We start from the raw sequence: 144,179 nt of genomic DNA, 5'->3' as shown, positions 1-144,179 counted from the left end.
TCCACCCAAAGAGCTCTGACTACTTAAATGAAATTGTGCCAAAGTGTGTTTCAAACTGGGATTTAAATTCAAAGGTTCAGGCACGGAAGTACAGCTTCTCTTGGCAGGCTCGCCATCAGTCTCCATGGGTGCTTCTCCATAGTCATCCAGGTGCTCCTTCTTCACGGTGGGCACCTTGGTTGGCATTTTTCCATTTGTGTGAATGTCAGTCATCATTTTTTTCACCGGAGGGCTGCCATCCTCTCCCATCCCATTCAGTTTTTTATCTGAGCCCTTAACCAAGGAGAAACTGGTCTGTAGGTTTTCCATTACTATGATACTGGGTTAAATAATTAAGTCTGAGATTTGCATTTTTTTATTCAGTTGCTTATTGGAAAAGAAGAGTAATGCATACAAATACTTATGACTGACTTACTCATAGGAAAATTTTAAATTTCCAAAGGTAAATTTTAATAGATTTTGCAACTATTTTGGTTCTGCTTATGCTTTAGGATATCACTGTAAACGCTATAAAATTCCTCATTTTGCTTCCAATAATAAAGGGAATATATAAGCACACACTTCTGAGGAAGCTCTTTTCTTGAGTTCTTCAAATATACTTATTAAAATAAGGTTATCAATGTCTCAAGTCAAGATGCCCAAAGTTCAGTCAGTGCAACAGTTGAATTTGGTTGGTTTTGTCGTAATTTTTTAAGCAAAGCATGTGGAAAGTTTATGCCATCACTGTGTCATAAAACCTAGACCCAAACACAAAATGATGCAACCAAATTTAATTTATGCCAAGGACACCAAAAAAGTAGAAGGAGGGAATATCACTAAAAATGATGCCTCTTGTTTGTGCTGACAAACTGAAGACTTGTATAAATCTCCACACCAGCAAGAGCTTGACTCCACTTGAACATCTATAATTAAAAAATGATACTAAATGAAAAGCTGCCCAGTTATCTTCAGGGATTACAGCTCATTCTTCTTTTAATTGATCTGGAAGAAGAGAAACGGGTAGGGAGAGTTACATTTGAATTTGCTCCAGAGGCCAAAGGGTCAGTTTGAAACCAGTTTCTTAATCTTAAACCGAGTTCACTTTACCAAAGGTGACACATGAGTGATTTTTTAAAATCTAACCCAAGTTAACGAAGAAACACCATCTACATGGGAACTAATGTGGAAGTTGGGAAATGGGAATAATGTTCCTCAAAAGAGGGAAGGCTACTCAAATTCAGAATATGAAGAAACTTACATATCCTCTCATCTAAAACCTAGTGTCAGAGGTTGCCTTGGCTATAACACTTTTAATTAAAAAATAATCTACTATTTCATCATCTGATTTAAAAAAAAAAAACCAAAAGAACTAGAAGACATATGTTAGCATACCTACCATATGTAACTAAGTAACAATTTCAAGTGTATTAATTCGTTTGGCCAGGGAATACTTCCGTTCTGAAATGTAGGCAAAAAAAAAAAAAAAAAAAAAAAAAACTTTCCCTGCACAAGGTTAGCGAATTTGCTTAATGGAATCCAAAGGCCATAAGACTTCATGCCTGGAAATCTCCATCCTTGAGCAAGACTAATCCGGGACAAAAAGCACAAGGCAGACAGACCTCACAAAGAATGCAAATGGAGGCAGAGGGAAAAAGAAGAGATTCTCTTCCACTTCCTTCCTGAGAGGCAACCCAAAAGAAATCCAATAAACAGAAGAAAAAAAGAAATTTTTTTTCTTCCCAAACTCCCAGTGATTTACCTTACAACAAACCCAAGAAGGTTTACGGACGAAAGCCACCTAGCTAGCCATGTACAGACTTTCGCCACCCCAGGGACACCTCAGCTAAGCTAGCGCAAGCCCAGGGAGAGGGCAAGGAGGCATGACCTAGAGCGGGGACGCCCCTCCAGCCCGACCCTCCGCCCACGACAAGCCACCCACCCATCTCGACTGCCAAGCGGGTCGGGCTGCCTTGCCCCGGGCTGACTCGGGACGTCTGGAGAGGTGTGAAAGGGGGTAGAGGGAAGTAGAGGGAGGTGTCCCCCAACCCCCACACCGGAGCCAGCCGGGATAACCCCAAGTGCCCTCCCCACACCGCCCCATTGCGCGGGGAGGGGGAAACGACGGTGGAAATCCCCCACGCAGCCCGCCCCCGGGAAGTTCTGGGGGTGACCTCAGCGGCCCCCCCGGACTACTCCTCCGCCCGCCCGCCCGCCCACCCCGAGGGGCCGCGGACATGTCGGGCAGCCAGCCCGGATGCCAGCCGCAGCTCCAGCCCAGGGCATCCCCGCCCCGTCGAGCGCACCCGGACGGACCGACCGACGGACGGACGGGCGGGCGGGGGAGGGGGAAGAGTGGGGATGGTGACGGGCGTCTTAGCGTCCCGGGTCCCGGAGGCTCCGGTCAAGTGCATTGCTGTCCTTTCCCAGGGACTCGCCTCGGCGGGGGGTCAGCGAGGCAGGGGGCACAGCAAAGGGACACCCACGCCGCGCGCCCCCCCCACGGCATCGCGACCGCCCCCCCCCCCCGAGACCCGCGCATCCCGAGGACCCCCCGACTCCGGCCTCCGGGTGAAGCTTTGTGAACTCCCCGGTGGCCGCGATCGGGGTGCCCCCTTCCCCGTCCCGCCCCGTCCCTCCCCCTCCGCGTCCTCGTCCCGAACCCGGGGCCGCACCTGCGCCCGCCGCCGCCGTCGCCGCCGTTGCCGCCGCCGCTCGCCCGCTCCCTTCGGCTGTGCCGGCGCCGCTCCGAACCCCACACACATCGCTACACACAGCCCTCTGACGTCACCGAGCCTCGGCCCGCCCACGTCACTGCGGAGACACACGGCTTCCCGCAGACGCCGCCGCCGCCGTCTCCGGCCGCCCGGGGGGGAGAGCGAGGGCGGCGGGGAGGAGGGGCGACGGGAACGGAGCCAGCGGCGCCCGGCGCGCGGCGCAGCCTCGGGCACGGGCACGCGCGCGCGCCGCCCGGCCTCCCGCGGCTCCTGCGGGGCATGGCGCGGCCCCGTGCGGCGGAGAGCGCGCGCGCGTCCTCGCGCACGCCGGCCTCCCTCCTCGCCCCGCCCCCGCCCCGCCAGCCCAGGGCGCGCGCCCGGCGCGGCTGGCCCCCCGCGCGTCGTCTGGGCGGCTGGCGCGCGGCGCTGTCTGCGGTGCACCCGGCGCAGACAGGATGTTCCCTCCCCGCCCCACCCCCACCTCGCCGCCGCCGCCGCCCGCCCTCCCTCCCTCCTTCCTTCCTTCCTCGAGTCGCCCAGCCGGCTGTCTGGGGCCCGCCTCCGCCCCACCCGCCGCTCCGTGGTGACGGGCCCAGACCCGGGGGCGCCCTGGATGCTCGGCCTCCGCGCGACTGGGAGGGAGGGAGGGAGGGGGGAAGGGGCAGGGCGGCCGCGGGGTGCACTGGGCGCGACCCCAGCAGCCGGCGGGGCGAGGTCACGCTCGGGCACCCTCCCCTCCTCCTCCACCCGCGGCCGCAGCTGCCCGGGGGCCCCGCCCCGCCCCGGAGGTAGCCGGGTGGCGGCCGCCCCGCAGCGCCCTCGCGCCCGCCGCCGCCGCCGCCGCAGCCGCAGCCGCTGCAGCAGACGTCCCCGCCTCGCGGGGCCTCCCACCGCCTGGCCCCTCGTCCCCGGCCGCCCTGCCAGCTGCCGGCGCTGCGCCCCGCCCCGCCTCGCTCTGAGGGCCTCCACCCCGACGCCTTCCTCCCCCTCCGCGGCTGACTGCCATCCGGCCCGGCGGGAGGACAGGCCAAAGTTCTGGGGACACCGAGTGCGGGCTGCCCTGCTCGCCATCCCTCCAGGCTGCCCTCCCGATCCCCAAGAGAAGGCCATATATGACATGTTCTAAGTCTGCAAGAGAGACAGAACGGGTTTGGCTTGGGTCCTCTGGGCTTTTATTTATTAATTTTTTTTTTTTTCAAAAGAGGTGACACAAGGGAAGAACAGTGAGGACGAGAGTTTGGGACTGCCACCTGGGACGTGTGGAGTGGGGGCTCCCTGCGTGGGTCCCCGGGATGGCCAGTGCCAACAGTCAGCTCTGCCTAGCTAGCTGCTCCGTCATATTTCGAAATATCAAGAAATCCCCTTCTTTCCACCCCACCGCTGTATCAGGAACTGAAATAGTGCGGCGGGTAGCCCTGAGGATTGCCGTCATCTCCACCCCCCTCCTTTTCGCCCAGTTACTCCTTGCCTTTCTGCTTCGAGGTTGCTCGTATTTAGGTCCAACTGGAGTCCAGCTCCTGTATTTTTTTTCCTCCCCTCTTTCCCAACAGGCCTACCAGAAGGCTCATGAGCCTCGCGTCGCTAAGCCCCCATCCCCGTGCTCCCAGGTCGTGCCCCTCTCCCATCCCCCCCCCCACCTTCCCCGCCTTGACTGCCTGCTTTTCTGAACATGAATAATTCCACAGCACTTCCCATCTGTTATTGCCATAGAGACAGAAGCTCAGCAAAGATAATGATGTTCTGTGCAGAGCCAGTGTGGGGAGAATAGCATCTGCGACTCTGGGGGAATAGATTGTCTAACTGAGAGAATATTCTGAAGGCCTGGCTGAAGAGCTGAGGTGAAAGACAGGACAATCCTGACACTTAGCACCCGGTCACCTCGCTGCACCTGGCTCTGTAGAGTCTAGCCAGAAGAAACAATTTTTGGAAACCAAGATGACTGATTTTAAAAGGAGAGAGATTCTGAGCTTGCAATTAATGATAAATGTTTAGCAGTCGTTGGCCATAAAAGTAATTACTTGCTAGCATGTCCAAAAAAAAAAAACTAAATCCATATTAACTAGACAGTAAATAGACTTTGGAGAAGGCAAATAAGTGCTCTTTCCTTGTTCTTGGTTTGGATTTCCCGGGAATCTGTTTTTGACGAAAGGATCTTTTGTGTCTGTGAGTTTATGTATAATGGTTTGAAAAATAGGGACAGCAATGGGGTAGAACCAATCAAACCTTTAGGGCACTTTCTCCATTCTTCGAAAATAACAAATAAGCCCGGCATGGTGGCACACACCTTTAATCCCAGCACTTGGGAGGCAGAGGTAGGTGGATTGCCGTGAGTTTGAGGCCACCCTGAGACTACACAGTGAATTCGCTAGAGTGAGACCCTACCTCAAAAAACCAAAAAGAACAATGATTGAGATGGGGAGGTAATATGATGGAGAATGGAATTTCAAAGGGGAAAGTGGGGGGGGGGGGGGGAGGGAATTACCATGGGATTTTGTTTATAATCATGGAAAATGTTAATAAAAATTTAAAAAAATACAAAATAAAATTGACTTTGCCCTTGAATTCTCAAGGTCTTGGTGACCACAAGCAAACTAAGCAGAGTCCATTGCCACAGCTCTGATTCGGTGGGAAGGCTCTTTCTGAGCCACACTTTTGCAGGTCTACTTAGGCATTGTCCGTAAAATGTGCAGTATAAAATTAGCACTAAGGATGTAGCTCAGTTGGCACAGTGCTTGCCTAGCTTGCATAAAGCCCTGGTTCCCTCTCCAGCACCACATAAAACTGAACATGGTAGAAGTGCAGAGAAGATTCAAGGTAGTGGGTACTAGATATCTTAAACTCTGTTCTTCAGGTCTTGTGACTGTCTGACAAATACAGAAACTTAAGAATCTAGAGGCTACAAATTTGAAAGCCAGTTGTGCCCTGCAATCTGCTTTCATTTTGTCTCTGTTTACCCATCTATTAGTAATGATCTACTTATGTTAATAATAACATGAAATTAAGAAAGGATAACTGAAAATACAGCATAAAACATTTTTATTTTTATGATGAAGGGGAAAGAAAAGTCAAATGTTAATTGATATGTGGTCTTTTAATACCTGCTGCTCTTTTCCAAAAGAAAGTCCAGTCCTTTGTAGACAGATGTCTTTCTGCCTCTTCGTTCATCCTCAAGAACATTGGTATCAGTTGGTTTGAAAGATTCATTTTATCTGCAAATCAAGTGCTCAAAGGTCCATCAGCTTTACAAAAGAATCTCAACCATTTCCTTTCCATCTCATTATTTTGTCTGTAGCTTTTCATGCATTTCTGTGTTTGATGGGATGGTGCTAATAATGCTCTAACTTCTTCTCAGCACTGTTTTCCCTTACTATCTGCCCTGGTGAACACCACCCTCCTGGGCAGTGGGACGCACTGGCCTTTCTTCCCTGGATGGCTTTTTCCTCTTACCTCCCAACTCAATATTGGAGCAACACAATCTCAACTCCTAGTTTCATGCCTTAAAAAAAGACAAAAAGGGCCAGGCATGGTGGCGCACGCCTTTAATCCCAGCACTCAGGAGGCAGAGGTAGAGGATAGCCATGAGTTCGAGGCCACACTGAGAATACGGAGTGAATTCCAGGTCAGCCTGGGCTAGGAGACCCTACCTCGGGAGGGAGGAGAGGGGTTGCTTAAGTATATAGTTAGATAGATTTTTTTTAAATTTTTATTTATTTGAGAGCATCAGACAGACAAAAGAGAGAATGGGCACACCAGGGCCTCCAGCCACTGCAAATGAACTCCAGATGTGTGTGCCCCCTTGTGCATCTGGGTAAAGTGAGTCCTGGGGAATGGAACCTCGGACCCCGGTCCTTATGCTTCAGGGGCAAGCACTTAACCACTAAGTCATCTCTCCAGCCCGATTTTTTCTTTCTTTTTTTCTTTTTTTTTTCAAGGTAGGGTCTGGCTCTAGCCTAGGCTCACCTGGAATTCACTCTGTAATCTCAGGGTGGCCTCAAACTCACGATGATCCTCCTACCTCTGCCTCCTGAGTGCTGGGATTAATAAATAAAAATTTGACCTCCTCTCCCTCAGTACTGTCACAGCATACTTTTGGATTTTCAAGGTAGGGTCTCACTAGTCCAGGTTAATCTGGAATTCACTAGGTAGTTCAGATCTTAATTTAAACTTTATAAAAGTGAGAAAGGAGGAAGACAAAAAAGGAATAACAAGAAAAAAAAGACAAGTAGAAAAGAGAAAAGTTGTGTTGGGGATGTTTAATTTTTCATTGTTTAATTTTTTTAAAGAAATCTAAAATTAGTTTAACAGCTACATCAAAGAATTTTGTTGTCAATTTTAGGGATTTCATAGGTGAAATAAACTTGGCAAAGTGCAAATCTAACTCTTTGTAAAAAAAAAAAAAAAATGAGGCATAGCTGGACATGGTGATACTGACTACATAATGAATTCCAAGTCAACCTGGGCTAGAGTGAGACCCTACCTTAAACTCCCCCCCCAAAAAAATGAGGAGCCATTAATAATATTGTGACATGCAAATCAAGAGGTGCCTAATTAGTAGTACTGGAGTCTAAGGAGCTCAAAGTGGGTCATATATTCCCCTTTGATACATGCTAGAAAGTCACTCAAAGTAACAGGAAGCAGAGGCTGGGGTAAGTCACCTGCAAAACGTGTCCCTCCTCAGTGACAGCACAGGATTTTGAACCATTTGCATGTGACCAATACCAACAGAATTTCCTGTTCTTCATTTCCTCACTCCTTGGTGTGAATTGAAATAAGTGGCAAGTCCTGATTCAAATGAGGAAAAAAGAACAAATATTGAAACTCATGGGTTGGGAACTGCTTTCTTAATTTTTTTTTTTCTATTTTGTTTATTTGTATTTCTGTCCACTACTAATACACTGCAACCTGAAGCTTAAGAAACAATGAATAAAAAATTAAAATGTGAGCTGGAGAGATGGTTTAGAGGTTAAGGCACTTGCCTACAGAGCCTAAGGATCCATGTTTGACTCTCTAAATCCCACATAAGCCAGATGCACAAGGTGATACAAGCACACAAGGTCGCACATGCGCACAAGATGGCATACTCATCTGGAATTCGATTGCAGTAGCTAGAAGCTCTAGCCTGCCAATTCTCTCACTCTCCCTCTCTCTAAAATAAAATAAAATAAAATAAAATAAAATAAAATAAAATAAAATAAAATAAAATAAAATAAAATAAAATAAAATAAAATGTTACCTAGGTATTATGGTGCACATCTTTAATCCCAGCACTCAAGAGGCAGAGGTGAAGGAATATTGTGAGTTTAAGGCCACCCTGAGACTACCTAGTGAATTCCAGGTCAGCCTGGGCTAAAGCGAGACCCTACCTCAGGAAATAAAATGAAATAAAACAGAGAGAGATGGCTCGGTGGTTAAAGACACTTGTTTGCAAAGCCTGACGGCCAGCACCCACCTAAAGCAAGATGCCTCTGATGAGTCCCTGGTTTACCCATACTCACTCTATCTGCCTCTTTCTCTCTGTCTCAAATAAATAAAAATGTTTGTTTGTTTGTTTTATATGAGGCCTAGGGCTTAAAAGCACTTACAGAACAAGCCTAATGGCAGGAATTCAGATCTCCACAAACCAGGTGAAGTCAGATCCAAGTGATACATAAACCATAATCCCAGCACACCCCAGCAATGGGCGGGAGAATCAAGGGAATCCCAAAGCTCAAGGGCTAGTTAATCTGACATTCACAGCGACCAACGAGAGAGTGTCTCAAACAAGGAAGGCAAGGACTGATGTCCTGAGGTTGTCCTCTGGCCTTCACACATGCCCTGTGGCATACGTGCACCCAGACATACATACAGTCACTGCACACAACACACACCGAAAAGAAAAGAGGATATAAAGTTTGTTATATGATGCAAAAATCACTAAAAGATTCTATCTCCCTTACTGTATTATCACACAATGTTTGAAATTCTCAGAAGACATTTTATTTCCAGTGATATCCAGGATAAGCTACAAATGTGTTTCTTGTGATATGCAGGATAAGCTGCAAATGTGTTTCTTGGAAGGAAATAAACATTGTTAATTAGTTAATAATTAATGTTTTTATTAGTCTCTAACCCTCACAGTAATACTTCAAAATAAACACATTCTATGTATGTGTGTTTATGTGCGTACACGCATGCCAGATATTGATATCAGGTGTCTTTCTCAATTGCTTTCCATCTTATTTATTGATCAGGGTCTCTCACTTGAACCCACAGCTTGCTGCTAATTTGGCTAGTCCAGCTTGCCAGCTTGCCCCAGTGTCTCCTATCTCTGCTTCCCAAGCACCGGAATTATAGGAGCCACTATTTCCACCTGTCATTTACATGCCTGCTGGGGAGTGGACCTCGACCTCATACTTTGATGGTGCAGCCTCCCAGGTCTAGGCCATTTAATCCCTACTTATTCAATGAGAAAACTGGTATCCAAGGTTTCTCTGAAATGTTTACTATAATTTTTTACATCTATGCTTTGTTTTACATTATGGGATTAATTAGTCTTCAACTAACAGAGCCCTTTTTTAATTTACTTATTTGCAACTAGAAAGAAAGAGAAGAGAGAGAATGAGAATGAGCCTGCCAGGACCTCTAGCCACTGCAAAGGAACTCCATACACGTGAACCGCATAGCACATCTGGCTTTACATGGGTTCTGGGGAATCTAACCCAGGTCGTTAGGCTTTGCAGGCAAATGCCCTAACCATTGAGTCATCTCTCCAGCCCCAGAGTCTTTCTTTTAAGAATTTTTATGGGCTGGAGAGATGGCTTAGCAGTTAAGGCGCTTGCCTGCAAAGTCAAAGGACCTTGGTATGATTTCACCAGGACCCACATAAGCCAGATGCACAAGGGGGTGCACGCATCTGGAGTTCGTTTGCAGTGGCTGGTGGCCCTGGCTCACCCATTCTCTCTCTCCGTCTCTCTGCCTCTTTCTCTCTCTCTCAAATAAATACATAAAAATAAAGTTAAAAAATTTTAAAGAATTTTTATATATTATGATCACCAAACTTCCTGGTAAGCACTTAATGTTCATATCAACGTATTAATGCTACTCTCATTTTGGTTACAGAAGCTTCTCTGTTCAGATGGTGGTGTCCTCTGGATGACTCAAAAGGCATCATAGTGCTGAGAAGTGACAGAGGAGTGTTCAGCACAAAGACATCTCTATCACACCTTCCAACCCTCAGGATCCATTGTGGAAGAGGTAGTGGGAAGAATGTAAGAGCCAAACGAAGGGTAGGACTGCTTATAATGATATCTTCCAGACACAAAATGGCCTTATATATCCATGACTTCACAGTGCCGGACACTACCTACACAAGACCTTCATAATAAGAGGAAAAGATGATGACATCAAAATAAAGAAGAGACTAATTGGAAAGAAGAAGGGCTGGGGAGGTGGCTTAGTGGTTAAGGCATTTGCCTGTGAAGCCTAAGGATCCCCGTTTGATTCTCCACGTCCCACCTAAGCTAGATACGCATGGTGGTGCATGCATCTGGAATTCGTTTGCAGTGGCTAGAGGCCTTGACATACCCATTCTCTCTCTCTCTCTCTCTCTCAAAAAACAGGGCTGGGGAGATTGCTTAGTGGCTAAAGCACTTGCCTGCAAAGTCAAAGGACCCAGGTTCGATTCCCCAGGACCCATGTAAGCCAGATGCACAAGGTGGCGCATGCATCTGGAGTTCATTTGCAGTGGCTGGAGGCCCTGGCGTGCCCATTCTGTGTGTCTCTCTCTCTCTCTCTCTCTCTCTGCTTCTCTCTCTCTCAAATAAATAAATAAAAGTATTTTAAAAAGAATCATTTCAAAAGAAAAAAATACAGTTTTCAAAAAACCAAATAAATAAATGCCCAATTTACTTTGCATTAGTCTTCAAACCAAAAACAAAAGCAATTAAATAAACACCCCACTTTTCTGCATTTTGCATAGAATATAAAATATTAGATTTGTTGAAGTAGACATATCTAACTAGTGGAATTTTTGTTTTTCGAAGTAGGGTTTTACTCTACTCCAGGCTGACCTGGAATAGTCTCAGGGTGGCTTGGAACTCACGGTAATCCTCCCACCTCTGCCTCCCAAGTGCTGGGATTAAAGGTGTGGGTCACCACACCAAGCTCTGATGGAATTTTCTTTTTCTTTTTTTTAATTTTTATTTATTTATTTGAGAGCGACAGACACAGAGAGAAAGACAGATAGAGGGAGAGAGAGAGAATGGGCGCGCCAGGGCTTCCAGCCTCTGCAAACGAACTCCAGACGCGTGCGCCCCCTTGTGCATCTGGCTAACATGGGACCTGGGGAACCGAGCCTTGAACCGGGGTCCTTAGGCTTCACAGGCAAGCGCTTAACCACTAAGCCATCTCTCCAGCCCTCTGATGGAATTTTCTACATTGATGAATGTCCTGTGTTTGTACTGTCCGATGTTGCCACTAGCCATGTGTGGTGTTGAATATTTGAAATATAGCTATTTTGATGAAAAAACTAAAATTTTTATTTTACTTGAGTTAATTTAACAGCCACATTCGGACAGCACTTCTCTATAATTGTTGAAAAATAAGGTTTCTTCTGCAACAAGAAGTAAACAGTATGGCAGGGCATATAGCTCATTGGTAGAGTGCTTGCCTACCATGCTGGATACCCTGAGTTTAATCACCAGTTTGGAGGGAGGGTACAAACAATAAAGTTTGCTTACAGTGTCAAGAGAAAACTGGAAGTGGGCTGGAGAGATGGCTTAGCGGTTAAGCGCTTGCCTGTGAAGCCTAAGTACCCCAGTTCGAGGCTCGGTTCCCCAGGTCCCATGTTAGCCAGATGCACAAGGGGGCGCACGCGTCTGGAGTTCGTTTGCAGAGGCTGGAAGCCCTGGAGCGCCCATTCTCTCTCTCTCCCTCTATCTGTCTTTCTCTCTGTGTCTGTCGCTCTCAAATAAATAAATTTAAAAAAAATAAAAAATTTAAAAAAAGAGAAAACTGGAAGTGAAGTTTGTAGAAACAGTATGGGACAGCTGTGAGTAATTGACCCAATATTGCACATCATGTCTCTACCCCTTAGTCCATGCATTCCCTTCGAAAAGTGATATTGGGATAGCATTATGGTTTGTCCCCTCTGAAAATCCTGGTTTGAACTTTTAGTCACATGTGAGATATTAAGAGTTGAAACTGGGCAGTTAAGGTGCATGTCTGCAAAGCCTAACGACCAGAGTTCGTTTCCTCATGTAAAGCTAGATGCACAAAGTAACACATGGACGTGGAGTTCATTTGCAATGGCTAGAGATCCTGGTATATCCATTCATTCTGTCTTCTATCTCTTGACTGATTGCAAATAAATAAATGAAACATAAAATATATATTTAAGGGACTGGAGAGATGGTTTAGCAGTTTAGGCATTTGCCTGCAAAGCCAGAGGATACTGGTTTGACTCGACCCACATAAGCCAGTTGCACAAAGGGGCACATGCATCTGGAACTCGTTCACAGTGGCTAGAGGTCCTGACGTGCCCATTCTCTCCCACTGTCCCTCTCAAGTAAATAAATATATATTTAAAGAACTCATTAAAAAATATTAAAAAAAAAAAAAAGAGGGAGTAAACCGGGCATGGTGGGGCACGCCATTAATCCCAGCACTCGGGAGGCAGAGGTACGAGGATCCCCGAGAGTTCGAGGCCACCCTGAGACTACATAATGAATTCCAGGTCAGCCTGAACTAGAATGAGACCCTACCTTGAACAACAACAACAACAAAAAGAGGGAGTAGAAACTAAATCCAAATACATTGCTTTTGGAAGGAAATCAAGATTTGGTAAATCCTCAGGGGTAGGGGCTTCATGTTTGGATACTGATGGCTTTATAAGGAGGCCAGAGTCACAAATTCGAATCCTTGTGAGGCTGTGCAGGGTTTCAGATAGTACCCATCACTTCAACCAAATGTGGCCCCTCACCTTTCACCAAAACTGTGAGCCAAAATAAATCTATTTTGTCGGTTTGATTGTTTGAGACCAAGCTAATATCAAATTTGCTGAGGTCCTCCTGCCTCTGTCTCCCAAGTGCTAGGATTATAGGCACGAGCCACCATGCCCAGCTGAAAAAATTCTTTTTTCTCAGGGCTAGGGTATTGCCTCAAAGGATAAAGCAGACACTGCTCAAGCTTGAGTACCTGAGTCATATCATTAGACCTCATACAAAAAATACTGATGGGGCTGGAGAGGTTGTTCAGTGGTTAAGGCACTTGCATACAAAGCCTAAGGACCCAAGTTCTATTCCCCAGTACCCCAGATGCACAAGGTGGCACATGCATCTGGAGTTTGTTTGCAATGGCTAGAGACCCTGGTACACCCATTCTCTATTTGCCTCCCTCTTCCTCTCTCTCTCTCAAACAAACAAATGAATAAAAATCTTAAAAAAATAGTAGTGATGGGCTGGAGAGATGGCTTAGCAGTTAAGGAACTTGCCTACAAAGCCTGAGGACCCAGGTTTGATTCTCCAGGTCCTACATAAGCCAGATGCACATGGTGGCGCATGCATCTGGAGTTCATTTGAGGTGGCTAGAGGCCCTGGTGCATCCATTCTCACTCTATCTCTCTCTCCCCCCCACCATCTCTAATAAATAAATAAATAAAAATAAAATTTAAACAATAATAATAATACTGATGGGCCTCTGTAGTCCAGCACTCTGAAGGTGAGACAGAGGGCAGAGACATGAGACAATCCCAGCAGCTCCTGGCAAACACAGTAAAGAAATCTTGTCCTTAAACAAGAAACTTTGAAGCAAAGGAGGTGGAAGGTGAGAGGCAACATGAAAGTTGTCCTCTGACCTCTACATGCACACCATAGCTTGTGCATACTCACACACACACATTTTTTTAAAGATATCTTTATTTTTCTATTTTCTGTTTATTGATTTTATTTGTGTGTATGTGGACAGGCCAGGGTCTGTTGCCACTGCAAATGAATGGTGGTGGCTGGAACAAGGATTAGAAACAATTTTTTTGGTTTGCTTGTTTTTGAGGTAGGGTCTCACACTAGCTCAAGCTGACTTGAAATTCACTATGCAGTCTCAAAGTGGCCTTGAACTCACAGCAATTCTCCTACCTCTACCTCCCAAGTATTGGGATTAAAGACATGTGCCACCATGCCCAGCTGCAAACAAATTTCTTTAACCATTGAGCCATCTCCCTAGCTCCCCTCCACACACACACAAACTTTAAAAAAAATTTTTTAGGGGGATAGCCAGACATGGTGGTACATGCCTTTAATCCCAGCACTTGGGAGGCAGAGGTAGGAGGATTGCTGTGAATTCAAGGCGACTCTGAGACTACATAGTGAATTCCAGGTCAGCCTGCTTTAGATGAGACCCTTCCTCAAACAAACAAACAAAAATCTCAGGGGGAGCGGATATGATGGAGAGTGGAGTTGTGAAGGGAAAAGTGAGAGGGAGGGAATTATCATGGTTTATTTTCTATAATTATGGAAGTTGTTAATAATAAAAAAATATTTTAATCTCTTTTCTTGCTGGGCATGATGGCACATACCTTTAACCCCAGAATTTAGGAGGCAGAGGTAGGAGAATAGCTGTGAGTTCGAGGCCACCCTAAGACTACATAATGAATTCCAGGTCAAACTGGGCTAGAGTGAAACCCTACCTCAAAAAAAAAAAAAAAAAAAATCTCTTTTTATAACTTATCTAGCTTGTGATCTTGTGTTATTAGCAACAGAAAATTGACTAATGATCGTTCTCTGGGAATTACCAGTAAACAAAAAGAGATAAAGGAACAAAAAAAGAAAAGGAAAGAGGGGAGACACAAAGGGATAGGGAGAGGGGACAAAATCACTTTAAAGAAAGAAAATGGATTTCTGCTCAGAGTAAAATTTAACTGATTGCATTAACAATTTCACAAAGTGAACCTCTCAGGAGGCATCATGGCCAGCAAGGTTAGGAAGGCCATGAGTTGTGGAAATTAATGAATCAGCCTCAAGCTATTCAGAAAGTAAGTGATGTATTTAACTTCCTTTATTCTGATTTCTTGCCCATGAAGCAACCTTCTGATTCCGATGGGGCTTCCCAAACCACTTGCATATGGGGAGATTCCACCACAATGTAAAGTTTCTAGTTCCTTCTCTGTCGACAAATGTAAGGCACGCTGGTTGCATACTTACAGTGTTAGGAGCTTGGTTAATGGGAACCTGCTCACAAACCAGATCCAATCTTGTTTGTTGACAAAATTGGGTGTCTGAAACCACAAGGCAAAGAGGTAGGTTCTAATTAACCCAGATAGCATCAGCCTGATCAGGCCCCTGGCAGGTGGCCCATTGACCTTCCCCATAAACTCCCTGACCTACCTTGGGGACATACCTTCAAATCAGCTTTTCCTAATGTGAGAGAAGGAGAAACTAAAGATTCTAGAAGTATTCTGGCATGGGCCCATAAAAAATGTTGTTGAGAACAGATCTGAAGGGCCTAGGAATCGGGGCCCATGAGACAGATGAATTAATTAAGACGGACACAATTGTACACTCCCTGATCCCACCTACCCAGGAGACCAAGACAAAAGGATTGCTTGAGTCCAGGAGTTTGTGGACAACTTGGCCAACATGTTTTTATGTGGGGTGTGTGTGTGTGTTGCACTCGTGTATATATGTTCATATTTGTGTGAGTGTGTAGGTGGTGGTCAGAGGTGCCTTCCTCACTTACCCTCCTCCTTATTTGTTGAAACAGGGTCTTCATTAACCCAGAGCTCACCAATTCTGCTAGTTTAACTATCCAGCCAGCCAGAGGGCCACAGCTGGATTCACCCATCTCTGCCTCCAGAGTGCTGAGATTACAGGCAGGCTGCTATACCTAGCATTCTCATGGGTTCTGGGAAACCGAACTAGGTTCCTCAAGTTCACATGGCAAGTACTTTACCAACTGGGCCATCTCGCCATCCTTGGACAGCACATCTTCAAAAACAGGCATGGTGGCACACGCCTTTAATCCCAGCACTCGGGAGGATTGCTGCGAGTTCAAGGCTACCCTGAGACTATAGAGTAACTTCAGGTCAGCCTGCGCTAGAGTGAGACCCTACCTTAAAAAATAAACAAAAAAAAAAAAGAAGCCGGGCATGGTGGCGCACTGCCTTTAATCCCAGCACTCGGGAGGCAGAGGTAGGAGGATCTCTATGAGTTCGAGGCCACCCTGAGACTACATAGTGAATTCCAGGTCAGCCTGGACCAGAGTGAGACCCTGCCTCGAAAAACCAAATTAAAATAAATTAATGATAATTTTTAAAATGCAAGGTCAGCAGCCATTCTTGTCTGGAAAGTATTGGTGCAACAGAATTCCACAGCCTATGTAACGAAAGTTGCTTGGTGCGACCCAGAACTGACTGACGCAAACTGTGGCACAACCAATGTTTTTAGATTTGGGGTTTTTTTTTGTATTGTTTTGTTTTTTGAGACACATGTTGCTGAGGGTGACCACAAGCTCCTAGGCTCAAGGGTTCCTCCACCTCAGCTTCCTGAGTAGCTGGAACTACAGGTGTGAGCCACCACACCCAGCTAAAAAACATTGTTTTGAAATAGAAAACCTTTTCATCTTCTTTTCTCCCACCTAAAAAGTACCCATCAAATCTCCAAAGCAATGCACAATGTGGAATTGTCCAAGATCCTACAAGAGAATCAGCACAGGAGCTTGTTAAAAATGTGGCTCCTGGGCTGGAGAGATGGCTTAGCGGTCAAGCACTTGCCTGTGAAGTCTAAGGACCCCGGTTCGAGGCTCCAGTCCCCAGGACCCACGTTAGCCAGATGCACAAGGGGGCACACGCATCTGGAGTTCGTTTACAGTGGCTGGAGGCCCTGGCGCGCCCATTCTGCCTGTCTCGCTCGTTCGCGTGCTCTCTCTCTCTCTCTCTCTCTCTCTCTCTCTCTCTCTGCCTTTCTCTCTCGGTCTGTCGCTCTCAAATAAATAAATAAATAAAAATAAACAATTTTTTTTTTTTTTAATGTGGCTCCCAAGGCTGGAGAGACGGCTTGGCTTAGTGGTTAAGCACTTGCCTGTGAAGCCTAAGGACCCCGGTTGGAGGCTCAATTCCCCAGGACCCACGTTATCCAGATGCACAAGGGGGCACAAGCGTCTGCAGTTCGTTTACAGTGGCTGGAGGCCCTGGCGCGCCCATTCTCTCTCTCTCTGCCTCCTTCTCTCTCTCTCTCTCTCTCTCTGCCTCTCTCTCTCTCTCTCTGTCTCTCTGTCTGTCTCTCTCAAATAAATAACAACAACAACAAAAAAGTGGCTCCCAAGGCTGGAGAGATGGCCTAGTGGTTAAACACTTGCTTGTGAAGCCTAAGGACCACAGATCAAGCATCGATTCCCCAGTGCCCATGTAAGCCAGATGCATAAGGTGGCACATGCATCTGGAGTTCATTTGTAGTGGTTGGAGGCCCTGGTGCGCCGATTCTCTATCTGCCTGTTTCTCCGTGTGTCTGTTGCTCTCAAATAAATAAAAATAACCAAAAAAAAAAATTTTTTTTAATGTGGCTCCCAGGCTGAAGAGATGGCTTGCTTAGAGGTTAAGGCGTTTGCCTGAGAAGCCGGAGGACCCAGTTTCAATTCCTCAGTACCCACATAAGCCAGGTACACAAGGTGCTGCCTGCATCTGGAGCTTGTTTGCAATAGCTAGAGGCCCTGGAATGCTCGCCGCCTCTACCTACCTCTCTCTCTTTTTCTCTTTCTCTCTCTCTGTCTCATTCAAATAAATAAACCAAAAAATGTGGCTTCCTCAGCCTCCAGAGTTTCTGGGTTCGAACCTCTGAGGTAAAGATGCAGGAGTGCATTATGTAAGGTCCCAGGTGCTTTTTCTGTCTGCTCAGGTTTGAGGAACTTCACTCCAAGTGAAATATAAGAAAGGGAGAGAAGCCGGGCGTGGTGACGCAGGCCTTTAATCCCAGCATTCGGGATCGCCATGAGTTCAAGACCACCCTGAGACTCCATAGTGAATTCCAGGTCTGCCTGAGCTAGAGTGAGACCCTACCTCGAAAAAACACAAAAAGGAAGAAATGGAAGAGGAGAGGAGAAGTTTTCCTACTTAAAGGACCATCAGACTGGTCCACTGGGGTAGGCAGGATAAAAGGACAGATGCAAACTTACCTGGGGACAGACCCCACTTTCCCACATCTGTCTCAGGTCATGTTACCCTGGCAGCAGTCTGTTAAAAGTGTTTCACAAAACTGTTACAAAGTTAAGCAAAAAAGAGCTCCTGGAATATATTTTCTCTTTCTCTTCCCTCCCCTTTATCTTTTCCCGCTCTTCTTTCTTTAAAATTTTTTAATTTTGTTTATTTTTTTATTTTGGTTTTTCGAGGAAGGGTCTCATTCTAGCCCAGGCTGACCTGGAATTCACTTGGTAGTCTCATGTTGGCTTTGATCTCACTGTAATCCTCCTACCTCTGCCTCCTGAGTGCTGGGATTAAAGGCATGAGCCACCATGCCCAGCTTCCTCTCTTCTTTCTTTCTCTCTCTTCTTTCTACCTGTCTCCCTACCCCCACCCTGGATTATAACCTTTGTGGGAGTCCAGCTGCCCAAACGCTTTTATTTTATTTTTTATACTTTTTGTTGTTGTTGTTGTTTTGAGGTAGGCTCTCACTCTAGCCCAGGCTGACCTGGAATTCACTATGTAGTTCTTTCAGGAGTACAATGCCAACAATCATTCTTAAGAAGGGAGATCTATCTGATTTGAGTACATTCCTGATGGTCTGACTTGACCCAAGGGAAAAAAAAAAAAAAATCCAAGAAGGAAAGCATAATGTTTGGAAGAGTGATGGCCCTTTAGTTTTCCAGGTGAAGCCCACAGCCATGCTTCAATAAGCACTGAAGGGCTGGAGAGATGGCGTAGCGATTAAGCGCTTGCCTGTGAAGCCTATGGACCCCGGTTCGAGGCTCGGTTCCCCAGGTCCCACGTTAGCCGATGCACAAGGGGGTGCACGCGTCTGGAGTTTGTTTGCAGAGGCTGGAAGCCCTGGCGCTCCCATTCTCTCTCTCTCCCTCTACCTGTCTTATAAAATTTGGAAAAAAAAAAAAAAAAAGCACTGAAGAGCCGAGAGCTCCTATCTGGTAACAGTTGCACGTGTTCGGCTGTTTGGTTAGCCAGCGCAGCAGAGGCTGTGGCTGGCATTTTCTGACAGTGCAGAGTTGATATGAAGGCAGAGGTCCTACTGGAACATGGAGCAGGTGAGGCGCTGCTCACAAGGCCTGTGGGAGATGGGAGTCTTTGTTCCTCTGTTTTGGCCCACCATGATCTCCACTGCATCTATTTTATGGATGGCCCTAGGAGTGTCCCTCAGAGTGAAAAACTGTTTGTAGCTAAATAAACTATGTCATCTATTAGAAAGTTGTTTTTTACTTTGCTAAAATGATGGCAATGTAGTATTTCTCTGTGCTTGAATGTGGAAGATATTTAAATATTGAATAAGGAATGCCTAGCTCTCATCCTTCTGGGAGAAGGTGACTAAAGTGCATGAGGAAAATACTATGTGGAGCTTTATTCTACAATCTGATTTATTTAAAATTCAGCCAAGTGCCTGATGGAACCTCAGGGTATTAATTTCACATTTATATTAACTTTTAATGAACCCATGTGGTTTATTGAAAAATCTACGTTACCAATGTAAAGAAACCTATTCATTCGACATCCAGTCTCTGATTTGGGTAACACAGCCAATATGCATTTCCCACAGAGGCCAATTCTAGTGGGCCTAAAACCCCAAGATAGCTATCTGTGAATGTAAGACTTTATTATTAATATATATTTCCCAGACTGTCCACTGTAGCATATGCTGACTGCTGACTATAACGGATGTAACTGGGAAATGAATGAGACACTGATGGATGGATAAAGCAACCATGTAGCTAATATCTTATGCAGTAACTTCACTCTTATATTAAGCGTAGTGGCAAATAATTATTTTACTGCTTGAGCTTATAACATGAAAATTATTTATTAAGAAAAAGACATACATCAATTCCAGTAACTCTTTTTTCTGTTAAGTTGTAAGAAGAAAATCTCGTTGGTCAAATAAATCAGTATCAGCCCTGTAGCAAGGCTTGGTGGGTCAGGCTAAGTGTAGGCTGTTGGCCAGTGTGTGGTTTGGGTCCTTGCTCCTGATCTTTTCAGTGACTCGACCACCCTTTGCTCAGGAAATACTGAGGCCACAGCAAGGGACTGTGTACTGAGCCATTTCTGCTGGAAGAGAATGGCTTAGATAGTTGCAAGCCTCATGAAGTTTCAAATCTTTCTCTATAGGAAATAATTCCAGTATTGGCACTTGCCCACTAACTCTGTTAGGATGAATCCTAGAAGAGCAATTACTAAATCAGAGGGTATGAAAAAAAATTAATTTTGATATTCAGCCTGCCACATTTTATTTAATTTCCCCCCCTTTTTTTAAAATTTATTTACGTGAGAATGACAGAGAGAGAAAGAGGCACATAGAGAGAGAGAGAGAGAGAATGGGCATGCCAGGGCTTCCAGCCACTGCAAACGAACTCCAGATGCGTGCGCCCCCTTGTGCATCTGGCTAACGTGGGTCCTGGGGAATTGAGCCACGAACCGGGGTCCTTAGGCTTCACAGGCAAGCGCTTAATCACTAAGCCATCTCTCCAGCCCTGTTTTTGGTTTTTCAAGGTGAGATCTCATTCTAGCCCAGGCTGACCTGGAATTCACTCTGTAGTCTCAGGCTAGCCTTGAACTCACAGTGATCCTCCTACCTCTGCCTCCCAAGTGCTGGGATTAAAGGTGTGTGCCACCTCACCCGGCCTTCCATGTTCTCTTTATAAGGATCCATAGGGAGACATTTCTTTTGAGCTTCAACTGCTTTGTTTCTGTCTTAACAAATTCTTTAAAAAAAAAAAAAAGGCATGTTGGAGTGATAGCTCAGTGAGGAAAGCGCTTGTCTCACAAGCATGAGCACTTGAGTTTGGATCCCCAGAACCCATATAAAAGTGCCAGGTATGGAGATGTGCACCTTAATTCCAGTGTTAGGGAAACACCAATAGGCAGGTCTCTAGGACTTGTTGGCTAAGTAGTCTCACCTAACTGGTGAGTTCTGATTCAGTGACCTTGTCTCAAAAAATAACAGCCCAGGCTGGAGAGATGGTTCAGCAGTTAAAGGTGCTTTCTTGCAAAGACTGCCAGGCTGGGTTTGATTCCTTAGTACCCACATAAATCCAGATACACAAAATGACACATGCATCTGGAGTTTGTAGCCACTAGAGGCCCTGGTATACCCATTCTCTCTCTCTCTCTCTTTTTTTTTAAATAATTTATTCTTTTATTTGCAAGGAGAGAGAGAATCCAGCCCAGGTCAATAGGTTTTGCAGGCAAGCACCTTAACCTCTGAGCACCTCTCCAGCCCTCTCTCATATTGCAAACAAATAAAGTAAGTAAAAAAATAATAAGCTGGGTATGGTGGCACATGCCTTTAATTTAGGAGGCAGAGGTAGGAGGATCACCATGAGTTGAAGCCACCCTTAGACTACATGGTGAATTCATGGTCAACCTGGGCTAGAGCAAAACCCTACCTCAAAAAACCCACTAATAATAATGGTCCAGTGTGGTGACATATGCCTTATTCCAGCATTTGTGAAGCTGAGCTAGGAGGATCATGGTGAGTTCAAGGTCAATCTTGGCTACAGAGTGAGTTCCAGGTCAGTATTGATTACAGTGAAACCCTTCTTCCAATAACAGCAACAGGGATGGAGAGATGGCTTAGTAGTTATGGCACTTGCCTGGGAAGCCTAAGGACTCATGTTCAGCTCCCCAGGTCCCACATAAGCCAGATGCACAAGGTGGCACCAGTGCAAAGGTGCACATGTGCACAAGGTGGCACACGCATCTGGAGTCCAATTTACAGTGGCTGGAAGACCGTGGCACACCAATTTTCTCTTTCTCTCATAAAAAATAACACTAACAACAAAAATAAGGTAGAGGGCTGGAGACATGGCTTAGCAGTTAAGCGCTTGCCTGTGAAGCCTAAGGACCCCGGTTCGAGGCTTGGTTCCCCAGGCCCCACGTTAGCCAGATGCACAAGGGGGCGCACGCGTCTGGAGTTCGTTTGCAGAGGCTGGAAGCCCTGGCGCGCCCATTCTCTCTCTCTCCCTCTATCTGTCTTTCTCTCTGTGTCTGTCGCTCTCAAATAAATAAATAATTAATTTAAAAAAATAAGGTAGAGAAGCTGGGTGTGGTGGTGCATGCCTTTAATCCCAGCACTCGGGAGGCAGAGGTAGGAGGATCACCGTGCATTTGAGGCCACCCTGAGATTACATAGTGAATTCCAGGTCGGCCTGAGCTAGAGTGAGATGCTGCCTCAAAAAAAAAAAAAAAAAAAAAAAAAAGACAACAAAATAATAATAATAATAAGGTGGAGAGTGAATGAAGAGGACACCTGACGTCAGCCTCTGGCCTCCACTTGCACGTACGCACACATGCACCCATACGTGTAAGAACACACACATTATGTATATCTGCAAAAAGAAAAATAATATTGTGCTCGCTTCGGCAGCACATATACTAAAATTGGAACGATACAGAGAAGATTAGCATGGCCCCGGCACAAGGATGACATGCAAATTCATGAAGCACTCAAAACAATAATATAATTAAGCATGTTTCCCCTTTGTCTAATTCCCATTTGTAGACTATCTCCCAGTTACAGTTAAGTGTCCACTCTACATCTGGTTTGGTTTTATTTCCCATTGCTCTCATTCTATCCAAGAAGCAGGAAAAAATGGGAAAGAGAAGGGAGAGGGAGAAAATCCAAGTAAGAGAAAGGGAAACTGGAAATTCTGTTAATATATTATTTGTTAAATCTGTGTGTATATAAAGGTAAGTCCACCTTATAAATGCTAGATGACGTTCAAGGAGTGAAGAAGTCTTGTACCAAGAGGATCTCAGAAAAAAAGAGTAACTACAACAAATGTTACTATTTCCATTCATTCTGTCCATATAATTTAATCAGATTGTTGGTCAAGGTCACCTCAGGGTGGGGATTACAAAAAGACTTGTAAGTGGAACCAGAAAGTTAGCAGGCTCTAATGACCACTACCCTTCCTTTCTTCATAAGTTTTAAAAATATTTTTTTAATTTTTAATTTTTATATTTATTTATTTGAGAGAGAGAAAGGGAGAATGGGCACACCAGGGCCTCCAGCCACTGCAAATGAACTCCAGACACATGTGCCACCTTGTGCATCTGGCTTACATGGTCCTGGGGGATCAGACTGAGGTCCTTTGACTTTGCAGGCAAGCACCTTAACCGCTAAGCCATCTCTCCAGCCCCTTTCTTCATCACTTTGATTTGCATATTATATCCTTACCTTGAGTTCTTTCCAAGTTCCTACATTTAAACTGCCAAGGAGTCTCTGGTTGGATCAGAAGGTCTTGCTAAGCCAGACCAGCCATACTGGTCAGGCTACTCCAGGGACTAATAGTATTTTGGTCATCTCTTGCTTAACGTATTGGACATTAAAGCCATGCCTGGGCAGAGCTGAGGATCCGACTCAGACCTGGAGCACTAGTCTATCCTGTGAAGGGCCCTGGGTTTGAGCCCCAGTGTGGCAAGGAAAATAAAAACAGGAACTTCTTTGGAGGGAATGTGGAGAGCAGGTACTGAGAACAACTAGAACACCATGAAAGAATCAAATAAAAAATAAAGACTTTTCAGGTAACCCAGGCCCAGAAAGCCAAGCACCACATGTTCTCTCTCATATGTGGATCCTAGCTACAGATGACTGGGCTTCTGTGTGAGAATGAAAATACTTAGTAGCAGAGGCCAGTAAGTTGAAAAGGAGACATAAAGGGTGGAGAAAGGAAGGGAGGAGGATACTTAATAGGTTGATATTGTATATATGTAATTACAATGATTGTAATGGGAGGTAATATGATGGAGAATGGAATTTCAAATGGGAAAGTGTGGGGGTGGGGAGGGAGGGAATTACCATGGTATATATTTTATAATCATGGAAAATGTTAATAAAAATTAAAAAACAAATAAATAAATAAATAAAGACTTTCCCCTTAAATCTCCTGAAATTTAGGTCACTCTTCACAGCTAGTTAGAGTCAACTTCTAGATCTTATGGTTTGATCATCTCAACAATTGACCACATTATGCCTTAGAAAATAATTCATCTTGGGACTGGGGAGTTGGCTCACTTGGTAAAGTGATGAACACACATGAGGACCTGAGTTCAGATCCCCAATGCCCATGTAAAAGGGACTGTGGCAGTGCAGGTCTATAATCTCAGTGCAGAGGAGGCAGGGGCAAAAGGATTCATGGGGTTGCCAGTCAGCTAGTTTAGCTGAATCAGTGATTTTCTGATTCAGTAAAAGACCCTATCCCACAAAATAAGATGAGGCTAGAGAGATGGTTCAGAAGTTAAAGGTGTTTGCTTACAAAGCCTTATGGCCCAGATTCGATTCCCCAGTACCCATATAAATTCAGGTGTATAAACTGGTGCATGCATCTGGAGTTTTTTTGTTTTGTTTTGTTTTGCTTTGCTTTGCTTTGCTTTGCAGCAGCAGCTAAAGACCCTGGTGACCCCATTCTCTTTCTTTCTCCCCCTCTCCTTGCAAGTAAATAAAATATTAAAAAAATAAGATGGAGAGTAATTCAGGAAGACATCCAATGTTAACTTCTTGCTACCACATGCACACACACAAACACACACACCCCACAGAAAAGTAATGTACACTATATGTAATTCTTTGATCTTCTGCAGGGTAAGATGTGGCAGGACAGAAACTGCATCTACTCCAAGTTTGTCACCAACAGGATTTAGTATGTTTCCTTTACATGATATTCTCAATAATCTATTGGTCTTAACAATACAAAATTTGATACAGTCAACCTTTCTGCAAACCCAACACATAAATAATGATCTTATCTGATGAAGGGGAGATTGAAACAGTAAAAGATCTGTTTTTTTGAAAGAGAAAGAGGAAAGGAGGAAAGGAGGGAAGGAGAGAGAGAGAGAGAGAGAGAGAATGGACATGCCAGGGCCTCTAACCACTGTGATGAATTCCAGACACATGCACCACCTTAGGCATCTAACTCATGAGGGTGTTGGGGAATCGAACCTGGATCTTTAAGCTGTACAGGCAAACACCTTATCTGCTAAGCCCTCTTGCCATCTCCCCAGCCCCCAGGTTCAATTTGTTTTACAAAGTTTTCCACCCACATTCTGATATTTCCCTGAAGTTTAGGAAGAATCTGAAAGTTGCTTTAAAAGTGAATAAAAAGCAATACCAGGCATAAAAGAAGTTGGGTTCCAACCTTTCTTCTACCTCTAACCTTTGCCTTTCACCACTCCCCAGGAAAGCCTCCTGTGACCCAGAAATCTAGGTAGGCTGCCCTTTACCTACATGTAAGGGATGCCCTTTGGAGCCAATCGATGTGGCCACAGGCCATCAGTCCTGACTGGGACACTGCTCTCCACCAGGAGAGATTTCCTGTGCTGGCTGACACCCTTAGTGTACAGATTCTTATCATTAAACCAACACAGCCCGGCTCCCCGAGGGACAGCCTTTTTCCTGGTAGGGCATTTCCGATCCAATCTCACTTTGTCACTTTGATAAGCCTAGTGGTTTTTTTTTTTTTTTTTTTAATTCCACCCTGACTAGGAACTGGAATTTTCTAATGACTATCAAAGGAATGAATGCACTCAACAGCTATATTTCAAAGACAAATATGTATTTAATTTAAGCATCGGTTAGGTCTGAGACAGGGATCATGAATTTGGCTAGAATATGTCGCTTAGATAGCTGTGATCTCTTTGTCTGTATTGTATGTTTCTCTTTGTCTCTCTCCTTCCTTCTCTTTCTCCTCCCTCTGCTACTATTCTTCCCCCTCCTCTTCTTCCTTTGCCTCTTCCTACTACTGATTTTGAATAGCTTGAGATAGAAAAGGCTCTTCAGTTTGCCCTGACCCCACTATTTCCTGCCATTGGCCTGGGCAGACATCGATACACCCCGTGATTACCACCATGCACAGGTTCTGACAAGTCAGAGGGGCATGGAGGCTTCTGACAATTTTCTGGTCCTGTTGTGAACAGCCCACCTTGTGGGAATAACAGTAGAAACAAAGTGGCCAGCCACAGAAGCGTCTCTGTGCTCTGGTGTGAAACACGTGCACAGCAATGCTACTTTAGAGGCTAACAGGAATTCACTAATATCCTCCTCCTCTATCTGGTCAGGGTTCACAATTTCCTGGCTGTGTCATCAGGATCTATTTGTTGTCTTGTTTACATAGTTGGTGTCTTTGACTCAAGGACCACACACAGCCTTTGAGTGTTTCATGAGGCTCTTAGCCTGTATATAGCCCTCCTTTTCCTTCCCCTGTATTTATGGAAGAAATTCGTCCTCTGGTAATTCCTGTATGCTGAGTTTAGATGATTCTGTTGGCTACATCCTTACGCATCAACTTGACATGTTCTGGCTCCCTTTATTTTCCACAACAATATTAGTAAACTCTGGAGACTGGGGCTAGAAATGTGCTTGCCTAGCATGCACAAGGCTCTGGGTTCCATTCCTAGCCACTTAGGAGATAGAGACAGAAGGATCAGGAGTTCAAGGTCAGGGCTGGGGGCGGTGGCTCGGTGGTTAAAAAAAATGCTCAAGCCTGACAATTGGAGTGTAGATCCCCAGATGCAAGCAGCACAAGTGCCTGTAACCCCAATGTGCCCATGGCAATGGGAGGCAGACTCAGGAGAATCCTGAGGCTCAAGGGCCAGCTAGTCTGGCTTTCTCAGCATCAAAACAACAGCCAGACCATGTCTCAAACAAGATGGAAAGCAAGGCCCAACACCCCTGATGTTGCTCTCTGACCACCATGCATGTACCGTGGTATGCAAATGCCCGTATGTACACACATAGGAAGTTGAGAAGTTCAAGGTCACCCTAGACTACATATGAGTTCAAGGCCAGTGCTACATAAGCATATGCTCAAAAATGTAATTATTAAGAGGACTATACTTCCTTCTATGAAGTCCAACTGTGTAGATAGTTGGAATCACCTCATGTTATTAGACCTTGTCCCATTCCCAGCATCTGATAAGCCTCTGAAGGAACGTGACATGTGCACCTTCGTAAACCCTTAGGAAAGTTAATGAATACAACAAGCATGATTCCACAGGGTGAGGGGAGGAAGGAGGAAAGGGGGAAGGGAGAGTAGAGAAAGAAGGGAGGGAGAGATAAAGCAAGAGAGAGAACAAATGGTCACAAATCTGAGAATAACAACTCTCATGAGCTCAGGAAAAAAAAATGGCAGAAAAAAATGATATATTTCCTACTATGTGGACATATGGAGAGGAACTTATCATTTAAAGAGAACATGTTGAAATGAATGATGACAAATAGGTAAATACAAAACCAAATGTTTTTGTTTGTTTCTTGGTTTATCTTGAGATAGGTTTTGTTTTGTGGCTCAGACTAGCCTTAAACTCCCATCTTCCTGTCTGAATCTGCTGAGTGCTGGGATTATGAGCATAAAACACCATCCCTGCCTCTTTTTAAGGCATTTGTTAACTTTTGGGGAAAAAAAAAAGTTATTGAGGAAAGGAAAAGTGACCATACAATCACCTAGCTCTGCTGTGGAGATGACATTAATCATAATACTGGAAGCACTCTACCAAAAGTTGTGATATAAACACACCTACGGGAAGAGTGAGTGAGAGGTATGCATGTGTTTAGGTGAGTCTGTGTGTATGAGAGAGTTGAGCTTTGTCTCCCATAGTAAAAAGTATTAGGTAAACTGTAAGACACAAAAACATCAGAAAACCCAGGTAAATTATATTCTTTATAGTGATGGAGTCAAATGTCAGAAGTCACAGCTAAAAATACTAAAGATCATTGTTCCTGAAGGTGGGAATCTAGAGTGTGGCAGTGGGGCAAAGGACTATTTATTTATTTATTTTGAGGTAGAGTTTTGCTCTAGCTCAAGCTTACCTGGAATTCACTATGTAGTCTTGGGCTGGCCTTGAATTCGTGACAGTCCTCCAACCTCTGCCTCCTGAGTGCTGGGATTAATAGCATGCATCATCATACCCGGCAGAACTTTTATTTTATTTTTATTTTAAAGAGAGAAAATTGGTGCACCAGGGCCTCAGCCACTAAAATCGAACTCCAGACACTTGCACCACCTAGTGGGCATGTGCAACGTTGTGCTTGCCTCACCTTTGTGCATCTAGCTAATGTGGGATCTGGAGAGTCGAACATGGGTCGTTAGGTTTTGTAGGCAAGTGCCTTAACTGTTAAGCCATCTCTCCAACCCTTTATTTATTTATTTATTTATTTATTTATTTATTTATTTAAGACAAGCCCAACAGACTGGCCTCTTTAAAAAAAAATTCTTTTTTTGAGGTAGGGTCTCACTCCATCCCAGGCTGACCTAGAATTTACTATGTAGTCTCAGGGTGGCCTTGAACTCTTGGTAATCCTCCTACCTCTGCCTCTCAAGTGCTGGGTTTAAAGGCATGTGCCACCATGCCTGACTCTTTCTTTTAATTTTTATTATTGACAACTTCCATAATTATAGACAATGACCCATGATAATTCCCTCCTCCCCACACTTTCCCTTTCACAACTCCAATCTCCATCATATTCCCTCCTCTTTTTTTGAGGCAAGCCCAACAGACTGGCCTCTTTTATTTATTTATTTATTTATTTATTTTTGCATGTATGTTTGTGTGTGAGAGAGGATTGGCATGCCAGGGCCTCCAGTCACTGTAATTGAATTCCAGCGTGCACCCCCTTGTGCTCATGGGCAGCCTTGTGTATGTATCACTTTGTGCTTCTGGCATACATGGGATCTGGTGAGTTGAACATGGGTTCTTATGCTTTACAGGCAAATACCTTAACCACTAAGCCATCTCTCCAGCCCAGAACTTTTATTTTTATTTAATGTTTTAAATTATGTAACTATGTACATTTGTTTATTGAGATATTTTTAATTATAAGTGTCATATTTCCATGTATGTCTAATTCAAATTATTATGTGCCAGGAAGTGAATCTGAATCATATTTGGGAGCTCTTACCCTCTCTAAGGTCATGCAAGAGTTCCAAGTGGCCTCCTGTATTCTAGAACATATATGCTGATGCTCTGGTCTTCCATACACATAGTCTCCACATCATGCCCAAGTCCATTGTCTCTTCCCTGCTTAGGCTAAGCTTCATAAGCAGTCTTTCACTGTTACTGTGCTAGCTATTTTTTTCTCATTACTGTGACAAAATACTTGACAAAAGAAACTTCAAGAAGTGTTACAGTCACATTGCTGAGATAAAGCACATGACCAAAAGCAGGTGATGGAACAAAAGTTTCTTATTTTGGCTTACAGTCTCCAGGGGAAGCCCCATGATGACAGGGAAAAGCATGGAATGAGCAGAGGTTGGACATTAGCTCTGCCGCAGCAGGTGGAGACAGCAGCAAGAAAGTGAGCTGAGAGCTGGGTGTGGTGGCTTGGGAGGGAGAGGTAGGAGGATTGCCATAAGGTTGAGGTCAGCTTGAGTGAATTCCAGGTCAGCCTGAGTGAGACCCTACTTCAAAAAAAAAAAAGAAAGGAAGAAAGAAAGAAAGGAAGAAAGAAAGAAAGAAAGAAAGAAAGAAAGAAAGAAAGAAAGAAAGAAAGAAAGAAAGAAAGAGGGAAAGAAAGAAAGAAAGAAAGAAAGAAAGAAAGAAAGAAAGAAAGAAAGAAAGAAAGAATGAAAGAAAGAAAGAACAAAAAAGAATTCCTGTGACCAAAGAGAGTGAACTGAATTCTGGCATGGGGGAGCTGGCTATGACACCCCTAAGCCTACCTCCAACATCACACCTCCTTCAGCAAGCATCCACCTCCCAGTTGTCACCAGCTGTGGAACAAGCACCCAGAACACATGAGTTCGTGGGGGACACCTGATCCAAACCACTACAGGAAGGAAAAATTTATTTTCACATACAGTTCGAGGATTCAGTCTATCATGGTGTTGCAGTCAGGTTCGCTTTGCTGTCAGAAATCACCTGGCCAAGAGCAACTTTTGAGAAAAAAAAAGGGGGGGGGGGGTATTTTGGTTTATACACTCAAGAGGATGCTCCGTGATGGTAGGAAAAACTATGGCATGAGCAGAGGGTAGACATCAACCCCTGGCCAACATAAGGCATAGAATAACAACAGGAGTCTGTGCGAAACACTGGCATGAAGAAACTGGCTATAAAACTCATAAGCCCGCCCCAACAATGCACTGACTCCAGAAGGCATTAATTCCCAAATCTCCATCAGCTGGGAACCTAGCATTCAGAATACCTAAGTTTATGGGGGACACCTGAATCAAACCACCACATTCCTCCCCTGCCCCATAAACTGATAACCATACATGATGTAAAATGCAATACATGTATCCAACTTTAAAAGTACCCATAGTTTTTATCAATCCCAATGATGTTCAAACATTCCCATAGTCCAAGGTCTTTTAATTGAGCCATAATACCAAAAATCCTCCCAAAAATCATAATGACACAGAATAAACATTCACACTGCAAAAGATGGCACTGGGCATAGCAAAGAAATATTCAGTGAATACAAAATCTAAACAGGAAACTGGGCATGGTGGTGCACACCTTTAATTCCAGCATTCGGGAGGTAGAGGTAGGAGGACTGCCATGAGTTCAAGGTCACCCTGAGACTACATAGTGAATGGTGAACGTCTGCCTGGGCCAGAGTGAGACCCTAACTGGAAAAACCAAAATAAATAAATAAATAAACAAACAAGATTTAAACAGGGCAAACAGCAAACTCTGTAGTTCCAAGTCCAACAACTATAGTCAGTGAAAAGTCTAAATCCAATATTTCTAACCAGCAACAATTCTCTGGAGTTCCAATTCCATACCTCCAGCTAGGCACAGTCCTGGAAAACTTCATGTGGGGCCAACAGCTCTCCTTGGCAGTCATCTTGTGGCTCTGGCATCTCCACTGGGTCTCCACTGCAACCCATGGTTCATCCCCACAGTTCCATCAAGTCTCCATGCAGGCGTCCAGCAAATCTGCTTCACACTGCCCATAGCCATTTCCAAAACACAAAACCACATTGCAAACTCAATGATCCTCTCTTTTTTGCATTTCTTATACTCCACAATACCAGGTAGTGTGCCAATTTGTTAACCCAGGTGGGAATAAAATACACTTTGAAGCCGGGCATGGTGGTGCATGCCTTTAATCCCAGCACTTGGGAGGCAGAGGTAGGAGGATTGCTGTGAGTTTGAGGCCACCCTGAGACTCCATAGTGAATTCCAGGTCAGCCTGGACTAGAGTGAGACCCTACCTTGAAAAAAACAAAAAAAATTAAAAATTAAAAATTAAAAATAGACTTTGAAGAACAGGACACTACTTAAGCACTCAGACCCTTTTGAAAGAGTCTACATTCTTCCTGTTGACCCAGTGCAGGTCAGCTGGCCCAATCTCAAAGGTTGTAATCTCTCAGTTGTAGCTGAATGGGTAGTAGTTCGTCCAAAGATTTCATTTTTTCTGTGCCATATCCCTCTGCTCACACCAGTCTGTTTCTATGCAAAGCACAACTTCTCAGGACACGGCCATAACAGCAAGCCTCTCACACAAACTGCTTCTAGCCCAATCCAGACAAAGCTCCTTTTCACCCTCAAAAGCCAAACCTCACAGTCCATAGTTCTTACTGCATTCAAGTCTTGCAACTCTGACCAGAATAGTCCATCAAGCTGTACCTACAGCACTGCAATGTGTCTCTTAGGCCAAGGTTTCAAATCCTTCCACATTCCTCTTGAAAATCAGCTCCAAAAGGCCAAAGCCGCATAGGTGTCTAGCAGTAACACCACTCTCAGCACCAACATTGCTGTTGCAGTAAGATTCACATTGCTGGCAGAAATCACCCAACCAAGAGCAGCTTTTGGGTTATTTTGGCCTATAGACTCGAGGGGATGCCCACAATGGCAGGGAAAGCAATGGCATGAGCAGAGGGTAGACATCACCTCCTGGCCAACATAAGGTGGACAATAGCAACAGGAGAGTGTGCCAAATACCAGCAAGGGGACACTGGCTATAAAACCCATAATCTGGCCCTCAACAATACACTGCCTCCAGCAAGCATTAAATCTGAATCTCCATCAGCTGGGAACCTAGCATTCAGACCACCTAAATTTTGGGGGGACACCTGAATCAAACCACCACACATGGCATCTCATTTTTATATTTATATTTAAATATTTATAATATTTGACTATGGTTGTACTTGACTAGTCTATGTATTGTTACTTTTTTTTTTAATTTTTTATTTATTTATTTGAGAGCGACAGACACAGAGAGAAAGACAGATAGAGGGAGAGAGAGAGAATGGGCGTGCCAGGGCTTCCAGCCTCTGCAAACGAACTCCAGACGTGTGCGCCCCCTTGTGCATCTGGCTAACGTGGGACCTGGGGAACCGAGCCTCGAACCGGGGTCCTTAGGCTTCACAGGCAAGCGCTTAACTGCTAAGCCATCTCTCCAGCCCTGCTTTTTTTTAATTGTAGCTTTGCTTCTCTTCCAATATAATCACTTGTCTCCCATACAGCGACACCAGGAGGGCCTCTTACTTTACCTCAAGAGCCACCGCTAACGTAGCCATCTCCAAAGAGGCCTGTGCACAGCCAGGAGTGCATCTGAGATGCGAGACGGCATGAAGGCTTCCACTATTACGTTTTCTCATGCTGCTTATTACTTTTTACTTTGTGAGTCTTTTAGTACACTTAAAATATATTTGCAAACTATGAGCCGGGAATGGTGGCACACACTACTAAGCACTCAGGAGGCAGAGATAGGAGGGTCACTGTGAGTTTGAAGCCAGACTGAGACTACATAGTGAATTCCAGGTAGGCCACCCTGGCCAGAACAAGACTCTAACTTGAAAAACAAAAACAAAAACAAAAACAAACAAACAAAAAACTTAAATATTTGGAAGCGTATTTTCAAATTGTGTATGTGTGTGGTATGTGCAGTGCAGTTGTACACATGTGAATACACAGCGGCATGCACCCCATGTGCACATGTGCTGAGGCCCATGGAGAACTTCAACGTCTTACTTTATTGCACATCATCATTGCTTTCCTGAGACAGAGTCTCTCACGGAACGTGGAGCTACCATTTTGCAGTCAGACTGGCTGAGGAGCCAGTCCCAGTGATTCTATTGTCTCCACTCCCCACACAACTGGGGATACAGGTGTGTGTGTCCATGCCCAGCTGTTGATGTGGGTGCTGGGGACTTGAAATCAAAGCAAATCAAGCCCTCAACAGCCCTCATGCTTGCTCAGCAAGTGTTCTTACCAGCTGAGCTATCTCCCTGGCCTCTTGCAAGTATATTTTGAAACTTGTTTTATTTTTACTTGAGAGGAAAAGAGGCAGAGAGAGACAAAGAAAGAGAAAGACCAGAATGTCTAGCCACTGCAAACAAACTCCAGACACATGGGGCACCTTGTGCATCTGGCTCACATGGGTACTGGGGAATCAAACCTGGGTCCTTAGGCTTTGCAGGCAATCACCTTAACTGCTAAGCCATCTCTCCAACTGTCAAACTTGTTTTTGGACTGATGATCTAACATATTTGAGAGTCATGGCCAAGAGCAAGGCTATGCACCAGAAATGGGACGTGAGCCACCAGTATGCATTTCACATGTAACTTTCAGTCTTTTACAGCCACAAAACAAGAGGTGAATTAACTTTATTAATACATTTTATTTGGGGCTGGGGAAATGTCTTAGCAGTTAAGGCATTTGCCTGAGAAGCCTAAGGTCCCCGGTTCAATTCTCCAGGACCCACGGAAGCCAGATGCACAGGGGGCGCATACATCTAGAGTTCATCTGCAGTGGCTGAAGGCCCTAGCGTGCCAATTCTCTCTTTTTTTTCTGCCTCTTCCTCTCCCTGTCTCTCAAATAAATAAATAAAATTTAAAACATAATAATACATTTTCTTTAACCTAATATGTCTAAAATGTTCTCACTTGAACACATAATCAGTATAAAACTTGTTGGTGCACTATTTTACTTTTGTTTTCACCCAGACTGCAAAATCTAGCACGTAGGTATTTCGCGGTGCCACCCATCTTAGTTTGCACTAGAACATTGCAAGTCCTGATTGCCCAGGAGGCTCGTGACCCCTTGCTAGACGTCACAGCTCTTGTGTATTTGAGGGCATCTGGGACAAGTCCCACCTCTAGCACTGCTTCTACCAATGGCAATCCTCCTGGGCTGGGACAGAACTGTTCCCGCCTCATCTCTGCAGCCTGTCCAAGCAGGCAGGAGACAAGAACTACAATCACTGAACATCTGCTTTGGATGTAGTTTTTTTTTTTTTTTTTTTTGGCTTTTCAAGGTAGGGTTTCAGTCTAGTCCAGGCTGACCTAGAATTCACTCTGTATTCTCAGGGTGTCCTTGAACTCACAGTGGTCTTCCTACTTCTGCCTCCCGAGCGCTGGGATTAAAGGCGTGCACCACCACGCCTGGCTTTTGGATGTAGCCTTTTTACATCCATTTTAATCAGCTCCTCAGCAGTCCCTTGGAGGTAGATCATGAAACCAGAAAACATGTCACACACTTGGTTAGAACCTCAAATTCTTCATCTAAAGCTCTGAAGCATAGATTTTCTTCTTTTTAAAAGTTATTTATTTGCTTGTGTGTCTGTGAGTGTGTGTGTGTGTGTGCTGTAGCACACATGTAGAGATAAGAGAACACCATGATGTGTCTGCGCTCTTTTCCAACATTTTTTTTTTTTTTTTCTTGAGGTAGGGTCTTGCTCTGGCCCAGGTTGTAAAGGCATACCCCACCATGCCAGTGTTTCAACCTCCTTTGAGATACAGTCTCTTGCAAATGAATACCAACCAGACCAACCAGTCCATGAGCTTCACATTCTCCTGGTTCCACCTCATTTTGTCGTAGACCACTGGGACCACAGATCCGACTTTACACGGGTGCTGAGGAGAATCAATGCAGGGTTTGCAAGCAAGTGCCTTTAACTGTTGAATCATCTCCTCAGTCTCCCTTGTACTCACTATGAAGCCAAAGATGACCTTCTGATCTTCCTGAACTTCTGCTCTTCCTGCCCCCACTTCCCCTGTGTTGGAATTACAGACCACACTCAGTTTATGTGCTGCTAGGGATCAAACCCAGGGTTTCATGCATGCTAGACAAGCACTTTACCAACTGGGCTGCATCCTTGGCCCTAAATTTTAAATTTTAAATAATGTAAAGAATATACTTAAACTTGCATAATGGGAGGGAAAAATGATGACATTAAAATAGAAGACAAATTAGTTGGAAAGAAGAAAGGATTCAGTGGAGGGGGGACTTGGGAAGGGAAAAAGTGGTGGTGGTAGAAGATTATGATCATAGTATATTGTCTATATTTGTGGAAGTTGTCAATAACAAGTTTAAGAAAAGAATACACTTAGAAGCCAGGTGTGGTGGCACATGCCTTTAATCCCAGCACTCGAGAGGCAGAGGCAGGAGAATCACTGTGAGTTCGAGGCCACCTTGTGACTACATAGTGAATTTCAGGTCAGTCTGGACTAGAGTGAGACCCTACCTTGAAAAACAAAACAAAACAAAACAAAACAATAAAGAATACATTTAGAAATACTCATTTAAATTTACCATTTATTTACTTTTTCATAAAAAGATCTGATGAAGCAATATAGGTTTTTAATTGTTTTTTTTGCAATATAGGTTTTCTAATTTTATTTTTTTAAGGTTTTATTTATTCATTTATTTATTTGAGAGAGAAAGAATGGGCATGCCAGGGCCGCCAGCCACTGTAAATGAACTCCAGACGTATGTGCCATCATGTACATGTAAGCTTATGTGAGTAATGGGAATCACACCTGGGTCCTTAGGCTTCACAGACAAGCCATCTCTCCAGCCCCCATTTATTTCCTTTTTGTTTTGTTTTATTTTGTTTTTCAGGTAGGGTCTCATTCTAGCCCAGGCTGACCTGGAATTCACTCAGTAGCTCAGGGTGGCCTTGAACTCAGGGCAATCCTCCTACCTCTACTTCCCAAGGGCTGGGACTAAAGTCATGCACCACCAAGCTCGATCCATTTATTTACTTTTAAAAGTTGTGTCTAGATAGATTTCCCATGGAAACTGGTATCATATAAGCATGGCTAATACTTTTTAACTTTTCTTTTTGGGTAAAGGGAAGTGTGGTGATTTGATTCAGGTGTCCTCCATAAACTTAGGTGTTCTGAATGCTAGGTTCCCAGCTGATGGGGATTTGGGGATTAATGCCTCCTGTAGGCAGTGTAGTGTTGGGAGCGGGCTTATGGGTGTTATAGTCAGCTTTCTCTTGCCAGTGTTTGGCACATTCTCCTGTTGTTATTGTCCACCTTATGGTGGCCAGGGGGTGATGTCCACCCTTTGCTCATGCCATCATTTTTCCCTGCCATCATGGAGCTTCCCCCTCGAGCCTGTAAGCCAAAATAAACCTCTTTTTTCCCCCACAAGCTGCTTTTGGTCAGGTAATTTTTATCAGCAATGCAAACCTGACTGCAACAGGAAGATTTTAAAAGTTGACATACTTTAAAGGGAAGAGAAAGGAAGGGAGGAGGGTACTTAATAGGTTGATATTGTATATATGTAAGTACAATGATTGTGATGGGGAGGTAATATGATGGAAAATGGAATTTCAAAGGGGAAAGTGTGGGGGGGGGGGTTAGGGAGGAAATTACCATGGGATATTTTTTTATAATCATGGAAAATGCTAATAAAAATTTAAAATAAGAAAATAAAAAAGAAAATTCCCTATATTATTCTTGCTACTGCTTACAATCTTCTATAATAAAAAAAATTCTGGGCTGGAGAGATGGCTTAGCGGTTAAGCGCTTGCCTGTGAAGCCTAAGGACCCCGGTTCGAGGCTCGGTTCCCCAGGTCCCATGTTAGCCAGATGCATAAGGGGGCGCACGCGTCTGCAGTTCGTTTGCAGAGGCTGGAGGCCCTGGCGCACCCATTCTCTCTCCCTCTATCTGTCTTTCTCTCTGTGTCTGTCACTCTCAAATAAATAAATAAATAAATAAAAATTCTTAAATTAAAAAAAAAAACAACCAGTTGACATACTTGAAGCTGGGCACGGTGGTGCACACCTTCAATCCCAGCACTCAGGAGGCAGAGGTAGGAGGACTGGGAGGTCGTGGCCACCCTGAGAATACATAGTGAATTCCAGGTCAACCTGAGTTAGAGTGAGACCCTGCCTCAAAAACAAAAAAAACAAAAAACAGTTGACGTCCTTGAGACATGGGCAAAAATGATTATAATTTAAAATAAATCCGACTGCCTAGCACCCCCTTAGCACAGAGTCCTCTGACCAGCACCCAATGACCTCCACTAAAAGCTACTGAACTGGGTCTCAGTCACTCACTGTGGGGTCACCTGTTTCCTGTTGAGGCACTTTGGAGGCGAGAGCCAGCAGAGCAGTCACGTGCCCTTCTCCATTCCCGGCCTCCTGAAAGAATGAAACGTGCGGATTTTGCTCCCTTGCCCTCTCTATGCCCCACCAGCGCGCAGTTGGCACGCCATTGCTGGCTGATTTCTCAGCATGACATTTTACTACCTGGGGCTTCTTTGTGTGAAGTCACTCTGTAGTCGATTAATTAAACACTGTATTGATTTTGCACCCTCTGGGGCACTTCTCAAAGGGCTGTATTCTTGAAGCCTCTAATTTGAGTTAGTACAAAAATCTCCCCTTTGCAAATGTGATACCTCGAGGGATCTCAGCCCTCTCACCCACATCCAAGCAAGCACCTCTCCACCCCTCTCCCACACCCCCACTTCAGTCTCAAAATCTAACTTCTTGACTTTTCCCATGGCAAGAAAAGTGGGGGGAGTCCTGACTGCTGGTTTTCAGGTCATGTTGTTTAACACTTCTTCATTGAGGCTTCTGGGCTATCTTGCTGGTAGAGTTTTCATTTTTACGTCTGCTAAATACCTGGCAGGGGTGTTGTCCCTCTTAATTAATTAGTTAATGTTTATAAGGCTGCCTACAGATCAAAGTACTGAGACAGTGCTAAATGTGGACGAGTGTGTGTCTGCTGGCTGGCCCTGTCCTTTGTCTCTGTGTACTTGTACAACACAAGACACCAGAGAGATGTGGGTTGGGGAAAAAAAGGAGTGGATATTGTCCCCTAAATTGTAGATTGTAGACGCATAAATCCTTGGGAATGGAGTGTGGCCACAAGCACAGGACATTTGACACTATTGTGGTTTTCTGCCCCTGGAGTAGCTTTCTCCATGAGCTTAAAGGGCTCTGGTTTGACCAGGAGTGAGCAAATATGTCCCAAAAATCATGCCACTTTCAGGCTGGGCCCCTAACTTTCCTGAGACAGAACAGATAATACATGGTTGAGGTTTTGTTTTGTTTTGTGTTTTTGTTCTGTGAGTGGGTGACTGCTACAATTTAGTAGCATTTCTAATGTGTCTGAGCAGGAAAAAGGATTCACATAAAATTATAGCATGTTCAATTAAATGTTGAGTAATGTTTCACTAAGAAACATCTTAAATACCAGTTTTATTTGCTTTTGCTAACATGTTCACTAAAACTGGCTCTATTAAAATTTAAGTGGGTGAAGAATCGTGTTAAGTAGCCTTATTAAGGTTTGTTTCAATAGGCTATCTTGACAAACACAGACACAATGTTCTCTTGTAGAGACAGAGTGATTTTCATTCTTTCCTATTTTCCTGTTTTCTAGTCCTCAATTTGAAGCTAGGATAATATTTTTAAAAAGAAAAAGAAGGGCTGGAGAGATGGCTTAGCGGTTAAGCGCTTGCCTGTGAAGCCTAAGGATCCCGGTTCAAGGCTCGGTTCCCCAGGTCCCACATTAGCCAGATGCACAAGGGGGCGCACGCGACTGGAGTTTGTTTGCAGAGGCTGGAAGCCCTGGCGCACCCATTCTCTCTCTCTCTCCTCTATCTGTCTTTCTCTCTGTGTCTGTCGCTCTCAAATAAATAAACAAAAAATTAAAAAAAAAAAAAGAAAAAGAAAAAGAAGCCAGGCGTGGTGGTGTACATCTTTAATCCTGGTACTCAGGAGGCAGAGGTAGGAGGATCACTGTGAGTTCAAGGTCACCCTGAGACTACATTTTGAATTCCAGGCCAGCTTGAGCTAGAGTGAGACCCTATCTCAAGAAAAAAAAAAAAAAAAAGAAGAAGGAGGAGGAGGAGGAAGAGAAGGAGAAGGAAGAGAAGCATAAGAAGGGGAGGAGGAGGAGGAAAGCTGAAACAAGAAAGTAGAAAGTTGTGGGTTTTTACTTTGCTTAATAGTGGGGATTTATGAAAAACATTAATTTTTGGTACTTTTTTATGAACAAAAAATATAAATTTCCAGCTAACAGCCATTTGATATTTTCTCTCAAACCCACAAAATGGCTGTTACCTGCAAATAATTTACCACGATGTTAGTGTGATCTCAGCTGGTACACATTTCATTCTAAGACTAAAATAAAGCAAATTAGGCTTCGTTTTTAATTGCTTTTCAATGTAAGAAAATTCTTAGCTTATTTTGATAATCAAGATTCCTAACCGTTCCAGCAAGATCCTCAGTCAATTTAAATTTACATAATTCATCTTCCACTCGCATTTCTAAAATTAGTGCAGTCGTCACCAGGGAGCCACATTCTTGTGGGCAGGTAGCTATGGGTACAGTAGGCAGGCTTCAGTCAACCATTTCTTTTTAAACTATCCATCACTTTTCCAAATGAGTCAGTTTCTGTGAGGAATAATTTGTTTTTTAGTATATCTCTTTTTCTTTTTTTTTTAAATTATGTATTTATTTGAGAGAGAGAAAGAGGCAGAGAGAGAAAGAGAGAGAGAAAGAGGGAGGGAGAGAATGGGTGCACCAGGGCCCCCAGCCACTGTAAACAAACTCCAGATGCATGTGTCACCTTGTGCATCTGGCTTCCATGGGTACTGGAGAATCAAACCTGGGTCCTTAGACTTTGCAAGCAAGCACCTTAACCACTAAGCCCAGATATCTCTTTTCAAAAACATTTTTTTTTTTTTGAGACAAGGTCTCATGTACCATAAATTGGCCTTCAACTTTTTATGTAGCCAAGGATGATCTTGAACTTCTGATCCTCCTGCCTCCACCTGCAGAATGCTGGGATTCCTCAGGGCTCTGTGAATGCTAGGCAAACTCTATTGACTGAGTTACATTCCCAGCTACCTATTCAAAGTTTGACTTTCATCATCAACTTAGAATTCCTTTACCAGAAGATATAAATAGGGCTTTAAAAGAATTTTTTGGCCAGGCTAACTTTTAGGATGGCTGTATGATATGCCTCTTTAAAGCTTCCATGTATTTATCCAGACGATGTAGCTATGGAGCTGGATGTAGCTCTGTGTGGGATGGGGGTGTGAGAAGGCAGGTAGGCAGGGGCATGGGCTGATGCCCTCTGGGACATGCTACCCTCCAGCTACTTTCACATGTTCAGCTTTTCAGAAGCTCTCTGAACCTTTTTTGCACAGGCATGATTGATCTCATTATTGGCCATTGGTGATTAACTCACCTTTCAGTTCCCCTCCCTTAAGGTTGAGGATTGTGGCTAGAATTACAACCTCTAACCGTGCTTCCTTAGCCAGGACTACTGTAACAGAATACCACAAACCAAGTAATTCCTAATGAAATTTATTTCTCACACTTCTGGAGTTGGAGAAGTCCAAGATTAAGTGGGGTTGGGGTGGGGAGGTGCTCTTGCTACATCATTCCATGGTAGAAGGGTAAAGAGAGATCAAGAGAGGGCACAATTTGATGTGTTATCAGTATCCTGATGAAGTGAGGACCAACTGCCAAAACTTGATTCACTGTGCCCTCAGGGCCCAGTTCCCTCTCAGTGGACTCACTCTCCAACACTGTTGCCTTAGGGATTATCACATACCTTTAGGGAGGGTACATCCAAGCTATAGTGTCATCCTGGGTCTTCTGTTAACCAGCCCTGCTCCTTTGGGCCCCAACATATATTATTGTTTGGGACTTAAAATGTCTCCAAAGGCCACGAATTAACTGATTGGTCCTCAGCACTGTGGCACTGTAAGTGGGGGAACTTTTAAGAGGTGGGGCCTCCTGGAAGGACAGTCTTTGTGCAGATGCTTTTGAGGAGGATGTTGGGACCCTGTCCCCTAGCTGGCCCCCTCTTTCACACACTTGCCACTGTGAAGTTTGCCTCACCACAGGCTCAAAAGCAACAGAACTGCTTTACTGAAACAGTTGAGACCATGAGGCAAAATCAATCTATCCTCTTTGTAAGTTGATTATCTCTGGCATTTTGTCACAGCAATGAAGAACATACATGAGATATTGTTTTTAATTTTTATTTAGTTATTTGAGAGCAATAGACAGAGAGAAGGAGGGAGAGAGAGAGAGAGAGAGAGAGAGAGAGAAAGAATGGGCACACCAGGGTTTTCAGCCACTGCAAATGAACTCCAGACACGCACACCCCCTTGCGCATCTGGCTAACATGGGTCCTGGGGAATCAAGCCTCGAACCAGGGTCCTTAGGCTTCACAGGCCAGCGCTTAACCACTAAGCCATCTCTCCAGTCCAACACAAGATATTCTTATAGCTCCAGAGATCTGGAGGGTTTTAGGAGTTGTATGGGAAGAACCAAAGACAATGGTTGAATATATATTTGTTAGATCATAATATCGTTCTCTTCCTCAGTGCTGCTATATGCTCAGTCTTTTCTATTGTGTATTCTGTCCTTGCATTGTTGTAGTTTTTTTTAGTGTTTTAAACTATACAAATCTTAACTATATTAAAATTTTTCTTAGCTGGGCATGGTGGCACACGCCTTTAATCCCAGCACTTGGGAGGCAGAGGTAGGAGGATCGCTGTGAGTTCAAGGCCATCCTGAGACTAGCTGCCTGGGCTAGTGTGTGACCCTACCTCAAAAAAACAAAAAGAAATTTTTTCTTAAAAATTATAAATAGGGCTGGAGAGATGGCTTAGCGGTTAAGGGCTTGCCTGTGAAGCCTAAGGACCCCGGTTCGAGGCTCGGTTCCCCAGGTCCCACGTTAGCCAGATGCACAAGGGGGTGCACACGTCTGGAGTTCGTTTGCAGAGGCTGGAAGCCCTGGTGCGCCCATTCTCTCTCTCTCCCTCTATCTGTCTTTCTCTCTGTGTCTGTTGCTGTCAAATAAATAAATAAATAAATTAAAAAAAAATTATAAATAGGAACCTTTAATCCCAGCACTTGGGAGTATCACTGTGAGTTCGAGGCCACCCTGAGACTACATAGTGAATTTCAGGTCTGCCTGGGCTGGAATGAGACCCTACCTCAAAAAAATTATAAATTATAAATGGGGCACTGGAGAGATGGCTTAGCAGTGAAGGTGCTTGCCTGCAAGACCTAAGGACCAAGGTTTGATTTCCCAGTGCCTACATTAAGCCATATGCACAGGATGGTGCATGCATCTGGAGTCCGATTGCAGTGGCTAAAGGCCCTGGCATTCCCATTCTCTTTCTCTCTGCCTCCCATTCTCTCTCCCAAATAAATAAATAAATAAATAAATTTAATTTAATAAACCAGGCATTGTGGCACATGCCTTTAATCCCAGCACTCTGGAGGCAAAGGTAGGAGGATGGCCATGAGTTCAAGGCCAGCCTGAGACTTCATGGTGAATTCTGGGCCAGCCTGGGCTAGAGTGAGACCCTACCTCAAAAAAAAAAAAATAAAGGGGCTGGAGAGATGGCTTAGCGGTTAAGCGCTTGCCTGTGAAGCCTAAGGACCCCGGTTCGAGGCTCGGTTCCCCAGGTCCCACGTTAGCCAGATGCACAAGGGGGCGCATGCGTCTGGAGTTCGTTTGCAGAGGCTGGAAGCCCTGGCGCGCCCATTCTCTCTCTCTCCCTCTATCTGTCTTTCTCTCTGTCTGTCGCTCTCAAATAAATAAATAAATAATTTTTAAAAAATAAAGTAAATTACAAGGTGGGAGGAGAGATGACTGAGTGGGGCAAATGCTTGTCAGCCAAGTGTCTTTACCATGAAGTCTTCTCTCCAGCCCAATAAAATATTTTTAAATTAAATTTAGAGCTGGAGGGATGGCTTAGCAGTTAAGATGCTTGCCTGCAAAGCCAAAGGACCCAGGTTCAATTCCCCAGGACCCACATAAGCCAGATGCACAAGGAGGCACATGCATCTGGAGTTTGTTTGCAGTAGCTGGAGGCCCTGCCATGCCCATTCTTTCTCTCTCTCTCTTCCTTTTTCTCTCAAATAAATAGATGAAAATTAAAAATTAAGGGCTGGAGGGATGGCTCAAAGCTGCAAAGCTAAAGGATGCAGGTTCAATTCCCTAGGACCCACGTTAGTCAAATATACAAGGGAACACATGCATCTGGAGTTCATTTGCAGTGGCTGGCCATGAGAGAATGGGCATGGCCTGGCATGTATTCTCTCTCTCTCTCCCTCCCTCTTTCTCTGTCAAATAAATAAATAAATAATATTTTAAAAAATTAAAATAAATTAAATTTTAAAAGGGGGTCAAATCAGAAATTGGCTCAGGAGGGCTAAAGATGACAGCCCAATGTGGTGGTGCACGCCTTTAATCCCAGCTCTCGGGAGGCGGAGGTAGGAGGATCGCTGTAAGTTCCAGGCCACCCTGGGCTAGAGCAAGATCCTACCTGGGGAAAAAAAAAACAAAACAAAACATAAATAAAGAAATAAATAAAAGAAGAAGGAGGAAGAGGGGGAGAAGAAGAAGAAGAAAGTGATGACGAGGTACCAAAGGGAAGGGGAGGCCATGAGAAGGAGCATCACAGGCACTGAGCCTTGGCACAGGGATTCAGACTGGTGTGCAACTGTGCAAAAATCGGAAGAAGCCAAAGGCATGTGAGTTCATGTATCCCAAAAGGCTCCTGAGCCAAGAGTCAAGAACAGTGGCATCTGAGTAAAGTCCTGGAGACGTGGGTCCTGGGTGGCAGGGAGAGTCTGAGGGCTAGCAAGAGGCTGGTGAACAGGTCCAGCAAATGACTTCCGAGGATGGTGCTGGCGACCCTCTTGAATCTGGGGCTCCCCACTTAACATCACAGCCTGAAATTTGCTGATATTTATACCCCTGCAAGGGCCAGTGTGGGGCTTCTCACCTGACCCTCCCATAAAGAAATCTCTGGCCCAGCAGGCAGCTGCCGGCAGGAACCAGGCCCAGGCGCCCTTCTTTGTGCGCTCTTAGCTGGCTCACAGTCCTCAGCCACTCTTGCTTAAGGAATGGCCTGGGACCAAAGTAACCTGAGCCAGGGTGAGGCCACTTCTTTCCAACTCTGGACTGTAAATCTCCCTTGGGTATGCAAGCCAACTTCTGCAGTACCCGGGAACCAAGGGGTCAAAGAAAACAAGCCACTATCTGTCCCGGTCTGTTAGGATGGGAAGAAACAAGCCCCCATCACCTTACAGATGTATGATAGAGGAATGTCGCCTCCCTATGTCACACTCAGAGTGGACAGATTTGTCAAGGCCCCAAGAGGATTATCCTAGAGAGATGCCCTGAGGCACCAGGTGTATGACCCCTTTTGGATGCCCTGACTGTCTCTATGGTAACACTAGGTCCTCTAGTTTACTTGTTTGCTGTTTTTGGAGCACAGATCCTTCCCGGAGTAGGTGGTACTGGAAATGGCAGTAAAGTCCCAGCCCTTACATTTCTGTAGGCTACAATACCTCAGTGAAGTTTCCCATCATGTATATTATCTTTCACATTAGTGAGGGGGTGAAGAAAACAAGAAATTGGAAAGGAAAACACAGACGAGACTTCTGTCCAGTCAAAATTAATAGGAAGGGAGTTTGTAATGTTATTCCAGGTTTAAAGGAAGACAGAAGGTCTTTTAAGTACTAAAGCCTCAAAGGCCAACAATTATGCAAGCAGGGAGAATAGGAATTGTAAATATATCCCTGGAGAGAGCTAGAATAGGATATTAATCCTCACAATGCATCTCATGTGTGATGTGCATGTGGGTGTGCAGGTATTGTGTGCATGTGGAATTCAGGGGTCGATGTTGTCTTTAGCTTTTCACCTTAAAAATTTTTTTTTGGTTTATTTTTATTTATTTATTTGAGAGCAACAGAGAGAGAGACAGAGAGAGAGAGAGAGAGAGGGAGAGAATGGGCACATCAGGGCCTCCAGCCACTGTAAATGAACTCCAGATGCATGAGCCACCTTGTGCATCTGGTTTACGTGGGTCCTATGGAACTGAGCCTTGAACCGGGGTCCTTAGGCTTCACAGGCAAGTGCTTAACCACTAAGCCTTCTCTCCAGTACCACCCCTACACCTTTTTTTGAGATAGGGGCCATGGCTGAACTCAAGCTAATGAATTTGGCTTAACAAGCCAACCAGCAAGCCCTGGGGATCTTTCTGTCTCTGCCACCCACCCCGGAGTTGGGATTACAGGTGAGTGCCATCATGCCTGGTTTTATATGGGTGCTGGGGTCTGAACTCAGTTCCTCATGCTTATGCAGCAAGCTCCATGAACCCATCTCCTCAGCCTGAAAGATAGTTACACTTAAAAGGGATTTGGGAGCGACAAAAAAATAAATAAGTAAAAGAAAGGACCAGTGGGATGACTCAAAAGCCACACAGTGCTGAGAAGAAATATCTCTATCACACTTTCTAAGGTTCAAGGTCCATTGCAGAAGAGGTGGTGGAAAGAATGTAAGAGCCAAAGGAAGGGTAGGACTCCTTACAGTGCAACTGTCCAGACAGAAAATGGCCTGAATATCCATGACCTTGCAGTTTCCTGGCACTACCTACCCAAGACCTTCATAATAGGAGGAAAAGATGATGACATCAATATAAAAGAGAGACTAATTGGGAGGGGATATGATGAAGGGTGGATTTGTGAGGGGGAAGTAGAGGTAGGGAGGGAATTATCATAGTTTATTTTCTTTTTTAAAAAAATTCTTTTGTTTATTTTTATTTATTTGAGAGTGACAGACAGAGAGAGAAAGAGGGAGAGAAAGAGAGAATGGGCGCACCAGGGCCTCCAGCCACTGCAAACAAACTCCAGATGCATGAGCCACCTTTTGCATCTGGCTTATGTGGGTCCTGGGGAATCGAGCCTTGAAGAGGGGTCCTTAGGCTTCACAGGCAAGTGCCCAACCACTAAGCCATCTCTCCAGCCCAGTTTATTTTCTGTAATTATGGAAGCTGTCAATAGAAAAAGTTAAAACAAATTAAAACAAAACTCAGTCAATTCTGTATCTTTGATGTTTCTTTCCTCTTTCCATCCTGGTAGCAGAGATGGAGGGTTGGGGGCACTCGAGAAACTGACAGGGTGACCATATGTTCAAGGTTGGCCTAGAATGCCAGGGAGTCCCTAACTCAAAGGGAGGAGAGAAAGAGAGGGGTGGGCTGGAGGGATGGCTTAGTGCTTAAGACACTTGCCTGTGAAGCCTAAGGAACCAGGCTTGATTCCCAGTACCCATATAAGCCAGATGCACAAGATGGTGCATGCATCTGGAGTTTGTCTGCAGTGGCTGGAGGCCCTGGCTCACCCATTCTCTCTCTATTCTGCCTTTCTTTCTCTCCAATAATAATAAATAAATATAATTTTTTTTTAAAAAAAGAGAGGGGGCAAAGGAAGGAGGGAGGAAAGACAGTAAAAGTGGGCAGTAAGCTGAGATGGTTTGGTGGGGAGGGAGGGGTTCTAGGTGAGACATCCTGGTTGTCATATAGTCTACTGTTATGTAGGATTTTCAATTGGCTCAGCCCTGTTCTTGTGTTAGAAGCAGGTCTATTCACTGGAAGAGTCTTCTCCTACATTTATATTACAAAACAGAACACATCCCATTTTACCTGGGACACAGAGGTCTTTGCTAAAGCATCCATTTGCCGCAGTGCTGGGGAATGCCAAAAGACCACCCAAAGACCTGGGATGAGACCTTGCAGCTCAATTAAGCTTCTACAATCAAGGGTGATAAACAAGGTGCAGAGCATCTCTTTCCAGACCTACCATCCAGTTCTATATCCATCTCAAGGAGTGTGGCGTAAAGAGCTAAGTTGCTATTTTCCTGGGTTCTGGGAACACTGGCTTTGGAACTAGACCCCTCCCCACCTCTAGCTTGCAGCAAGAACTGATACGTTGCAGCGGACTGGCTGAGAAGACAGAGTCCAAGCTTTGGAGAATCACTGTTGGAGAAAGGGCTGTGATCTCTTCCCCTTTAAAAGTGAAGTTCATGTGCCAGGAAGTCATCTTAAGAAGTCACCCAGGAAGCCAGGAGGGGGAGAAAGCACTTGGGAGAAAGAGATAGGACTGGCCATGAGTTTGAGGCCATCCTGAGACTACATAGTGAATTCCAGGTCAACCTGGGCTAGAGTAAGACCCTACTTAGAAAAATAGAGAGAGAAGAAAGAAAGACAAGTGCTGAGGGCTGGAGAAATGGCTCATCAGCAGTTAAGACGTTTGCTTGCAAAGCCTAAGGCCCCAGGTACAATTCTTCAGTACCCATGTAAAGCCAGATGCACAAGGTGGCACATGTGCGTGGAGTTCATTTACAGTGGCAGTAGGCCCTGACACACCCATTCTCTTTCTCTCATAAATAAATGTTTGTAAAAAGAAGTCACGCAGCTGGGATCTCCTAGAGGGAAGGGGGCTTAAGGCTCCAATTCCAAAAGAAGTATTTCCCACCCACATGTCAACTCAAGTCCAAGTGACTTTGCAGCATTTCTGGAAATCAAATCTATCTTCTGAAGTGTGAAATCTACTATTATGAAGGATTTTCAATAGGCTCAACCCTGTTCATGCATTAGAAGTGGGTCTATTCACTGGAAGACTCTTTTACATTTATATTACAAAACAGAGCACATTCCATTTTACCTGGGACACAGGGGTTTTTGCTAAAGTATCCATTTGTCCCAGTGCTGGGGAATGCCCCAGAATCCCAGAATGATTCACTTTCCTGGCACCAGCAAATGGCTCCTCCAGCCTAGGTCAGCAGTTAGTGTGGGTGAAGGCCGTTCCCTAGTGCAGTATTTCCCAAACATTATCAAAGCATCCAGACCATCTGGGTGGTCTGTTAAAAATGCTGCTTCCTCAGCCCCAACCCAGCTGGAGCAATGAACGCTCCCTGCCAAATTCTGCTCATGGTGGAACCACCAGACAGTGGGAGCTCTCTCTAAAGTACAGCAATATGTTTGTCATCCACTCATTTATTTATCCATTTGTAAGTATTTCTGGAATATCTATGTGCCAACCGTCATTCATGGTACTGGGGCTACAAGAGCAAAGAGGCTGGCATGGCTCTTGTCCTAGAGGTGAAGGTGACAAACAAACAAACAAAAATGTGTAATTACATATTGTGAAAGGCTAGGAAGAAATTTGCTACGTAGGGGCTACAGCGGGCTCAGTGGGCAAAGTGCTTGCTGTTAGCATGAAGACCTGAGCTTGGATTCCACATAAAAGCCAGGCATGGTGTTGGGTGTCTGTAATTCCAGCACTGGGGGAGCAGAGGCAAGAATCCCGGAGACTTAACTGCTAGCCAATCTAGAATCAGTGAGTCCACAGGTCAGTGAGACCCTGTCTCGAAAGAAAGAAAAAAAAAAGAGCAATTTAAGAAATCTCTCCACAGATAACACACCTGTTCACACATGTGCACCTCCTCAGTGTATACACACACACACAAATGCTATGATAATACAGTTATAGACAATAGTGAAGGGGCTCACTAGGGAATGTGACTGGGGAAATGATGCACCCAAAGTCTAGAAGATGCACCCCTGAGAAAGCATAGCGAGGGAGGCTCTTAGGTGGAAATGAGTTAGGAGGAGGACTGATTAGAAGCAACAGGGTTTGGTATCTGTTATGTCTTACTTGTTTAGACACTGAAGTTGTCAGGGATGGGAGGCCCTGAGGGTGAGCAGTGCAGGAATCGGGTGCCAAACCTTTCTCGAATGAGATGGAGCAGGAAAGACTGTGGCTCAGGCAAAGAGGCGGATACATGCAGCGTGACGCTCAGAGCAGCAGCATGGGAGAAGCAATGTGGAGTCCTGGGAAACATCAGGAAAATGAGCGGTCTCTCCTTGAGAGGTGGCATAAGCAACACCCTCCTAAGACAGCCAGGGGAAGGACAGGGCAGTGAATAAGCCGAAGTTACAGATGCTGTGTGCCCAGGAAAGAGGGAGGGCACTGGGCACAGGAGAAACGTTAGGAAAGGCACAAGGGGTTTGGGAAGGCCAGAGCAGGAGGGCTGAGGGGGCTACCGAGGGCGCATCTCAGATGGACACCACAGATACCCCACACTTGGGTGAGACCTGTCTAAGAGGTGAAAGAGAACTAGCCCTAGCAGTCACCCACTGTGTTAGGGCTAGGCGCTTCTGAGGGCATCTCTGTCTCGCAGAAGCCAGCAAGCTCCCTGATTTCTCTAGTTGAGGGAGATAGGGCCAGGTATGCTCATGTCACATGTGGAACATGGAAAGTAGTTCTGGACTGTCACACAGTTCTGAGTGCTTGAGAGAAAGGGGCCCTGGGCAATCTAAGAAGGTGTATTTTGTGGGGACATGACACAGCAAACTCAAACAACTGAAGGATCCAGTGCCATCATCGGACAAGGCCAGCAGGTCTAAGCCAATGCTGCCAAGGAGAAGGATCAAGATGTTAAACACACCTATGGCAATGGGCATCAACTAACAAGCAAGGTAGGAGTGCCCTAGTTGAGCTGGAGAGATGGCTTACTGGTTAAGGCACTTGCCTGTGAAGCTTAAGGACCCAGGTTTGATTCCCCAGTACCCACATAAGGCAGATGCACAAGGTGAAAACAAGAGAGTGTGCCAAACACTAGCAAGGGTATACTGGCTATAACTCTCTTGTTCCTGTTGTCCACCTTATGTGGGCCAGGGGGTGATGATGTCTACCCTCTGCTCATGTCGTCGTTTTCCCTGCCATCAAGGAGCTTCCAAAATAAACCTTTTCTCTCCAAAGCTGCTCTCGGTCAGGTAACTTCTGCCAGCAATATGAACCTGACTGCAACAGTTCCATCATGGCAGAAGATGGCCCACTTTCACAGTTCCAAGCAGAGAGAGAAAAGCCACACACACACCAGCATAAGCAAGCACACTTAGGAACTCCAGGCAAAGCTCAGGCAGTTTGTGGATCTTTAGACTGGAATTCCAAATCCACACCTTAGTGCTGGACCCCAGGATCTGCCCAGTGACACCTCCTCCAGCCAGATGGCTGCAGATTGCAAACTTCAGTAAAATCTTCAATATATTGGGGGCCATCCATTCAAGCCACCTCAAATAGTTTTGTGAAATGTTTACAGGTGTTTAGCATATGTAGCCCCTAAGTAATATTTCCATTTGGGGGACCGAATGTGAGGAAAATTTTTTTCTTTGGGAAATTTACATACTTTTACCAGCTCTGAAAATCAAACACAAATTAAAAGTACTGGCCCTTATATTTTATAATCATGGAAAATGTTAATAAAAATTTTAAAAAAAGTACTGGCCCTTATTAATAAGTATACAATTTTCCTCTATTTTAAAATACAAAAAAAAAAAAGTTAAAAAAAAAGTTTAAACCAGGCGTGGTGGCGCAGCCTTTAATCCTAGCACTCAGGAGCAGAGGTAGGTGGATCACTGTTGAGTATGAAGCCAGAGACTGCATCGTGAATTCCAGGTCAGCCTGGGCTAGAGTGAGACCCTACCTCCAAAAACCAAAAAAAAAAAAAAAAAAAAAAAAAGGAGAGAGATGGCTTAGCAGTTAAGGCACTTGCTTGCAAAGCCAAAGGACCTGGGTTCAATGCCCAGGACCCACATAAAGGCAGATGTACAAGGTGGCACATGTGTATGGATTTTGTTTGCAGTGGCTAGAGGCCCTGGTGCACCCATTCTTTCTCTCTCAAATAAATAAAAATACTTCAAGGATTCTTGGTAAGCAGTGGACGTATTTCATATTCCCAGTTTTATGGCAAAGTTACAGAGGAAACTATAAAGTGCTATAAACAACACAACAAATTTAAGAGTTGGCCGGGCGTGGTGGCGTACGGCTGTAACCCCAGCACTAGGAGGATAGCTGCTTGAGGCCACCCTGAGAGGACATAGTTAATTCCAGGAATGGTAGAAATAAATTCTTTGTAAGATTAGGAGAAAACTGTCATTTCTAGAAAACAGCTCAACTATTTGCCTTCACTATAAAAGTGCTTTTAAAATGAAATACCAAGTGAACATTCCTAAAATCGTACTTCTAATTGGCAATTTAAGTGTCTGTAAACACATGGGTCAAGTCTGCATATGACACTTTTTTTGAGAGAGAATTGGCATACCAGGGCCTCAAGCCACTGAAATTGAACTCCGGACACATGTGGCTACCTTGTTGCATGGTGACCTAATGCATGCATCACCTTGTGCATCTGGCATACGTGGGATATGGGAAGTCAAACCTGGGTCCTTAGGCTTTGCAGGAAAGTGCCTTAATCGCTAATCTTTCCAGCCCTTTTTTCCCTTTCTTTCTTTTTTTTTTTTAAGCATTTTATTTATTTATTTAAGAGAGAGAAAGAGAGTAGTAGGAGGCAAACAGATAGAGAATGGGCACACCAGGACCTCTAGCCACTATGAACAAACTCCAGATGCATGTGCCATCTTGTGTGTCTGGCTTACATGGGTCCTAGAGAATTGAACTTGGGTCCTTTAGCTTTGCAGTAAAGAGCCTTAACTGCTAAGCCATCTCTCCAGCCCTTTTTTTATGACACTTCTTAAAAATTTATTTATTTATTTATTTATTTGAGAGTGACAGACACAGAAAAAGAGGCAGATAGGGATAGAGAATGGGCACACCAGGGCCTCTAGTCACTGCAAACGTACTCCAGACACGTGTACCCCTTGCGCATCTGGCTAACGTGAGACCTGGGGAGTCGAGCCTTGAACCAGGGTCCTTAGGCTTCATAGGCAAGCGCTTAACCACTAAGTCATCTCTCCAGCCCTTAATGACACTTTTAATGTCACGAAATATTTGACATGGAAAGTTCACAGTGAAAAGATAGACAAATTTCTTGGTTCATTTTAACTGAATCTGTGCATCTAAATGAACCAAATCAGCCCTGGCTTTATTTCTGATTTCATATACATATATAATGCATTTTGATCAGATTTGTCCCATTTTTTTTTTTTTTTGAGAATTAGAATTGTCAGGGCCTACAGCCACTGCCATAGAATTTTTTGAGGCAAGCTCTTATATACTCAGCTTATCTTGAACTTGCTATGTAGCTAAGGATGACTTTGAACATCTGATCCTCTTGCCTCCACCTCCCAAGTGCTGGCATTGGAGATGTGTGCCACCAGGCCTGGCTCAGTCCTGGTTTTATTTATTTTTATTTAGTTTTCAAATATTTGAGAATGAGAATGGGCACATCAGGGCTTCCTGCCACTGTAAGTGAATTCCAGACATATGTGCCATTTTATGCATCTGGCTTTATGTGGGCACTGGGGAATTGAATCTGGGCCAGCAGACTTTGCATGCAAGCAAGCACCTTAACTGCTGAGCCATCTCTCCAGCCTCTGGTTTTAAGTACAAATGTTTTTCATAGATGCAGCATGGCATGATTAAACCCTTTTTATATATCCTTAGCACCTGACACATAGTGGACTCTCATTTGTAGTCAATTAGAACAGTAGTACATTTAGAGGTTAGAGGGTACAGTAATCAAAGCAAACATGGGCCTGGGAGATGGCTCATCAGTAAGCACGCTTGCTGCACAAGCATGAGACTCACCCCCAGCACCCACATAGAGAGCTGGGCAAGGCCACATAAAACCTGTAATCCTACTTCTGTGGAGGGATGATGAAGACAGAATAGCTTGCACTTGTTCACTTTGACTCAAATCAGCAGCTCTGGATTCAGTGAGACTGTCTCAAGGAAACAATGCAGAAGAGAGGAGGACATGCAGCATCTCTCTCTGGCCTCCACATGCATGTGCACAGGGGTACACACACATGTACACCCCAAAATAAAAACCTCTCAAGTAACACAAAGAGATCTCACTCTGAATAGCAATTTGTATGGTGTACTGAGTTGCACTAAAACCAAGAGAAGACCAGCCCTGGTAAGTCTTGGTCCCTGGCCTCAGGTATGTATGCTCTCCGCGGAGGTACTGCAAACTCGGGCGGTCACTGTGGCAAGCCTGACCCCTGGTGGTGGCAAAGTACAGCACCACTTTTCTGAGAAGCAGGCCCTGCGGAGCTCAAGTCCTCTCTTCCTGCCGCTCACTACTAGAGGGAAACGTTTCAATCACAGGAAATGTCTCCTCCATAGAGACATATGTGCAGAATATTTTTTAATACAAATAATTTAAACTATCAAGTCTCTGACACACTGACAGACTCCACTTTCAGAAAACAAAGTTTTAGGATTGGAGTATAGCTTGGTGGTACAGCCTCATATGGATAAAGCCCTGGGTTCAGTGGTTCAATCCTTGGCATTGCAAACAAAAATGAAAGCCAGATGTGGTGGTGCACACCTTTAATCCCAGCACTTGGGAAGCACAGGTAGGAGGATCACCATGAATTCAAGGCCACCCTCAGATTATGACCTATATAATGAATAAATATTTTAAATAAAAATCCAGTGCTTAGAAAAAATTTTTGCTTGAACATTTTTTTATATTTTATTTATTTGAGAGAGAAGGGTAGAGAGACAGAGAATGGGAGCACCAGGGCCTCCAACCACACAAATGAACTCCAGATGCATGCGCTCCCTTGTGCATCTGGCTTACGTGAGTCCTGGAGAATGGAACCCGGGTCCTTTGGCTTTGCAGGAAAACGCCTTAACCACTAAGCATCTCTCCAGCCCTGCTTGAACATTTTGATTTGGCTGGGATATAACTCAATGATTAAGTGCTTCCCCAGCATGGTCAAGATCCTGAGAATCAACCTCCCCACACAACTATGAACATCCATTCAATTTGAACATTCAGTGGGCATGGTGGTGCATGCCTTTAACCCCAGCACTTGGGATACCAACGTAGGTGGATCACTGAGTTCAAGGCCACCCTAGGACTACAGAGTGAATTCCAGGTCAGCCTGGGCCTAGATCAAGACGCTACCTCGAAAAACAAGAATTGAAAGTTCATTTTTGTAGAAATGTACGACTTAATAAATATAAAGCCACCAATCTATAGTGCAGAAAGTTCATATCTTACAAACTTTTTAAGAGTCTCAAGCAACCAAAGCTGTGCCAAAGATGAATTCCTTGATCCTCCTGCTTCCAATTCCCAAGTGCCAGGATTACAGGTGCTCACTATCATTCCCCAGCTCATGGAGGTTTTAAATCTAGCTTATGTGGCTCTATTTCTAGAAACTCAGAACTCCCCTTTTGTGGGGGGAGGGAGATAAGGCATGCAATTATATCAGAGATTTTGCCAGAGCCTTTCCACAGGCTTTGTTACACAGAAGTTACTTCTGACCAACTAAACTGTTGATCAAAACAAGGTGACAAACCCTCAAATTTCGTGATTCCATCTGAGAGGGTTTAAACTGTTCAGATATAGTGGCAAAGGTCACACCCCTTCAGTTTCTCCAGATTTAAAAATAGGAGTAAAAATACATTGCTAATAATGCCAGTAAGGTACAGGTTCCCACAGGAAGGTGAGCTACCCTGCCACATTTTCACACTCCCATCTCTTTCTAAGATTGATTCATTTCAACTATAAATTTAACAGATGAATTGTAAAAAAAAAAAAAAAAAATCTAAGCAAAAATACCTGGCAGTTGGCTCTCTACATAAAATCCATTTCCATTCACTAACACAAAAGCCAAAAGCAATGTGTATGGGGTGGAGAGGAGGAAAGAGGGAAGAAGAATGAGGGCTCACCAATGATGTGGTGCAGGGAATAGCTGAATAACACTGAATTAATACTGCCTGCAACTCCATTTTATATTTAAATGTGTGTATGTATGTGTGTATATATATATGTATGTATACACACACACACACACACACACACACACATATATGTTTGAGTGGGGAGTGAATGAATGAATGAATATGCATGGGCTTGCCAGGGCCTCTAGCCACTGCAAACAACCACCAGAGGCATGTGCTCCATGTTCATTTGGCTTCTATAGGTTCTGGGGAATCAAACCTGGGTCTTAAGGCTTTGCAGGCAAGTGCCTTAATAACCACTAAGCCATCTCTCCAGCCCTGTAACTCCATTTTTAACAAATGTTACAACTGGGATAAAAAAAAAAAAAAAACAGGAGTGGCTTTAATACACAGTCCCTTGCTTTCTGACAATGAAGGCCACGTGGAGGAAAGAGAGAAGGGGGGACGGGACTGAGGGACACAGCATTACATTTGCTTATATATGAACACTAGTGATTACTCTAGGCTTAGAATACAACACAGCGTTGTAGAATATGGAAATGATCTGCTCTGAATCTGTTTGAATTACTTTCAGTTTTAAGGCCAGTTATAATGTCCGACATTCAGCTAACTTCTCTCATTTTCCAAATGGAGAGACACATGGGAGGGCAAGTTAAAAACTACACTAGCTAGGTGTGGTGGTGCATGTTTTTCATCCCAGCACTCAGAAAGCAGAGGAAGGTGTATCACTTTGAGTTTGAAGCCAGTCAGGGACTACAGAATAAATGCCAGGTCAGTCTGGGCTAGAAGATCCTATCTCAAAAAACAAACAAAAATACGCTAGAAGGAACTGAAGAAATGGCTCAGCAGATAAAGGAACTTAATTGTAAAGCCTGAGCATGGGTTTAATTCCCCAGTACCCATGAAAACTAGATACACAAAGTGGTGCATGCATCTGGAGTTTGTTTGTAGTGGCTGGAGGCCCTAGGCTGCCCATTCTTCCCCTCCCTTGCAAACAAATAAATAAATAAAAAAATACACTAGACACTGGGCATGGTGGTGCACACCTTTAATCCCAGCACTTGGAAGGCAGAGGCAGGAGGATCGCCATGAGTTTGAGGCTACCCTGAGACTACACAGTTAATTCCAGGTCAGCCTGGGCCAGAGTGAGGTCCTACCTCCTTGAGAAACCAAAAAAATAAAATAAATAAAAATACACTAGAGAATCTTTTGATCAGTGAGAGGATGTCTATGCATACAACTTCAACACAACCAGTATGCTGTCTGAAGTACAGAAAAACTTCCCAAACTCAGAAATTTTTTCTTGAACAAATTTTGATGATCTCTGTTCTGGCACATTTCTTTGACATATTGCATATTAAAACTGGCCAAGTCTTAATGGGTATTAAAACATTTTATTTAAAGATTTGAATATAAAAAAATTACACAAATACAGATTACTTTACAGTGACTAAGGTAGTCTTCTACATAACAAAAGCCAAAACAAAACAAATTTATAAACTAAATGTACCAGCACTGAACACACATTATACTTGATACCCAATCCAGGCTGCATATGCATAAAATGATCTGAACATATGCTTATGCAAAACAACTTATTTCTTAGGATACCATATGCCAATCATTCTCAACTATCCACTCACGGCCTTATTCCCTGCTGAGTATTTTGAACGAACTTTATATAAAAAGAACTGGCATGGCACTTAAGGACTTAAAAAAAAAAAAAACACAATTAAAAACACTTGTAATGCAATTTTGTATAAAATATACACAGTAAATTTTATTAGTTTAAAAAAAAGATTTAAAAACAAAAGACCACCATTAATAATAGAAAAATGGTTGTCATTTGTATTGGTAGAAAATGGTAAGTTTTAATGGGGTAGAGGTAGGGAAGATATCTAACTGAAGTTATTCATGTAAAATTTGTTTACAAATGTAAGATTATAGATCACTGCTTAAGCAACCAAAAGACTTACTCTCCAGTAAGAAACAGACATTGAGACCAAAAACAAAAACAAACCAGTAACACACACACACACACACACACACACAGTACATCTTCAACCCCTCCGTGAGTAGTCTACATTCTAAAATGCCCTAGAGGAAACAGCACCACTTCAAAGCAAGGTCATAAGATCCTTCTGACAAAATGCCACAAATCTGTGAGCTTATGATGTGAATACTGCTTCTTGTTTTCCTAAGTTCCAGGCACCTCTCACACAGACATGCAAATGCACAGGGGAAACTTGCCTGTGCTGTACTGCTCTATTTGGCTTTTATCACTGGAGATTTTCATTGCTCTCAGATTTAGACATGAAGAGAATACAGGACATAGACTTTGGAAAAATTACATTTATAATGAAATGAGGCATCCCATAAAAGGATAATTTATTAAATGCCTACATGCTTACATCATTACAAATTTAAACCTAGATAACTTCCCTAAAACTAAATTTTACTAAGATTGGATAACTGTAATCTATTTAGTTGATCATTTTAAAACTTTTTATAAAAAATATTTAAACAACAAAATGATGCTCTATCTGGTACCTTTTTAAATAATAAATTGCTAAATACTAGTATTAATAAAAAATAACCTTTAGAACTCCGCCCCTGAAATCCTGAAATGTGTTCTACTACATTCCCTATGAAATACAACCTAGTGAAGGAGCTGGCGCTGTGAAGCACGTGCGTATGCATGGGCTCTACATATTTGGTCATGGTCATTATTTTTCTTGGATTTCACTGTAGACTTCATAAACAGCTCCAAAGTACAGAGAACGCACTTTGGGGGAGGAAATAAGAATAGTTAAGAACTCTACTTAGATAAATTATTTTTTTTTGTATGCTAAATAATAAAGAAAAATATACATTCTGCCTCCACTGAATAAATGGAATGCATTTTACAGGTTTGGTAAGAAATAGAGTGCCTCCTCATTCTTTAAGTCAATAACAAAAAGTAACTGTAGGATTCACTCTCCAGTAAGAAATAAATAATTACCATTGCACTTTCTGTATCTATTTTAAATTTATATAGCTTTTCCTTTGTATATACTGAACAATTTTCCACTCAACTGCATCTTGGATCTTTTGAACTATATATATACTAATGTTCCAGTTAGAGTTTCACTAAAGGAAAGGCTCAGAAGCTAACCCTTTATTCTAAAGAAGAAAAATCATTTGTGCCAGGCTTTAAAAAATAGCCAATAATTTGGAATTTTTTCTTAATAAAACAAGTCTATTTTATTAGCAGTTTAATAAAAAACAATAATTTAATTATCCAAACCAATGAGAAAATTTATAGGAGGGTTTTTCAACAGGGAACTCTGAACTAGTAATATAAGAAGCTGTATTCTGAATTAACCTTTTATTACACAATTAAACCTTCGAAGATTTAGAATATAATGACAAATACTATGGGAGGCCTATGCTATAATCCTGCTGTGAGTATTAACGCAAATGACTTTCTTTTAGTTGTTTGTTTTGTTTTTCCGAGGTAGGGTCTCACTCTAGCTCAGGCTGACCTGGAATTCAAGATGTAGTCTCAGGATGGCTTTCAACTCACGGTGATCCTCCTACCTCTGCCTACTGAGTGCCACCATGCCTGGCCTGAATTTCTTTTAAAAGCAGTGGCATTTCCTTTGAACAGAATACAACTTCATCAGTCATTAGAAGGCATCTGAAGAACCAGTATAACTGAATTCTGACATGATTATCTGGAAGCTGGTCTTATTTTCTTTTTCATAGTCATACCTAGCTATAATAATTGACTTCTACAGAGTATGACAGAGGATACGGAAAGGGATTTTGTAGGTGACAAATATAAAATGGTACACTAAATCCAGGCTAACAGGGTTATCCATGCATTAAATGGCAGTAAGCAGAACCCATCGTTGAAAATGAGGATCAGACACATTCTTCCGCAGACATCAAGAGAGGATTGATATACTCAAAACCTTCAAATTCAGACTGATCAATCTTCCTCACAATGTCACTGTTGAAAGAAAAATAAATTTCATTATAATCAGGATTTCTTCAACTTTTAAATAGTAAAATACAACTAAAAAGAAAAAATAAGGATAAAAATTGTGAACAAAAGTTCTAAGATTAATCACAAAATACATTCTAGAATCATCAACAAAGTACTAGAGGGGAAGAAAAAAAAAGACTAATAATTCCACAAGCCACCTTACAGCCAAAAGGTGGTTCACAACTGGACTGGGAATAAAACAGGCACAAACTGTCACAGTTCTAGTTCTTTTAACTTCTAACCTTAACAACATTCTTGATTAAGGTGAACATCCAGGTCTGAAGTAATGTCCAATTAGGTAGTCACCTCAAGAGCTGGTAGAGGCCGGAGAAGAGAAAGCCTGGAAGTCAGAGGTTAGCCAAAGGAGAAGGTGGTAGGAAGAAGCCCAAAGAGCTCTGGAGCAAGGAGAGACACCTCAGGGAGATACGGGTCACAGGGAGGGGAGATGTTGGCACTGCATTATGCAGGGCTCCTAGTTTAGCACACAGTAAGAGCAGTCCTATCAAGTACTTTAATACCTAAATGGACATGCCATCCTGCAGAACACAAAGTAAGAGAGTGCAGACCCTTCCTCGAAGGAGATAAAAGTAACACAATAGAAAGCCGTTACAGGAAGCAGTATCTGCTAGATTTCATTCACTGTGAGCTAAAACCCGTTCTAACCACAATTCCATTTGAAGAAATGAAGGAAGACAGTATTCATTCTATAAATAAGTGGAATATGAAAGGCTGTGGTAGGTCTGGAGAAATGTGGCTCAGGAGACACACCAGGGTAGCACTAGATGCTTCAAAAACCACCTCAGGGCTGGAGAAATGGCCTACTGGTAAAGGTGCTTGCCTGCAAAGCCAAAGGAGCCAGGTCTGATTCCCCAGGACCTATGTAAGCCAGATGCATAAAGGAGGAGCATGCATCTGGAGTTTGTTTACAGAGGCTGAAGGCCCTGGTGCACCCATTCTCTCTCTTTCTGTCTCTCTCTAATAAAATAAAAATTTTTATATGATGGAAAATGGAATTTCAAAGGGGAAAGTGGGGGGGAGGGAATTACCATGGGATTTTTTTTATAATCATGGAAAATGCTAATAAAAATAAAATTAAAATTAAAAAAATAAAAATTTTTAAAGGTTTTTTTTTGTTTTTTTATTTTAAACCACCCCTCATTTGTTCTAGGAAACTTGTAAGGCACACAATGTAAGAAGACTATAGTCTTAGAAGTTAGGCAATTCATATTGAAGGCTATCCAGTTGGTAAGACTTGACATCAGGATGAAACTCCTATAATTTTTTTTGGTCTTGTTTTTGATTTTTCAAGATAGAGTCTTTCCCAGGTTTATCTGGAATCCACTCTGTAGTCTCAGGATGGCCTCAAACTCAGTGATCATCCTATCTCTTTCTCAAAAGTGCTGGAATTAAAGGGATGTGTCAACTCACCTGGCATCAAACTCCTACCTTATGATTAAATACAGTGTTCTTTCTTAACACACAATTTTGTCAGAAATAATGATTTGGTATCTTTTTCTTTTAGTGGACAGTAAAGCTTTTGGAGACACTGGACTGTTTTAATTATTTAGGACTTAGCACAACAATTTATGCTTAATAATCATCTGCCTCCTCAGCTAGGAGTCATTTAAATAGCTAGTATCCATGCTATAGGACTGGCTGAAGTCTCCAAGGTATAGACTACATACAGCAAACAGAAGGTTGCTATGAACAGAACCACAGATCCTCCCTCTCAAGGAAAAGGAAATAAAAATGACAGAGAAGTGGTCATTGAGATGAAGTAGAAGCAGGATGCCACTGCTACCCAAGGCAAAGCTGTAAGTGACAAGTGCTTTACACATCAGGGAAGATGAGGAATAACCAAAAAATGCTTTGTAATTTAGAAATTGGCTGGGAATGGTGGTGAACACTTTTAATCCCAGCACTGGGGAGGCAGAGGAAGGAGGAGAGCCACAAGTTGAAGCCAGCCTGAAACTACACAGTGAGTTTCAGGTCAGCCTAGGCTAGAATTAGACCCTACCACAAAAAATTAAATAAATTGCCAGGCATGGTAGCATATGCCTTCAATCCCAGCACTCATAAGGTGGAGGTAAAAGGATTGCCATGAGTTGAAGGCCACCCTGAGATTACATAGTGAAATCCATGTCTGCTTGAGCTAGAATGAAACCCTACCTCAAAAAAACTAAAATAATAATAATAATAAATAAATAAATAAACAAAAAGAACTTAAGAAGTTGTTTAGACCTTCAAAAGTTGAAGGAGCAGGTCACATTGCAAGAAGTTAAGTGTTGGTGGAAAGAAAATAGAAGACAATGTTGACCACTCTGAAAGACTGTGATATGTCTAAAGATGACAATGACCAAAAGAATGTGTGGCTTAAAGAAGGGAAAACAGGGTAACAGTATGTTGCAGGTAGAAAAGTCGGAATAAAAAGCAAACGTGAAACAAGGAGATGACTGACACACTGAAATGTCCAAGGAAACAAAGGGAGGCATGGAGCAGGAAGCAAGATAAAAGGCGAGAAGGGCAAGGAGCAGCCCTGAGACACAAGGCTGCCCGGTGACAGCAGGAAAGGGAACAGGCCGCACCAGAAGTCTACATCCTTGCAGTCAAGGCAAAGTTACTCCACCGACAGTGATGTGGTGATAAAAGGAAGACTGAAGGCTTCTAGAAGGGAGATCACCAGGAAAAGTTCCTGTGAAGAACATGCTAAGAACTGGGATAAAAGGAAAGGCCTGTTAAGACTAGCAAGAGAATCTGCAATGAGAGATAAGGATCAGAACACCCCTCAACCTTACTCTAAGCAACATAAGCACAAACAGCTCTCTATCACAGCTAGGATGGATACTCAAACACTCAGACCAAAGTGCCCGCCCAAAAGAGAAGCATGCAGCAGAGGGGAAAGCATACAGCCCGGTCAGCCAGCTCTGGGGCAAACCCTGACTGCCACCTGCTCAACCCTGCTTAAACCACTTCTGCAAAGTGAAGGTGACAGCAATAGTTTACAAGACATGGAAAGCAAAGTATAAAATATTATAGTTTGTAACAGCATAATGGAGTCAACTATCCAACAATACAATGATTATACAGATTTTAATCTAACAGTGAACAACTGAACACACACAAAACAAGGGGTCTCCAAAAAAATTTTGAAACATTTCAGGGTATGGAATTTACTTACTCATCATCTGGAGTGAGCTGGACTGGTTCATTAGTAAACTGAGAGTCAAAGTTATCCAAACCAAATTCTCCAGAAATATTTGGCTTAAAGGGAGGCACCACCTGCTTTTGCTCCATCTAAAAAGACAGTGATGACAGCTCAAGCCTGCATTCAAAAAACTCCTCCTCTACATCTTTCCTCTGCTCCAGGCCTCCCATGGCGTGGTACTAGACAAGTTTAACAGCCTGGCTATCGTTTACAACAACATTACACACTACTCTTTACATTAGTATTTTAGGGGCTGCTGGGGAGATGGCTCAGTGGTTAAAGGTGCTTGCTTGCAAAACCTGCTGGCGTGGGTTTATTCCTTAGCCACCCATGTAAAGCCAAATTACAAGCTGGCACATGTGTCTGGAGTTCATTTGTAGCTGCAAGAAGAAGCCCTGGTATGCCGATTCTCCTTCTCAGATACTTATATTTTTACCTGAAGTATTTTAGTCTGAGTATGATGGCACACACCTTTAATTTCAACGCTCAGGAGGTGGAAGTAGGATCACTGTGAGTGCAAGGTCAACTTGGAGCTACAGAGTGAGTTTCAGGTCAGACTGTGCTACAGTGAGACCCTGCTTCACACCTTCTCCCCCACCCCCAAAAAAGAAAGTATTTTAGAGAGTAGTTTTAAGTTACTTAAATTGTAAGGTACTAGGTTTTCTTCTTTTTCTTTTTTTGTATTTTGAGAAATAACTTAGTGGTTAAAGGTAATTGCTTACAGAGCCTAATGACCTAAGTTCAATTCCCCAGTACCCACATAAAACCAGATGCACAAACTGGTTCATGCATCTCAAATTCATTTACAGTGACATGAGGCTCTGGTGGGTCCATTCTCTCTCTTTACTTGCAAACAAATAAACTATTAAAAAAAAAAACAAACTTGGTGGTAACAACAATAAAACCTAAGACAGAAGAGAACTGAAATTTACATACCATATCCCAGTCAACGTTTCGAAAGAATGGGTGCCCTTGAATGTCAGCAAATCCAGTTTGTGGATGACAACCCAATCGTTCCTTTGGGTCCTATGGTGAAAGAATTATTTCAATCATTGGATGAGTGGTGTGCTTTGGTCTTGTGTTTTACATCTTTTACCTGGTGTCTTTATTTATGACACAAAATGTTCAGCTATGTCTAGAAAGCACACCCCTAGCCCCAGGTACCAGGTATGATTTTCTTCTGGGTCTTTCTCCATGGAAAGTGGAAACTGCCAGTGTTCTTGCTAAAGAAAAATGGTAAGGAGGATGGAGAGATGGCTTAGCTGTTAAGGCGCCTGCTTGCAAAGCCTAAAAACCTGGGTTTGATTCCCAGTACCTATGTAAAACCAGCTACACGAAGTGGTGCATGCATCTGTAGTTCGTTTACAGCAGCTAGAGGCCCTGGCACTCCCATTCTGTCTGTCTGTCTCTCTCCCCTCTTTCTCTCTCTACTTGCAAATAAATAAATAAAAAGTACTTAAAAAGGGGGTAGGGGCTGGAGAGAGGGCTCAATGGTTAAAGCACGTACAGACCCTAATGATTCGAGTTTGATTCCCCAGTACTTAAGTAAAGCCAGACGCATAAAGCAGTGCATCTGGAGATCGTTTGCAGTGGTTAGAGACCCTGGTATGCCCATTTTTTTCCGTCTCTGTCTTTCTATCTGTCTCTCTCTGCTTGCAAATAAAGAAAAAATTAAAAAGAAAAAAAAAATGGTAGGAAAAATCAACCAACACATAGCTATTCTTCTGGCATGAGCTAGAGTTTTAGCCAAGATAAAAAACCTCCAAACTTTACCACAAGCTGTGTTTGGCTCAATTTTAAAGCCTGCTCAGTTACAGAAAACAACCATATTTACCATAGACAATGACACAACCATCACCTGAGTTGCTAGTCTGAGGAGGAACCTGAAACTCTTAGTCCATACTGTGAACTAGATTTCCTTTCTGGTAAAAGACATTTGATTTTACACATGAACTCCTCTCACCCTCATTCTTCACTGTGTAAAAGATGAGCTTTCAAGTTTAAATCTTCCCTCTCATAAAGCAGCCCATTTCAACTAAGCCCCAATTTCTGATTTTACTAAAATTAATCATTATTTAGCTTAGGTAAATAGATACCAATCTACTTTCTGCCCATTATGTATTTGAAGTAGAATTTAGGACGCCTCAAGCATAACCTTAAATTCTTCTAGCTTACCAATTGCAACAATGAATGCTTAGACTTTTAAGATGACATTTATCTACATACAGGGTTTTTGATACAGCCATGGGTAGAGAACATTACTGCATAAGTGCTCAAAATGCATATGGTGACGAATGAGTTCTATGGATGACACAGAGCAAACATGGTATTGTAGATATCAATTACAACAAAACATCAAATGCACACACGGCCATTGTAAATGGAAAGGATAACTCACCTCAGGATTTAATGCTGTCGCCTTTGATTAAAAGACAAATTACAGTCCTAATAACCAATTATATATTCTTTTTTGTAATATTACATCACCTGAGCTTCTATGTACTAGTTTTATTCCAGAGAGGTACAGAGAAATCACTGATGATTTTTACACACAATTTATACCTTGTTGAGAAAACTCTTCAGGACACTTGCTGCTTTTACAGATAGAGAACGTGGTATGCGAATTTGCTTTTCCAAAATAACTATAAAGATAAAATTACAGCATTATTTTTAACTTTCACATGGCTCTAATCTTTAAACTTTAATATGAACTGTTAGAAGTATTCATTGTAAAAATTATTACATACACACCCAAAGCACCTCGTGTATTTTAGCATTCCCTTAGCTCTCCCTCCTCTGAGCTAGCCTCTTATTTGAATATTGTATTTACTATTTACTTGAATGTTTATTTGACTACCTTACTGTGCTTTAGTTATTTGTAAAATAGAAAGAAAAATCATGCCTGTCTCACCAGTTGTCACGAGGTTTAAAAGAAGTAATAGTTGTAAAATGCATATACATATGTATATGTAAGACATACAATTTTGCTGGGCAATATGCTAATATTCTCAAAAGGTATTGTGTCAAGTTTCTCCACTACTAGCAGTCCATGGGAGCCCAGGTGGTCAACACCTATAGCAGCCCTGGTTATTTTCAGATCAAAATTTCTGCCAAACATCAAACATATAGTTATGAAACTGCAGCTCACATGTTCTCACATGTATTCCCCTAACTAACCGCTAGTGAGGCTGGATGTCTTTTCATATATTAAATGGCCACCCAGGCAGGTTTCCTATTTTATGAAACACTTAGGCATAGCCTGTAAGGATTTTAGTTATTAAATGTAGAATTCTGAGACAGTCCGCCTGTTTCTGTTGTGTTCAATTCTTAGCATTCCCCATCATGGGCATCTCCCAGCTCCTTCCAATTCCTACGATCTTCTTAGTGCTTCATTTTCCCCATGATACTGTTTTTGAACATATGTGCTCGGCCTTGAGGCTCATGTATACAGACTGCCCTCTCTAGCCAGAGGAATTATTCCTTAATATCTATGAAAGATAAACTCAGTCTCTCTTTGTTATGGTTTTCAATAGGGGAGGGTAACTGGAGACTGTAGAAGTAGGAAGGATATAATGAAAAATTAAACTCACATTAAGTCTGGAGTACTTTCCTTTTCTTATTCAGTATAGTAACATGTACTCTAGATGATTCACAGAGAATCGCTATAAAATCCTGATAATTACCTTGGAAGAGATAATCCTCTGTGTTCTGATCAGGGTTATCAGAGCTCCCAACAATATCAAATGGAGATCTTCCTGCCATCATCTCAAACATCAGCACACCAAGAGCCCACCAGTCAACACTGAAGCCTTTAGAAAGAAATCGTAAGCAATAGATCACTACCCTGCATGTGTGAAAGACAACAAGTGTTTTTTAAAATCACATAATTAAAAAAAAAAAAGTAAACTAAATGGATTTTTAACTAGTATGGTAGGCAAGCATTAAGAGAAATACTTGGTTTACCAAAGACAGGTATTTAGAAAATATTGTTATTATATAACAACATTATGGGAAATGAAGCCTAATATTTTCTCTAAATATAGTTATAATTTTAGTCTCTTACACAAATCTAGTAATTTTGTTTTGTAGTTCTAATTAAATTGTATTTGAAAACAAGCTTCCTTGGTCTATAATTTGACTAAAGATTTGAGCACCTTTTTGCTGTCTGCTTTCTGAAATAGGGTCTCACTATGTAAAACCAGCTAGCTTTGAACTTGTGATCCTCCTGCCTGCTGGGTGCTAGGATGGGCTTGTGCCACCACTACCCATGGTTTTTAAGAGACTGGGTTTCAATGTGAGCAGTTTCAAAAGTCAGAAGTACCGAATCCTCCTTTGCATCTGCAGCAAGTAGACAGTCAGAACCAAGGAGTCAACGACTTTCTTGAGGTAAAATAAATGCCATTCTCTGGTGCCTGATGAGCTGCAAGTCTTTCTCCCTCTTTTAGATTTCTGGGGGAAGTAGCCCAAGAAATCTGAACAGTCCTCTAGAGGTTCTTGACGGAACTCAAAGGCTGCTGTTAGTTTAAATCCCTGTTTGGCCATTTTCTACCTGTTAAAACCTTTCTGTGTATCAGTCTCATTTGTAAAATGATATTCAGAAATGCTGACCTCAGATGTTTGTAAGAGGGCTTAGTTAATAAAAACTGCTTACAACAGGTTTCTTCTCTTTAATGTTTGTCTTTAAGGTATCATCCAAATCTGTATCCCCCAAAACTGCCAGGCTTACTAGCTCTAGTTTCAGAATCTGGGGTCTTCATGTTTGTTAAAGGACTAAGAAGGCTTACACTAATAAGAACAGTCTTAATAGAGTACTATAAAGCAACATAAATCACCATCTAGCAAAAGGTAAAATATCACCCATTTATTTATTACCATAATCTTCTCCTCTTAAAATTTCAGGAGCAATGTAATTAGGAGTACCACAGAAAGTGCTGGTTGTATCTCCAGGCCGCAATCCTTCCTTTATTAAAAAAAAAAAAAAGGCAGGAAGAAAAAAGAAAAAATAAAGATACGAAGTTTCACTTTAAAATCCAACTCTTCTACTTCATCTACCACATAAATAATATATCAAACAACTGCCTTAAGATAACATGTTTGCAGTAAATGTTGCTAAAAAAGTCAGTGAAGATAAAAATGCTTTTAAAATGACATACTTATTAAAACTTAAAAAAAAGTTAAATTATGTGAAAATAAATCAACCTTCAGGGTGCACTTTTTGCACTAGTGTTTCAGCTGCTGTAGGGTGGTGGAAAGGTGAGCCTCAGCACACAAATAAGCCCAAGCAGAGGAACTGCCCAAGCACAAACGAGCGATCAGAAGACTCCTTAAAATGCACACTTGAACACACCTAAAGACACGCACACGTGTGTGGAGGCGAAGGGGGACTTCTGGTGTCTTCCTTGATCACTTTCCACATTGTTTACTGAGACAGGATCTCTCACTTGAACCCAGAGCTTGCTGATTCAGCTAGTCTAGCTAATCATCTTGTTCTAAGGATCCCCCGTATGCAAATCTTAAGCATTGGGATTACAAACAGGTTACCATGCCCACCCAGCATATTTGTGTTGCTGGAATACACACTCAAGTCCTTACACTTGTATAGCAAACACTTTACCCAGTGAGCTGTCTACATAGCCCCAGGCTTGAAGTTTGATTTATTTTTGGTTTTTGGAGGTAGGGTCTTGCTCTCCAGCCCTGGCTGACCTCAAATTCACTATGTAGTCTCAGGGTGGCCCCAAACTCACAGCGATCCACCTACTTCTGCCTCCCAGTGCTGGGATTAAGGCATGCACCACCATGCCTGGCTACGATCAGACCTTAAATGAAACACTTACTAGAAGAATAAAGCACCAAGAAATAAAGACATATTCTGAGAGAAAATAAAATTCTTACTTGATTTTATCATACTTAAGTTAGATATTTAAAACTTAAAAAATTTAGCTGGGCATGGTGTCACATGCCTTTTATCCCAACACTTGGGAAGCAGTAGTAGGAGGATCACCATGAGTTCAACTTTGAGGGCACCCTGAGACTACATAGTTAATTCCAGATCAGCCTGGGCCAGAATGAGACCCTACCTCGGGGGGGGGGGGGGGAGGCTTTTTTTTTTTATATCTATGTATGTATGCGTGTGTGTGCGCACACCACACACACGCACCACTCTGCATCAGGGGAATTGAACTTGGGCTGACAAGCTTTATAAGAAGCACCTATAAATAAGCCTTAAGCCATCACCTCAGTCCCCAGAAATTTGAAATTTAAGTATAAAAAAAGTTAAAGCTGGGTGTGGTGGCACATGCCTTTAATCCCAGCAATTGGAAGGCAGAGGTAGGAGAATCACAGTGAGTTCCTGAGACTACATAGTGAATTCCAGGTCAGCCTGAACTAAAGTGAGACCCTACTTAGAAAAACAAAAAACAAACAAAGAAGTAAAGGCTTTCAAAGAAAATTTGTGAATTCATCCAGAATCTATTAAATGGCACAAACTGCAAGGTAATAGGCAAATGCCACGTTAATGTGACAAAAGATATATATTTTTTACTTCTAAATTTCTTTCAACAGTGTCACAACTTTTAAGACCAAGTTACAAACAATAAAAAGAAATGAACTCCTATACTATATAACTATACATCATATATATCACAGAACATACAAAATTCTGTAAACATGGAAAAAGTCTATTTTTCTTTGCGGTAGGATTCTAAATCTTATACCATACAAAGTAGCAATCATGAGCTTCGTTGTGGTTGTTTTGTTTGTTCAAGGTAGTATCTCACCCATCAGGCTGACCTGGAACTCACTCTGTAGTCCCAGGCTGGCCTCACCTCACTACAATCCTCTTACCTCTGCCTCCAACATGCTAGGATTAAAGGCGCGTGTCTTTACACCAGGCTAAACATGAGCTTGATTTATTTATTTATGAGAGCAACAGAGAAAGGCAGGAAAAAAAGAGAGAATGGGCACGCCAGGGCCTCCAGCCACTGCAAATGAACTGCAGATGCATGTGCCACCTTATGCACCTGCCTTACGTGAGTCCTGGGGCATTGAACTGAGGTCCTTGGGCTTTGCTAGCAAGCGCCTTAACCACTAGACCATCTCTCCAGCCCAACATGAGCTTTTAAACATGAAATCACTTTATAGACAATTTCTCTCACCTTACACATGCCATAGTCAGTGAGCTTAATGTGTCCTTCAGAGTCCAGTAGCACATTGTCCAGTTTCAAATCTCTATAAATTATCCCTCTTTCGTGAAGGTAATTTAAAGCTAGACTGATTTCTGCAGAGTAAAACCTAAAATGAATTTTTAAAAGTCAGTCACTGAATCCAAATTCTTAACCAGTGATACATTTTCTGGAAGGTAGAGAAATTCTATTTCCACCTACAATTAGAAACATAAATATACCTTCAGTTTCTTTCTTCCACTATTTTTAGGAATATTAAAAAAGGAAACAAAAGTACTACAGTTTCCTCCCCAAATACACCAGTGTCTCAAACAAGCTCAGAGTCTAATATACATCCCAAAAAGTCATTAACTTGAAGATCTCAAAAAGCTCTTCCCTTGAATGCACTTCTGGCAGTCTGTTCTGCAAGGAGCAAAGCTGCGTGTGCACATGCACTGTGGGCGTGAGAGGCAAGCTGGCTATGTGGCCCAGCACAGGCTGTCCGTCAACCCCCCCCCCCCCCCCCCCCCGTCTCTTGTCCTGGCCTTCAGTGTGCTGGGGTTACAGGCACGCTCCACCATGGATGATTATCCCCTTTTATAACAGAGTTCTCATATAAGCTGTCCTCTTTTGTCTTGAGACAAGGTCTCCATATACAGCTCAGGGTGGCCTGGGACTTGCCATCCCCATGTCCCGGCTGCTGGAGTACTGAGATTACAGGCCTATGTCCCCATGCTCGACTCCCATGTATTCTCCAGAGGACCATTCCTACAACTTTCATCACTTCTCTAGAGGACCAAAGATACCCTAACAAGCTAAGAACCAAAATTTGACTATTCAATCTATAAAATCTACACCAATATTCTAGAAGAGGAATATTAAGAGAAACTATGCTACAAATATAAAATTCAATACTGCTGGACTTGGTGGCACATGCCTTTAATCACAGTACTTAGGAGGCAGAGGTAGGAGGATTGCTGTGAGTTCAAGGCCACCCAAGACCACATAGTAAATTCCAGGTCAGCCTGAGCTAGAGTGAGACCCTACCTCAAAACAGCAAAAAAAAAAAAAAAAAAAAAAAAAACCACCAAAAACATTGTATTAAAGAATAAAATTTTTGAAGCTGGGCGTGGTGGCACATGCCTTTAATCTCAGCACTTGGGAAGCAGAGGAAGGTGGACTGCTTGAGTTCAAGGCCTGAGACTACATCATGAATTCCTGGTCAGCCTGGGCTAGAGTGAAACCCTACCTGGAAAAATAAAACACAAATAAATAAAATTTGGGGGCTGGAGAGATGGTTTAACAGTTAAGGCAGGCACTTGCCTGCGAAGTGTACGGACCCTTTTTCAACTCTCCAGATCCCACGTAAGCCAGGCACACAAAAGTGAGGCAAGTTCAAGGTTTGACATGACCACTAGCTGGTGCAAGCATTTGGTGGCTGATTGCAGTGGCTGAGTCCCACTTCTCTCTCTTTAACAAAAAAACAAAAAAAAGGCCGTGCTCTTCTCTCACAAGATAGCGTGGCAGCTCATGTCTTTCCCAAATAAAACTTTTACTTTGCTTCAAAACTAAAAGAATAAAAATTTTAAAACTGCCATTAACTTACTGGTGAAAATCAAAACTTTGACCTAAATAACAGAACTGAAATAATCAAGCTAGATTATGGGCTGCAATATGGTATGGCATCAAGATCATGTTTGAAGATACCTAATACACACCAAACTTTTAATGATTTTTTATGATGATACGAAACATAATATAGTAAAAAAAAAAGTTGTACTCTTTCCCCCAGTTCAACTGAATAAATAAGGAACAAATACTAAATATAATATAATATATATATAACTCAAAATATTACCCGTGGCTTTGGTCCAAAGGGTAACCATTTGATAAGGCCTAAATATGCAATGGCACAAATAGTAAATTACAGGCCTGTTATAATTTATCATGTAAATTGATATAATATAACGTAAGCTCAACTTCTATATGCCTTAACTAGCACCAAGATAAATATGTACTACACATAAAAAGTCAGGCATCTCTGAAAAAAAACCAACTTAAACAAAAAATAAATGTACCTGGCATGTTCCTCAGGAAGCTTTCTTTGTCGCTGCATATGAAACATTAGATCTCCACCATTTACATATTCTATAACAAAGAACAACCTAAACAGAGGAGAAAACCCATAAAGCCCAAATTCAAAGTAAGGGAGAATACCTTTGCACATACAGTGCATTCTTAATGAGTTAGCCTTTTAAAGTCATCAAGAAGTTAGTGAAAACAAAAGCATCTAGACAGAATCAAGTAAACTAACATGGTAATACTTCTGTAACAGAAGTATACTCTAAGTTAACATAGCATCGCTTTTGCCTCTAAACTCTAAGAAACATTAACTCATAAAATGAGAATGCTGTGGAGGGATATCTCCTTGTACCATCATTGTCCCACACATGTTTTTGCCTGCTAACCCAAGTCTAGCTTCTGCAGAACTAATTCCCAAAATCAAAGCTAATCAGAAATATTTTCAGATAAAAACTTAGAAGAAAATATATCATTATCAAGCTCTCATTAAAGGAAATACTAAATCTTTTTTTTTTCTTACTCCAGGCTGACCTGGAATTCACTATGTAGTCTGAGGGGAACCTCGAACTCACAGCAATCCTCCTATCTCTGCCTCCCAAGTGCTGAGATTAAAGGCGTGCACCACCATGCCTGGTTAGGAAATACTCAAGCCCAATAATCATTCTATTCTCTTTTGCTCTTACCTGCTTTCCGTCTGAAAGCAAGAATGCAGCCCAACAAGGAAAGGATGATTGGAAGCCTGCTCAAAAACATGCTTCTCTGTCTGCACCCAGTCAATATCCTATTGTAAAGTATCAAAGAACTCTATGTCAAGGCAAGGAGATGAAATCAAAACGAATGATAAATTTGTCCTTAGCAAATCAATGATCACAAATGCAATTATTAACTAATTAGGCTAAATATGAAACTAACTAATAAGCATGAAATAAAAAATGTATACAAGGAGAAAAACACCACTAATAAACTGTCTAGTATTATGAAATGGTTCAGAAGTTTAAAAAACTCAAGCATTTTCTTTAGTAATAATATAGTTTTGTTTTTTTTAAAATATAGATCACTTTAAACAATTCCTGCATAATCTAAAGCATACACTGAGAAAAGTAGACTGAAATAACAAGTACATACACGGAGTTTCCTCTGAAATAGTTTGTTCAAGCAGCTCAAAAGTTTGGACAGTTTTTGTTTTCTTCTGTATGTTGTTGGGCACTCTGGATGGAACCCAGGCCAACTTGTGCAAACTAAGGATTTAACAGTCCAGAGGTAGAAAAACATTGCTGTGCTTACCTCATCATCATTGACAAGCTCTTTCTTCACAACTTTCATTGCATAGATGCGATCTGTCTTTTTTAATCGAACCAATAGTACTTTGGCATAACTTCCTCTCCCTATGACCCGGAGCAAATCAAAATCCTGAAGACCTAAGCTGGATGAAGCCTTGCCACTTTCTCTGGTGTTCATGGCCTGTGGAGAGTACTATATATCAAAAACTCGTCTCTGCAGGGAGATGGCTCAGCAGTTAAAGGCACTTGTATGCAAAGTCTCCAATGCCCATGTAACGCCAAATGCACAAATGGCACATGTATTGGGAGTTCATGTGCAGAGAGAGGAAAGAGGTCGTAGGGCACTCACATTCTCTTTCTCTGCCTTTCTTGCTCTTACTACATAAATAATTATTTTAATAACTCATATCTAGACATACTCTGAACAGTACTTCATATGTCTAACATATTTTAAGTTCCAGCTGGGCATAGTGGTGCACATCTTTAATCCCAACACTCGGGAAGCAGAGGTAGGAGGATCATCAAGAGTTTGAGGCCTCATTGAGACTACAGAGTGAGTTCCAGGTCAGCCTGAGCTACAGTGAGACTCTACCTCGAACACTCTCCCCACAAAAAGAAAAAGAAAAAGAAAGGAAAACACAAACAAACAAGAAGAAGGAAAAAAAAAGATAAAGAAAATATTTTTGAAAAAGATAAAGAAACCAGTAAGCACAAAAGAAAGGGTATTGCAAAAATTTGAAAATTGTGCTGGAGAGATGTCTCAGCAATTAAAGGTGCTTGCTTGCAAAGCCTGACAGGCCAAGTTCGATTCCCCAGTTCCTGTGCAAAGCCAGATGCACAAAAGGAGTCTGGAGTGCCTTTGCAGTGGCAGGAAGCCCTCGTGTGCTTGTTCTCTCTCCCTTTCTCTCTTTGTGCCTGCCTGTTTCTGTTTTTCTCAACTAAATAAATAAAAAAATTTGAAAACTAAGGGAAAATAATAATTCAAAAGAATAATCTAGGGGGGCTGGAGATATGGCTTAGTGCTGGGACTAAAGGTGTGCGCCACCACACCCAGCTAAGTTTTTTTTTAAAAATATTTATTTTATTTATTTGAAATAGAGAGAGTACATGTGTGCAAATGAACTCTAGATGCATGTGTCAACTTGTGTATCTGGGCTTCCATGAGTCCTGGGGAGTTGAACTTGGGTCCTTTTGGCTTTGTAGGTAAGTACCTTAACTGCTAAGCCATCATCTTTCCAGCCACCATTTTTGTTTGTTTGTGTTTTTTGTTGTTGTTGTTGTTTTGAGGTAGGGTGTCACACTCTATCCCAAGCTGACCTGGAATTTACTCTGTAGTCTCAGGGTGACCCTGAACTCATGGCAATCCTTCTACTTCTGCCTCCCAAGTACTGGGACTAAAGGCATGCACCATCATGCTAGGCCCCAAATATTGTAGTTCTTTAAGAAGAAAAGAATGTTGGGCATGGTGGCACCCACCTTTAATCCCAGCACTTGGGAAGCCTAGGTAGGTGGATTGCTGTGCATTTGAGGCCACCCTGAGACTACAGTGAATTCCAGGCCAGCCTTGGTTAGAGTGAGACCCAACCTTGGGGTGGGGCGGGGGGGGGAGGAAAAAAGCATGTCAGATGGAAGAAAAGAGATTCAAGAAGGAATGAAGAAAAGAGAGGTAGAGCTGGAGAGATGGCTTAGCAGTTGAGGTGTTTGCCTGCAAAGCCAAAGGATCCAGGTTTGATTCTCCAGGACCCATGTAAGCCAGATGCACCAAGGGGGCACATGTATCTGGAGTTCACTTGCCGTAGCTGGAGGCCTTGGCATGCCCATTCTCATTCTCTCTCTAAAAACCAAATAAAATATAATAAAAAAAAAAGTAAAGAGGTAAAATGTGGGTAAACCAAAGTAAAGAAAAACTGTTTAACAACACTGACACACAGGGTTTTAAAATATGACAAAAACAGAGCTGTGGTGGTGCACGCCTTTAATCACAGCACTCGGGAGGCAGAGGTAGGAGGATCACCGTGAGTTGAGACCACCCTGAGACTACATAGTGAATTCTTGGTCAGCCTGGACCAGAGTGAGACCCCACCTCGAAAAAAAAAAAAAGAAAAAGAAAACAATAATAATAATAATAATAATAAAATATGACAAAAGCAGGAAGGGAGAAGTACTAAATTTAAAGGAGGCTAAATTCACTCCATTTTTTGAAAAGTGTTCAAAATATTAATAGCTTGTACTAAACAATAGTACATTAAAGTTGGAAAACGCAATCCGTAGCCAAATCAGTGGAGCTGAAGAGATGGCTCAGCAGCTAAAGCGCTTGCTTGCAAAGCCTAAGACCCAGGTCCATTCCCCAGAATCCATGTAAACCACATACACAAGGTGGCACATGTGTCTGGAGTTTGTTTGCAGTGGCTGGAGACCCTGGCATGCTAATTCTCTCTCTCTGCCTAACCCCCCTCAAGTAAAGTAAAAAAATAAAATTAAAAAAAAAAAAAGAAAAAAAGAATGAGGGCTGGAGAGATGGCTCAGCAATTAAGGACTTGCCTGCAAAGCCCAAGGACCGAGGCTCAATTCCTCACTACCTACATAAAGCCAGATGCACAGAGTGGCACATGCATCTAGTGTTCATATGCAGTGGCTATAGAGTCCCTAGCATATTCATGCTCTCTATCTGCCTCTCTATATATATCTGCCTCTTTATCTCTCAGCTAACTAAATAAATAGAACATTAAAAAAAATAGCCTCTCTAAGAGACCATGAGCTGTCTCAAAAGAACTCTGTGGCCAGGCATGACAGTATACGCCTTTACTCCCAGCACTTGGGAGGCAGAGGTAGGAGGATTACTGTGTGTTCAAGGCCAGACTGAGAGTACACAGTGAATTCAAATCAGCCTGGCCTAGAGTGAGAAAGACCCTACCTCAAAAAAACTAAAGAAGAAAGAGCTGGTAAGTTAAAAATGTCATACATTGCCACTGCTAATTCCCTATAATGGCTAAGAGACTGACTATGCAAAGTGTGAACAAAAAAATGTAATATGACTAGAATGCTCTACATTGCTGAAGAAAGGACAATCTAACACAACAGTAAGCTGTGGCCACTGTCTTTTACAGTTGAATATACAAAACTCAGCAATTCTACCACCAGTAATGTAACTACCAGAAATGCATATGCCTGTCCATCGGTCCATCTATCCATCTATATTTGCAATACTCAGGGCCTCATGCATGCTGGGTTTTATTTTATCACTGAGATATACCCTCAACTCTTTATTTCACTTTCAGCCTACAAAATGGAAGGGTCTACAATGTATTTTAAGCAAGCATTTTAAAACAAGTAGTCTAAATGTCATTTTAAATATACTGTAATCTTTGATAGTCATCTTAAAGTGAAAATAAGTTTTTCTACCAAATGATTTCTAACTATAAATCACTTCATTACTAAATAAAATCACAACAAAACTCTATTATAATTATTAAAAAATCTTTCCTGTATCTTACCAGTAAGATATAAAATCTAGGGCTGGACAGCTGACTTAGTGGTTAAGGCCCTGGCCTGTGAAGCCTTAAGGACCAGGTTCAATTTCCTAGTACCCGCATAAGCCAAATGCACAAGGTGAATATGAGTCTGGAGTTCGTTTGCAGTGGCTAGAGGCCTTGGTATGCCCATTCTCTCTCTCTGTCTCTCCCCCCCCTTCCTCTCAAATAAATTAATTAATTTAATATTTTAAAAAATCTAAACAGGTCAATGTGCTTTATTTCCAAAAGATTGTGTATTAAATGGTACATTATACAGTTAGAAAAATTCCTTACCTCCTTTTCTTCACCAACTTGGTCCAAACTCTCATGACTTGAAGGATTATATGGAATCACTGTAAGTTCCATCCCAAATATTAAAAAAGGAAAAAAAAAGTCATTGATGAGTTTGACATGAAATTTCTTTTGACATTTTTTCAGTTTTTATTTCTGAATAAATTTATGATTTAAAATTGGATGTCTGTAAAATAGCCTCTATATCCATGACCTCATAGTGCCTGACACTACCTACACAAGACCATCATAAGAGGAGGGAATGATCACAACATCAAAATAAAAGAGAGACTTATTGAGATGGGGAGTGGATATGATGGAGAATGGAATTTCAAAGGGGAAAGTGGGGGGAAGGAGGATATTACCATGGGATATTTTATAATTATGGAAAATGTTTTTAAAAATTGAGAAAAAATAAAATAAGATTAAAAAAATAAATAAATAAAAAATAAAATTGGATGTCTGATGTACTAGCAACAACTTACATATGAACTCAGGAGTCAAATCCTAACTTTAATAGGGTTGAGAAGAAGCACCAACTTGGCAGGTAATTACTGCTTTAATAAATACTTTTACTACTTTTTAACATTTTCTCTTCTTTATAAGTTAAACAACTCCACAGGGGTGATTTTAATACCAGCACTTGGGAGGCAGAGGTAGGAGGATCACTATGACTTCAAGGACAGCCTGAGACTACACAGGTCAGCCTAGGCTACAGTGAGAACCTACCTCAAAAAATGAAAAAAATAAAATTATAACAAAAGCTCACAGCTTCACTTTTCAAGCTTCTCCCATTTTCTTTTCTTTTAGAAAAACTCCCTTACCTTCAAATATTCTCTAATACATGCTAAAGATTTTCTTATTTAATATTTCAACTCACATTGTATTTTACAATTTGCTGTACAACATCCCTGTATCTTTTATGTAATTCTACTTCTGATACTAAGGCTTTGAATAAAAACAGGTCACTTGAATACAGTCAACATGATCCCCAAATCAAATTCATATATTTCATTGTGTGAAAGAAACTAGGTTTGCTAAATTTAAAGAATTCTCAGGAGATGTTTCTGACTAGAAAAGTCCTTTGTTAAGAGTTTACATAGTTATCTTTATTGAGGCAGGGTCTCACTCTAGCCAAGGCTGACCTGGAATTCACTATGTAGTCTCAGGTTGACCTTGAACTCACAAGAAACCTCCTACCTTGGCCTCCTTAGTGCTGAGACTTACAGAGTGCTAGGAATATGTGGCACCACGTGTGGCCATAGTTGTCCTTTTTAAATTCTAAATATATGGGGCTGAGGGGATGGCCCAGTGGTCAAGGCAATTGCTTGCAAAGACTGCTGGCCTGGATTCAATTCCCTAGTACCCACGTAAGACCAGATGCAAAGTGGCACATGCATTTGGAGTTCATTTGCAGTGGTGTACCCATTCACTCTCTCCTTGCAAAGAAATAAGTAAAAATATTAAAAAATAATATGCTAGGGCTAGAGAGATGGCTTAGCATTTAAGACATTTGCCTGTAAAGTCAAAGGACCCAGGTTCCATTCCCTAGGACCCACATAAGCCAGATGCACAAGGGGGCATATGCTTCTGGAGTTCGTTTGCAGTGGCTAGAGGCCCTGGTGCGTCCATTCTCTCTCTCTCTCCCTCCCTCTCTCTGTATCTCTCTCTCTCAAATAAATAAAATTAAAGAATAACAATAAAAACTCAGAACACTGCCATAAATATGTGTTTAAAAATAATATGCTAAATAGGTGCATCACAATATTATGATTAGCTGGGAATGGTGGCACATATCTTTTTTTTTTTTTTTTTTTTTGGAGAGTGACAGAGAGAGAGCAAGAGGCAGGTAGAGAGAGAGAGAATGGGTGCACCAGGGCCTCCAGCCACTGCAAATGAACTCCAGATGTGTGCGCCCCCTTGTGCATCTGGCTAACGTGGGTCCTGGGGAATCGAGCCTCGAACCGGGATCCTTAGGCTTCACAGGCAACCGCTTAACCACTAAGCCATCTCTCCAGCCCAGTAGCACATATCTTTAATCCCAGTACTTGAAGACAGAAACAGGAGGATCACTGTGAGTTCAAGGCCAGCCTGGGACTATAGTGTCAGTTCCAGGTTAGCCTCACATAGAGTGAGACCCTACCTCAAAAAAAAACAAAAACAACTTTTAGCTGGGCATGGTGGCACACACCTTTAATCCCAGCACTTGGGAGGCAGAGGTAGGAGGACTGCCACGAGTTCAAGGCCACCCTGAGACTCCATAGTGAATTCCAGGTCATCCTGGGCTAGAGTTAGACCCTACCTCAAAAAACCAAAAAAAAAAAAAAAAAAATCAAAACTGCATATATTATGACTAATCTTACAACAACAAAAAGTGCTTAAGTCCTTTTATTAGAGAAAAGTATGTTTGTAAACTTGGGTAAGAAGAACCACCTAAAACAGCCACCTCTGTGACTCCCTCTTACCTGTTTGTGAACGGTCTGTGTGCATGGATGACTGATCCATTGACATCATTGGTTCCTACAAATAGTTCCAAAGATACAGTAACTTAGGAGAGCCTTTTAAGTCCCAATACCTCTATAAAGCCAGAAACAACAGTATTTTAATGACAAACATTGTACTAAAATTTAAATTTGAGAGACTAAAGAACCTAGTATACTTAATTCTTTAACTATAAAAAGCCACATAAAGTTCCTGTAAATGAAGTAATGTCCAATGAGAAATCGGTTTGAAAAGGATACACATCACCTAAACTTTTATTAAAAAGTATGTAAAAGAGAGGCTGGAGGAATGACTCAGCAATTAAAGATACTTGCCTGCAAAGCCTAATGACCTGGGTTCAGTTCCCTAGTACCTACATAAAGTCAGATGAATAAGGCTGGGCGTGGTGGTGCACGCCTTTAATCCCAGCACTTGGGAGGCAGAGGTAGGAGGATCTCCGAGAGTTCGAGGCCACCCTGAGACTACATAGTGAATTCCAGGTCAGCCTGAGCCAGAGTGAGACCTTACCTCAAAAAACCAAAAAAAAAAAAAAAAAAAAGTCAGATGAATACAGTGGTACATACATCTGCAGTTCATTTGCAGTGGCAGGAGGCCCTGATGTACCCATTCTCTCCCTGTTTCCCTCTCTCAAATAAATACATAATTCTGTAAAAAGTATATAAAGCTGGGTATGGTAGAGCACACCTTTAATCCCAGCACTCGGGAGACAGAGGTAGGAAGATCGCCCTGAGTTTGAGGCCACCCTGAGAATACACAGTGAATTCCAGGTCAGCCTAGGCTACAGCAAGATCATACCTCGAAGAAAAAAAAAAAGAAAAAAAGAAAAAGAAAAAGAAAGAAAAAAGTCTAACAGACATCCATCAAGTACATTTCAGATTCTGATTCAAACATTCATCAGACAATTGAAAATTTGAACATTGCCTAAATGGATTTTTAAAATATTTATTTGAGAGAAAGTGAATGAATGGGCCTCTGACCACTGCAAAGGAATTCTAGATGCATGTACCACCTTGGACATCTGGCTTATGTGGATACTGAGAAATTGAACCTGGGTCCTTAGGCTTCACAGACAAATTCCTTAACCACTAAGCCATCACTCCAGCCCCTGAATGGATATTTTATATAAGAAATTTAATTTTTAGTTATATTCTTAACACTCTTTTGAGTAAGACCCTACCTCAAAAAACAAAAAACAGGGCTAGAGGGATGGCTTAGCAGTTTAGGTGTTTACCTGCAAAGCCAAAGGACCCAGGTTCAATTCCCAAGGACCCACATTAGCCAGATGCACATGGGGGCGCAGGTGTCTGGAGTTCATTTATAGTGGCTAGAGGGCCTGGTGTGCCCATTCTTTCTTTCTCTCTCCCCACCCTCCCCCCTTTCTCTGTCAAATAAATAAATAAAAATATTTAGGAAAAAAAAAAAAACAGCTGAGCATGGTAGCACATGTCTTTAACCCCATCATTTGGGGGTCAGAGGTAGGAGGATCGCCATGAGTTTGAGGCCACCCTGAGACTACATAGTGAGTTCCAGGTCAGCCTGAGCTAGAGTGAAACCCTACCTTGAAAAACCAAAAACATAAAAAAACTTAGAAAAAAAAAGGTTGGAGAGATGGCTCAGTGGTTAAGCTGCTTGTCTGCAAAGCTTAATGACCTGGGTTCGATTCCCTAATAACCACATAAAGCCAGATGCACAAAGTGACACATGTATCTGGAGTTCATTTGCACTGGCAAGAAGTCCTGGAGCACCCATTCATTCTCTCTCTCTCTCTCTCTCTCTCCATGGAAATAAATAAATAATCTAAAAAAAAAGTTTAAAAATTAAAAAGCTTTTCTTAGAGTAATGTCATATTTTAAATAGAAAACATGATTCTTGGGCTGAAGGGATGGCTTGGTGGTTAAGGTGCTTGCCTGCAAAAGCCAAAGGACCTGGGTTCGATTCCCTGGGACCCACGCCAGTTGCACAGGTGGCACATGTGTCTGGAGTTTGTGGTGGCTAGAGGCCCTGGTGTGCCCATTTTCTCCCTCTTTCTTGCTCTCAAATAAATAAATGAAAAGAAAAATTTTTAATTAAAAACAAAAAACATGATTCTTCTTACCTGATCTCTGCTTAGGAGAGATACTAGAATAATGAGAGCTATAAGCTAATGAGTCTATGTTGAAAAAAGGAAAGTAGCCAGGCGTGATGCTGGTGGATCTCTGTGAGAGTTCGAGATCAACCTGAGACTACATAGTGAATTCCAGGTCAGGCTGAGCTAGCGTGAGACCCTACCTCAGAAAACAACCAACAACAACAACAACAACAAAAACACCATTTCCAATGTTTACAGTATCTAAAGTGAAACGTAAGAATTCCTGCTCACACTCTGTTACACAAATTTCTTTTTGAGGGGGGGTACAAAACATTTGTTTAATTTAGTACTGCTGTGAAAGCAGTTGCCTGAGGTAAACCATACTCTTCGGACTACAAAACACATTAACTATCAACTGTTTTTGGTAGGTGTCAGACAATATGAATGGGAAAGGAAGAGAATAACAAGGATCATGTGAAGCATGGTTTAAGAGGCGTTGATTAAAATGGGTGCTAACTTTCATCATTTTTCCATCACTAAGAGGTAAGATATCACAAGTATAAAATAATCATTCTAGTAGAATTTCACAAGATGAATTTTAAAGCAGAAATTATTATAAAGATGTTTTGTGTTACACAAATTTTTGAAATGACATCATCCTACTAACCCTGTTTTAGTAGTGTTATCAAGTAAATTATATATAAATAAATAAATAAATGTGTCTTACCGCTGGCAGAGAATGTCTCCCACACTCAATTGTGACAAGTTTGTGGCACTTCTTGTGAACCAAGAGTTTGCAGTTGATACACTTATATCCCTGGCGCCCAAGTCCCCATATTCTGTCTGTGCAGATGGCACAGTGAGCACGCTGAAGGGGGCAAATTCAAGAGTATTTTATTATTAGACAATGGGCATAATCATTTCCCTGGTTTGTCATAGCGAGCAACACAAAACAAGACAAAACTTCCTCATACATAATTCTTCAGAAGCTACAAAGGGCAGTGAAAAAGAAACAGGTAACAGAGCCTATTTTAAAGAGACTGTGAAATTTAAAATCATATTGCTCTCTGCTATTAAGCTCATGAGATTTCCATTTTTATAATAGTTGCATAGTAATGAAAACAGAAACCGTGAATAAAGCTTAAAAACCATGTGGCCTTTCAGGATGCTTAGAGGTTAGACCAAAGTCCTGCTTCCTTAAAGAGCAATACCAAAGAAACTTCCTGCTTCACACCCTTTCAGTGTCAGTGTTCCTGAAAACACAAATTTGGGGAGCTCAGGTAGTCACTTCTATTCACACTAATGAATTTTGGACACATCATTAGTGGCAGAATGAAAATGAAATGCAGAAATGCTGCTGGGTACCTGGGAGGAAGAAGTACGGGAATCGCCTGGGACTACAAGTGACTTCCAGGTCAGCCTGGGCTAGATAGTGAGACCCTACCTTGAAATAAATAAATAAGTAGAAACCCATAAATGTGTAGCTATCAAAAGAATCTAACCCAGGTGTGGTGGTTCACAACTGTAATCTGAGCTCTTAGGAGACTGAGATAGGAGACAGGTGTAAATTCAGAGCCAACATGGGCTAAATAGTGAGTAGCAGGCCAGACAGCTGTCTCAAAGAGAGGGACCCAGTGGAGGGGAGCGAAGGAGATAGTTCAGGTAGTGAAGTGCCTGCCTCACAAGCATGAGGACCTGAGTTCAATCCCCTTGCAAAAACACAGTGTGGTGGCATCCACTTGATCCCAGCACTGGGTAGGCAGAGCAGGAGGATCTTGGGATCTAGCCTAATAGTTAAGTTCCAGAACAACAAGAAACCCTGCCTCAGAAAAGGCACGTAGTGGGGTAGATGGCTCAGTGGTTAAGGCACTTGCTCAAGTCCCCAGTACCCATGTACAGACAAAGTGGTACATACACCTGAAGTTTGTCTGCAGTGGCTGGAAGCCCTGGTGCACCATTTTCTCTCTCTCCTAGCAAATAAATAAATAAATTTAAAAAGAAAATGTGACTAGAACCTGAGAGAAATAACACCAACTGTTGTTTTCTGGCCTCCACATGCACATATATGCCCATACAACTGCACACACACAAACAGGCATATGAGAGACAGAGAATAGGAATATGAGAAAATGAAAGATCATTCACATGGGTTTCAGGCAACAGACTGCTTGCTTTGAAACCCTTACTCTACCACTGACTAGCTGTCATCAAGGTCATTTTTCAGATTTGTAATTGAAAATACATAGTCCCTATCTCACAAGATTGTTACAGTTTAGAATTGTTACAATATAGAATATAGGTAAAGCATTTGGAAAATGCCTGATAAAAAGTTAGTTAAGTGTTTGCTACTGCTACTGTTTTCTATATAATAGAAATGAAATCACAACATTAAATGGCTTGCAAAATAAACATTGCTAATTTTTTGGCTGCTTTGCATTATAATTAAATGTGCAACTTACTTTCTCTTTCTTTTCTTTTCTTTTTTTGGTTTTTCGAGGTAGGGTCTCACTCTGGCCCAGGCTGACCTGAAATTCACTATGTAGTCTCAGGTTGGCCTCAAACTCATGGCGATCCTCCTACCTCGGCCTCCCGAGTGCTGAGATTAAAGGCGTGCGCCACCACGCCCGGCACAGCTTGTATTTTTAATAGCATCTCATTGCATCCCACCACATGCTCTACCATGTGGAGCTACACTCCAGTACCTTTCATTCTTTAAAATATTCCAGAATAGGCCAGGTGTGGTGGCACACGCCTTTAATCCCAGCACTCAGGAGGCCGAGGTAGGAGGATCGCCATGAGTTTGAGGCCAACCTGAGACTACATAGTGAACTTCAGGTCAGCCTGGGCCAGAGTGAGACCCTACCTTGTTAAAAAAAAAAAAAAAATACAAGCATAGGGTTGGCAAGAAGCGTTAGTAATTAAGGTGCTTGCCTGCAAAGCCAGTGACCCAGGTTCAATTCCCCAGGACCCACAGAAGAAAAGTGCACATGGTGGCGCATGCGTCTGGAATTTGTGCACCCATTTTTTCTTTCTCTCTCTCTCTGCCTCTTCCTCTTTCTGTGTCTCAAATAAATAAATAAAAATAAGTATTTTTTTAAAAATACAAGCATACCTATAAAATGGAACCAGCCTAGATTACCCTCAACTGATGAATGGATAATGAAGATGCGGCACATTTATATAATGGAGTTCTACTCAGTGGTAAAGAAAAATGAAATTATGAAATTTGTAGGGAAGTAGATGGACCTGGAAAGGATTATCCTTAGTGAGGTAACCCTTGTCCAGAAAGCCAAAGGCTGCAGGTTCTCTCTCTTATGTAGATTCTAGCTACACTGTTTGGACTTGTATCTGAGTTGGAATAAAACCTGGTAGCAGAGGCCAGTAACATTAAAGGGCCTAGAAGGAAGGGAGGAGAGAAGGGGATTTAAAGGGATGGTAGTTTATACATGTAAGTAGAAGATCATATTACTGGGGTGGAAAGGCATAAATGAGGTCAGGGGAAGAGATTGAGTAAAGGAAAGGTGGGAAAGGGGCTAATCAAAACTTAAGAGTGGGCTGGAGAGATGGCTTGGCAGATAAGCGCTTGCCTGTGAAGCCTAAGGACCCCCGTTCAAGGCTCAATTTCCCAGGACCCACATTAGCCAGATGCACAAGAGGGCACACACGTCTGGAATTTGTTTGCACTGGCTGGAGGCCCTGGCACACCCATTCTCTCTGTCACTTTCAAATAAACAAAAAAATAAAAATAAACAAACCTAAGAGTATGAATAAGTCATATTGAAATACCTTCTTTTTTTGGACAATGGTACACCCAGAAGCCACAGACTGTTACTAGAAAATTTTCAGTGCCAGGGATGGGATACTTTCCAGTGAGTTGTTGGCCAGGGAGGTCCTTGATGCCCCCAAAACATTATAGATCATTCCCAAGGACATTGGTTTCCCACCAGGAATAGATAGTAACACCTTACTGCTGAAGACTACATATGCCTAGGCTGCAAGGTCTTGCTGGAGCGGAGCTGAGCTGAAAACCTCCTTCCTGTAGACCAGCTGACAGAAAGCTGAAAAAAGCTATGCCGCATGCATCTCCATGGGAGAGAAGGAAGTCATCAGTGGAGATAATCAACAGTCAACTCTGCAAGCCTTAAGTTGGACCAGCCAGGCCAAATGAGCCAACAGGTGCAATAGTGGCGGATATGGGGGAAACCAACCACTCTCTAACTGGCTGCTCCACGGGAGAGAATATGTGGCTGATAATGAAAACCTATGACAAGGAAAGTCATGAGCCCTAGGGATGTAACACCTGCTGGTATCTGGCTAAATGCATATATTATGCTCACCAAACTGCTTGGTAAGCATTTCTCTTAATGTTCATACCCATATATTAATGTTACTCTCACTTTTGGTTACAGAAACTTCTATTTCTAGGCGCTGGTGACCTCTGGGATGACTCAAAAGGCACCATGGTGCTGAGAAGAAGTGACAGAGGAGTGCTCAGCACTGAAATATCTCTATCACACCCTCCAAGGATCAGGGTCCATTGCGGAACAGGTGGTTGAAAGAATGTAAGAGCTAAAGGAAAGGTAGGACTCCTTACAATGCACTCTTCCAGACACAGAATAGCCTCGATATCTATGACCTCTCAATGCCTGGCACCACCTACACAAGACCCTCATAACAGGAGGAAAAATTGATGATATTAAAATAAAGGAGAGACTGAGAGGGGAAAGGGATGTGATGGAGAGTAGAGCTACAAAGGGGAAAGTGAAAGGGAGGGGGATTATCATGATTTATTGTCTATAATTATGGAAGTTGTCAGTAAAAATAAATAAATAAATGTTTTATAGGGCTGGAAAAAAACAAAAACAAGGAAGCATACTCTGCTGCAGAGTATGAGGATAGAAGGCCTTACTGCTTACTTCTTTAAAAAAGAGTAACAAAGCTGGGCGTGGTGGTGCACACCTTTAATCCCTGTACTCAGGAGGCAGAAGTAGGATTGTTGTGAGTTCAAGGCCACCCTGAGACTACATAATGAATTCCAGATCAGCCTGGGCTAGAGTGAGACCCTACATTAAAAAAAAAAACAAAAAAAAAAAAAACAAGAGTAATAAGATTTAATAACAAAACTATTTTTGGGCTAGAGAGATGGTTTAGCAGTTAAGACATTTGCCTGTGAAGCCTAATGACTCATGTTGGATCTGTCTCCAGATCCCATGTAAGCCAGACACACAAAAGTGAGGCAAGCACAATGCTGCACATGCCCACTAAGTAGCAAAAGCATCTGAAGTTCTTACTTCAATGGATGAGGCCCTGGCGTGCCAATTCTTTCTCTCAATGTATCTTTAAAAAAAAAAAAATTCAGCCAGGAGTGGTGGCACAGGCCTTTAATCCCAGCACTAGAGGCAAAGGGAGGAGGATTGCTGTGAGTTTGAGACCAGCCTGGGCTAGAGGGAGATCCTACCTCAAAAACAAACAAACATCATTTTTAAAAGCTACTTTTCTTTCAAAGAAAGGAAAGAAAAATAGATGTTGAAAATTATCTACATTTAACAAAGTTAAGTTTACCCGGTTGAAACGTTTGGCTTGAAAAGTGTGTCCATTTGCACAATAAAGCTTTCTCCAACGACGTGCCCCTCTACGGTAGATGGATTCTGAAGAGAGATTAGAAGTTAAAAAAAAAAAAAAAATCAAGTGTGAATAAATCACTTACTTAAGTCTCTGACTTTTTTTTTTAATCCCAGGATATTCATCCCCTCTTAACACTTTTATCTAGAACCCATTAGAGCTCACAGAACAGAGGCTAGAGAGATAGCTCAGCAGTTAAGGTGCTTGCCTGCCAAGCCAAAGGACCTTGGTTCAATTCCCCAGTACCCATGTAAACCAGATGCACAAGGTGGCACATGCATCTGGAGTTCATTTGCAGTGGCTGGAAGCCCTGATGTGCCCATTCTCTCTCTCTCTCTCTGCCTCTTACCATCTCTCAAATAAATAAATAAAATAAACCTCACAGAACAGTTGAAGGACTAAACACCTGCACTCTTCACCTGCCTTTACCAGTGCTTTATCTTTTATCTTTACAAAAGCATACCTTGATATTCTTCAGAATCATCTGAGATGCAAACTCACCATGTGAGATTAAAACATTCCTCCTCCCAGTTATATATACCTAATCATAACCCTATTACTGTCTTATAAAATTAACTTGAGTAGCACTCAATATAAAGTTCATATGTAAATTTCACTTGACATTATTTCTCATGATGCTTTTTATTTTTATTTTATTTATTTATTTTTTTGATGCTGACTTTTTAGAAACAGTGTCAGAAGACAATTATATAAAATCACAAAACTTTAAGCATGCTCATAGCAGGCCAAGTTGAAACGTGCACCATGACCAGGGTTGAATGTCATGTGTAATATATTCCTGTTGATTCTGCTAATGTCTCATCTGCTTTACAAAATATACAGGAACAGCCTTGGACCACGTCAAACACCACTCTGCCATTTGGTGAACAGCTTTAGAAATTTCTGAATCTTCATGATAAGAGAATTGTGTCTATTATTTCTGCTAATAGTAGCTGTTAATTTCAGGGCCCAGTGTACTCAGAGGCTATTTTCTCTCCTCTCACAGCTCACTCAGGTGGTCCTGAGACAATCTACCTCCAACTACTTGGGTTTCCATCACTTCCCTCCAATGCCTGAAAGTCTACAAGAATGGGAATGACAGACAGGACAACCACAGGCACAAGGGTAGGGCGTGTAGGGCCAGCAAGCACCAGAAGTGATTTTAGGTACCCCCAAGAGCCTATCTGACAAGTCTTCCTGGCTTGTCCTCGCCGCACTATGGGCACAAAGACACTTTTTCTTCCTCAAGGGTGGGAGGCAACTTTCCAGGTAGGCCTGGAATACAGGGGATTTCTGCACCTCAAGAAGTTAGGGTGGGGGGGCTGGTGACCCTATAGCCATATTTTGTTCCCTTCTGGCTCTCCACTCCCACCACAGGTACTGGGGGCTCCATCATTTGTATGCAATAACTGAACTTCGTGGGGAGCAGGCAGGGAGCCAGCTGAGGCAAGCTTCCCTGCCCTGATTCTCAAATCTGGCCCCAAGAAGCTGGGGTGGTGGGAATCATGGGAGGAGATTAATTCCTGGTGTCCTCTCCACCCTAAGGATGTGCGAGAAGAGAGGGGGCACTGGTGAGGTTCCCTGGGTCATGCAGGGTGCTAGGAATTGGAGCAGGGGGCGACACTACCTCCCCAACTTTACCTCACTTCCAATGCTACCTTGTTATGTCTGGGAGGAGGGAGAGGGCTCTCACCTCCTTACACTGTCATTCTCTCAGAGCCACAGGTTAATTCCTGGCTTTATTTTTGCATGAAGTCAACCTCTTCCCTCCATCCATGAAGAAGCCTTTTAATGGGAGGGGTGTCTAGTACAAAATTTGTCTTCCAATCCCCTCCCTCCTCTCCAGCTGTAAATGTTACTTCCCAAGTCCTCACCTCCCCCATGCTTCAGGCTGGAGCATCTCTCTGGGAGTGGGGAATCACGGTTGTAGACAGCTCCAAGGTCACCTAGAGAAGCCACTGGGGCCCAGGGAGTGTAGGGCAGTGTGGCAGGCCCACACTGTGTGTGCCTATAATAAACCCTTAGGCTTTGACAGTCAAAAAAAATAAAAATAAAAAACAAAGAAAATATGTCTGGATGTGGTGACACATGCCTTTAATCCCAGCACTAGGGAGGCAGAGGTAGGAGGATATCTGTGTTTGAGGCCAGCCTAGGACTACAGAGCACCAGGTCAGCCTGGGCTAGAATGAGACCTTATCTCAAAATAAAGGGGGGGGGGAGACGAGAGGAAAGAAAATAGAATGGGAACCCTAAATATCTCCAGTTTGCTAGGTGCCCACTCCCCCTTAACTCCTTACTTTGATTCTTTAGCCCCAACATTTTCTTCCAGGACTGTCTTTCTGTACTCCACCAATGCACTTTCCGGGTCCCGTAGATAGACCCAATGGAGAAGTTTCCCAGCTGCCACAATGGAAGGCTCCACTGAGCTTCAAGAAGCTGTGGTGTAGATTATCATCCCCAATTCCTTAACAGCAGTTATTGTTGCTTCTTCAGAGGGAGACTGAGGCAGTTTAAGGTTACTGGCCCCCAAAAGTAATAAGCAGGAATGTTCTTGAGTTGGCCTTTGCAATCTCCAATTTACTAAAGACCAGAGAAGGTTCATTCCTCTCCTTATCTTTTACCTAAAAAGAGTTACCTATATCTGTTTTTCTGAGTCCCACCCTGTGAAGAAGTTCCCCTTTCCTAGAATTAAGGTTTAAATCTGATCCTGGCATTGTGGTTGGTTAAGCTCAGCCCTAAACTTGGTGTCACAGCTGCCCTCTTCCTTAAGTCCACACCAATCAGCTCTCTTGCCTCCTATTCAGGTGTGCTGGCCTCTTCCTGAGCCAGCCCTCTGAGTCAACACCAATCAGCCCTCTCTCAGAACTCACCTGAACCTGGGAGTGAAGCCCACCAGAATAGATTATAAACAGATGCTTACCACATGGGCACAGCCTCTTTTGGCTGTTCATCTTTCCTGATACCTGAACCTACAGGTTTCTGCTCTGGTGAACCTCCTAGTTCCAGCAGAGGCAACCTCTGCCCACATGGGCTCTCTACCTCCTCCTCCTACTTCTCCCATGACAGGAACTCTCTGCACTTCCTTCTCTTTAATCTAAAAAGGTCTCTCTAAACCTCAAAATAAAAAAAAAAAAAAAAGACTCAGGAAGTTGGAAGTTGTCTTATATATTCCATGTTTCGGTCTTACCTGTGCCTGTTCTTTCATTAGGATCAGTTTTAAATATTTTCTCCAAAATAATACATAGATGATGTGTTGTTATATCAGAACAACAACTTCCACTACCTTTAATCACCTTTTGAAGTAGTAGTGTTAGTTCTCTTCATTGTAAAGGTATACTTTTTTTTTTTTTTTTTTTTGGTTTTTCAAGGTAGGGTCTTGCTCTATGCTCTAGCCCAGGCTGACCTGGAATTCACTACAGAGTCTCAGGGTGGCCTCGGACTCACTGCAATCCACCTACGTCTGACTCCCGAGTACTGGGATTAAAGGCGTGCACCACCATGCCCAGCATTGTAAAGGTATACTTCTATATCTTGTAAGTAATACTTTGTAAAATCTTCATCCCCAACAACCTTTTATGTACATGCTAAGTAAGCACTCTACTATTTAGATATAATATAGTCACTCCAGTGAATTTTCTATTTATATGCTATTCTTACACACAGACAAGGTTCCAAAAGATACAAAATTTAGCCCATGGGAAATTTTGGTTGTCCGTCATTGTTTTATTTATTGTCATTACTGGTAACATTTCCAAGTGGTAATTAATACTGGGCAAGTTTATAAACGTATCTTAAAGCAAAAGCAGCACCGAATTTACTATTTCAAATGAAAACAGACAAGACCAGGTGCAGTGCTCTGATACAGAAATTTGCCCCACCCCTTGCAGAGCTGGTAATCAAAGCCCCGGTCTTAGGCATTTTGCTAGGAATTTTGATAAACAAAACCTCAAACAGGGACACTTTGCTTTTAATGACACATTGCTAACAATAACTAAAGCACTTTAGCTTAGGAAAACATCCCTTCTAGACCTTGATTAAGAATAAACATTTTCCTAAGGGTAGGACTCCTTACAATGTGCTCCTCCAGACACAAAATGGCCTGGATATCCATGACCTCACACTGTCTGACACTATACAAGGTTATCATAATAGCAGGAAAAGATAATGACAACAAAATAAAAGACAGACTGATTGAGAGGGGGAAGGGATACGATAGAGAGTGAAGTTTCAAAAGGGAAAGTAGGGGGAGGGAGGAAATTAGCATGGGATATTGTCTACAATTATGGAAGTTGTCAATTAAAAAAAAGAACTCAAAGCTAGAAAACATTTTTTTTTTTTTTGCTTACTGTAGGTGAGGCTGACCTAGAATTCACTATGCAGTCTCAGGGTGGCCTTGAACTCACTCTCACTCCTACCTCTACCTCCCAGGTGGTGGGATTAAAGATGTGTGCCACCACGCCTGCTACATTATCTTTTAAGAAACAAAACAAAACATACTTTTTTTTTTTTTTTTTTTTTGGTTTTTCGAGGTAGGGTCTCACTCTAGCCCAAAAATGACCTGGAATTCAGTATAGAGTCTCAGGTGGCCTTGAACTCATGGGGATCCTCCTACCTCTGCCTCCCAAGTGCTGGGATTAAAGGTGTGCGCCACCACACCTGGCAAAACAAAACATTTATTGATTGACTGGAGAAACAGAGAGAGGGAGAAAGCACATAAGAGAAAAAATGGGAACATTAGGGCCTCGAGCCACTGAAATGAACTCCACATGTATGCACCATTCCTTCCGTATATCTGGCTTACATGGTAAGGGTCAATTTCCCATCCCAGTACTTGGGGCCCAGAGGCAGGAGGATGGCTACATAGTGAATTCCAGATCTGCCTGGGCTTCTGCAAGACCCTATCATGAAAATCCAAATAAAAAAAGAATAAACATTTTATATCTCTTTTGTTTGTTTTGTCAAGGTAATCCAGGCAGACCAGGAACTCACTCTGTAGCTTCAAGCTGGCCTCAAACTCACAGCAATCCTATTTCAGCCTCCACCATGCCAGGCTAAGACTAAACATTTTAATGTTTTAATGTTGCCTAAGAATTAAAAGGGCCAAGCAATCTCACTGATGGTTATCAAATTTTCTCCCTGCTCTAGTTTAGAAAAATGTAATTGACTAGGGAAGAGGTGGTAGTGAAATTAAAAAGGGAAGATAAACCAGGTGTGGTGGCACACGCCTTTAATCCTGGCACTCAGGCAGAGGTAGGAGGATCTCTGTGAGTTCAAGGCCACCCTGAAACTACATAGTGAATTCCAGGTCAGCCTGGACTAGAGTGAGACCCTACCTCGAAAAAACAAAACAACAAAAAAAAGGGAAGATCAACATGAAGTTAAAATAAGAGTTTGGAAATTATATTTTATCTGGGAATAGAAACAAACAAACTAAACATACATACATAAAGCAAACCTTTCAAAATTCTGGCTCTGGATAGAAGATACCTATTTTCTTGGACAGCTATGAAGAGAGCCTACATGTCTCCATTTGCTACCAGAAGCCCAGCAAATATTATCAGTTGAACCAAACTACATTTTCCATCATGTGTTCTACCTATTCCTTATTTCTCCATTGTCTTCAACCCATTTATCCTTACAGACAAGTGAACATAGCTCTTCAATTTTCCATAAATGGCAACTGACAGAATCAAATTTTGGACTTAGAAATTTCACTTAATTCAAAGCAAAACATTCATATCCATTCCTTCTAAAGCCATAGATACATGCAAAACTCCTAAGTGAAAATGAAGTGCTTAACAACTCCTAACAAAGTGATGCCTGGAAGAAGCGAAGTGTCATGTAAATGACTCTCCAATAATACAGCAAAATAAAATAAAAATAAAGGGGCTCAGCATGTATACATGGACATGCATATGTGCAACACAAATAGATACACAGATAAACAAGGAAAAAATTTTAACAACTGTTAAATCCAGACAAAGGATACACAGATATCCTTGTTTTCAATGTTGTTTGGATATATCCCAAATTAAATAACATGAAGAAACAAGATTTAACTTTACATACATACATACATACATACATACATACATATATATATCAGACAATTATGTAAGTTGTAACAAAACAGCAAAACTGAAGTAGTCACTAATATATTCTAAATTAAACTCAATATATAAAAAATATATGAATTAAAAATTCTACTTGTAATTTCTTTTCACTTGCGCCTCACATAACTCTTTTCAAGGGTACAGAGTATTATAAACACTCACTATCTTCTCCTGGGCAAGGCATTCCAGGACGTTCTGGTACACAAGGAAATACTGAAAGAAAATAAAGTAAAATTAATTGCCAGCATATCCAAAGTATACAAATCATATAGAATTAATATTGAGCCAAAAGCCAAAGAGACAAAATACTTAACATGACCAATATCATTTCTTGAAGGCACTCATTTTAACAAAGCTCTACAAAATATGTTTTGTTTTGTTTTTCCCTGAGGGAGGGTTTCACTCTAATTAGTCCAGGCTACTATGGAACTCATTACTCTGTAGTCCCAGGCTGCCCTCAAACTCAGTGTTCCTCCTGACGTCTGCCTCCTGAGTGCTATGATAAAAGGCATGAACCACCACACCCACCTATGAAATGTGATTTTATAAAAATGAATGCATCTTATGGATTCACTTTGTACTGCTAGCCACGCAGTGGTAGTGCACGCCTTTAATACCAGCACTCAGGAGACAGAGGGAGCAGGAACGCAGAGTTTGAAGCCACCCTGAGACTACATAGTGAATTCCAGTTCAGCCTGGGCTAGAATGAGAACCTACATCTAAAAAAACCAAACAAACAAAACAAAAAAAGAAATAAACAAACTACTATTTCTTTGCTCCTTTTTTGTTTTTCAAGGTAGGGTCTCTCTCTAGCCCAGGCTCACCTGTAATTTACTATATAGTTTCAGGGTGGCCTCAAACTCACAGTGATCCTCATCCATCTGCTGAGATTAAAGGTGTGCACCACCATACTCAGCATTTTCCTTTTTTTATTTTTTATTTGTTTGATTTTTGGAAGTTGGATCTTGCTCTAACGCAGGCTGACCTGGAATTCACTATATAGTCTCAGACTGGCCTTGAAATCAGAGATCCTCCTACCCCCAGTGCTGGGATTAAAGTTGTGTGCCACTAGGCCCAGCCACTATTTCTTTAATCCTTGTTGTAGTGAACTTTAGTAAAATTAAATGCCTGGGGCTGGAGAGATATAGGCACTTGACTTCAAAGCCAAAAGACCCAGGTTTGATACCCTAGGACCCACATAAAGTCAAATGCACAAGCGGCACTTGCATCTGGAGTTCATTTACAACAGCTAGAGGCCCTGGTACGCCAATTCTCTCTATCTGGTGCGCGCTCTCTCTCTAATGAATAAATATTTTTAAAGTTAAATGTCTGAGGTTTTAAAAGATGTATATGAAATTTAGGAATGATTTAGCACCAGAAACAGTGCCAAAGATCCCAAAGTTGGTATTGGGAGCTATAAGTACATTCCATTTGTTCATTTACTCATTCATTTATTTGCAAGCAGAGAGAGAGGGAAAGGATCAGCACACCTTGCTACTAACAAATGAACTCCAAACACTTGCACCATGTTGTGTACCTGCATGGATACTGGGGAACTGAACCTTGACCAGCAGGCTTTGTAAGCAAGTGCTTTCATCCTCCAGTGAGCCATCTCCTCAGGCCCATGTGGCCCAGGCTGATCTGGAACTAACTATGTCCTCTCAGGATGGCCTTGAACTAATGGTGATCCTCCTATCTCTGCCTCCAGAAGTGTAACATAATACTTTTTTTTTTTTCCCCCTCAGGTAGGGTCTCACTCACTCTAGTCCAGGCTGACCTGGAATTCATATATGTAGTTTCAGGGTGGCCTTGAACTCATGGTGAGCCTCCTACCTCTACCTCCCAGGTGCTAAGTTTAAAGGCATGTAAAACCACACATAGCACATTATACATTTTTAAAACCTAAAATATTCAATAATTTTTCAAAATAGATGCATGACACAGGCCTTGAGGCAGGGTCTCTGTCCCACTGAGCTTCATCCTCAGCTCTTGTTTTTCTTTTGCAGAGGGTCTCAATGTGCAGTAGCCTGGATCCTCTAGACTTTGCCTCCCAGGTGGTGGGATTACAGGCATGTACTACCCATTTTTGAAACTTGTATACTAAAAAAAGGTAACATAAAACAGACACCTTCTAAAGCTGTAACTAGTATGACCAAATTCAAACATCCTAAAAGACATACACAGATAACATGTCTCCCAGAAGATATAAAGCAGAATGTTACCTTCCTTAGCATCTGAAAAAGGACAGTAACACAGGGATGAAGCACACAAATGAAGAAAATGACATCAGCAAATGATGATGAGAACACAGCATACCTAAACCTTTGGGACACTATGAAGGCAGTCTGAAGAGGGAAATTTATAGCTCTTAGTGCCTATATTAAGAAATTAGATGGGGAGGGAGGGAATTACCATGGGATATATTTTATAATCATGGAAAATGTTAATAAAAATTAAAAAAAAAAAAAAGAAATTAGAGGGCTGGAGAGATGGCTAAGTGGTTAAGGCATTTGCTTGAGAAGCCTGAGGACCCAGGTTTGATTCCCCAGTACCCACATGAGCCAGATGCACAAGGTGGTGCATGTATCTAGAGTTTGTTTGCAGTGGCAGGAGGCCCTGGTGCACCCATTCTCATTCTCTCTTTCGTTCTCTCATTCTCTCTTACTCTAATAAATAAATAAATAATAAATCTTGGGCTGGAGAGATGACTTAGCGGTTAAGTGCTTGCCTGTGAAGCCTAAGGACCGTATTCCAGACTTGATTCTAGGTCAGCCTGGGCTAGAGACCCTACCTAAAAAAAAAAAAAAAAGCAAGCAAGTGACAATAAATGTTGGTAAGGATGAGGAAAACAGGGAACCGTTCTAAACTGTTGGTGGGAACGTACTCTGGTACAGCCACTGGGGAAATCAGTGCGGAGGTTCTTGAGACAGCTAAAAATAGATATACCATATGATCAAGCTATAGCACTCCTAGGCATATATCCTAATGACTCTCCTCACCACCTTACAGATACTTGCACAACCATGTTTATTGCTGCCGTATTCACAACAGCTAGGAAATGGAACCAGCCTAGATGTCTATCCACAGATGAATGGATAACAGAGATGTGATACATTTACACAATGGAGATCTATTCAGCAATAAAGAAAACTGAAATTTGTAGGAAAACGGACGGATCTGGAAAAAAGAAAACTAAGTGAGGTAACCCAGGCCCAGAAAGCCAAATGTTGTATGTTCTCTCTTAAAGTGGATCCTGGCTACAAATGTTTAGACTTGTGTGTGAGCTGGAACCAAAAAATTGGTAGCAGAGGCCAGTATACTAGAAAAAGTCTACAAGGGAGTGAAGAGAGGGAAGGACTTAAGGGGATGATATTGTATATATGTAAGAAAAAGAACAGATTATAGGGAGTGGAATGGCCTACGTAAGGCCAGGGGAAGAGATTGAGTGAAAGAAAGGAAAAGAGTTGATCAAAATTCAAGATATTCTGGCCAGGCGTGGTGGCGCACGCCTTTAATCCCAGCACTTGGGAGGCAGAGGTAGGAGGATCGCCGTAAGCTCGAGGCCACCCTGAGACTACATAGTGAACTCCAGGTCAGTCTGGGCTAGAGTGAGACCCTACCTCAAAAAAAAAAAAAAAAAAAAAGAAAAATTCAAGATATTCTGAAAAAGACATATGAGAGCCTAATTTTTTTTGGATAATGACAAATCCAGAAGCCATACATTGTTACTAGAAAATTTTCAGTGCCATGGATGGGATACCTTCCAGTAAGTTATTGGCCAGGGAGGTTCTGTTTCCTCCAAAACACTACAGACTTTATTGTCAAGGCCCTTGGGTTCCCACGATAAACAGACCCTATTGTTGAAGACTTCACATGCCTGAGCAGCAAAGTCACTGAGAAATCAAGCTGGTGTCTCTGCAGAAAACCTTCTCCCTATAGACCAGCCAACTGAAAGCTGGAAAAAGCTGCAATATATGCAGCCTTATGAGAGACAAAAGTAATCAGCGGTGAAAACAGTGGACACTGGAAGCCTCAAGTTTGGCCACACAGGGCAAATGACTGAATGAATACAACAGTGGCATGTCTTCACTGGGGGAAACCAAATGCTCTCTAAATTGGACTGAAGGCCCACTCTATGGGAGGGAATATATACCTGGTACCGCAAACCTAATCAAAAAATATGGCAGGGGAGGTCATGAGTCTTAGGAATATAAAAGCCTGCTCTTGTCTGGATACATACATATACTATTCTCACCAAATTGCCTTGAAAGCACAACACTTAATGTTCATATTCATATATTAATCCTACTCTCACTTCTGGTTAGAGAAGCTTCTCTTTTCAGATGGTGATGACCACTAGGATAATTAACCCAAAAGGCAACACAGTGCTGAGAAGAAGGGATGAGGAATGCCCAGCACTGAAACATCTCACACCCTCCAAGGCTTAGGGTCCATTGCAGAGGAGGTGGTGGGAAGAATGTAAAGGCCAAAGGAAGGGACCACACCTTACCTGCAACTGTCTGGACAGAAACTGGCCTTGATATCCAAGACCTCGCAATGTCTAGCAATACCTATACAAGACCCTCATAATAGGAGAAAAGGATGATGACGTCAAATTAAAAGAGAGACTAATGGAGAGAGGGAGGGGATATGATGGAGAGCAGAGTTAAGAAGGGGAAAGTGGGGAGGGGAGGGAAATATCATGGTTTGTTGTCTGTAAGTATAGAAGTTGTCAATAAAAAATATACATTAAAAAAAAAACAAAAATGAAATTTGCAGGGAAATGGATGGATCTAGAAGAGTATACTAAGTGAGGTAACCCAGGCCAAACATTGCATGTTTGCTCTCATATGTGGATCTAAGCTACAAATGTTTAGACTTGTGTGTGAGCTGTTACCAAATTGGTAGCAGAGACAAGAAACCAAGAGAAAGGCTTATAAGAGGAGGAGAGGTAAAGACTTAAGGGGATGATGTAGTGGTTGGATTCAGGTGTCCCCCATAAACTTAGGTGTTCTAAATGCTAGTTTCCCAGCTGATGGATATTGGGGAACTAATGCCTCCTGGAGGGAGTGTATTGTTGGGGGCGGGCTTATGGGTATTATAGCCAGTTTTCCCTTGCCAGTGTTTGGCACGCCCTCCTGTTGCTATGGTCCACCTTATGTTGGCCAAGGGGTGATGTCCACCTTCTGCTCATGCTGTTGTTTTCCCCTGCCATCATGGAGCTTCCCCTCAAGCCTGTAAGCCAAAATAAATTTCTTTTTCCCAGAAGCTGCTCTTGGTTGAGTGATTTCTACCAGCAATGGGAACCGGACTGCAACAGAAGATATTGTATATATGTAAGTAGAAGAACAGATTACAGGGAGTGGAATGGCCAGGGAAAGAGTTGACCAAAATTCAAGATATTCTGAATAAGACATGTTAGAGCCTACTTTTTTGAATAATGACACATCCAGAAGTCATACATTGTTACTAGAAAATTTTCAGTGCTGTGGATGGGATGCCTTCCAGTGAGTTATTGTCCAGGGTACTCCCTGTTACCTCCAAAACATTACATGCTATTGCTAAGGCCCTTGGTTTCCCACAAGAAATAGACCATAAGACCCTATTGCTGAAGTCTTCACATGCCTGGGTGGCAAGGTCTCTGAGAAATCAAACTGGGACTTAACTGAAAACATACTCCCTGCAGACCTGCTAGAAAAAGATGCACATATGCAGCCCTATGGGAGACAGAAGTCATCAATGGTGAAAACAGTGGACACTGGAAGCCTCATGTTTCGCCAGACAAGCCAAATGACCAAATGGGTGCAATAGTGACATGTCTTCTCTGGGGGAAACCTACTGCTCTCTAATTGGACTGGAAACTCGCTCTATGACAGGGAATACATATCAGGGACTGAAAACCTATTCAAAAGCCTATAGCAGCCAGGCATGGTAGCACACGCCTTTAATCCCAGCACTCAGGAAGCAGAGGTAGGAGGATTGCCATGAGTTCGAGGCCAGCCTGAGACTACACAGTGAATTCCAGGTCAGTCTGGGCTAGAATGAGAGCCTACCTCGAAAAACCAAAAAAAAAAAAAAAAAAAAAAAAAAGGCCTATGGCAGGGGCTGAAGGGATGGCTTAGCAGTTAAGGCATTTGCCTGAAAAGCCAAAGGACCCAGGTTCAATTACCCAGGACACACGTTAGCCAGATGCACAAGGGGGTGCACACAACTGGAGTTCATTTGCAATGGCTGGAGGCCCTAGTGTGCCCATTAATATTCAATCTCTTCCCCCACTTTCTTTGTCAAATAAATAAATAATTAAAAACAATTTTAAAAGAAAGCCTATGGCAGGGGAGGTCATAAGCATTAGGGGTATAAAGCCTGCTTTTGTCTGGATAAATGCATACATTATGTTCACCAAACCTGTAAGCACTATACTTAATGTTCATATTCATATATTAATGCTACTCTCACTTCTGGTTAGAAAAGCTTCTCTTTTCAGATGAGAGTGACAACTGGGATGATCCAAAAGGCAACACAGTGCTGAGAAAAAGTGATGGAAGGCATGATGGCACATGCCTTTAATCACAGTACTCCAGAGGCAGAAGCAGGTGGATCACCATGAGTTTGAGGCTACTCTGAGACTACTTAGTGATTTCCAGGTCAGCCTGAGTTAGAGTGAGACCTTACCTTGAAAAATCAAAAAAAAAAAAAAAAGTTGCAGTCGGGGATGGAGGAATGGCTTAGCAGTTAAGGCACTTGCCTGCAAAGCCAAAAAACCCAGGTTCAATTCCCCAGGACCTACATTAGCCAGATGCACAAGGGGCACACACATATGGAGTTCGTTTGCAGTGGCGGGAGGTCCTGGTGCACCCATTCTCTCTTTCAAATAAATAAAAAATAAATAAAATATTTTTTTAAAAAAGTTGCAGTCCTGTAAGTGAAGTAATTACTCTTTTACCATGAATCAGGAGTTCAGAATCCTTATTTAGCTCATAAAGGCGGAAGGCTTCCTCCAACTCCAACTGAGATGATACTGTACACGGGTCTCCTAAAAGATACAAAAAGTAAAGCTCAATTTCTAAAATCTCTAAGTGTAGTCATTAGCAAATGAATTCAGTAAATAACTCTGGGGTAATGTTTGATAAGGATGAATCTTTAGAAATTTCCTTAACTTTATTCTCTGAAGGAAATGAGGTGACATGCATTTCTACTTACACAAAATATTACAATGAAGTTCAGATGCCTAATTTTTTTCCCCAAGTGCTAGGATTAAAGGCATGTGCAACCATACCCAGCGTCAGACATCTAATTTGATACAGATTAAAAAAGAACATTCTGTTCTTTTTAATATTTTTATTTATTTGAGAATCAAGAGAAAGAAAGGGAATGGGTATACTATGGCCTTTTGCCACTGCAAACAAACCCAGATATATGTGCCACTTTATGCACGTGTCTTTACAAGGATACTGGGGAACCGAACCTGTACAGTCAGGCAATCAAACACCTTTAAACACCAAGCTATCTCCCCAGTCCCCATCATGTTCTTTTGTTTTATTTGGTTTGGTTTTTCAAAGTAGGGCCTCACTCAAGCACAGGCTAACTTAGGCTGGCCTCAAACTCATAGTGATCCTCCTACCTCTGCCTCCTGGGTGCTAGTATGAAAGGCATGAGTCTCTCTGACTCACTTTCTCTCAAGTAATAAACAAACAAGATTTTAAAACTTAAAAGTAGGGCTGGAGAGATGGCTTATCGGTTAAGCGCTTGCCTGTGAAGCCTAAGGACCCGGTTCGAGGCTCGGTTCCCCAGGTCCCACGTTAGCCAGATGCACAAGGGGGCGCATGCGTCTGGAGTTCGTTTGCAGAGGCTGGAAGCCCTGGCGCGCCCATTCCCTCTCTCTCCCTCTATCTGTCTTTCTCTCTGTGTCTGTCGCTCTCAAATAAATAAAAAAATAAAATAAATAAAGTTTAAAAAAAAAACTTAAAAATATAATCTACTCTGACTACATTTTTTAAAAAAGATTTATTTATTAGAGACAGAGAGAGAGACACACAGAGAGAATGGGCACGCCAGGGCCTCCAGCCACTGCAAACGAACTCCAGATGCATATGCCACCTTGGGCATCTGGCTTACATGGGACCTGAAGAATTGAACCTGGGTCCTTAGGCTTTGCAGGCATGTACCTTAACCACTAAGCCATCTCTCCAGCCCCTGACTACATTTTTTAAAGTATTTTTTTTAAACTCAGTAGCAAAGGCCAGCAAGATAGAAAAGCAATATAAAGAAGAAAGGAAGGGAGGGAGGGAGGTATTTAATAGGATGGTATCGTAAATATGTAAGTAGAAGAATAGATTAATGGGGGTGAAAAGGCCCAAAGTGAGGTCAGGGGAAGAGATTGAGAAAAGGAAAGGTGGAGAGAGGGCTAATCAAAATCTAAGAAGATATAAATAAATCATATGGAAACCTAATTTTTTGGAAAATGGAACACTCACGAGCCATATATTGTTGCTAGGAAATTTTCAGTGCCAGGTATGGGATACTTATTCTTTTTTTTTCCCCTAATAAGACTCAGAAGATATCATAGTGCTGGAAAGAAGTGACTGGAATACTGAGTAACATCTCAATCACACCTTCCAAGGCTCAGGGTCTAATGCGTAAGAAATGGCGGAAACAATGGGAAAGTGTGGGGGTGGGGGGGGAGGGAATTACCATGGGATATATTTTATAATCATGGAAAATGTTAATAAAAATTAAAAAAAAAAAAAGAAACGGCAGAAAGAATGTGAGAGCCAAAGGAAGGGTAGGACTCCTTATAACGTGCTCCCTCCAGAGATAAAATGGCCTGGATATCCATGACCTCACCATGCCTGACACTACCTACACAAGACCCTCAGAAGAGGAGGAAAAGATCATGACATCAAAATAAAAGAGAGACTGATTGAGATGGGGGGGGTAGAGTACGCCTGCTCAAATGTCACAGGGCAGAAACTACCACTCAATGACTCTGGATTGAGAAGTTAAGCTTCAGCTACATTTAAAAACAAATGCAGAATTTTAAACAACTGGGAGGAAAAGGAAGAAGAAATCTCTCATAGCTAACCAGACAAAGAATGGAGTCATCCCTGCCAGGAGGTGGCTTATCTTCCTGGACAATAATACTCCTCAAGAAACAAGTCATGTAGAGCAAAGCTGGGCCTGAGTGCGTCATCCCTCTGCCATTCCTGTGGTTATACAAAACATTCCTACATGCTGGATGCCACTGACCCTAGCCAAGTCTCAATACAGAATTCAATTTACTATTTAACAACAAAAAAAAGTTCTTGTTTCTATTTCCAACTATGTTAAAGAAAATAGTTCTTTGTTCTTTTCTCCACCTTGGCTGCTGATTCCTGACACCCTTTTTAAAAAAAATTTATTAATTTGAAAGAGAAAGAGAGAGATAGGGAGACAGAGAGACAATGGTCATGCCAGGTCCTTTAGCCACTGTAAACAAACTCCAGATGCATGCGCCACCTTGTGTGTGCATCTGGCTTACCTGGGTCGGGGGAATCAAACCTGGATACTTTGGCTTTGCAGGAAAATTTGCCCCACCCACCCTTCTAAAATACTTGAACAGCAGGCAAACTCAATACCTAGGGTCACTTCTGCTGTTACTCTAGGCATATAAGGGATACTCCTGGCACCTGGAACTCCTACCCTGAAGATAGATAAAGTCAATTTACATGGCTAAGAACAGTGCAGATAAATAGGAAACCCAACCATCAAATTAACTCAAGATGCAAAAATCTCCACATTATAAGAAACACAAAAACCGGACTGGAGAGACGGCTTAGCGGTTAAGCACTTGCCTGTGAAGCCTAAGGACCCCGGTTCGAGGCTCGGTTCCCCAGGTCCCACGTTAGCCAGATGCACAAGGGGGCGCACGCATCTGGAGTTCGTTTGCAGAGGCTGGAAGTCCTGGTGCGCCCATTCTCTCTCTCTCCCTCTATCTGTCTTTCTCTCTGTGTCTGTCACTCTCAAATAAATAAATTAATTAATTAATTAAAAAAATACTCATAAAAAAAAAGAAACACAAAAATCAAGAAAAAACAATTCTGCCAAAAATTATAAACCCATAAGAAATGATCTCCAGTGAGATTGAGTTAGATGAAATGCCTGACAAAGATTTCAAAAAAATGACTACATCCATGCTCAAAGAAATCAAAGAAGAAATTAAAGGAAACAACAACAAAAAACCCAAGCTGGGTTAGTGGCAAACGCCTTTAATCCCAGCACTCAGGAGGCAGAGGTAGGAGGATCACCATAAGTTTGAAGCCACCCTGAAACTACATAGTGAATACCAGGTCACCCTGAGCCAAGTGAGACCCTACCTTAAAAAAAAAAAAAAAAAAAAAAAGGAAGAGAAGGGGAGGGGAGGGGAGGGGAGGGAAAGGAAGGAAGGAAGGAAGGAAGGAAATAGGCTAGAGAGATGGCTTAGTGCTTAAAGAGCTTGCCTGAAAAACCTAAGGACCCATGTTTCACTCGCCAGATCCCACATAAGCCAGATGCACAAAGGTGAGGTGAGGTGAGACAAGCACAAGGTCGCACGTGTCCACTAGGGGGCATAAGCTTCTGGAGTTCCTTTGCAGTGGCTGAGGTCTTGGTATTCCAATTCTCTAGTCTCTCTCCTGTCTTTCTTTAAAATAAAAATAAGTAAATAAAAGAAAACAAACTCCTGAAGGAATCCCCGGAGAACACAGGAAACTAACTTAATAAGGAGGTCAATACAGGATGTCAGTAAAGAAACAAAAATTATGAAATAATACCAATAAGAAATACTAGAAATGAGACAGGCATGGTGGCGCACACTTCTAATCACAGTACTCAAGAGGCAGAGGTAGAAGGATGGCTGTGAGTTCAAGGCCATCCTGAGACTACATAGTAAATTCCAGGTCAGCCTGGGCTACAGTAAGACAAAGAAAAATAAAATAAAATACTAGAAATGAAAAACAATGTAAGTCAAATAGAAAACACTACAGAAAGTAATACCAGTAGAATGGATCAAGGAGACAACAAAATATGTAAAGTGCCAGATCTAATACAATCTAACAAAGACAGACAAATAGGTAGACATGACTGGTAATTTCAGAGTATTTGGGACACTATGAAGAGATCAAACATAAGAATTCTGGACTTAGTAAAACAGGAGAAGAATTTTCCTACAAAGGCATAGTAGGTGTTTTCAACAAAATCGTAGAAAATGCGGAAGAGGTGGGGGAAAGAATGTAAGAGCCAAAGGAAGGGTAGGACTCCTTACAATGTGCTCCCTCCAGACATAAAATTGCCAGATGTACTGGTGTGCCTACACACTCTATCATAATAGATATTTTAAAAAAAAGAAGCAGCAGCAGCAGCATCTGGGCTATAGAGATGGCTTAGTGGTTAAGGCATTTTCCTACAAAGCCAAAGGATCCTGGTTCGATTCTCCAGGACCCATGTAATCACAAGGGGGAGGGGCATGCATCTGGAGTTCATTTGCAGTGGTGCACCCATTCCCACCCTCATTCTGCCTCTTTATCTCTCTCAAATAAATATAATATTAAAAAAAGAAAAAATATTTGAAAATTAAAAAAAAGAAGCATCTATGTTATGCTATGCAGTCCTACACCAGACCAATGAAATGAAATGACGCCCAATAAAAGGAAAAAGAGCCAGGTATGGTGGTGCACGCCTTTAATCCCAGCACTTGGGAGGCACAGGTAGGTAAGAGGATCGGTATGAGTCAGAAGACAGTCTGAGACTACATAGTGAATTCCAGGTCAGCCTGGGCTAGGGTGAGGCCCCACCTAGAAAAAGGAAATTTAGAAGCCCCTACCCCAAAAGTATGTCCTGTACTGTAAAAGACTTCTGTACTAGTTATGTCCTCTACTGTAGAGTGTTTGGAAGTGTTAAGCCTAATTCTGTAGTTTTTGTATTATTTCAAGGTCATGTTCTCTCTGCACTGCTGCTCCTATCCTGTACTGTAAATCATCTTGTGCTTCTTTTTATCTCCACAGCACAGCTGCAGGCATCTGTCTGCTAACCAACCATTTTCCTGTATCTGTAAATCTTGCCTGTCTCATACTCAAGATCTCTGGTACTACCAGGGCTCTAAGACTTAACAATAATAAGACTAGCCTAGGGCTAGAGAGAGAGTTCAGCACTTAAGCTTGCCTGCAAAGCCCAACACCCCAAGTTTGATTCTCCAGTACTACATAGAACCAGATACACAAAGTAGTCCATGCATCTGGAATCCATTTGCAGGAACTAGAGGTCCTGGTGTGCCCATTCTGTCTATCTTTCTTTTATCTATCTCTACAAACAATTAAAAAAAAAAAAAGACTGGTCCAGCCAGGCGTTGTGGCACACACCTTTAATCCCAGCACTTGGGAGGCAGAGGCAGGAGGATTGCTATGAGTTCAAGGCCACCCTGAGACACCACAGTGAATTACACATCAGCCTGGGCTAGAGTAAGGCTATACTTTGAAAAACAAAAACAAAACAAAACAAAAAACTATGGGTTTCATAACGTACTTAGGTATCTTTCAATTATGCTTCATTAGCATTCCACTTATGGCTTGTATCTTCCAGGATCTAGTCTTATGCTTCTTAAATTTTTAGTATTACATAGCTCAATAGATCCAGGTTAAGTGCAGTCTGGTTCAGTAGACTGTAATGGGAACTGACAGCCTCCTTTTCTAAAAAGTTTCACAGGTAGAACTCTTGAGTAACAAGAATCTCCAATTCATACCTCACCACTTCCCTCACTTCAGCTTGAGCAAATTACTTCCTACCCTTGAAGTTCTTCTCATACCTTTGTGCTTTTTATACCCTGTTTTCCAGAGTATACCAGTCCCCCCCTTTCCCATCTACCACATCAAGACCTTATACTCTCTGTCCATGGGTTTAGTTCAAATGCTATTTTGGGCAGATATAAATGATTCCTCCTCTGTGTTGCCTGTAGCACTGTGTGTTCATCACGTTTGTTACAACATAGCCAGCTTATGGTGGCACCCTGAGTTCAAGGACAGGAAATGTTTATCTTCAGGTATTTTATAATGTGTTGTGAGAAAAGTCACTAAGATACCAAGTTTCTGACACCACTCTGAAGTATACTTATAGTAATCACTATGATTGAATTCTGAAACATTTTATTTAAGGTATATTTATTTATTAACACTCTCTCTCTCTCTCTCTCTATATATATATATGTATATATACATACAATCATACATACATGTATGTATGTGTGTGTGTGTGTGTATATATATATATATATATATATTTATTTATTTTTATATTTTTTAGTTTTTAGTTTTTTGAGGTAGGTTCACACTCTACTCCAGGCTGGCCTGGAATTCACTATGTAGTCTCAGGCTGGCCTTGAACTCATAGCGATCCTCCTACCTCTGCCTCCCGAGTGCTGCGATTAAAGGAGTGTGCCACCATGCCCAGCTTATTTAAGGTATATTTAATTAAAAATTGGCAATTTTTTAAAGGTTCCAAGATTTATTACAGCAGCCCAGAAAATTAATGTAATTGGTTAAAATGCAGGTAATTTTTCAAAATATGAGAGATTTACTATATACTATACACATCAAACTGCCTAGTAAGCACTTCTCTTGATGTTCATACCCTTGTATTAATGCTACTCTCACTTTTGGTAGAGAACCTTCTCTTTTCAGATGGCAGTGACCTTGGGATGACTCAGAAGACATCATTGTGCTGGGAGAAAGTGACAGGTGTACTCAGCACTGAAATATCTCTATCACACCTTCCAAGGCTCAGGGTCCATTGCGGAAGAGGTGGCGGAAAGAATGTAAGAGCCAAAGGAAGGTAGGACTCCTTACAATGTGCTCCTCCACACACAAAATGCCCTGGATATCCATGACCTCACAGTGCCAGACACTACCTACACAAGACCATCATAATAGGAGGAAAAGATCATAACATCAAAATAAAAGAGACTGATTGAGAGGAGGAGGAGATATGACAGACAATGGAGTTTCAAAGGGGAAAGTAGGGGGAGAGAGGGCATTACCATGGGATATTATCTATAACCATGAAAGTTAATATAATAAATAAAACATATTTTTAAAAAAATTTTAAAAATATGTGAGAGATTTAGCCAAGTGTGGCGGCACACATCTTTAATCCCAGCACTCAGGAGGCTTATGTAGAAGGACTGCCAAGAGTTCAAGGCTAGCCTCAGACTACATAGTGAATTGAAGGTCAGCCTAGAAAAAAGTAAGCCAGGCGTAGTAGCACACACCTTTAATCCCAGCACTTGAGAAGCAGAGGCAGGAGGGTAGCCTGAGCATACAGAGTGAATTCCAGGTCAGCCTAGGCTACAGTGAGACCCTACCTTGAAAAAACAAAAACAAACAAAAAAGTAGATATTTAATTATTAATTATAATAAAATTTAAGGTAAATGTCACAACTAATAAAATATTTACCTAACTGCTGAAAAAACGGCTCTTAATTACATACTACATTTTGGGGTAAAGGAGAAAAAACAAAGACTATACCCTTTGACTGAATGTTTTATCTTAATTTAAGTAAGAATAGTATTAAGTTTCTAATTTTTTTTTCTCTCCTTTAAATTTACTAGGTCTCAGCCAAGCATGGTGGCACATGCCATTAATTCCAGCACTCCAAAGGCTGAGGTACAAGAGTTATGAGTTTGAGGCCAGCCTGCAGCTACAAAGTTATCCTGAGCTAGAGTGAGACATTACCATGGGGGAGAATTTTTTTTTTTAATTAGGACTCTTCCTGTATCTTAAAGCAAACAGCACAATCCCTTACATCAAATGTTTTCACAGGCACTACTCACCTTCCTCGTCTATCCATTTCATGGTGAAAAGCTGTTCGTTGTCAAAAGAACACATGTCGCGAACCTCATTGCAAAGACCCTCAAAGGATATGGAAGGCTCAAAATGTGTTATCATAATATCCCTAGAAAAGAAAAGGAGTTTCTTTGAAAATGATTAAAACCATAATGCTCTATACATTACTTAACGCCGATGACAGGATATTTCAGCTGTCCTGTAAGCATTAACATGTTGCTTCCAGGAATTACCTCTCCAAAGGCAAACTTTAAATGTCAGCATTAAATGAGGACTTATGAAAAGCTTTAATTCCATATCCCCTCACTGAGAAAGACCACCCTATCTACACTAACAATGTCCCGTCACTAAGGAAAACCACCTCACTAAACTAACAATGTCCCCTCACTGAGGAAGACTACCTCGTTGCTCTAACAGGTGCTTCAATGTCAGTTGTAGAGCAATTCCTGTGGGAGGCCTTCATGCCAGAGATGAACTACTCACAATTTAGCTGAAATCTGCTTCAACCACCAGCCCGATTTCCCTTCCCCAAAGTCTATCCCTGCAAGATTGTCCTTCTATCCCCTATCTCCCTTTCCACTGCCTTATAGAGATTAATCACCACGTATCTGTTAACCATCTCTTTTTCAGTTTTCCTAAAAGAATTAGTTTGTCAAAATGGTTTTGTTTTTGCTTTTTCAAAGTATGGTCTAATTTTAGCCCAGGCTGACCTGGATCTCACTCTGTAGTTTCAATACGGCCTTGAGCTCACAACAACCCTCTTACCTCAGCCTCCCAAGTGCTGGGATATAGGCACGCAGTTCACTATCATGACCAGCTTAGTAAAATAAAATAAGGCACACGCCGCCCTGGCTGAGCCGAACCGAGCCGAGGGCCAAGCTGACTCCCCTCCCCGGGGCCCCAATGAGCGGGTGGGCTGCCCTGAGGAGGTGGGGAGGGGAGGGAGGGCTTGGCTGAGCTGGGCTAGGCCACGACTTCTGTACAGCCCCCAACTGCACGTGCAAGATCACCCAGTTGGACTTGGCCTTCTTCAGGTTCCCATGGCCAGATGCCAGAAGTGGGCAGAGAATTAATTGTAGGAGAGCAGACTTAGAAGATAAAACACCTGATCAACTAAATAAACATTATCGACTATGTGCCAGACACTTTGAGACCGCCATGATCTATACAGGACAGTTCTTTGAGATAATGCAATACCAAGAATATTTGATCTTACCAGTCATTTGAACAATTCACACAGTAGACACAGAAAATGAATAAAAGAATTGAGTGAAGATGAAATCAGGAGAATGAAACCAAAAAAATGACGACACTTCTGAACAGGAACATGAAACCAGCAGCATGCTCAGAACCCCAATGCAGAAGGGGGCAGCCAGCAGGACGGAGACATTTTACCTTTGACCCTTGAAGAGAAGGAAAACAGAGTACCTAAAGTCTTTTTTGAAATTTTGATTCTAATGGGGAAACAAAACATTCCTCTGGATGGGCACGAAGCAGATGAGATCCCAGAAGGTCTCTTCACTCTGGACAACTTTCAGGCACTGCTGGAATGCCAGATAAATTCTGGTGAAGAGGTTTTGAGAAAGCGCTTCGAGACCACAGCAGTTAACATGTTGTTCTGTTCCAAAATGCAGTAGAAACAGACGTGAGAGATCTGCGAGAGCTGCATTCGGGAAGAAATGCTCGGAGAGGTGAGGGACTCTCCCTTCTTTTCTATTCTCACAGACGATGTAGTAGACATTGCAGGAGAAAAGTATCTACCTGTGCTGGTGAGGTTTGTTGGCGAATTTCATAACCTGAAAGAGGAATTTGTGGGCTTTCTGCCTTAAGAAGCTGATGCAGATTTTGACTGTGAAATTTCACACTACAATAACAGAAATGGGGACTCAATATGGAGCACTGCCGTGGCCAGGCCTACATCGTATCTAGTGGATTTTCTTCCAAGATGAAAGTGGTTGCTTCTCAACTTTTAGCGAAATATCCGCAAGCCGTCTCCACACTCTGCTCTTCCTGCGCCTTAAACACGTGGCTGGCAAAGTCTGTCCCTGTGACAGGGGTGTCTGTTGTGTTTGGGACAATTGAGGAAGTTTGCGCTTTTTTCCACCGCTCACCACACCTGCTTCTAGAACTGGACAACATAATTTCGGTTCTTTTTCAGAACAGTTAGGAGCAGGGTAACGAGCTGAAGGAGGTTTGCTGGTCTTAGTTCTCAGGCAGGCAGGCAGGCATGACACCTTCAAAATCTCCTCCAAGCACTTGTTCTGTGCTTAGATGCTATAAACAGTGACACAAATGTTAGGTGGAATAACTGTATAGCTGGCCGAGCATTTGTCCTCTGCAGTGCTGTGACAGATTTTGATTTCATTGTTACCACTGTTGTTCTTAAAAATGTCTTGTCTTTCACAAGGGCCTTTGGGAAGAACCTCCAGGGACAAACTTCCAATGTCTTCTTTGCAGCCAGTAGCCCAACAGCAGTACTACATTCACTCAATGAGGTGATGAAAAATACTGAAGTTTATCATGAGTTTTGGTTTGAGGAAGCCACAAATTTGGCAACCAAACTTGATATTCACATGAAACTCCCTGGGAAATTCCACAGGTCACAGCAAGGTAACCTGGAATCTCAGCTGACCTCTGAGAGTTACTACAAAGAAACCTTAAATGTTCCCACCGTGGAGCACATTATTCAGGAACTTAAAGATATATTTTCAGAACAGCACCTCAAAGCTCTTAAATGCTTCTCTCTGGTACCCTCGGTCATAGGGCAGCTTAAATTCAACACGTCAGAGGAACACCATGCTGACATGTACAGAAGTGACTTACCCAATCCTGACACACTCTCAGCTGAGCTTCATTGTTGGAGAATCAAGTGGAAACACAAAGGGAAAGATATAGAGCTTCCATCCACCATTTACAAAGCCCTCCATCTGCCTGACATCAAGTTTTTTCCTAATATGTACGCCCTGCTAAAGGTCCTGTGTATTCTCCCGGTGATGAAGGTTGAGAATGAACGCTGTGAAAATGGACAGAAGCATCTCAAAGCATACTTGAAGAACACTTTGACAGACCAGAGGTCAAGTAATTTGGTTTTGCTTAACATAAATCTTGATATAAAACATGACCTGAACTCAATGGTGGGCACATATATCAAACTATATAAAAATAAATCAGAGTTTCCTACAAACAACTCAGAACCCATTGAAAATACCTAAGAGATTTTTTAAATGGGCTTTGTCTTATATTTGATATTTCAAAGAAAAGTCTGTAAAGTGAATAGTATGCCACTTAATCACTGAAAACTTTGCCTATAGGCCTCCAGTTGAATATATTAGCCATTGGTAATTCACTTACTTAAATGGCCCCTGTTTGAATTCTCATGCTTTGAGTACCCGTCCTTTCAGAAAACAGCACTGAGTGTGCCAACATTCATGTCTGAGTGTTCTCTGCTAGTGATGCTCTGGCATTGTTTTAAAGTCATTTTAGAGAGAAAATTATTATGGATCCAGTTTCAGAAACTGAGTTACCAAGTTTTGAGGAGATGAATGTTGAGACCATATGAGGGAAGAAAATACTTTTTATAAGAAGTTATAATGAAGTACACCACTGACTTGACTAGTAGGAGTTTTAAGTGTTAAAGATCGGTAATGGCAGCACGCGGGAGGAGCAGGCAGCAGCAGGATCATGAATTTTAGGCCAGCCTGGGCTACACAGTGAAACCCTGTCTAGACTAGGAGGTAGCTTAGCCACAGTGGAGCATTTGCCTAGCACGTGTAAGCCCCGGGCTCAGTCGTCAGCACTGACAACAGACCTAAGGACAGGAAGAACCAGCGCAGTAATGAATAGTTACAGGAATTGCTGAAGAGAAGTTTGTGAACTCGCCTTTCAACAGACAGTGCATAGATTCTGTCTGGAATTAAATTAAAGGAATGCACTGAGGTCTGAATGAGGAGTCTGGATTGCTGCTCCTCATCCACTTGTTTACATTCCTTTGCTGAGTCCCCATTTCCATAAGCATTCCAGCAGATATTAGCCTGTGCTTCGCGTTCAAGCAGAATCTGGCCAACCATCTAGACAGGTGACCTGTCTGTTCTCTTCTGTTTCCATGATTATATCTAGTGCCTTGTCTTGACTTATAAACAAAGCCTACCAAAAAAAAAAAAAAAAATTTGTGGTTTATCTAAAAAAAATACAGAAAGTATTACTGTTATTTTTAGTGAAGAAAATCAATTTGTATAGTTTATTTCAATCTAAATAAAATGTGAATTTTGGGGCTGGAGAGAAGGCTCAGCGGTTAAGCGCTTGCCTGTGAAGCCTGAGGATCCTGGTTCAAGGCTTGATTCTCCAGGACCCACGTTAGCCAGATGCACAAGGGGATGCATGCATCTGGAGTTCGGTTTGCAGTGGCTGGAGGCCCTGGCATGCCCATTCTCTCTATATATCTGCCTGCCTGCCTGCCTGCCTGCCTCTCTCTCTCTCTCTAGTCTCAAATAAGTAAAAATAAACAAAAAAAGTTTTAAAATGTGAATTTTGAAAATAAAATAATTAAATAAAATTGTTTTGTTTTTTGAGGTAGGGCTTCACCCCAACCCCAGGCTGACCTAGAATTCACTATGTAGTCTTATGGTGGCCTTGAACTCATAACAATCATTAAACTCTGCCTCCCAAGTGCTGGGATTAAAGGTGTGCATCACCACAATCCAAAATGTTTTGTTTTATTTTTTTAAAGGACCCAGGGCATGAGAGCACATACTTATTTTTTAATAATAGGATTTATTTACTTGCTTACTTACTTTAGGGAGAAAGAAAGAATGGGACACCAGGGCCTTCAGCCACTGCAAACAAAATCCAGACACATACCCCACCTTGTGCATCTGGCTTACATGAGGTCCTGGGGATTCTTTGGCTTTACAGGCAAGCACCTTAATCAAGCCCTCTCTCCAGCTCCAAAATGGGTTTTATTTTTTAAATTGATTTATTTATTTTGGTTTTTGAAGTAGGGTCTCACTCTAGCCCAGGCTGACCTGGAGTTCACAATGTAGTATCAGGGTGGCCTCGAACTCACGACAATCCTCCTACTTCTGCCTCCTGAGTGCTGGGATTGAAAGTGTGCACCACCATGCCCGGCTATTTATATTTAATTATTTATTTAGGTGTTTGAAGGTAGGGTCTCATTCTAGCTCAGGCTGACCTGGAATTCACTATGTAGCCTCAGAGTAGCTTCAAATTCATGGTGATCCTCCTATCTCTGCCTCCTGACTGCTAGGATTAAAGGTATGCGCCACCATGCCTGGCTCCAAAATGGTTTTTAAAGCAACATATTTTAAGGTAGTAGCCTCCCCCCCCCCCAAAAAAAATAGTAGACATAAATGTATATTTCCTTTGGATTCACGTTAAATGAACAATTTAAATATATTACATAAGCTGCTATTCACTGTAACTTTGGAGAGTGAGTAAATGTTTGAGTGAGTGAGTGAGTGAGTGAGAGAGAGAGAGAGAGAGAGAGAGAGAGAGAGTGTGTATGTGTGTGTAGACACAACGGCCCCAAAGCACATGGGTGGAGGCCAGAGGATGATGTCAGATGTCCACTACTGCTCTCCTTCTGCCTTATTTTCCTGAGAAAGAATCTTGTCTTGAACTTGTAGCTCCTTGTTTTTCAGTTAGAATGGTTGACCAGGGAGCCTGGTGATCCTCCTGTCTCTCTCTGCCCTCCTCACAGTGATGGGATTACAGTCATGCATAGCCATGTTTGGCTTTTTTTTTTTTTTTTTTTGGTTTTTCGAGGTAGGGTCTCACTCTGGTCCAGGCTGACCTGGAATTAACTCTGTAGTCTCAAGGTGGCCTTGAACTCATGGCGATCCTCCTACCTATGCCTCCCGAATGCTGGGATTAAAGGCGTGCGCCACCACGCCCGGCCCATGTTTGGCTTTTTATAGGACTGCTAAGGGTTAAACTCAGGCCCTCATGCTTGACCAGCAAGTGTTCTTACCTAATAAACCATCTCCCCAGCCCCTAGTCACTATATCTCTTAAAACTGTTAAGAAAATGTTTTAAAGGTTTACAGTTTATTCCAAGGACCCATGAGACTGCCAGAATATTCTTCCCATTTTAAACTCCTTGAATGCTTCTATTATGAAGCATGAAATCCAAAGGCCTTAGCAGGGTCTACAAGGCCCTTTGTGAGTTGACCCTGGCTACCTCTTTCACCCACTTACCCATTGGACAGTTAAATGTATGGTAATATTCCACAATCTGTCCCAGCTAGAGTATAAGCTTGATGATGATAAATGTGGGAACTTTTTCATCATCACACTCCTAGTAGCCAATACAACACCTAGCACAGAAGGAACACAAGCTGAATCTATACTGACAGAAAGAGAAAATGACAATATGTGAGAAACTGTAGAGAGACTTGGGTAGGAGGAATACAGAAGTGTGTTTTTAACTGTTCAGAAAATAAAGCAAAGCTGGGCATGGTGGCGCACACCTTCAATCCCAGCACTCTGGAGGCAGAGGTAGGAGGATTGCCCTGAGTTCAAGGCCACCCTGAGACAACCCAGTGAATTCCAGGTCAGCCTGGGGTAGAGTGAGACCCTACCTCAAAAAACCAAAAAAAAGAAAAAGAAAATAAAGTAGAGGTTTAAGAGATGGCTTAGTGGTTAAGGTACTAGGCTAAGAAGCCTTAGGACCCAGGTTCAATTCCCTAACACACATGTAAGCCAGATGCACAAGGTGTCCATGCATATGGAATTCATTTGCAGTGGCTGGAGGCCCTGGTGTGCCCATTCTCTCTCTCTTTCTCCATATATATAATCTTTCTCTCTCAACTAAATAAATAATGAAGTAGAGGCCTGGTGTTTCCTTCAAGGAGCCACACAGAAAGGCTCTTTATGATAGATACAATCTCCACACCGCAGCTACACTTACACAGAAAATTCAAGTTTCAGTCATATGCCAAAAGAACTACAGCTGCAATCTTAAAAGAGCTACGTGGGGCTGGAAAAATGGCTTAGTGGTGAAGGCATTTGCCTGTGAAGCCTAAGGACCCAAGGTTCGATTCCACAGCACCCATGTAAGCCAGATGCACAAGGTAATACAAGTGTCTGGAGTTTGCAGTGGCTATAAGCCCTGGACCACCAATTCTTTCTCATAAAAAAATAAAATATTTTTCTTAAAAAGGAGCTATATAGAAGTTAAGCAGAGAGATAAGGCATAGAAATCAAACAGCCTTTTCTAGAATATTCTTTTTCTAAGCATCTCACATTTTCCTGCCTCTTGCTTTGGCTTCCCTAACAGTATGCTTCCTTAGCTCTCTTTCTACTATTCTGAACACCAAAGTTCCTTTTGACTTCAATCACATACAAGACATTTGTAATGCCATCACTTACATTCATATACACTCTCCTTCTTCTTCCCCCTTCCCACATGTGGAATTTAATTCACACTGAATGTTTTACATAGTATTGCCACAGAGGTATCTCCTGTAATTTCAACTGTGTGGTATCTAAGACTTTTGATAGTCTGGTCCTAGCTTTGTTTTTCCACTTGATCTCACCACTCCCAATACAAACACTGTACTATGAACAGCTGTTTTACTCAACCCCAAAGTTGAGGTCTTGCTTAGCCAAGTCTAATCCTGAATTCCCTGTTTGAAAGAAACTACTGTCAAAGCTCATCTACATCACTTTCCACTTAATTTGCCAACCGCACAATGGTTTAATTTTGTTAAACACATATACCAGCAACACATTTAAAACTAAATCATAAACCACCACAAGACAGAAATTTTTGATGCTTAAGTGTATTTGCATTCCTATTAACATGATAAGGACTCAAGCATCTGACTGAAGTAAATGTAGAAGAAACAGCTTCATGAAAACTATTATCCATTAATTCCACTTCTTTTTGTAATTATTTACTTACTTGCAAGCAAAAAGGGGCAGAGAGAATAGACACACCAGGGCCTCTTGCCACCCCAAACAAAGTCCAGATGCAAGTGCCACTTTGTGCATCAGGCTTTACGTGGGGGCTGGGAACATCTTAAGTGCTGAGCTATCTAGTCCCCATTAAATCCACTTCTAAGAAGGAAATATTATTTAGGTTTTCTTTTCCTATAAGTACTCTTACAGAAGACATTAGGCTGGAGGTCTTTAAACAAGCCTTGTCATATTCAAACTTTATAATGATTGTCAAAGCAAACATAATAAATCCCATCTTACAGATTTTACATTATTGGGGTATGTGTGTATGTATACATATTTGTATGAGCATGCATATGCCACCACACATGTGTAAAGATCAGATGATAATCTCGGTGTGCTGGTCCTTGCCTTCTACCTTGCTTGAAACACGGACTCACCTCTCTTTGGTAGCTGGGAAGCTCAGATTAACAAGCCCTTCAGCTTCAGGATTCTTCTGACTCAGCCTCCCTTGTCATACGGACACTGGGATTAAAAATACAAGTAAGGGGGGCTGGAGAGGTGGCTTAGCGGTTAAGCGCTTGCCTGTGAAGCCTAAGGACCCCGGTTCGAGGCTCAGTTCCCCAGGTCCCTCGTTAGCCAGATGCACAAGGGGGCGCACGCGTCTGGAGTTCGTTTGCAGAGGCTAGAAGCCCTGGCGCGCCCATTCTCTCTCTCTCCCTCTGTCTTTCTCTCTGTGTCTGTCACTCTCAAATAAATAAAAAAAAAAAACAAAAGACAAACAAACAAAAAGAAAAAATAAAAATACAAGTAAGGGGCTGGAGAGATGGCTTAGCAGTTAAGCGCTTGCTTGTGAAGCCTAAGGACCCCGGTTCGAGGCTCGATTCCCCAGGATCCACGTAAGCCAGATGCACAAAGGGGCACATGCATCTGGAGTTCATTTGCAGTAGCTAGAGGCCCTGGCGTGCCCATTCTCTCTCTCTCCCTCCCTCTCCCCCCTTTCTCTCTCTGTCTGTAGCCCTCAAATTAATTAATTAATTTAAAAAAATACAAGTGTAGTGCCAGGCGTGGTGACACACACCTTTAATCTCAGGACTCTGGGAGGCAGAGGTAGGAGGATTGCTGTGAATTCGAGGCCACCCTAAGACTGTACATAGTGAATTCCAGGTCGGCCTAGACTAGAGCAAGACACTACCTCAAAAAAAACTAAGCAACAAGCCAGGCGTGGTGATGCGCCCCTTTAGTCCCAGCACTCGGGAAGGTGAGGTAGGAGACTGCCATGAGTTTGAGGGCACCCTGAGACTACATAGTTAATTCCAGATCAGCCTGAACTGGAGTGATACTACCTCAAAAAAAAAAACCCAAAAATTAAAATTAAAAAAAAAATAGGTGACTGGAGACATGGCTTAGCGGTTAAGGTGTTTGCCTGCAAAGCCAAAGGATCTAGGTTCGATTCTCCAGGACCCACGTAAACCGCACAACGGGACACACACGTCTAGAGTTTGTTTGCAGTGGCTGGATGCCCTGGCATGCCCATTCTCTCTCTCTCTCCCAAATAAATAAATAAATATTAAAAAATTAAAAAATAATATAAAAATGAGAGCCAGGCTTGGTGGCACATACCTTTAATCCCAGCACTCAAGGCACAGAGGTAGAAGGATCTCTGTGAATTCCATGTTAGCCTGAGCTAGAGTGAGACCCTACCTTGTAAACACCCCCCCCCAAAAAAGGTGATCCTCCTGGGATTAAAGGCCTAGCATGAACTTTTTAAAAGTGTGTGAACAGGGGCTGGAGGGATAGCTTAACAGTTGAGGCACATGCCTGTGAAGCCTAAGGACCAGGTTTGACTCTCCAGGTCCCACATAAGCAAGATGCACAAGGTGGTGTATGCGTCTGGAGTTTGTCTGCAGTGGCTGAATGCCCTGATGCACCCATTCTCTCTCTCAAATAAATTTAAAAAATTTTTTAAAAACCACTTTATAAAGTGTGTGCACATGTGGAGGTCAGAGGACAACCTGAGGTGCTGGTTCTCTCCTTCCACCTTGTTTGACACTGACTCTCCCTCATAGTTGTTGGGTCACTGGGCAGGCTGGACCAGGTGGCCCTTGAGCTTTGGGATTCTCCTGGCTTCCCTCCCATTGCCATAGGTGCACTGGGATTAGACACATACATAGACCACTTTCCTTCCAGCTTTAAATGAGTGCTGTGGATTAAACCAGGAGTGGGGAGGAAGTCTTAAAGAACAAGTGCCTTCAAATGAGCCAACAGGTGCAATAGTGGCACGTCTGTCATGGTGGAAACAACTACCCTCTAATTGGACTGGAGGCCCAGTCCATGGGTAGGAATCCCTGATACTGAAAACTTAAAACTTAAAACAGTGGTAGTTATGAGCCCTAGGGGTGTAATGTCTGCTGCTGTCTGTCTATATGTATAATTTATGCTTATCAAACTGCCCAGTAAGCACTTCTGTTAACGTTCATACCCATATATTAATGCTACTCTCACTTTTGGTAGAGAATCTTCTCTTATCAGATGTCAGTGACCTTGGGATAACTCAGAAGGCATCATGGTGCTGGAAAGGAAGGACTCCTTACAATGTGCTCCCCCCAGACACATAATGGCCTGAATATCCATGCCCTCACAGTGCCTGACACTACCTACGCAAGAGCAAGGTAAGAGGAGGAAAAGATGATGACATCACAATAAAAGAGAGACTGATTGAGATGGGGAGGGAGTATGATGGAGAGTGGAGTTTCAAAGGGGTAAGTGGGGGGAAGGAGGGTATTTTTTATAATCATGAAAGCTGTTAATAAAAAAATTAAAATTTAAAAAAAAAAGAGAGACACTGATTGAAATGGGGAGGGGATATGATGGAGAATGGAGTTTCAAAGGGGAAAGTGGCAGGAGGGAGGGTATTACCATGGGATATTTTTTATAATCACCGTAGTTGTTAATAAAAATTTGAAATAAAAAAGCTGGGTATGATCTGACTTCCGGTTAAGATGGCAGCATAGGTACCACGCCAAAACAGCCCAGGGGGGAAAAGGACCAAAAAAAACCTCAGCAAAATACACACTTTCACTAAAAAGCGAGGTGCATAGGAAATTGAAAAGGCAGCGGAGAAGTAGAAGAGATCCAGAGCATCCAGAGCCCGTACGGGCTGGCGGCCCCAGCAGGTTAGCAGACAGCAGCAGCGGAGGCACACCAGAAAGCCACCAGGCTTGGCTTGAGCCACAGGAAAAGCCAGGAGAGGGGATTTTCCACTCACACCGGAGCACTCCGCAAACTCAAGAAACATGAAGGGAGAACAGCAGTGAACAATGGAGGAGCAGATCACAAGATAGAAGAACATGGGGAACAGCAAGAGAACTACAGCAGCATCGGCAGCCCCCTATCCCACCACCAGTGCCCAGCTCCAGCGAACAGAGCAGCAGTCCAGGGACCTGACCACGCCAACTTGAACCAACAGCGGGACCCAAGCAGGAGCAGAGGTAACTGGGATTACACCAGGGAAGGGTCTCACCTGGTCACAAGCTGGCTTGGATCCCTCAACAGATCAGAAATTTTATCCTCCTTGTCAGGATTAAGGATGTGGGTGGAGTACCACACACCATAAGGGACAGTTAGAGGATCTGCTTGTCATAATACCTACATTTGGATAAATAATCTGAGCTGTTTTTCACTGAAAGTGCACAATGTTTAGTTAAACTTTAGAATCTGCCTATATTTTGTTTCACTCAGCCTACTTGAATACTCTCATAGCAGGCAAACCCAACACCTAGGGTCACTTTTGTAGATACTCTAAGAGTCTTGAGAGCCAAACCTAACGCCTTAAGCTTCTACCCTGAAGTTATATAACAGACTGTCTGATACATCTAATAATAACCAGCTAATAGAAAATCCAATCATTAAATAATCCAGGATGCAAAAATATATACACTATAACACAAGAATATATATTAGAACACAAGATTAGGGCAGAAATTAATGAAATAGAAACTAAAAAAACAATCCAAAGAATCAATAAAACTAAGAGTTGGTTCTTTGAAAGGATAAACAAGATTGATAAACCCATAGCAAATCTGACCAAAAGAAAGAGAGAAGAGACACTAATTAATAAACTCAGAGATGAAAAAAGTAACATCACAACAGATGCCAGAGAAATTAAAAAAAATCACAGGGACATACTCTAAGAGCATATTCTCCACAAACTATGAAAATCTGAAAAGAAATGGATGATTTCCTTGGTTTATATGACCTACCAAAATTAAATCAAGATGAGATTAATCACTTAAATAGAACTATAATAAGCATGGAGATCCGAACAGTTATCAAAAATCTCCCAGCATTTCCTCCCGGTGGTTGGGAAGCCTGGCCTGGGAGAAGTCTGGTGCGCTCCTCCTAGGGGTCCACGCCCCCCTAAGGACAGTTACGGTGGCAGGGACTCCCCCTTGCCTTTCATCTCAGATGCTTCCTTCCTTCCTTCTTTTCTTTTTCTTTTTTTTGTTTTTCGAGGTAGGGTCTCACCCTAGTCCAGGCTGACCTGGAATTCACTATGTATTCTCAGGGTGGCCTCGAACTCTTGGCGATCCTCCTACCTCAGCATCCCGAGTGATGGGATTAAAGGTGTGTGCCACCCCCCACGGCCTGCTTTACTTTTTCTTTTGGCTGTGGGCTCAGTTTTCCTGAGTGCACATGCTCCATCAGGTGGCAGGTTGAAGTTTCCGTCTGTGGTTGTGCGCAGTGACATGATAGGCAGACGTTTTCTCCATCCGTTCCCCTCCCTGAGAGGGGAGAGCATCTTGAAGGGGCTGACTGGCACGAGAGTGGTGGTAGCCCCCGAAAGACATCTAGCTCTGTGTGGTTGGTACCTTCCCCTGGCTCAATAGGGCCCAGCACTTGTTGGCGTCAGACTGGGAAGCGGATGTGTTTCTACCACCAGAAAACAGTGGTTGGAATGAGGCATAGGGATGAGTGTCGTTTTTGTTACACAGCCCCTTCTCTGGCTCTTTCCTTCCCCTTAGCTATTGAGATCTTTGGACATTCATCCTGTCTGCACTGGCCAGCCTTCCTGGTTGGAAAACATTCCTGAGTCTTCCACCATTTCCTGCTACTTCCCACCCCTCTGTCCCTCCTTCCAGCAGGGCTAAGAAGCTGCGCCCTCCCCCTAGCTCCTCCCTCCAATTGCCAGGATTTGGTCCATTGGCAAGTCTCTTTTCTCCCTGGGCAAATTTAAAGCCTGCAAACTTCCTTTTCTCCCAAATGTCCACACCTGTTGTTCATGCCTTGCCTCTGGATATGTAGGCTTCCAAGGAGTGCCATCTCTTAAAGGACAGTTTAGTGTGTTTATAATTGAGAGAGGCTATGACAAAATCCTTTGCCATTGTCTTTATGCCTAAGAGCTAAGGCCCTAGCAAATGGAGTGACAGAATTCCTGAGGAATGGAGGAGTGCAGTGACAAAGCTTTCCTGAGGCCTAAGGACTGTAGGAAAAGAGTTAAGCAAAGGACATGAACAAGCTGAGTGGAGACAGCGGGCGCAGGACTCGGGTAGAAGGGGGCCAGCTGGGGGGCGAGGTGTGGACCCCACACGGGAGCTTTGTCAATAAGCCCACACGGGGCTGGCTGCATCCCAACGACAAAGTCATGGGACCCGGGGTTTCCTACTTGGTTCGGTACATGGGCTGTGTGGAGGTCCTGCAGTCAATGCGAGCCCTGGACTTCAACACCTGGACCCAGGTAACCAGGGAGGCCATCAGTCTGGTGTGTGAGGCTGTGCCAAGTGCTAAGGGAGCAACAAGGAGGAGAAAGCCCTGTAGCTGCCTGCTCAGCTCTATCCTGGGGAGGAGTAACCTAAAATTTGCCAGAATGCCAATAACTCTCACAGTCTCCACCAGCAGCCTCAACCTCATGGTCGCAGACTGCAAACAGATCATTGCCAACCACCACATGCAATCTATCTCATTCGCATCTGGTGGAGATCCGGACACAGCTGAGTATGTTGCCTATGTTGCCAAAGACCCCGTGAATCAGAGAGCCTGCCACATCCTGGAATGTCCCGAAGGACTTGCTCAGGACGTCATCAGCACCATTGGCCAGGCCTTTGAGTTGCGTTTCAAACAATACCTCAAGAACCCACCTAAGCTGGTTGCCTCTCATGACAGGATGGCTGGTTTTGATGGCTCTGCTTGGGATGAGGAAGAAGAGGAGCCACCTGATCATCAGTACTACAATGACTTCCCTGGGAAGGAACCCCCTCTTGGGGGGTGGTAGACATGAGGCTTCAGGAAGGAGCTGCTCCAGGGGCTACTCGACCCACTCCACCCAGTGCCCAGCCACCCAGCCACCTAGACAAGGCCAGGCAAGGGGGAGCCAGGCCCCCCAATCTGGCCATCAATGGAAGCACACCCCAGGACCTCTTCGACATGAAGCCCTTTGAAGATGCTCTTCGGGCACCTCCACCTGCCCAGGCCCTGTCCATGGCTGAGCAGCTCCAAGGGGAAGCCTGGTTCCACGGGAAGCTGAGCCGGCGGGAGGCTAAGGCGCTGCTGCAGCTCAATGGTGACTTCCTGGTGCACGAGAGTACAACCACACCTGGCCAGTATGTGCTTACTGGCTTGCAGAGCGGGCAGCCCAAGCACCTGCTTCTGGTCAACCCGGAGGGTATGGTTCAGACAAAGGATCACCGCTTTGAGAGTGTCAGTCACCTCATTAGCTACCACGTGGACAATCACCTGCCCATCATCTCTGCAGGCAGTGAACTGTGCCTACAGCAACCTGTGGAGCGGAAAGTGTGATCTTTCCCCAGTCTCCCTCCCAGAGGATGACCCCCCCAAGCCCTTCCACCCTGCTCCCCTAACCCTCAGGACTCCTGTTATGTGGGCTTGGCTTGGGGTGGGGGCTGGGAGTACTGTGGACCCTGGGTTTACTGTCCACCTGAATGAAAGGGTTTGAGTTAAGATCCTGGGGTAGCATCCTGCTTGTCCCCAAACCTCACCAAAGTATTAATGTGCAGAGTGGCCCTTGCCTGGGCCTTTCCTGTGCCAACCTGATGTGCTCTACCCCCAGAAAGTGGGTGCTTGTCATGGGACACCCCCTGTGGTGACAGGCCCAGTGGAGCAATCGCCCTTTTGGGGAAGGGGAATTAATCATACCTCTGGTCTATGCCTGGGCTTCAGGGTACCCCAGACTCCTTTTAGTACCCCACCTGCTGTTGAAACTTTGTGCCTTTGCCATCACCTGGATTGGCAGATACTTGATGTAGAATTCTCAGGCTCCTGAGTTGACACCTTGGCTTCTGAGACCCTGTCCTTTCGCTCCGCAACCCTGCCCCTCCAGTGTGGGTTGGGAGAACCAGGGCAGGAGTAGCAGCTGTCCCCCTCTCCTCAAGGGTGATAACGCGGCCCTTAGAGATTGCCCTAGACCCCCTCCCGGCCAGGGGGAGTTGGACCCTCCCTTTGCTCAGTGCCTCCTGGCCGGGACCCCTTTCCCCAAGGGGTCTGTATATACATTTCTTTAGCCCATCCCTCCCATGTTGCATGTGCGTTATCTTTGACAGCCAAAGTGTGGCCTTTGCTCCTGCAGCCCACCCCATCTGCCCTTTCTTGGCTGTGGGTGACCAAACTCGGGCCTCCTATAAGCGCAAGTTAACCTCCAGGCAGGTTCTGTGGCGGCCTTGCGAATGAAGCGGTAGACAATCCCCAGGTGCTGTTTGTACATTTGGAGCCGCAGCCATATTTGTTCTACATGCATCTGTAGATGGACCAGACTAGTTTTTTTTCCCCTGGCTTTTGAGCACGAAATGACGGTCACCGATTATTACGTTTCTACATCGCCTCTGACTTTTCCAAGCCCTTTTCCAATTGATATTTTCCTCTTGGGGTCTGGGGGTTACTAGGACTAGCAGGATTATCCCTTTCTTTGCTTCTTGTTATTTTTTTAAACGAGAGACTCCAACTGAAAACATGGGCCTCTTAGGGCAAGACCAGGAGGAAGTTTGGCCAGATAGTACTGGGTGAGAGAGAGAGTGAGTGCAAATGGTGATGTGGCCGCCGCAGACCAGCCAATGCGGGGACTTGTTTTCGTCCTGGCCGCCGTCCTCTTTTGTTGTCATGTTTCCGAGAGTCTCGCACACCAAAGGGAATAGTCTTCATTAAAGTTCTGTATTTCTTCTAAAAAAAAAAAAATCTCCCAACTATAAAAAGGCCAGGACCAGATGAATTCACTGCTGAAATTTTACAAGACCTTCAAGGAAGAGCTAACACCATTGCTTTTTAAGCTTTTCCATAAAATAGATAAAGAAGGAATTCTACCAAACTCCTATCAAGCCAGCATCACCCTGATACCCAAACCAGGCAAAGATAGAACAAAAAAAGAAAATTACAGACCAATCGCCCTCATGAGCATAAATGCAAAAATTCTCAACAAGGCCTGGAGAGATGGCTTAGTGGTTAAGCGCTTGCCTGTGAAGCCTGAGGACCCCGGTTTGAGGCTCGATTCCCCAGGACCCACATTAGCCAGATGCACAAGGGGGCGCACGCATCTGGAGTTCGTTTGCAGTAGCTGGAGGCCCTGGCGCGCCCATTCTCTCTCTCTCTCTGTTTATTTGCCTCTCTCTCTCTCTGTCACTCTCAAATAAATAAACAAAAAAAAATTCTCAACAAAATATTGGCAAACAGAATACAAGAGTACATCAAAAAGATCATTCACCCTGACCAAGTAGGCTTTATCCCAGAGATGCAGGAATGGTTCAATATATGCAAATCAATAAATGTTTTATATTATATAATTCTGTATGTATAATACATATATAATTCTATATATTAGAATTCTATATATAATATAGAATTATATTATATAATCATATAAATGGATTGAAGGACAAAAATCACAGTATCATCCCATTAGACGCAGACAAAGCATTTGACAAAATCCAACATCCCTTCATGATAAAAGTTCTACAGAGACTGGGACTAGAAGGAACATATCTCAATATAATAAAGGCCATTTATGACAAGGCGACAGCCAACATACTACTAAATGGGGAAAAACTGGAAGCTTTTCCACTAAAATCAGGAACAAGACAAGGGTGTCCACTGTCCCCACTTTTATTTAGTATAGTACTGGAAGTCTTAGCCATAGCAATAAGGCAAGAGACACACATAAAAGGGATACAAATTGGAAAGGAAGAAATCAAGTTATCATTATTAGAAGATGACATGATTCTATATATAAAGGACCCTAAAGACTCTACCAGCAAACTGTTAGAGCTGATAAAACACCTACAGCCATGTAGCAGGATACAAAATAAATACACAGAAATCAGTAGCATTCCTATATGCTAACAACAAACACACAGAGGATGAAATCAGAGTGTCACTCCCATTCATAATTGCATCAAAGAAAATAAAGTACCTTGGAATAAACCTAACCAAGGAAGTAAAGGATCTCTACAATGAAAACTATAAAACACTCAAGCGAGAAATTGCAGAAGACACTAGAAAGTGGAGAAACATCCCTTGTTCCTGGATTGGAAAAATCAATATTGTGAAAATGGCAATCTTACCAAAAGCAATCTACACATTTAATGCAATCCCCATCAAAATTCTTCACGGAAATAGAAAAAAACAATCCAAAAATTCATTTGGAATCACAAAAAACCTCGAATATCTAAAATAATACTGAGCAACAAAAATAAGGTGGGAGGTATCACCATACCTGATTTTAACCTGTAGTATACTACAGAACCATAGTAACAAAAACAGCATGGCACTGTCACAAAAGCAGATATGTAGATCAATGGAACAGAACAGAAGACCCAGATATAAGTCCAGGTAGTTATAGCCACCTGATATTCGATAAAGATGCCAAAAATACTCATTGGAGAAAAGACAACATCTTCAGCAAATGGTGCTGAGAAAACTGGATATGTATCTGTAGAAGGATGAAAATAGATTCTTCTCTCTCTCCATGCACAAGAATTAAACCCAAACGGACTAAAGACCTTAACATCAGATCTGAAACTCTGAAATTGATAGAGGAAAAATTAGGGGAAATCCTTCAACATATTGGTCTTGGCAAAGGCTTTCTGAATATAACCCCTATTGCTCAGGCAATAAAACCATAGATTAACCATCGGGAACTCACGAAATTACAAAGATTTTGTACTGCAAGGACACAGTGAATAAAGCAAAGAGGAAACCTACAGAATGGGAAAAAATCTTCGCCAGCTATATATCTGATAGAGGATTAATATCTAGGATATACAAAGAACTCAAAAAGTTAAATAAGGAATCAAACAAGCCAATCAAAAAAATGGGCAATGGAGCTAAATAGAGCATTCTCAAAGGAAGAAATACGAATGGCATATAAGCATCTAAAAAAATGTTCTATGTCACTAGACATCAGGGAAATGCAGATTAAAACTACATTGAGATTCCATCTCACTCCTGTCAGATTGGCCACCATCATGAAACAAATGATCATAAATGTTGGCGGGATGTGGAAAAAGAGGAACCCTTCTACACTGCTGGTGGGAATGCAATCTGGTCCAGCCATTGTGGAAATCAGTGTGGAGGTTCCTAAGACAGCTAAAAATTGATCTACCACATGACCCAGCTATAGCACTCCTAGACATATATCCTAAGGACTCATCCCATTTCCTTAGAAGTACACATACAACCACGTTTATTGCCGCTCAATTCACAATAGGCTGGGAAATGGAACCAGCCTAGATGTCTCTCAACTGATGAGTGGATAACGAAGATGTGGCACATTTATACAATGGAGTTCTACTCAGTGGTAAAGAAAAATGAAGTTATGAAATTTGCAGGAAAATGGATGGATCTGGAAAGGATTATACTAAGTGAGGTAACCCAGGCCCAGAAAGCCAAGCATCCCATGTTCTCCTTCATATGTGGATCCTAGCTACAGATGATTGGGCTTCTGTGTGAGAAGGAAAATTCAGTAGCAGAGGCCAGTAAGTTAAAAAGGAGATATAAAGGGAAGAGAAAGGAAGGGAGGAGGGTACTTAATAGGTTGGTATTGTATATATGTAAGTAGAATAGATCAACGGGGGTAAAAAGGCCCAAAGTGAGGTCAGGGGAAGAGACTGAGTAAAGGAAAGGTGGAGGGAGGGCTAATCAAAATCAAAGAGGAAGCAAAAAAATCATATGGAATCCTCCGGTTTTGGACAATGGAACACTCAGGAGCCATAGGTCATTGTTAGAAAATTTTAAGTGCCAGTGATGGGATACCTCCAGTGAGTTGTTGGTCAGGGAGGTCCCTGATGCCTCCAAAACATTATAGGCCATTGCCGAGGCCATTTGTTTCCAACCAGGAATAGATGGTAAGACCCTATTGCTGAAGACTCCATATACTTGGACTGCAAGGCCACTGAGAAATCCTGCTGGAACTGAGCTGATAACCTCCTCCATGTAGACCAGCTGACAGAAAGCTGGAAGACGCCATTCTACATGTACTTCAATGGGAGAAAGAGATACCACCAGTGAAGATACTCAACAGTGGACTCTGCAAATCTTATAATTGGCCAGCCAGCCCAAATGAGCCAATGGGTGCTATAGTGCCACGTCTGTCATGGTGGAAACCAACTGCCCTCCACTTGGACTGGAGGCCCGCTCCATGGGGGTAATACATCCCTGATACTGAAAACTTAAAACAGGGGTAGTCATGAGCCTTGGGGGTGCAACATCTGCTAATGTCTGGAAAAATGTATATACTATGCTTATCAAACTGCCCAGTAAGCACTTCTTTTAATATTCATACCCTTATGTTAATGCTACTCTTACTTTGGGTAGAGAATCTTCTCTTTTCAGATGGCAGTGACCTTGGGATGACTCAGAAGGTATCATAGTGCTGGAAAGAAGTGACTGGAATACTGAGTAACATCTCGATCACACCTTCCAAGGTTCAGGGCCTAATGTGGAAGAGGTGGTGGAAAGAATGTAAGAGTCAAAGGAAGGGTAGGACTCCTTACAACATGCTCCTCCAGACACAAAATGGTCTGGATATCCATGACCTCACCATGCCTGACACTACCTACACAAGACCCTCATAAGAGGAAGAAAAGATCATGACATCAAAATAAAAGAGGGACTGATTGTGATGGGGAGGGGATATGATGGAGAATGGAACTTCAAAGGGAAAAGTTGGGGGGAGGGTTTTAGCATGGGATTTTTTTATAATCATGGAAAATGTTAATAAAAATTGAGAAAAAAAATTAAAAAAAAAAAGCCGGGAGTGGTGGCATACGCTCTTAATCCCAGTACTCGTGAGGCAGAGGTATGGGGATTGCTGTGAGTTCAAGGCCACCCTGTGACTACATCGTGAATTCCAGGTCAGCCTCAGCTAGAGTGAGAGCCTACCTCGAAAAACCAAAAAAAAATTTTTTTAATAAAAAAAAAAGAACAAGCGCCTTTAAAGAGTAAGCCATCTCCTCAGACCTGTTTGTTGGTTTTTTGAGACAAAGTCTTGCTACGGATCTCTCAGGCTGGCCTTAAACTCTCAATCCTCCTGTCTCAGCCTCCCAAGTGGTAGGATTGCAGGCATGTGCCACAACCCATGGTTCAAGTGTTTTTCAAGTATGTGTGTAATATTTAAAAAGCCTAAGCACATACCTCCTTAAGAGACTTAAGGAAGGAGGCAGTTTATCAATCCCATTCCTTAAGTTCCAGGAAACATTTCAGGGACTTTGTATAAACACTTCTCTAATTAATTGGGGAAATGCCATGCTCCTGACACCTTGCAGTCACCAGATCCCCTATAACAGTGTTAAAAAATGAGCTGCAAGCTGGAGAAGTGGCTTAGCGGTTAAGATACTTGCCTGCAAAGCCTAAGGACCCAGGTTCGATTTCCCGGTACCCATGTAAGCCAGATGCACAAGGTGGCACATGCTTCAGAAGTTTGTTGCAGTGGCTAGAGGTCCTGGAACACCCATTCTCTCTTCCCTCTTTTTCTCTAATAAATTAAATAAATAAATAAATCAGAGCTAAATATAAAAAAAGGAGTTACACCGTGAAGAGTATACTGTAAGGGTGGAAACAAATTACACACAGATGATTCCTTTCTGTTTAACTGCAGCACTTGCAAGTTATATTGCCAGAGATTTCCCACATGGTAAATTTAGATATGGTTTTACTTAATTTTTTGTTTGTTTGTTTTTTTGAGGCAGGGTCTCACTCTAGCTCAGGTTGACCTGGAATTCACCCTGTAGTCTCAGGGTGACCTTGAACTCTCAACAATCCTCCTACCTCTGCCTCCCAGGTGCAGGGATTAAAGGCATGTACCACCACACCTGGCTACTTAAAATTTTTTAATGTTTTTATATATATATATGTTTTTATTTTGGAGAAAGAGGTAAGACCCTACCTTGAAAACAAAGCATAATGACATATATGTATGAAAATGGCCATTATTTTGAATGTTAACTTAAAACTTAAGAAGGCTGAAAGCACTTTCCTTTTTTTTTTCAGTTTTTTTTTTTTTTTTTTCCCTGAGGTAGGGTCTCACTGTAGCCCACACTGACTGGAATTCACTATGTAGCCTCAGGCTGGCCTTGAACTCACAGTGATCCTCTGACTTCAGCCACCACATACTGAGGATTAAAGGCACGCTACCACCACACCTGGCTTTTTTTTTTTAATTTCCTTTTTTTAAAAAATTTATTTATTTGCATGTGTGTGTCTGTGTGTTAGAGAAAGAGAGTACAGCATAGGGCTTCTTGCTGCTGCAAACACTTACCCCTTCATGGATCTAGAGTTATGAGTGGCTTGAAAATTGAACCCAGCAGCTGGAGAGATGGCTTAGCAGTTAAGGCATTTGCCTACAAAGCCAAAGGACTTTGGTTCGATTCCCCATGACCCACATAAACCAGCTGCACAAGGGGGTGCATGCATCTGGAGTTCGTTCACAGTGGCTCTTTCCCTCTCTCGCTCTCTCAAATAAATAAATAAAATTAAAAAAAAAAACTGAACCCAGGCCCCCAGACTTTGCAAGCAAGTGCCTTTAACCACAGAACCATCTTCCCCAAACCACAATTTCCATTTTAAATAATCAAGACAGAAAATGGATTTATAGCCAGGCACAGTGATGCATACCATTTATCCCAGCACTTGGGAGTTAGAGGTAGGAGGATGGCTATGAGATCGAGGTCAGCCTGGGACTACAGAGTAAGTTCCAGGTCAGCCTGGACTAGAGCAAACCTTGCCTTAAAAAAAAAATCAAAAAGAAAGGAAAATGGCAGGCTAGATGGCTTAGCAGTTAAGGCACTTGCCTGCTAAGCCCAAGGACCCATATGCAACTCTCCAGATCCTACTTGAGCCAGAGGCACAAAGGTGAGTCAAGTGCAAGGTCACACATGCCCATTGGGTGGCGCAAAAATCTGGCATTTGATTGCAATGGCTGAAGCCCTGGCAAACAGATTCTCATTCTCTCTCTCTCTCCCCCTCCCTCCCTCCCTCCATTCCTCTCTCTGTCTAGCTAAAAAAGTTAGAAAGAGGAAGGCCATGGTGGCACATGCCTTTAATCCCAGCACTCAGGAGGCAGAGGTAGGAGAATCGCCATGAGTTCAAGGACACCCTGAGACTACATAGTGAATTCCAGGTGAGCCTGGACCACAGTGAGACCCTATCTCAAGGGGAAAAAAAAATAGTGTTTCCTTCTTTGGCACTATGTCACCATGTCCCATTTTTCTCTTATGTCACAGTATGGATGAACTCAAAAACCCATTGGCTATCACTCCCCATGCTGCACCACCTACCCTTTTCTTAAATTCACTTTTTCTTTTTAGTTTTTCAAAGTAGGGTCTCATTCAAGCCTAGACTGACCTGGAATTCATTCTGGAGTCTCAGGGTGCCTCAAACTCACCATGATCCTCCTACCTCAGCCTCCCGAGTGCTGGGATTAAAGGCATGCACTACCACTGCCAGCCATTCTTTCTTTCTTATTTATTTGTAAGCAGAGACAGACAATGGGCACACCGGCGACTGTTACCACTATGCATGAACTACAGATACAAGTGCCACTTTGTGCACCTGTCTTTATGTACATACTGGGTAATCAAGGCAGGCAGGAAGGCTTTGCAAGCAAGTACCTTTCACCACAGAGCCATCTCTCCAGCCTTGCCCCCCCTTTTTGAGACAAGGTTTCAGGTAGCCCAGGATTGCCTGAAATTTGGTATGTAGACAGGATGACCTTGAACCACTGAGTGCCTGACCCCACCTTCTAAGTGCTAGGATTACAGGTATAGGCTGCCCACAGTGATTGGTTTATGTTGTGCTGGAGATCAAACCCAGGGCTTAGGTGTGAGCTAGGCCTACATTCTACCCACTGAGATACATCCTCAGCCTCAATTGCTTAAGTATATTGCTAAATTAATTTTGCAATACTTTTAAAAACAAGTCTTGCCAAGACTTGTTCTCTGTTTAAAAAAAAAAAAAGCCAAAAAGGTAAACAGCTAACATTCCAAACATGCAATGTTAATCTTGGCCTGTGGATACAACTCAGTAATGGAGCAGCTGCATGTATGAGACCTGGTCAGGAAGCCCAAGATTGCCAAAAACGGCTAACAATCTCTTTTTATTTCTACATGAGCAAAGTAGGAATTCTCTGGCCAGGGGTGGTGGCGCATGCCTTTAATCTCAGCACTTGGGAGACAGAGGTAGAAGGAATGCCATGAGTTCAAGGCAACCCTAAGACTACATAGTGAATTCCAGGTCATTCTGAGCTACAGTGAGACTCTACCTCAAAAAAAAAAAAAAAAAAAAAATTAGTAGCCCAGACATGATGTGGTTAAATTATACCCTATCCAGTAACTTTAAGTAAGGAAAACACACACAATCGCAATCTATCACAAACCAACAAAACCTGTTTCTCTTCCTCCAAATCAACAGAATTAGGTAATGATTGAAGAGAGCTCCCATGTTTGGGAAAGAGGAGTGCAGAGCACAGACAGGAACTCTTATTAAGTGATCTCCAGTAAAACCAGATTCTGGTGTTCTTAATCTCCTGTTTGAAACTAGAAAAAAGTCACGTCCAGTCTATCTAGGAAGACACACACTTAGAAATCAAACTTAGAACCGGTAGCACTTGGGAGGCAGAGGTAAGAGGATCACCATGAGTTCAAGTCCACCCTGAGACTAGGTAGTGAATTTCAGATCAGCCTGGGCTAGAGTGAAACTCTACCTCAGAAAACAAAAAATAAAAAACACCTTAGAACAAGAATACTGTATAGCTGAAGTATGTGAAAGAGGTTAACTTACTAAAAACAAGATTCAACCTTCACCATAAAGAAACAGAAGGGTGCACGTGCAAGTTAAGGAAGAATTGTCCTTCTGAAGCTCTGACAGGAAGTTTTCAAATGCCCAAGGTCCTCTATTTCTTAGTATTTTTTTAGATTATTTTATTTTTATTTATTTGAGACAGAAAGAGGGGGAGAGAGAGAGAGAGAATGGGTGGGCCAGGGCCTCTAGCCACTGCAAACGAACTGCAGACACATGCTCCACCATGTGCACCTGGCTTACGTGGGACCTGGAGAATTTAACTGGGATCCTTAAATGCTAAGCCGTCTCCGCAGCCTTATTTCTTAGTATTAAAGAAGGATTTTCAGCAGGCATGGTGGTGCATACCTTTAATGCCAGCACTTAGGAGGCAGAGATAGGACTGCTTTGAGTTTGAGGTTACCATGCTACTACATAGTGAATTCCAGGTCAGCTGGGGCTAAAGCAAGACCATACCTTAAAAAAAAAAAAGGAGGGGAGGATTTCCTATTTTCAAATCATGTGTTTTATGAGCCAACTTGTTTATCCTTTTCGGTGACTCATTTTAGTTTTATCTACATTAATAAGCAGCTGACTGTAATATAACTATCAATTTAAAGTTTTGTTAATAACCACATTATCTTAACAGATCTAATTCCAGAGGACAGAAATCAGCAGTTTAAAGTGCTGGAGTTTTCTTTAGTGAAAGCTTGAACAAAATAAAAAGGTGCTATTAAAAAAAAGCTTTCTAAGCCGGGCATGGTGGCGCACGCCTTTAATCCCAGCACTCGGGAGGCAGAGGTAGGAGGATCGCCAAGAGTTCAAGGCCATCCTGAGACTACATAGTGAATTCCAGGTCAGCCTGAGCCAGAGTGAGACCCTACCTCAAAAAAACAAAAAAAAAAAAAAAAGCTTTCTGGCTAAACACTATGCTTATCAAACTGCCCAGTAAGCACTTCTCTTAATGTTCACACCCTTATATTAATGCTACTCTCACTTTTGGTAGAGAATCTTCTCTTTTCAGATGGCAATGATCTTGGGACGACTCAGAAGGTATCATGGTGATGGAAAGAAATAACCACAGTGCTCAGTACTGCAGTAGCTCTATCACACCTTCCAAGGCTCAGGGTCTAATGCGGAAGAGGTGGCGAAAAGAATGTAAGAGCCAGAGGAAGGGCAAGACTCCATACAACATGCTCCCTCCAGACACAAAATGGCCTGGATATCCATGGCCTCACAGTGCCTGACACTACCTGCATAAGACCATCTTAAGAAGAGGAAAAGATCATAACATCAAAAGTAAAAGAGAGACTGATTGAGATAGGGAGAGGGTATGATGGAGAATGGAGTTTCAAAGGGGAAAGTGGGGGGAGGAAGGGTATTACCATGGGGTATTTTTTATAATCGTGGAAGTTGTTAATAAAAAATAATTAAAAAAATAAAAATAAAAATAAAGCTTTCTGGGCCTGGAGAGATGGCTTAGTGGTTAAGGTGCTTGCCTGCAAAACCAAATGACCCAGGATCGATTCCCCAGAACCATGTAAACCAGATGTACAAGGTGGCATATGCATCAGGAGTTCATTTGCAGTGACAAGAGGCCTCAGCATGCCCCTTCTCTTCCTCTCCCTCTCTGCTCTTTCGCTCTCTCTCAAATAAATAGGCTGTGTGTGATGGTGCACCTTTTAATCCCAGCACTCAGGAGGCAGAGATAAAAGGATCGTTGTGAGTTCAAGGCCACCCTAAGACTACAGAGAGAATTCCAGGTCAGCCTGACCTACAGTGAGATCATACCTTGAAAAACCAAAAGATATATAACAAAATTAAATTAAATTAAAAAATTAAAAAAGAAAAGCTTTCTGCAGCAGGGTATGGTGGTGCACACCTTTAATCCCAACACTTGGGAGGAAGAAGTAGGAGGACCACCATGAGTTCAAGGTCACCCTGAGACTACATAGTGAATTCCAACTCAGCCTGGGCTACAGCAAGACCCTACCTCAAAATACCAAAGAAAGAAAAGAAGAGAAAAGAAGAGAAAAGAAGAGAAAAGAGAAGAAAAGAGAAGAAAAGAGAAGAAAAGAGAAGAAAAGAGAAGAAAAGAGAAGAAAAGAGAAGAAAAGAAAAGAAAAGAAAAGAAAAGAAAAGAAAAGAAAAGAAAAGAAAAGGCTTTCTGGGCCGGGCATGGTGGCTCACACCTTTAATCCAAGCACTTGGGAGGCAGAGGTAGAAGGATCACCATTCAAGGCCACTCAGACTACATAGTGAATTCCAGATAAACCTGGGCTACAGTGAAACCCTATCTGGGGGGGGGGGGGGCGCGGGAGGAACCTTCTGGTGGGGGGTGGGGGTGGGACAGAGAAATGGCTTAGCAGTTAAGGCATTTGCCTGTGAAGCAATGGACCCAGGTTCAATTCACCAGGACCCACATAAACCATATTCACAAGGTGATGCACCATCTGCAGTTCATTTAGTATGGCTAAATGAGCACCCATTCTCTCTTCTCTCTCCCTCCTCCACCCCTATCTGCTTCCTTCTCTCACTCTCTCTCTCTGTCCCTCTCCCCCTCCCTCCCTCCCTCTCTCTCTCTCTCTCAACTAAAATTAAAATTTAAAAAAAAAGCTTTCTGCTAGGTGCAGTGGTACACTTGTAATTCCAGCATTTGGGAAACTGAGGTAGGAGGAAGGCCATGAGTTTCAGTCCAGCCTGGGCTAGAGTAAAATCTTGCCTCAAAAACAAAAAACAGCCAGGAATGGTGGCACACACTTTTAATCCCAGCACACAGAGACTATGTAATGGATTCCAGGTCAGCCTGAGTTACAGTGAAACCATACCTCAATAAAAAAAGGGCTGGAGATATAGCTTCGTGGTTAAGGCACTTGACCACAAAGCCAAAGGACCCAGGTTTGATTCCTCAATACCCACATAAAGCCAGCTGCACAAAGTGGTGTAAGTGTCTGGAGTGCTCTCTATATATACATCTCCCCTCCTCTCTCTCAAATAAATAAACAAAATATATTTTTAAAAAATAAAAATAGGGGCCGGGTGTGGCGGCATACAACTTTAATCCCAGCACTAGGGAGGAAGAGGTAGGAGTATCACCATGAGTTCGAGGGCACCCTGAGACTGCATAGTGAAGGTCAGCCTGAGCTAGAGTGTGACCCTTGAAAAACCAAAAAAAAAAAAAAAAAGGGAAAAGTAGGAGGCACATGTGGTGGTGCATGACTTTAATCCCAGGAGTTAAGAGGCAGAGGTAGGAGGATCACCGTGAATTCAAGGCCACCCTGAGACTACATAGATCAGCCTGAGCTAGAGTGAGACCCTACCTCAAAACAAACAAACAAACAAACAAAAATAATAAAAATAAATATAGGGCTGGGCATGGTGGTGCACACCTTTAATCCCAGAACTTGGGAGGCAGACGTAGGAAGGTCACCATGAGTTCAAGTTCACCTTAAGAGTACACATAGTTAATTCCAGGTCAGCCTGGACCAGAGTGAGACCCTACCTCGGAAAAACAAAAAAATAAACAAATAAAATAAATAAAATAAAAACAAGCAGAAAAGAAGCTTTCAATGACTAAAAAGAACAAAAGGGGTTGGAGAAGTGGCTTAACCTTTAAGGTGTTTGCTTGCAAAGCCAAAGGGCCTAGGTTCAACTCCCCAGGAGCCACATAAGCCAAATGCACAAGGGGCGCATGCGTCTGGAGTTGGTTTGCAGTGGCTAGAGGCCCTAAGCACCCATTCTCTATCTGCCTCTTTCTCTCTCCTTCTCTCTCTCAAATACAGAAATAAAAGTACTTAAAAAGAACTAAAGGACAAGATTATTAGTGCCTTTAGTAAAATTTCCTAAATTTTAAAATACAATATCAGTAGCCAGGCTACATGGTAGCACACGCCTCTAATTCTAGCACTCAGGAGGCAGAGGTAAAAGGATCACTGTGAGTTCAAGGCCACCCTGAGACTACAAAGTGAATTCCAGGTCAGCCTGGGCTAGAGTGAAACCTTATCTTGAAAACAAAAAAGAGAATGGTAACTAGAAAGTATTACTGAAATTTGGGCTGAAGAAATGGCTCAGCAATTAAGGCACTTACTTGCGATGCCCAATGGCCTGAGTTTGATTTCCCCAGTACCCACATAAAGCCACATGCACAAAACAGGTGCATGCATCTGGAGTTCTGCAGTGGCTAAAGGCCCTGGCATGCCCATTCTCTGTCTCTCTCTCTGGATCTTTATCTCTGTATTTGCATATAAATAAATAAATAAATATGTTTAAAGTCTTAAAGAAATTTTAAACACACAAATCTCTATTCTCTTTTTTAATAAATGGTGCATGAAATAAGTCAAGAAAATACATATAGAATATCTACATTCCTAAGTCACAGCAAAGCGTTTTTTTCTCCCAAAGGAAAAGTCATAAGGACTTTTCAACTGCATGCCTATTTACATTTGCCAAACAAGCATGAGGAAAAGTAAACGGAGAAAAATGACAAAGCACTAATTTCTTGATCCCTCACAGATTTGTTGGATGCTAACTTTGGTAAGCCAAGAATTTACATTATTGAAAGCAATAAAGATAACCCACATAACTAAAAACAATCCTTTTAGCAAACAAAAACTGAGACACTGAGGACAGCTGGCAGAAGATACTATGCACTTAACTTTTCATCTTTCAGTGGAAGTAATCAATAAATGCCATCTAAAGCTGACACATCAGGAAATTTAAATACAACTGTAAAAGCAATAATAAATACAACCTTCAGAAGAACCAGACTGTCAAGACCACGTGATGAGATTGGGACACTTCAATGTAGACCTCTGTACTTTCCTGTAACATGTGCAGTATTCATATTTAAATCTACTTGCTAAACTGTCAATAATCAGATACCTTTATAAAAATCCACTATATTCCATGTCTGCACCCAACAGCTCATGGACTGTAAACTTTATAAAATGAAGCACACTTGAAATAGCTCATCTGGCCACACTCTTTTGGAGGGGAGAGGGAGTTTTCATCTCTTCTTGCAAAGGTGACCATAAACAGCCCAAATATCTATTATAACACCTACAAACTTAAATTAAGAAAATCAGGGCTGGAAAGATGACTCAGTAGTTAAGGCATTTGCCTGCAAAACCTAATGAACCCAAGTATGATTCCCCAGTACACACATAAAACCAGATGCACAAAATGGTAGCACGCATTTGGAGTTCATTTGCAGTGGCTACAGGACCTGGTGCACCCATTTTCTTTCTTTCTTCCTTCCTTCCTTCCTTTCTTCCTTCCTTTCTCTCTTTCTTTCTTTCTTTCTTTCTTTCTTTCTTTCCTTTTTACCCCCCCCCTCTGCTTACAAATAAGTAAATAAAAAGAAAATCAAAAGACAAAAGTGAAAAATATGGCATCATGTTAAAAATCAAAACCTTAGCCAGGCGTGGTGGCACACGCCTTTAATCCCAGCACTTGGGAAGCAGAGGTAGGAGGATCGCCATGAGTTCAAGGCCACCCTGAGAATACAGAGTGAATTCCAGGTCAGCGTAGGCTAGAGTGAGACCCTACCTCGAAAAAAACAAACAAACAAAAAAATCAAAACCTGTTACCTGTGTTTTAAGAAAAATGAATTCTAACACTGTCCAATATAAGGCCTGGTGCTGAATTCAGGCAATGTTAACAAAGGCTTCATAACAGCAAACAAACTTTAAGTCCTGACATGTAATCAAGAAGACATGCAGGGCTAATGTTTGCTTTGAAATCAAAACAAGAGAGGCAACTCAAAGCCTGCTATCTTTACTGATCCGCTCAGGAATGTAAAAGTATGCACTGCAGTTTCAACCTGGCAGTACTTGAAGTTTCTTAAAAACAATTTATTTCTGCCTAGACAAGCAGAAAGACAGGCCTAAGCAGTCGGGTTTTCTGTTTATGCCTCGCCTCCAATCTTTATGCTCACACTAGCCTTTCACCTTACTAACGCTCATAAATATAATTACCTCAGAGAAACGTCAGAACACCACTGAACTCAAAGCAAGGAGGGTGTCCTTTCATAGAATGCGATTAACACGATGACCTCTGAAATGGACAATTTCTGGTAGCCATGGGAGTTATAACTTGGGTTAATCACCATGATCATAAAGACCACAGAATTTAAATGCCTCTCTTCCTCTTCTCAACCTTACAATTTCTCACTCTACGGGACGGTATTTGAAACAACACTAGCAAAGAAGGGCTCCCAAAATATTCATCAATAACTTGCCACTTAATTCTGACGCTACCCGAGTTCCCAATGGCATGCCCTTTACTTCGCATCCACTGTTAATCAAGTACTACTCTTCTCCTGGCTATCTGCCTGTAGACCAGCTACACTCCGTGAACTCTTCCACGGCGAAGAGGATAAACGTGATTTACAAAATCAAAGGCTTCGGGCCTGCTGGTAATCCAAAGAGCCAGCTAATTGAAGCCGTCCAGTCCGGTCTCTGGAAGCCCACGGCGACCTGGAGGAGCCATCAGCTCTCCACGTCCCATCACCCCGACGAACGACGTGAGCCCCTCGCAAGGCTCTCGGTCAGTTGCGCGTGTCTTTCCCACCAGGTGCACCTACCTGCTCTATTCCCCGGGCTCCCCGGCGACCTCAACCACATCTGGGGCGGCCCCGCGCCCGGCACCCGTCCCCGCCCGGGGCCGCCCTGCGCCCCTCACCCTCCTCCTGCGCGGGCCGAGCCGGCCTCCACTCCCCTCCGCGGCCGCCCAAGCCCCCTGCTCCCCAGCACTCACTCACCCCCGGTAGTAGGCTTTCACTCGGACCTGGTGAGAATGGTCCCCGCTGCCGCCGCCCGCGACCGTGTGGGACATGGTGCTGCTGTCCCTCTGGGTCGGCATCTCCTCGCTCCCTCACTCCCCCGCCTCACGCCGCAGGCCGCGCTGCCGGGGACCACGCGTGCGGCACCGCGGCTGGGAGAGCTGCGGCGGCTTCCCGCTCGCCGACCCGCCCGCCAAGCCCGCGGCGGCCACCTCAGGGTCGCCTCGCCGGGACAGCCGGAACAGCCGGAACCGCGCCGCCCCTCCCACTAGCCCGCCGCCGCCTCTAGCGCCGCCCGGGCCCAGCACGCCTCCCCGCCGCCGCGGCCCCTCCCACCCCGCTCGCTCCCAAGGCCCGCATTCCGCGGCGGCGGCCGGGCGGGCGGGCGCAACCATTCAGCCGGCGCCTGGAGCCCCGGGTCCGGATGAACCATTTTCACGGCGGGGAGAAACGAGTGGAGAACGGCCAGCGATGTTGCCCTCCAGATCTCTAAACACGCCAACATGGGGCCTTTATTGGAATATAAAGCAGCGTATTTCACATTTATAGTGTATAATAGTCACTGGTCTCACAGGAAAAAAATGGTAAAAGATAAATGTGTCGGACTCCCCTCATCTCCGTCTCCCAGCTTGGTTGTGTCCATGGCCCGCCCCTACTAGGCATCCGGGAGAGGCTTGTCCCGCGGGTTTCTGGGATTTGTAGTCCCAGTGGAATTGTGGGACTTGTTATTTCGTTATGGATCGTCTGAGTATAGCGTGCTTTTCTAGAGATGTGGCCGTGGAAATCTTGAATACAGCTTGTACATCCTAAGGCCGGGGAAATCACAGCTAGGTCAGGATCTATATTCTTTTCTTTTTTTCTTTTTGGTTTTTCGGGGTAGGGTCTCACTCCAGCTCAGGCTGACCTGGAATTCACTATGTAATCTCAGAATGGCCTCGAACTCACAGCAATCCTCCTAACTGCCTCCCGAGTGCTGGGATTAAAAGCGTGCTCCACCACACCCGGCTTTTATTTTATGATTAACTGGACATGCCAATTTCATAAATCATTTAAATTATGCAGTGCCTTTTCGAGTACAAAGATTTGACTACACGGGATGGGGGATGTAACTCGGTTGAGTGCTTGCCTAGCATGCTTGAATTTCTGGGTTTGATTCCAAGCCCATCATAAATCGAGCCGTAGTGGGACACTGTAATAATCCCAGGACTCGGGTAGTGGAAGCAGGAGGATCTGAGGTTAACACATAGTAAGATTTAAGTTCAAGGCCAACCTGGGATACATGAATTCTTTTCAGAAAAGAAAACTATATTTGAGGAGGCTGGAGACATGGCTCAGCGGTTTAGGCATTTGCTTGCAAAGCTTAAAAGCCGGGCTTCAATTCACTAATAACCACGTAAAGCCAGAAACACAGAGTGGCACATGCATCTGGAAACTGGAGTTTGTTTGCAATGGCAGGAAGACGGATGTTGTATTCATTCGCATATTCATAGTCTTTCAGTCTCCTTTCAAATGAATAAAGTATTCAATTACTTGTTCAGTACAGTCTCTTATGGAAAGAATAATATGTGTAGCATATTACTTTTCTTCTTTCACAGCTCTCATATCTAGACCCCTGTATACTGCCATTCCACAAACAGGTACACAACTTAACCAACCAACCATTCAGCCCATTGGTATTTGTTCTGTTGACACTGGCCAATCAAGCATTAGAAAGAATCTGGCCTTGTAGCTTCCTCTCTGACTTTTCTGGGGTCTTGGTCCCTGTCACATAATTTATATTCACTTGCAGGTGCCTTGAATTGAGCTCCCAAGTCAGTCTGAAATAGGAAGTTGGGTTCCTCTACCAGTGCAGTGACATACACCAAAGCACCCATAATTTTAGGGTGCCTCAGATTTCTTTTTTTTTTTTCTATTTATTTATGAGACAGAGAGAGAGGCAGTTAGAGAGACAGTATGGGCATGCCAGGGCCTCCTGCCACTGTAAATCTCCAGACACATGAGCCACTTTGTGCATCTGGCTTTACATGGGTGCTGGGGAATTGAACCAGAGTCCTTAGGTTTTGCAAGCAAGCTCCTTAACTATTGAGCCATCTCTCCAGCCCAATGTCTAGGGATTCTTGTCTTATGAACTCAAAGAATTGAAATCCACAGGCAAGAGGATAAGGAGATTTTATTAGATTATGAGAAGGAAAGAGGGAGAGTAAGAAGAACTACTTCCCATGAGAAGGCAGGAGCCAGTAAAGCCCAGAATTTAAGGAAAGAGAGTACAGAAAGCTCCTGCCCATGAAAAAGCAGAAGTGGAAGCCTGACCTGGTGGCACACACCTGTAATCCCAGCACTTGGGAAGCAAAGGTAGGGGGATTGCTGTGAGTTCGAGGCCACCCTGAGGCTCCATAGTGAATTCCAGGTCAGCCTGGGCTAGAGAGAGACCCTACCTCGAAAAACCTAAAGAAAAAGTTTATTTATTTATTTATTTATTTATTTGTAAGCACAGAGATAGACAGAATGGGCATGTCACTGCCTCCAGCCCATGCAAAGAATCTCCAGATACATATGCCACCTTGTGCACTGGCACTGGGGAATTGAATTCCAGTCATTAGGCTTTGTAGGCTAATGCCTTAACCACTAAACCCTCTCCAGCCCTATGTTCTATTTTGTTTTGTTTTTTGGAGATAGAGTCTTCTCCTACCTTGAGTGCTGGGATTAAAGGCATGTGCTATTGCGTTTGTTTTTCAAGGTAGGGTCTCACTCTAACCCAGGATGACGTGGAATTTGCTATGTAGTCTCAGAGTAGTCTTGAATTCACAGTGATCCTCCTACCTCTGCTTCCTAAGTGCTTGGATTAAAGGTATGCACCACTATGCCCAGCTCAATATTATCTTTCTCTCTCTCTCTCTCTTTTTTTTTTTTTTTTTTTTTTGGTTTTTCAAGGTAGGGTCTCACTCTAGGTCAGGCTGATGTCCTGGAATTCACTGTGTAGTCTAAGAGATTCATTTATTCTTATTTTTTATTGCTTTGGTTTTTCCAAAGGTCTCACTCGTGAGCGAGCTGGGCGTGGTGGCGCATGCCTTTAATCCCAGCACTCGGGAGGCAGAGGTAAGAGGATCACCATGAGTTCGAGGCCACCCTGAGACTCCATAGTGAATTCCAGGTCAGCCTGGGCCATACTGCGACCCTACCTCAGGGAAAAACAAAACAAAAAAAAAACCTCAAAGGTCTCACTCTATCTAGCCCAGGCTAACCTAGAACTCACTCTGTAGTTCCAGGCTGGCTTCAAACTTATGGCTCTCCTCCTACCTGTCACTTAAATGCTGGGATTACAGACATATGCCACCATGCCTGGCTACTTTTATTTTTCTTTCTTTCTTTTTTTTTTTTTTTTTTTGAGATAGGGTCTCACTCTAGCCCAGGCTGACCTGGAATTCACTATGGAGTCTCAGGGTGGCCTCGAACTCATGGCAATCCTCCTACCTCTGCCTCCCGAGTGCTGGGATTAAAGGCGTGCACCACCACGCCCTGCTACTTTTATTTTTGTAAAAATATTTTTATGCATTTGCAAGGAGAGATACATGCCAGGGCCTTTTGCCATTGCAAATGAATTCCAGACACTGCACCACTTTGTGCATCTGGCTTTACATGAGTATTGGGGAATCAAACTCAGGCCCTCAGACTTTGTAAGCAAGCACCTATAACCACTGAGCCCCCATTTTAATTTTTTAAATCTGAATCATGTCTTTTTTTTCTTTCTTGGCTACTTAAAATTTATCAAATTTTTTCTTTTTTTAATTTTGTTTTTGAAGCTGAGCATGGTGGCATACACTTTTAATCCCAGCACTCAGGAGGCAGAGGTAGGAGGATCAAATATTTTTGTATTAATATTGTGCAACTTTACATTTGAGAATTAGTTAATTCACCTTCAGGAAATCTTTACCAAGTAAAGTTTTTGTTTTGTTTTCTTTTCTTTTCTTTATCATTTTTTGAAGTAGACTGACCTGGAATTCACTATGTAGTCCCAGGCTGGCCTCAAATTCACATTGATCCTCCACCTCTGCCTTCTGAGTGCTGGGATTAAAGGCGTATGCCACCACACCCTGGTCCCTGGTTTCACATTTTGTACTATTTGATTCTCATGTGACAAACATTGAGGAGCCAGTGACAGGATTTTAACGGAGACATAAAGAACAGGGCAAACCCATTTTCAATTTGATCCTGGCTGAAGGGCACGGCAGACTGGCTAATTCAAGCAAAATACAGAAGTGTGCCAACTATGATGAAACATTTTCTTGTTAAAGTAGCTCAGTCTGAAGAGAGGAAGTCAACACTTTCTGAAGACCTGATTGAAGCTATGTCAGGTACCTTTAAAATTCTGCTAGTAAGTCAGCCCGGGCCAGAGTGAGACACTACCTTGAAAGAAAAAATTATTAAACAGGAGCTGGAGAGGCTTAGTGGTTAAGGTGCTTGTCTGAGAAACCTAAAGACCCATATTTGACTCTCCAGATCCCACATAAACCAGATGCACAAAGGTAAGGCAAGCACAAGGTCTCACATGCCCACTAGGTGGCACAAGCATCTGGAGTTCAATTGCAGTGGCTGAGGACCTGGCATGCTAACATGCTAATTCTTTCTTTCTCTCTCTCTTTAAGAAAAAAAAAAGTCATAAAATAAGCAGGGCATGGTGGTGGCACAAGCCTTTAATCCCAGCACTCACTCGGGATGCAGAAGTAGGAGGCCAACCTGTGACTACATAGTGAATTCCAGGTTAGCCTGGGCTAGAGTGAGACCCTACTTCAAAAAAAACAAAATAAAAAAAATTATAAAATACTTTTCTTTGTGCATGTTTGTGTGTGCACATGTTTCAAGTGCCAATGAGAACACAGGCACACAGGTGCTACAGTACACATGCGGAGGCGACAGGACACCTTTCTGGTCAGTCTTCACCTTTCTACTTCATTTGAGACGGAGTCTCTCTCTTTCCCTGTTTCTGGGACCATCTCCTGTCTCCACTGTCCATTTCATTCAGGTTACATGCTGGGATTGCTGCCTGTCTTATAGCCTCTTCCAGCTTTGTAGGTAGGACTGAGGGAGGATTGAATTCAGGTATTCAGGGTTGAGTGGCAAGTGCTTTATTCACTGAGTAGCTGTCTTCCTATTCTTCTTTCTTTTGTGCTGCTAGAGATTGAACTCAGAACCTCATGCATTCTAAATCCACACTCAACTGTTAAATTATACCTTCAGCCCCCAGAAGTCTCACTAAATCATATTTGCACGCCAGTACATTGTCACTAGCAATAACTAATCATAACATGTAAGTTGTCTTCCAGTTTGGAAAAGTAAACCTTTCCTCCCCTCCCTACCCCCCCGACAAAATTGGGTCTCATTCTAGCCCAGGCTGACCTGGAACTCTCTCTGTAGTCCTAGGCTGGCCTCAAACTCACTTCAATCCTCCTACCTGTGTTGGGATTAAAAATATGCACCACAATGCCTGGCAGAAGCAAACCTTTCTCTTTTTTTAAATATTTTATTTATTTATTTGAGAGAGAGAGAGAGAGAGAGAGAAAGAGAATGGGCAAAGAAACTCCAGATGCATGAGCCACCTAATGCATCTGGCTTTATCTGGGAATCAAACTTTGGTCGTTTAGCTTTGCCAACAAGTGCCTTAATCACTAAGCCATCTCTCCAACCCAAGGCAAACCTTTGTTGAAGATGGCATTTTGCAGTGAAAATGTAAACTCATTCTAATCAAGTCTCTAATCCAGCCTTGGCCTACCTCAGTAACCAGTTCTCTTCCCCAGCCTCTGGTTTAAACTCCACTCACTCACAAAGCTGCTGGCCTTCTGTCTCTCAGAAACTGTCGCACTTCTCCATCACCTCTGCCTTTTTCCTATTTGACTCAAGTATTTCCATATTGAATTTCTGTTGACCTTGAGTAGAACTAAACCATCTCCTATTTTGGGCCACA

General features: G+C 42.8%; 3 protein-coding genes and 1 non-coding gene across 7 annotated transcripts in view; 2 read left to right on the top strand and 2 right to left on the bottom strand.

Annotated features, from left to right (window-relative positions):
- The window catches only part of Skil (SKI like proto-oncogene), a 34,116-nt gene extending 31,360 nt beyond the window's left edge, over window positions 1-2,756 (bottom strand). The window contains exons 1-2 of one of the 3 annotated variants that reach the window (XM_004652355.2): window positions 2,652-2,756; window positions 1-981 (exon numbers count right to left, since the gene is read on the bottom strand). The exon at window positions 1-981 is cut by the window's left edge and continues 789 nt beyond it. In XM_004652355.2, coding sequence (XP_004652412.2) covers window positions 1-309 — 309 coding nt within the window. In that variant the 5' untranslated portion in view covers window positions 310-981; window positions 2,652-2,756. Of the gene's footprint in view, window positions 1,014-2,651 lie in introns of those variants that run through there. The other 2 variants (XM_045161496.1, XM_004652354.2) reach the window with 2 other exon arrangements.
- Window positions 2,757-22,224: 19,468 nt separating this feature from the next.
- Window positions 22,225-22,331, top strand: LOC123453390. The gene has a single exon (XR_006632783.1). It is a non-coding gene; the product is annotated as a U6 spliceosomal RNA (small nuclear RNA).
- Window positions 22,332-55,913: 33,582 nt separating this feature from the next.
- On the bottom strand, window positions 55,914-138,350 carry Prkci (protein kinase C iota). 2 transcript variants are annotated; one of them, XM_045161644.1, is made up of 18 exons: window positions 138,200-138,350; window positions 107,239-107,360; window positions 99,348-99,437; window positions 92,567-92,617; window positions 86,232-86,317; window positions 81,397-81,537; window positions 78,565-78,619; window positions 76,103-76,161; window positions 72,301-72,477; window positions 71,700-71,797; window positions 71,013-71,099; window positions 68,929-69,064; window positions 66,647-66,734; window positions 65,458-65,583; window positions 64,337-64,416; window positions 62,711-62,800; window positions 61,748-61,863; window positions 55,914-58,533 (listed from the first exon to the last, which is right to left on the bottom strand). In XM_045161644.1, exons 1-18 carry the CDS (start codon window positions 138,298-138,300, stop codon window positions 58,446-58,448), a joined length of 1,791 nt encoding a protein of 596 aa, XP_045017579.1. In that variant the 5' UTR covers window positions 138,301-138,350; the 3' UTR covers window positions 55,914-58,445. The 2 variants fall into 2 exon arrangements, with proteins under 2 accessions (XP_045017579.1, XP_045017580.1); XM_045161645.1 differs by lacking the exon at window positions 138,200-138,350 and adding an exon at window positions 126,973-127,005.
- Window positions 120,573-122,026, top strand: LOC105943626 (SHC-transforming protein 1-like). Its single transcript, XM_045161646.1, is given in 2 exon segments — window positions 120,573-121,430; window positions 121,433-122,026. Coding segments are annotated over 2 exon segments (1,284 nt in total). The 5' UTR covers window positions 120,573-120,676; the 3' UTR covers window positions 121,963-122,026.
- Window positions 138,351-144,179: the final 5,829 nt, after the last annotated feature.

This window comes from Jaculus jaculus, chromosome 11 (assembly GCF_020740685.1).
Source record: "Jaculus jaculus isolate mJacJac1 chromosome 11, mJacJac1.mat.Y.cur, whole genome shotgun sequence".
Lineage (NCBI taxonomy): Eukaryota > Metazoa > Chordata > Mammalia > Rodentia > Dipodidae > Jaculus > Jaculus jaculus.
This window is presented reverse-complemented; position numbering and strand designations above follow the sequence as displayed.

Excerpts from the sequence above, each read along its gene's own strand:
- Prkci (XM_045161644.1), bottom strand. The coding sequence starts at position 138,300 with ATGCCGACCCAGAGGGACAGCAGCACCATGTCCCACACGGTCGCGGGC. Across the intron at positions 99,438-107,238 it reads GAAATGGATAGACGAGGAAG|GAGACCCGTGTACAGTATCA; the intron begins GTGAGTAGTGCC and ends TGTATCTTTTAG. Across the intron at positions 71,100-71,699 it reads TGCTTTCAGACGGAAAGCAG|GTTGTTCTTTGTTATAGAAT; the intron begins GTAAGAGCAAAA and ends TCCTCTGTTTAG.